The following is a 121,896-nucleotide window of genomic DNA, read 5'->3' as shown; positions in this document are numbered from 1 at the left end:
TTCCCTGTGCCTTAGAGCTCAGAAGCTACATCTTTCCAGTGCTATTGGGTTCTGCCTTCTACAATCCTAGATTAGGAATGGATTATTTCCTCACACCACCTCCGTCTCCACCATAGGTTTCCCTAGGGCTGGGGTTCCCATCCCCCTGGCTGTCTTCCTCTGGGGTAAGGCAGGGAAGCCAGGGAGCTGGAGGTGCCAACTCCTTCAACGCCTCTGTGGAATGGGTGTCCCCTGGCCAGGAAAAACTTCAGGAAAGTAGGAGGTCTAGGGCTCACAGAGTACTTGGATAGCTCTAGGGAGGAAGGTCTGGAGAGGAAGACACAGATAAAGCACTGGGCATGGAGCTAGGAGACCAAGAATGCATCCCTTCCTCCTTGGGGGCCACGACTGTACCATCAGCACTGAGAGAGGATTGGATCATAAGATCCTTTTGGGTCTTTTCAGATGCCTGCCTTTGCCCGGACCATGATCCTCCTGGAATGCCCTCCCTCCCCAGACCTAAATGCTACCTCTATGCAGCCGCTGGGGCAGAAGGGCTGGAGTATGAGTCCCCAGACTGTGGCAGGGCAAAGAAACTGGCCTCACTTTTTGCTCCATTATCAAGTGGGTAGCTGTACTTAGAGCCCTTTAAGGCTCTTTCTGATCCTAGATTTTTGGAGCTGTCCAGAGCCTTCCTAGGGCACCTGGAGGAGAGAGTAGGGAGACTGGAAGGGTGCAAGGGAGGGACTTGACAGAGCTGCCTCCTGGGAGCACAACAGAGTTGAAAAATAGGTCTGTGTTGGAGAAGCAGGTCTGGGGGACTTGGCTGGCTATGGGGCTCCTGGGAGAGTGGAGCCTTCTGGGCTATGCCCCTTATGCCCTTCTTGCCACCTCCCCACCATCCTCAAGGCTTCCTAAATGGGAGGGCTCCAGCCCAATCCACAGGGGAAAAGGGTGTCTCAGGGCTACCCAGCTCTCCCCATCTCCTGAAGTCTGACCCTTTCCACGGTGGTGGTGGGGGATGGCATCCCAGCCTTCCCCCTAGGCCTGCCTGGAGGGGGCAAGATAAAGTACAAGGGGGAAGGCAATGCCAGGTCCTGCCCTCACAGAGGAGACTCTATCCAGCCATCCCCTCAGACAGTTCCTTCCAGCTCCTCCCTGCCCCCCCCACACCCCGAATGCCAGCCCTCAGACTGGGGAATGGGCTCAGCCTGGTGGAGGGGCTCTTAGGTTGCCATAGCAACATGTTGGCCCTCTTCACTTCCCAGAATCGGAAATAGAATTGGACGCCCTTCTTCCTGGTGAGAGACTATTTTAAAAAACATGTGGGGGAGGGGGTACAGGGGTGCTGTCCCTGCCTGGTTCCTGGGGGCTGGGCAGAAGGGGCCAGGCCTGGGAGCCCCTCCACCTGTCCTGGTACCCACCCACCCCCAGACCCTCCAGCTGGATGGGGTAGGAGTGGGCTCCTGGCCATCAAGAATTCCGAGTAGAAAGACTCAGTCTGCAGTTGGCTTGTGCTCAGGACCCCTCGATTCCTGGGAAGGCACTGACCTAGTGGTGCCAAAAGGAGAAATGGTCCCTCCTGGGCCTCAGCCACCTGCTGAAATAACAGGAGGAGCGGGTCCATGTGAGATACAAGCTTGGTATGGGGCTTAGGGATGTAGCACTAGGCAGGGAGGCCTGCCAGCCCCACTCTGGCAGTGGTGGCACCACAGGTCCCAGAACCTGGTGGCCTGGCTATGGATTCTGGCCTATTACTCACTAGCTGAGACCTCTGCAAATGTGCTATGCCTTGATATCCTCAGCTGTAAAATAAGGTATGTTAGTACCCAGCTATTTGAGTTGCCATGAGCCTGTGTGCTCAGCACTGTGCTGGCACAGAGGAAGGACCCACTCAATATCATTGTTATTATTGCTATAAGGGGCATTTGCTTCCCAGGTGGCAAGGGCCTTCTCTTCTCTCCTGGCTGTCTCCTTTGGGCCTCCTTCACGGGCTTGGAGCCTTCAGCCTCTCTGTCTCTGCTCCCTTCCCCTGGGAGAACTCAGGCCAGTTGTTCACAAAGGCCTCCATAGCCCTGGAAAAGATTTTGCCTCATTTCTGCAGGCAGTGGGAAACGGCTCAGCGGTTGGAAAGGCAGGAGCTCTCAGGGCCTCTCCCACCATGCCTCCCAGCCCTCCCAGGCACAGCAGCTCAGCTCAAGTGCTGCCTGGGCACTAGAGGCTGCTACTGGCATCTCCTCATGGCATAAACAGCTTGCCAGGGGACAGAGACTAATGAATTTAATAGTGTTCAGTGTGGCTGTGGACTTGAACGTGTGTTTGTGTATGTGTGTGTGTGTACAGGCCACAAACCCTTGGGCTCTTCCTAGGCCACAGTGTGAGGATGAGCAGTAACTCCTCGGTGTCCAGAGCTGTCTGTTCCCATTTTAACCAAAGGCAGCATTCAGGGAAGGGGGAAGGGACCAGAGGGCCTGAGATGAGGCTGAGTCAGGCTTGGTCCAGTGCTGTGTTGGGAAGGTGCAGATGCAGTACAGTGCCACACTTGGTCCCTGATCACATCATCTAGCACTCCATGGCTAGCTGGAAAAACTCATTTTAGCCTCTATGAAAACCTACTGCTTTGGAGGAGAGGGCTGCAGGCACTCTCACAAACCCGTTTTCTGGGTAGGAAGACTGAGGTCTGAGAGGACATGGGGAGGAGACCTGGTGCTCAGAGCTGGGCCAAGGGAGGAGGACCCAAGGGGAGAACCTCCAGGTCAGGAACTCCAGACCCATTTGGCAATGGAGGTTTCCCCAACTGTTGCCTAGGCCTGTCCTCTCTGGCTGCAGGCCACCCCTGGGCCTGAGTGGGTGCTGCCTCTCTGCTTCCCCATCTTATAAATGAAGGGTGGAACTGGTCACCAGGTCTGATAGCTCATTTCCTAGGGGTCCACCCTATGTCCAGTCCTATGTCCAACTTGTCCTCACTGTATACTCAGCTCTGTGCCTATTGAGTGCCAGTATTATGCCTGCCATGGTCCCCACTTGTCCCTACTGTGTGCTCCATTCTGTAATTGCCACTTGCCTGTGGCCACTGTGGCCTGGCCCTGTGCCCAGTGCTCTGCCCTCCATCTGGCCAAGGTGAAGCTGAAACGATGCGACAAGAGCTAGAACACTCTGGGTTGAGGATTCTGAGCAGAGACCCCCCTCCACAGCCCCCATCCCCACCCCTGTGGGATACTGATCTTAGGCTTCAGGGACGTGTGACTCTGGGGAGGGGGCTCTGTGAGGCATAGGCAGAGCAGAGCAGAACCATCTGGAGCAACAGAGGCTGCCAAGGAGCTGCTGTCCCTGGAGCGGAAGCTGGGGAACGCGGGGGAGAGGAGCTTGGGCCTGAGCCTGGGCCCCTCACTGCCTTCTGCCTCCCAGGACTGAGTGATAAAGAGGTTTTAGCCCCCAGCCGACTGCCTGCCCACACACTGGGAACTGCATCTCTGGTCAAGGCTCAGGTCTCAGGTTGCCACATGAGAAATGAGGAGAGAGAAACTGGCCTTACACTGAACCCTCTCCCCCTGGGGCATGGCCCTCACTCTGGGGCTGGCCTAGGCAGAGTGGTCATCTGGCTGGTAAGGGGAGAGGAGGCTGGCCTGGGGCTAGCAGACCTCTCCAGGGTCCCTGGGCCTCTCTGCCACTCCAGGCCCCCTGGGTAGGCTCCCATTCCTCAGGGGGTGGGGCCCCAGGTATCCCACACTCTATCTCCCCCCAGGTCACTGGGGGCTGTGATGTGTGGTGTTGCCATGGCAATGAAGTGGGGGCAGGGCACCTAGGGCATGGAGCAGGACTATGGAAGTCACCAAGAAGGTGGGGGGCCCTGATCCATCAGGCCCCCAGGGCCACTCCTTGGCCAGCAGCCAGCAGGTAGGGGGTGGCCTCAGAGGGTCCCAGGGGCAATGGATAAACCCGGGATCCCTCTACATCAGGCAGGGGTTGTCAATGTCCACCGAGGCTGTTATTGATGGGGTCTGTGGTCCAGCCTCACAGGCCCATGCCGCTGAGCCCATTCACCAGCTACTCCGGGACTCTGCCCAGGCTAGTTCCCAGTACGGCTGTGGGCAGGCCTCCCAAGATGCCCCAAGAATTTCCCCCACTGGCCCGCTTCAGAACCCCATCGTGGGAGCCCAGCCACATCTCATCATGGAGGATGGGACCCTGGCCCTACCCGTGTGCAGGCACAGTGACAGCACCACCAGTGACATGACCCAGCACGGACCCTGCCGCCCTCAGCTTCAGGTGCAGACTGGGGGGGAGGGCAAGGCTCCAGCCAAAGTTCTGGTAGGCTGGGGCAAAGGCCCTGGCTGCCCCGATCAGATGGCCTCCTTGGGCACCAGGAAGAGCCGGTGGCTACCCTACATCCCCTCTGGAGAAGATGCAGCAGCTGTAGCCCAGAATCCTCTCCCAGCTCCAGCTCAGGCTCCTGCTCAGGCTCCAGCCCAAGGTCAGGGCCAGGGCAACCCTTCATGTCCAGCTCAGACTCCTGACCTGGCTATAGCTTCTTCTCCATCACTGGCACCTACAGCTCTGGCTCATGCTACTACCCCAGCTCTGGATGTGACTCCAACACCTGCTGCAATTGAACCTTACACCTGCATCCTTGACCAGCCAGGTGACCCCGTTGCCATCACCAAGAGCCTATCCCAAGACCTCCTGCTCAGGAAGTATGGCAACCAATGGTCAGTCCTCTTGGAGTCTTCTAAAATAGGCATATGCTCCCAGGATAAAGTGAGTTTCCAGTCTCAGGAGGAGCCTTCCAACCCAGCACCCACTCCAAAAGAGATCCCAGACCATACCCAGGAACACGAGGTTGCCAGAAGGCAAGTGCCACCTGAGCAGCCCGAGAATCCTGCAGAGAAGTCCCTAGTCTCTACCTCCAGGCCAGGCAGCCCAACAGAACACCCAGAGCCCCCAGGCACCCCCAAGCCCCAGAAGAATAACCAAGAGGTGTGCAGCCCTCAGACAGACCAGCAGCCCCCCAACGTTGGCAACAATACCTGCTCCAATGCCTACCAAAGCTGTAAGCAGCCCCCAGGCCAGTCTCCCAGGGAAGCTGTGCCGATCTCTCCCTCCAATGCCCCCACCTGCCAGCTTCAGGAAGCCATGGAAGACCGTGTGCTAGTGTTTGATATGGCCACAGGCAACACCAGGATAGGGCTGCTGTGCCATGATCCCATGGGCTCACGGGCAGTGCTGGTGGGTCTTGTGCCTAGCCACCCGTCCATCTACATCCCTGAGAATATGCTGCCCACTCGGCCATTGGCCATGCCCATCCTCTCTCCTGACAGCCATCGTTCCAGCTTCTGGTCTACCACACCCATGCTGTCCAGCCCTGTGCCCTCCAGCCTCTCATCTGGCAGCTACCGAGAGGTGGCCCTTGTTCCTAAGGAGGCCAGGCTCAACCTGGAAACCCGGGACTCCCCTGGTACTGACACACCTATCAGGGTCGGGATGTTTGCTGGGCCCATCCCACTGGGGATGCCCCACCAATTTGGGGAGAGGATACTGACCCACGTTCCTGATCCTGGCCGGTCCAAACCTGATGCTGAAAAAAATGAACCCAGTCATACCATCTGGATGCTGGATGCCTCCAGGATGCCAGACACCTCCAGGATGCCAGATGCCTCTGTGGTCCAGATCAAGAAACTGCAGTGGATGAACTCAGGGCAGACCCCAGAGCCTGCTCCACCAGCCAATCCCCAGGAGGTACCCAGATCCCTGCCCCAGGAGGACATGAGCAGCCACAAACAGGAAGAGGTCATTACTGCACAACCCAACAACCTTCAGGTCGAACGTGCTGGACAGGCCTCCCTCACTGGTCAGCCTCCACAAGCCGAGCCGCACCCCCTTGCTAGGCAGACCCTCCTTGCTGGTCAGCCTCCCTCTGCTGAGGAGCACCCCCTGCCTAGTAAGCCCTGCTTTACCAAGCATCACCCCCTTACTGGTCGGCACCCCCTGCCCAGGCAGACACCCTTTGCCAGGCAGTTTCCTCTTACCAGGCAGGCACCTCTCCCTGGGCATCCCCCCCTTTCCAGAGACACCCCCATCACCAAAGAGCCCACTCTCTCAAGAGGGATTCCCATCACCAGGGAGCCTGCCCAGGCCTCTATCCTGTGCCAGGAAGGTGAGCCTGTGGGCCTGCCTACCCACGTGGGGGTACTTCGGGTGCCACTGGCCCCTGAGGAGGCCTGTATCTATATGAGCAGAGACAAAATCGGCATCAGCATGGGCCAAAACTCTAGGGCACTTCAGCTTCCATCCTGGCAACCTGGCAGCCGCCCCAGGGCCCAGGAGGAGCACCTTTCCCTGATCACGTTCACCACGCCTGGAAATGACTGTAAAGTCTTTCCCATGGCTATGGTGGGCACCGAGTCCCAGGATGCCCGGCTCAAGCTAGCAGCTGAGGACATCACATACTCATCCATGGTCACACACCTTGGCCTGCTCCGTGGGACCTGCTATGAGCTGGTGTCCACCATGGGTACTGTGCCAGTGCAGTCCCCAGTGCTCTGCCGCCACTCGCTGGGCCCCTACCAGGACATGGCAGCCGTGGTGATTGACACAGGAACAGGCTTCACCAAATGTGGGCTGGCTGGAGAAGACCATGTCCTCAGCGTGGTGCCCTCACACGTCCAGCTGCTGCAGCACTCAGCCCAGGGCCAGCCCCAGTATGCAGTGTCTGAGAACCGAGAGGACTCCTGCCCGGTGCTGAACCGAGGTGTGGTCTCTGACTGGGATGCACTGGAAGTTCTGTGGCAGCACCTGTTCTACTGCCGGCTGGGCGTGCAGCCCGAGGAGCTGGCTGTGCTTGTGGCTGACTCGCCCATCTCTCCACGTACCAACAGAGAAAAGGTAGCGGAGGTACTCTTTGAGCATTTCCACGTGCCAGCCATGCAGACAGTGCATCAGGCCCTGCTGGCACTCTACGCTTATGGACGCACCACTGGACTGGTGCTGGGCAGCGGTCATGGCACCTCTTATGTGGCACCCATCCTCACTGGGGACCTGGGTCCACTTGACACCTACCGCCTGGACGTGGCTGGTGCCGACCTCACTGAGTATCTGGCTCAGCTGCTGCTGGCAGGTGGCCAAACACCACCCAAGGCAGGGCTGGTCAACCAGATTAAGGAGGCCACCTGCTATGTGGCCATGGATGTGGCAGCTGAGATGGCCCGCATCCAGGCCCAGGCCCGGGTGGACTTTGTGCTCCCTGATAAGCAGGTCATCACATTGGGCTCCGAACGCTTCTCCTGCCCGGAGGCCCTCTTCCAGCCCAGCCTGTTAGGCCTCAACCAGCCGGGTCTCCCCCAGATGGCCCTCCTAAGCATCAGCCGGCTGGAGGCCAAGCAGCAGGAGCAGCTGCTGGCCAACGTGGTGCTAGATGGTGGCAGCACCCTGGTCAGTGGCTTCCCTGAGCGCCTGAGACATGAGCTGGGCCCTGGTGCCACTGTGCTGGGCTCTCCTCACCGAGCTGTTGCAGCCTGGCTTGGGGGCTCCATCATGGCATGCCGTGACTCCTTTCAGAGCCTGTGGCTCAGCCGCCGTGAGTATGAAGAGGAGGGCCCATGGGCCATCTACAAGTACCAGCTGTGAGAACATAAAAGTTCCAGTTCTGCTTGCTTTGGGTCCTTCCGTGTGTTGTGGTTAATGCAGGGAAGGGCAGGGGTCCAGGTACGAGGTCAGGGGTGGGGGTCTTGGCACTCTCAAGGCATGCCGTGCATTTGCACACTAGAACTTCGTGGGCCCTGGCCATCCTGCCCTTTCCAGAAAGTCCCAGAACCCCTTGGCTGGCATGGGGTCTGGTTTGGCCTGACCTTTATTGCACCCCAAGGGCAACCAAAGAGAGTGGCTGATGTGGATTTTGCCCTGTTGCCCTGGCGACAAGCGCAATTACCTTTGATTGCCAGCTGGTTGCCATGGCAATTTCAAACATAATATAATAACCCACACAGCCTGGAGTGAGTCACAAGGTAGGGGGAGGGGGCAGCAAGGGGGTGGAGAGAGCCCCCTCCCCTAGCTCCAGAGGAAAAGACTGTTTACCCTCCCATTTCTTGGGCCCTCTCCTGGAAGGTGATGTGAGTGACAAGGACAACACTGAGCTGTTCTGAAGATGGCTGGGGGTCTGGAGCATTGTACTTGAGGGAGGGTCCCTGCCAGAGCCTGGGCTTCTTGGGGAGCTAGTTGGTGATGCAGGTGCCTCCTGGAGTCTGAACCATGGCTGGAGTTCCATGCGGGATTGGCAGGGGTTCCTGGTGGCCAGCAGGAGCGTGAGAGTATGGGAGTACTGGCCTTTGGTGCCTTGGGTCAGGGAGTGAGGGACAGATAAGTCCTGCATCCTGGGTGGGAGGCAAAACCTGAGTTGGGGAATGAGGCTCTGGCCTGCCCAGAGTAGATTCTGTGGGTCAGATCCTTTCCTATGTCGTGACAGTTGGGCTCTTGTTGGAGCCAGAGCCATTCACCCCATTTTCCTCTTCAGCCCTCCAACCCACACAGCCCCTGCCTGTAGGGTTGACCAGGGCTCAGGCCTCCTCAGAAGGTCATCATAGAAGTTACCAGGCAATGCCAATTGCCCCTGCTCCAGTCCCAAGGATGAGGGGCCTCCTGCCACCCTTCTGGACAGTGGGGTGGTCAGAAGCCATGGCCTCTGACCTTGTCTGGTTCTCTGAATTGCAGGTGTAGGAACAAATCTTTGCATCAGCCCAGCCCCTGACCTGGAAGAGACAAAAGGATGGTATTCAGCTGGTGCTGCCACCTACTGCCCCCTGTAGGAGGTTGAAGCTGAAACACTGAAACTGGCCCTGCCCTGCTTGTCCTCCCTGGGTGGGGGCTGAGGGGCAAGCCATGCCCCAGACCCAACCCTGAGTTCTCATCTTCAGGTTCCCCTCTTCACAGAGGGCAAAGACCTGGTTACCGCCCAACCCCCCGAAACACACACACACTTTAGAATGAGGGGCTGCCCTGCGTGAGGGGACTGGGAGCTGCCAGCTGTGTAGGGTCTTCATAGCCCCTGCTCACCCCTGTCTTCCCATGTCCTGCTCTCACACTCTGCTGATGCTTCTCCAGATTCAGCCTCCATGGTCCTCAGGCTGAAGGCAGGAAGGGAGGTGGGGAGAACCTGCTGTTCCACGGACCAGCTACAGCATCGGCGCACATGTGTAAGCAAGCACGCCTGGGTGCACACGGAATGCAGACACACGTGCCCCTGGGCACCACTGCACTTGCTGTGCTGTTGCCATCTCTCTTGGAGCACAAGAGCACACACACGTGTGTGCACACACCCTGCCACGTGCTCTCACCCACATGCACACAGAGTGTGCACAGGACTAAGAAGAGGTGGAGTGCTGCCAACAGCAGGAGGGCTTCAGGGAGCCACCCCTTTCCCTGCCTCTAAACCCTCTATTCCAGCTTCTCTTGGCCTCCAGGCTTCCCACTGATGACTGCCTGGATCGTCATAGCCCTTTGGAAAGACAGAAACGTGTGTGATATATGTAGGGTCAGCAAGCCATGCTTTGGCTGCACCACACAACTCAGAAATCGATTGTTTCAAGGACAGTGGACAGACAGCAAGAAGGACTAAGTACCAGACCACTCATTTTGCAGATCTTAACTGAACCCACTGAGAAGAGAAAAAGGTTTCTGCCCTGTAGATGTCCAGACTGCAGGAGATTCCTACTCAGAGATTCCTGCCCTACCTCTTGGTGATATAACGAAGACCTCCCAGAGCCCGGGGTAACCTAAAGCCAGGGAAGGATGTGAAGGGCCCCTTGACAATCCCTCTGGAGGAAGATATTGAGGGATCTTGTTTGAGGCAGTCATTCCCCATTAGCTATGGAGAACCATGCATGGGAGCAAAGTCTAAGGAAGTCATGGAAACCACTCAACATGGCTGAGGGTTTGGTGATGACTCCATTCCCCCCAGGGCCTGGCCAGAAGTTCTGGGCTTCAGATAGCAGCTTCAGCCTGGTTCTTAGGGCTGTGAGCGGACAGATAATGAGTCCATCTGCCTCTCCAACAAGGTAAAGAGAAACAGCCAAAGACTTCCTTGAAAGCTTCTTGCTGGTAGTTCTGAGCCTCCTCCAGTCAGGCCTGGCAGGGCATCTTGGTGTCACCATTCTCTTGTGTCCCTGTATTCCAGCCCCAGGTCACCTTTGGTGATGCTGCTCATGAAGAGTTTGAGGGTGATTAGACTGGTAAGAAAGCAGAGTCCACACCATTTTATAGGTGACTTTAATAGCTTGGTGAATTTGGTACCACACATGAGGGGGCAGACTGAACCAGCCACCCTGGCTGGGACTTGGGAACAGGAAAGACTTTGGCCTTGTAGGAGTGGGGAATAGGGTGGGACAGAAGGCTCTGCCATCAGGATCTGGGGCCCTCACTATGGGGCACAGTGATCACCTGTACACATATCTGCATGTGTTTATGGCTCCTAGCCAGGTGATGGGTCAGGTCTGGGAACTACTGCCTGGCAAGAGACTCCTGCGCAGCTCCAAGCCTCAGACTGCATGCACCCCATCCTCCCTACAATGAGTGTTGGAAGGCCCCTCCTGCTCCTGGTGCTGGGTTGAAGTCCGAGGGCGTAAAGAAACCTTTGAGAGCCCAGCCTGGTAGGCCAGTGCTCATTGTCTCCACTGTCATCCCGAGTCTATCCGCCCGCGCTTGGGGGTCCTTGCATCAGGCTGCGCCTGGACTGGGGCGGGGCTATCTAACGGAGGCCCCGCCCCGATCCCGCCCCCGGCCCGGGGTGCGAATCCGATATCTGCGAGCGGCCAGCGATGCTGAAGGTTCGCAAGGCGAAGCGGCTGCAGCTGGCGCCGCGTCTGCCCCGCGTGCCCGGAGCAGATTCTGCCCGCCGCCCCCGGAGCCCAAGGCACCCCGCTGAGCTCGAGGTCGCTTCCAACCCTTGAGGACCGGTGCTGCAGGTGCGGGGCGGTCCGGGAAGGGGGGTGCCTTCCGAATGCACGTTGTGGGGGGGTCCTGGGGATTGGGTGCCGGTGGCTCGAGCTTCAGGACGCAGAGTGCGCGTGGGCGCCGCGAGGGCTCGGGGTCCCGACGGGAGTAGAGCGCGCGGGGGCTCTGCAGATCTCGGGGGGTGGTGTGCGGGGTTGGACTAAAGTTCCCCGTCCCCTCGGACGGCTCGGGGGTCCCAGTGGAAGTGAAGCCTTTGTGACCCAAGTTCAGGCGAATATCCCCTCCCTCCCCCCGTCGCCGGGCTACGAATTGTGAAAACATTAACCCTCGAAGATTCGTGGTGCCCATTGGGGTTAGGGGCCGAGGGCAGAGACGTTCCTCCTGGCTTACAGAGCCGCATCCAGCCCCTCCCAACTGCCCCTGACCCCCTCCCTCCCGCTCGGCAGTCACTAATTTCCATGACAACGGAGAGTTCTTTATTGGCGACAACCCGAAGGGGGCTGGGCGGGGCTGCTGCGGGGTGGGGGAGGAGGCTGCAAGCCCCTGGGGACAGGAGGCCCCCCAGCCAAGATCCAGGTAACAAGCCTTCACGCGGGGGCCAGCCGGGGTCCAGGGCACAGACCCACGTGCGTGGTGGGGGTGGGGGTGACACATGTACCCGCAACGGGGGTGCGGAGCTTGATGCTCACACGTGTGCTCAGCATGTGTGTGCTGGGCCAGCGGGGGCGAGCAGTACTGTGGATGGGGGTCAGGGTGGCCCCGCGTGGAGGTCAGGAGCCCCTAGCTGAGGGGGAGGGGGGCCCTGGGTGAGCTTCTGCCTTCCCCAGCCTCTAGTGTCTGGCAGAGACCCCAGGGCTTTTGAGATCTGCCAAATCTGCCTTTGTCCGCACCCCGCACCCCAACGGGATGGAGATTGCTCCACTAGGTCTCTCCTAGAGAGCATGTCCCTCTGTCCCTCACTAACAGCTCAGAGCCTGCTGCAGCCCAACCCCTGTCCTGCGTCCCTCCCACCTCCAGACCCAGGATCACCTGCAGAGACCTTCCCCTGTCTCCCCGTCTCAGAGTTGATTCCTGACAGCTCTAGCCACCTGCTGGGTTCCAGTTTTCTCAAATGGGAAATTGGTGTCTGCCTCCAGGCCAGGATGGTCCCCAGGGCAGGGAAGGGGTCTCTCTCCCTTTATTTCCCAGCATTTGGGCTGGGTGCCCAGGTGCCCTGGCCTACTGCTCACGTGTCTGCTGCTGCCCCTCCTCTCTGGCTCCATGTCCGGCCACCTCTTACAGGCAGGCAGACAGTCCACCCTGGGGGGAGGAGAACACAGAGGCTTTGATCTGTATCTAGGGAAACTGAGTCATGGGGTGGGGTGGGGGTACGACTGTGCAGTTATTATCCTGTTTCTGGGTTGCTTGTGGTGCCACTTCTAGTACCATCCTGCCAGGGCTCCACTGTGGAGGAGGTTAAGCTGAGCTGCAAGAAGGGCCCTAGGGACCCAAGGCCAGGAGTACAGCAAACGGGTGGGAGGCGGCGGGGGGCTGCAGCTAGGCAGGTTAGGCAGAGCTGGGCCAGCTGGGGGGAGGGGCTGTTGAGGGAAGCAGCCAGGTCTCCAAGCCTTGCTTCCATCCCCCCCATGCTTGGGCCTTCAACATTTTGGATCTGCCTTACTTAAGCTGCCGTAATGACAAAGAGAGGGGCTGGGGCCTACCCTGGCTCAGGGGGCTACAACTGGCCTCTTCTCTGGGGCCAGGGCTATGTCTTCCACACCAAGCTCATTGTATGTTTAGGGGATCCAGGAGGGTTCAGCCCTGAAGATCCACATACCAGGGGCAGCTCCTGGCCCAGGTGATCAGAGCACATGGCCACAGAGGCCTTAGGGCTCTGCTGGGCACCCATAGAGCCTCCGGCCTACCTCCCCCTTCTTCCCCTTTGTGCATGTACTCCTTTCCTTTTACTCTGTTGTCTCCTTGCTTGTCCATCACAGATTCTGCCTTTGTCTCCCTGTGAATCTGTCCCTCTCTTTCCTAAAGGCTCTGTCTCCCCACCCATCTCCCCTTCTTTGATGGGGCCGGGGTCACAGAGCTTCCCCTGCAGAAGGAGCCAAGGCAAAGTCGAAGGGAATTCTTGGAGAGGGGGCTAGCCAATACCTCTCTCCTCCCCCTCCCCTTGTTTTAAAACTTCCATCACCGTAGCAACCCTTTTACTCCAGCACCTTCCTCTGCATTTCCCTTCCTCCACCCACAGGAAAGCAGGGCTCCCAGTGGGTTCTCTTTCTGGGGTTCAAAGATTGGGACCCCAGGTGCCCAGGAGGGGCCAGTTGGCTCTTGGTTCTGCCTGCAGGTTAAAGGCTGAGTTTTCTGGAGGCAGCACTGGATTGAATGGCCACTCCCAAACTGAATAGAACCCACCTCCACAATCTCTCCTTAGAGGAGGAAGAATCAACCCCAGCAACTGGAGCCTGAGGCCCAGCCAGGCAGCAACCTGCCCAGTCCCCTGAAGCAGTTGAACTCTGGGCCAGAAACTTGGCTCTGCCTCCTGACACCAGACCCTGCCAGTGATGCCTCCATCTCCCCTGGCCCTGCAGAGGAGGCCTCAGTTGTGGGCCAGGCAGGGCTTGGGCTTGGGCCTGTGTCCTTTGTAACAGGAAATCCAGCCGCAGCCTCTGAGAAAGAGAATAGGGGAGGGGAAGGGGTGCCTGCAGGCTGGTGTTCACAGCTGCCACTAAATCAGGAGGTGTTGCCCACAGCCAGGCAGTCAGAGGCCTCCTGGGCCCTTCCTGGCCTCCCTAGATTTATTGCAAGCTCTGGAGCCCCACATGGGGCAAGGAACCAGGATAGTGGGACACCCTGTTTATGGCTAGGAAAGGTGGGACCTGCACCAAGCTGACTGCAATGGAGGAGGGGCAGGACCTGATTATGGGGCATCTGGGCCTTTGAGCTTTCCCTGGGCCAGTCTTGCCTGAGACTGCAGTAGGGCCCCAAGAGAACCCTTTATAAACTGGGTGCAAACAGGAGGAGGCTCCCTCGGTTGCCTGAGGTCTAATGCCCTGAGCTCAGTGGTCAGACACCCAAGGGGCAGGCAGTAACTGCAGCGTAGTGGCTCTGCACTTTCCTCAAGATCCTTTTTGGTTGGCCCCTGTGCACACCATTCAGTTCCTCTGCATCCAGTGGAAAGAGCCGCATCTCCAGACAAAAAGCTGCTGTGGTGCTCCTATGCCTTCCCATGCCCCATTGTGGACCTGAGGCAGAACCCAGATCTTATGTTGCTGGGGTTGCGTCTGGGCTGTCCAGGCCATGGGGCAAACTCCTTTCTGCCTGGCCTCCCACTATTTCTGTAGCTGGCCATTGGTTGTTCCTCCCAGGTTTGGGTCTAGGGCTCCCCATCAATGCAGGCAGTTACCTGGGGCTTGGTGCACATACCCATAGTTTCCCAGGCAGCAGCAGTGTAGAGTGGGTAGAGGTGGAAGGTCTTTCTCCCCTCTATGCCCTGGGGCCAGGACTGGGGAAGGGCCCAAGCAAGTGTGGCAGGACATGACTTCAGCCTTTGTGACTGTGAGCAGAGGCCCAGGTGGTAGAGATAGACCCCAAGACCAGCTTTGCCTGCTCCCCGCCTCCCCAGTGGCACAAGTGCATCTGCGTGACCACAAGCTGTGGAAACATGCATATGCAAACATATGTAAACTTCCCAGCCACCTCTGAAGGGCTGGGGGCTGTTGGCATTGGGGGTGGAGGGCAGGGAATGGAGGCTGAGGAAGGTGTCTCAGAGGAGAGGCATTTTTGTCCGGTCTTGGAGTTTTAGACAATTTGTTTTACAAATGACCTTATAACATCAGAAATCACAGTGAAAGAGGAGATTCAGCTCTGGCCACAGCCTCGCTCAGGTGGAGGCTGCTTTGCAGGGAAGCTGGGGTGGGCAGCACCCTTGCCTGTGCCCACATTTCCTGCCATTGAGTGGACACAGTTGAGCTGGCGAGTCACCTGTTGTTGGACGTTTAGGTAGTTGCTGAATTTTTAATGTTATAAATAACTCTGCTGTGACAAATCATAGGATTCTGAAGGGAGGTTTTGGGGGAAGGGCATACCCGCCAGAGGGAACAGTGGAAGCACAGCAACAAAGCTGGGACACAGGTCCCTCCTAGCGTCTCCGGGGGACCTGCAGGCTGTGGTACCACCCTCCTACCCCATACATGGCCCTCGGATCCCAGCCTGGGAAGGGAATTGGTGCCCATTAGGGCCCTTGAAAGGACTGATGCGAGTTGGGTCCCCTCCCCCAGATTGTTCTGGCATGGAGATGGGTGGCCGGCAGCGGTGGGTGACTGTCATTGCACTCCGCTGTAAGAGCAGGATTCCAGCACACACTCCTCCCTGGCAGACGCAGGAGCAGGGCTGTGGTTGTGGTGGCAAAAATCAGTCGGGGACAATCTTCAAAGCTTCTCTTTGCTTCTGTGATGCCTCACAAGATGGCTTAAGCCCTGGCTTGAATGACGCTGATGAAATGTGCTTGCGTTTCCTGAGCCCAGGCAGCCCAGATGGGGGAATGGTGGAATTTGTTCCCTAATGCTGAGAACAGATTTGAGGGAGAATTTCCAGGACTGTGATCCCTGGGAAGTGGGTGGCTGGCTCTGCCAGGGTGGGTCATGGGGCTTGTCTGGGCCTTGGCATTTGACCCCAGCTGGCAGAATTCCTGTAGCCCAAGCTGCCCCCTCCGAGAAGCAAAACAGTGGCTTCTTCCCATCTCTACTACCCTGAGGCTGTGTGTGCCTCCAGGGAGGAGAGCATCTAGGTACTTAAGGCCCCAGCTCAGGGCCTGTGCAAAGCAAACGCTAATCGGTATAATCTGCAATCAGCAGAGACAGAGCAGTTTCAATGTAGCCTTATTGCAGAACTTGCTGAGACCCCAGTTTTATATGACCAAGCACTGTTGAAGCAGGCAAGGCAAAGGCCCAGACACTAGCATCAGACGTCCCCCCACCCCCCATCCCTCAACTTATCTCAGGAGCCAGGACAGGAAGTGCCTTTTCGTTTGGGTGATGGAGCCACCCCATCCAGCACTACAGGTGAGGGTTGTACCATAGCTGGCAGAATTGTAGACGTGTGGGGCACCATGCCCCAGAAACACAGAGTGCCTGGAGTCCACTGAGCCAACTGCATCCGGCCACCTAGGGCCTTTCCCTTGTACCTAACTCCCTAAGCCCACTGTAGGCCCCAGCAGTGAGGCACTGGGTAGGCTTGTCTTACCCTTCCTGGCAATCGCCCCATACATGCCTCCTGGCAAATCCCTCCCCTCCAAGGCCCAGGCCTAATGCTTCCTCTTCCTTTCCTCATGTCTCCACCAGATGGGGGTTCTTCCTTGGAGGAATCCCCCAAGCAACATGTGTGGTGCAATATTTCTTAAATTAATAAAAATAATCATTCGTATAGTAAAAATCCTAAAGAAAAATTAATAAACCAAAGATATAACTCTGCTCCTCTGACACCCAGTTCTTTGCCCCAGACAGAATTCTTATTTTCTTAGGTGTCCTTCTAGAAAAAAGTTTGTGAGTATACACCAGTATACAAACTTCAACAAATGTACCCAGATAGCAGCATTCTCTACCCACCGTTCTGTCCTTCACTCTTTCATGTAACAATGTGTTTCAGAGACTGCGCCGCAGCTGCACATTTCGGACTACTTTCTACTTTTCAGGAGCCACCATGTATTCCCCAGTATGATGGCCATAATTTTTATTGGTATTTTTTATCATGAATTATAACAAGAACTAGGAATATGCACAAAACTCGTATGTACATATTTACAGATTATTACGAAGCAACGCCTGTGTAACTACCACTCGGGTTCAGAAATAGGCTCGCCAGTGTCCCCCATGTGTCCTTACTCCCTCAAAACCCCTCCCTTTTTCTTAAAGGTAATCATTATTTGTCTCTTGGTGCTAATTTCTTAGTTTTTCTTTATAGTTTTACTACTGTGTATGTATCCCTAAACAGTATGGGTTAGTACTGCCTGTTTTGTTTTTTTAATTGGGTGGAATTCACTCAACACGTAGTGAACCATTTTTTAAAGTGTACAATCCAGGGGCATTTAGTGCATTCACAATGTTGTGCAACCTCCATCTCTCTCTAGTTTCAAAACTTTAGCACCCCAGAAGAACATTCCATACCCATTAAGTAATTACTCCCCATTCCCTCCTCTCCTCATTCTCTGGCAACCACTAATCTGCTTTTTTTCTCTATGGATTTGCTATTCTGGACATTTCATATAAAAGGAGTCATATAGTGACCTTTTTTGTCTGGCTTCTTTCATTTAGCATAATGTTTTCATGGCTGAATAGTATTTCATTGCATGTTTATACCACAATTTGTTTCTCTCTTCATTTGTTGATGGACATTTGGGTTGTTTCCACCTTTGGCTATAAACATGTGTGCACAAGTTTCTGTGTGGACAGGTTCTGCCTGTTTTTGAATTTTATATTAATAGAATCATACTGTATGAATTTTTTCTTTTTTCATTCAACACTGTTTGTGAGCTTCACCATGCAGTTGGGTATAGTGGTAAATTCTTCATTTCCATTGCTGTATAGTATTCTGTGTGACTATACCACAATACATCCTGTTGTTGATGGATATTTGGGCTGTTTCCAGTTTTGGGCAGTTGTGAGTTTCTACTAGGAACATCTTTGTTTGTGTGTATACATGCAAATGTGATGGACAAACACTCATATTTCTTTTGGGTACATATTTAGTAGTGCAATTGCTGGTTCAACTTTAGTGGTTTTACCAAACTGTTTTCTAAAGGGAGAGTTGCCCTCTATCAGCACTGTGCATATTCTCCACATCTACGCCACACTTGGCATTGTAAGACTCTCATCTCTAATGATCTGATGGGTGGATGGTTATAGTACATTTCATGTATGAAACAGCTGAAATTTAAAGAAATATTTTGATAAATCAATTTTTGAGTGTATACCAAACAAAACTAGTCTTGATGTCAGCTTTATATATTTTTCATAAGTGGGGGCTATTGTAGTTCAGGCAGCCAAGCTGAATGGTTGGAGTTGTAGCGGAAAAGCAGGGGAAGGATCCGAGCCCATCCACTCTGTAGCCCTTCCTGATGGGGTCTCTGACCCTGGCTTGGGCTGAGTTAGCCTGGGGTCACCTAGACACAGTCTCTGTTTTGAGGAAGTGGAGAGTGGTACAGCTGAGCCAGACCCCGTCCTGCCCACAGCTCAGGGCCCGGCAATGCCGTTTGGGTGTGTGACTCTGGGCGATAAGAAGAACTATAACCAGCCGTCGGAGGTGACTGACAGATATGATTTGGGACAGGTCATCAAGACGTGAGTGCCAAGCCTGGAGGGCAAGGGTGGGTGAGCAAGGGCTGGGGGAAGGGGAGCAGAGTGCAGCCCAGGCCGAAGCCAGGGCTGAATGGGATGTCTGCTGGCTGCAGTGAGGAGTTCTGTGAGATCTTCCGGGCCAAGGACAAGGCGACCGGCAAACTGCACACCTGCAAGAAGTTCCAAAAGCGGGATGGCCGCAAGGTGCGCAAGGCAGCCAAGAACGAGATAGGCATCCTCAAGATGTAAGTGTGAGGCCTGGGGGGCAGGGTGGGGGAGGAAGTAGCAGGGAAGGGCTTGGAAGGCAGGTGGCCTGAGGCAGTACCAGCCTCCGGACAGTTAAGTCTGCCATGGCCCACTGTAGTTACCAAAGCTTCTCCCAAGGGTTCATCCAGCCCTAATTATTGATTCCTCTCCCCATCACCAGGGTGAAACACCCCAACATCCTGCAGCTAGTGGATGTGTTTGTGACCCGCAAGGAGTACTTCATCTTCCTAGAGCTGTGAGTGTGGGTCTGGGGTCCCTGGATGCCCCAGGCCCCAGGCCTTTCACCTGTCTCACCCTCTGCAGCCAGGGAAAAGGCCCCTTTCTGGACCCCTTGGGTCCCAGGTCCTGGTGAAAGCAGCCCACCCTAGCACTCTCGCCCCACCCCCAATCCTGCCCACCTAAAGCTCAGGGGCTGGTGTTCCTCAGGGCCACGGGGAGGGAGGTGTTTGACTGGATCCTGGACCAGGGCTACTACTCGGAGAGAGATACAAGCAACGTGGTGCGGCAGGTCCTCGAGGCTGTGGCCTACTTGCACTCACTCAAGATTGTGCACAGGAACCTCAAGGTGAGGCTGGGGCTGGGGTCAGTGGGCCACCTGCTGGTGTTGGAGCTGGGCAGCACCTTGGGGCCTCAGTCCTACCTTTGTGGCCCTCATGGTGTCTTCCTCTGCCCATCTATATGCCATCCCCCGCTGGAGCAGCTGGAGAATCTGGTTTACTACAACCGGCTAAAGAACTCGAAGATTGTCATCAGTGACTTCCATCTGGCTAAGCTCGAGAATGGCCTCATCAAGGAGCCCTGTGGGACCCCCGAGTACCTGGGCAAGCAGGGGGTGGGGCAGGGACAGGGTGGGGACAGCCTCCAAGGAGCCACTCTCAGTAGGGGAGAAGGAAGTCCCAATCCTAGGAATTGGGTGTGACTGGTACCAGGCAGGTACTGGGACCAGCTAGGACTGATACTGACCAACAGGTGGACCCTGTGTTTGCAGCTCCTGAGGTGGTAGGCCGGCAGCGGTATGGACGCCCCGTGGACTGCTGGGCCATTGGAGTCATCATGTATATCCTGTGAGTGGATGGGCAGGCGAGCAGGCCCTCCGCCAGGCAAGGTGGCGCCTGAGGCTGTGGCCTTCCTGGGTGACCCTGCTTTTTGGTTTCCATGTAGGCTTTCAGGAAATCCACCCTTTTATGAGGAGGTAGAGGAAGATGACTATGAGAACCACGACAAGAATCTCTTCCGTAAGATCCTGGCTGGCGACTATGAGTTTGACTCTCCATACTGGGATGACATATCACAGGCGGGTGAGGAGGTGCCCACATGTGGTTAAAATGAGGGAAGAGCCCTGCTCCTGTCCCCAAGCCTGTTCATCCATCTCTAGACAATGAGATGGGGGGCCCATGCCTAGCCCCTCCCTGGCCTTGTCCCTAGCCAAAGACCTGGTCACCCGGCTGATGGAAGTGGAGCAAGACCAGCGGATCACTGCAGAGGAGGCCATCTCTCATGAGTGGTGAGTAGGGCCCAGGGGATGTGGGAAGAGGAAGATGATTAAGGCCAGGGTTCCTTTGCCCTCTGTCCCCCTCACACCTAGCAGCTTCCATTCATGAGGCTTTGAGAGGGTGGAGGTCATCCAGAGGCTCAGGACAGCCAGAGGCTCCGCCTGGGAGTCCCTGGTCCCACAGGGAACGTCTGGGCAGAGTCTCCATGGTGGCCCACACCCCTTCAGAACCAGATGCACTCACCCTTTCCAGGATTTCTGGCAATGCTGCTTCTGATAAGAACATCAAGGATGGTGTTTGTGCCCAGATTGAAAAGAACTTTGCCAGAGCCAAATGGAAGGTAAGGCTTGGAGGGCTCTCTTTTCTGGCCCTTCCCCAAGAGTTCCTCTGGCACCTACAGTTTCTTGACCACACCACAACCCTGCAGCTACACACAGGCTTTCTCCAGCTGTTAGGTGATGAGGCTGTAGCCACAGTCACTATCTTAAGCAGGTATGCTGAGCAGAGTTCATGGCACTGGGGCAGGCAGGCAGCCGGGAGCACCACGGAAGGGGCTGGGTTTGGCCACTGCCAGGGAATGAGTCCAGCTTCTGTGCAAACCTTGAGTCTCTCTCTACCGTCCTCTTTCAGAAAGCTGTCAGAGTGACCACCCTCATGAAACGGCTCCGGGCGCCGGAGCAGTCCAGCACGGCTGCAGCCCAGTCTGCCCCAGCCACAGACACTACCACCCCTGGGGCTGCAGGCGGGGCCACAGCTGCAGCTGCTAGTGGGGCCACCTCAGCCCCTGGGGGCGGTGCCACCGAAGCCACAGAGGGTAATGCTCTTGCTGCAAAGAGTGATAATGTGGCCTCCGCAGACCGTAGTGCCACTCCAGCCACAGATGGTAGTGCTACCCCAGCCACTGATGGGAGTGTCACTCCAGCCACCGATGGGAGCATCACCCCAGCCACCGATGGGAGTGTCACCCCAGCCACTGACAGGAGTGCCACTCCAGCCACAGATGGGAGAGCTACACCAGCCACAGAAGAGAGCACCATGCCCACTACCCAAAGCAGTGCCACACTGGCCACCAAGGCAGCCGCTACCCCTGAGCCGGCTCTGGCCCAGCCGGACAGCACAGCCGCAGAGGGCTCAACAGGCCAGGCTCTTCCCTCTAGTAAAGGGGAAGAGGCTGCTGGCTGTGCCCAGGAGTCTCAGAGGGAGGAGACCAGCTGAGTGGGCAGGCTTATGGGGGGAGTTGCAGGGGATGGGCAGGAGGGTGGGAGAGTGGATGGGGGGCTTCTTTATGTACATAGAGTCACTGGCATGATGCCCTCTCCCCTTCTCCCCACTGCCTCCCAGTTTGGGGCATACCTGGGGGCCATGGGAGAGCAGTCTCGTCTCCTAAGTGTATGTGTGTGAGTGGTGAGCAGGCCAGAGACAGGGCCGGCCCCAGCCCCTGCATGGATTCTTTGTGGCTTTTCTGTCTTGCTAGCTTCACCAGTTTCTGTTCTTGTGGGATGCTGCTCTAGGGATACTCAGGGGCTCCCTGCTCTCCTTCCCCTTTCTTTCTTGATCCCCTCCTGATTCCTCCTTGATTGCCTCATGATTCCCCCAGGCAGGCCCTGCAGGTCCCATCCTCTCCCAGATCCAAACTCGGGCAGTCTTGCCCTGAGAGCTGGTCCTCCGGTGAGGCCCTGTCAGCAGTCTTGGGTTCCTGTACATGGAGGTATATGCCTGGGGTGTGTAGGCTGCTCTAGGAGTGGACACAGGCTGGTATAGAAGGTGCAGAAATCTAGGGCATGTGTTTTGAGACAAGATTGACTGCATGGCTGGGGGGCGCTGTTTCTAGCTGTGGGGGCCCTCAGAAGTAGAAGAGAGTGAGTGGGAAAGTAGAAAGTAGAAGGTTCCATCTTTGTTCCTGGGAAGTCTCTACCAAGACCCTGTACAATTATTTCCTGCTTTCTCTGGTTCTGCAGTTGGTTTCCCTGTGACCCAAGCCTTGTGAGCCTGTAAGGGGAAGGAGGAGCAAAAAGGATATGGTAGTAAGATCTGGGAGGGTAGAGTGCAGGCCCAGAATCCATTGCCTCAGCCTAGGGTGCTTGCTGCATGCAGTGCCCATATTCTCTGACTTGGGGGTTTGCCCTTCACAGGGGCAGATTCTGATCCCAGTTCAACAAAAAATGGAGAGGAACCCCCCTCTGTTTTGATGGCCTACTTCACCTTCTATCATGGCTTGGAGAGAGGATCAGGTGCCTCTGAGCCATGCTGAGTTACTTTTGCTAGAATGAGGAAATGGAACAAGGCCCCCAATTCCCTGATAGAGGCTCCTGGAAGGTACCCTTTTTCAGACCCCACCGCAGCCTGAGCTGGCAGTCACACTGGTCCTGGTCCCCGCTCAGCACTCTGTGGCGGTTCCGCCCTTCTCCTTGCATGCCTGTGGGTCTGCTCTGGTGTGTGAAGGTAGGTGGGCTAACTGTGTGCCTGCTAAACCTGGCAAATAAACTTCACCCTGCCAAAGCCTCTGGCTGCCCTTTTGCCTTCGCCTCCTCTGTCCTACTGGTGAGGGGCCCCTGAAAAGCAGCAGGGAGGGGGGAGGCTGGGAATAGGTTCAGTAGCGGCCTGTGTTCAGTGCCATGGGTATTGCCTAGGCTGAGAGTGAAGATCATTCCACCACAACATGTTCCTCTCCAGCTCCTTGGTATAGGGGAGAGGGAGTTCTCTGGACTCTAAAAAATCCACATGGGTGGCAGCTTCTGGGGTGGTCTTGGGCCAAGAATACTTTATGCTGAGAGTTCTAGTTCATGCTGCTGTTCTGATGACTCATGTTGACCGAGGAGCCTTTGTCTTTACTGGGGCATAGAGCTGGAACCCACTAAGGGCCAGCCACCACAGGGAAAGACCTTGCCCATAGCCAAATGGGATTCCCAGGGCTGAGGAGAGGGTGCAGGGTGGGCACTGCACAAAAGTTCTATGCTGCCTTGTTAGTTGATTTCTTTCTTCCTGTGAACACCTGTGCTTTCTACACAGGGCCCAAAGGACTTCGCTCTGGGCCTACTTCAGCTGGAGCAGATCAGCTTTCTACTATGGGGTTCTGCATAAGGTGTCTTCTGAAGGGGAGGGGAAGGAAGAGTAATACTGCTAAATACTGTAAGAGTGAAAATCCTTGGGCCACAAGACTTGCTCCAGCTCAGACAGGCTCAAGGATGCTGCTCTTTCTCAGGGACAACGCCAAAGATAATTTATCTGATGTGAGAATGAGAAAAAGGGCTTCTTAGTTCCTTGTGTTAGTCACTTGTCTGTGAAGCATCCACACCTCTTAAATTTCAACCCTCCTGCAGTCCCAAAGACATAAGTTATCCTACTGGGAGCAAAGAGCTAAAAAGGCAGGGTATTGGTCCTAGCATTTCCATTCTCAGGCAGGGATCCTCATGCCTTGATTGGATAAAGCCAGGGTGGGTCTTGGACTGCCCTAAAGGGTTAGTTTACATGTCCGTCTTTCCAGGACAACCCAGAGCCCCAAGACTGAGAGGGTGGGGCATTCTTTTGGCCTGTGGGAACCCTGGTTGCCAGTGGTTGGTTTAGCACTGCCCAAAGCACAAGAGTCCCGCTTCCCATCGGGACCAGCGTCCCATTCCCCTACCTGCCTTCTCCACCCTCGCAGAAAAGAACGCCCAGGGAGCACAGGGCTTGGGCTTGGGACCACAACGTCCTCCTTTGCCCCAGTTAAAGAATTAGCCGGCGGAGCCACTGTCTCCCGTCCCGACCCAACGCTGCGTTCTGGCGGTGCCGGCCGAGTCCTCCAAGGAGGCACCACACTGGCCAGAAGCGTGGAGGACCTGAAACAGGCCCAAATCCCCACTCGGCCCCAGGATTCTTTGCCGCCTCTTGGCTGCTAAGCCCCGCCCGCACAGAGGGCTCGTCGAATCCAGGCCTAACCGTTGGGCTACGCCCCCAGCTTCGGTGCGTCATTTCCGGTATGCCTCCGGAAGTCGAGCATTGGAGCGAAATTTGAAGCTAGCGGGGCCGCGGGGGCACGGCTGCAAAGCTGGACCTTTCGCGGTTTACTTGCCTACCAGCTTCCCTTGAGTCCTGCCACCATGCCTATCCGTGCGCTGTGCACCATCTGCTCCGACTTCTTTGACCACTCCCGCGACGTGGCTGCCATCCACTGCGGACACACCTTTCATCTACAGTGGTGAGTGACCACGGGATCGGGGCCCAGTGCTTGCCTCCCTACGGCCTGGGGGCCTCGTGGCCGTGGGGTGTCAGACCTCCCGGCGGCCGATACCCCGCGCCCAGACGGGTAATGAGGACGGCACTACATGAAGCCCCACGAGAGGTTTTTGACCTGGGCACAGGCGGAGGTGACAGGAGGTGACAGCTAAGCCGAGTCTCGGGGCACGGGGTAGGTCCAGAGAGATGGAGAAGGTTTTTTTTTGATCAGCTGTACTAAAAGAGGTGACTTCAAAACTATTAGCCCGGGAAGAGGTGAACTTTCACCACATTAGCAAGCCCTTTTATTTTTTCTTTACAGAAACCTGGTAGGCCACTGGCGACCTAAGACTATTTGTTGTGGTTTGCTTGAGGGTTTGGAATTATTCTATCCAGAGTCATCCCATTGGTCACCCTAATATATTCAGTGACGCCAGCAAACCCAAGTTAACATCGAAGAGTAAGGAGGTGCTCCCCAGTCGAGCTGTACTGCTGACTTTGTAGGACCCTTCTGTTGAGTGTGCTGCTGGTAGGGAAAGATGTCCCTAGCATCTGTAGATAGGCGAGTTTGGAGCCCCCAACAAAGGAGATGGGCAGAGTGACCCCTGCAAATGGTGAATTGTTATGGTCACAGAAAGCAGGGGTTTTGTGAAGCAAAAGACCCAAGGAATCAGGGAGCCAGGCACAGCCATGATGGCTGCTGGTAGGTCTTAAAGGGCACCCTTCCTCAGGGTGCCGCTTACTGGCTAGGCTGTGTCCAGAGCTCTGTTGCTGACAGCCTGAACCCCTTGCTGAGCAAGCTGTGGCTGTGGGGTTAGATTAGAATCAAGCCTCCCCTTTAAGAGTACTTCTTTATTTGCTGTTTGCATCTTCTGTCTTATTTCAATCTTTTATTTTTATCTTTTCTGTGTACATGTGTTTTACATGTGTCTCTTGAAAACATCATTTAGTTGAAATTTTTTTTAACCCAGTCTGTTAATCTTTGTATTTAACTGGACCAGTTAGTCTACTTAAAATTATTGCTATGACTGAAGTATCTATCATCTTATTTAGTGTTTTTCATATTGTTCTGCCTATTTTTTCTGCCCTTTCTTTCTTTCTTCTCAATGTAGTTTTTTCTATTTATTTATTTATTTATTTATTTATTTATTTTTATTGAAATACATTCACATACCATACAATCATCCAAATTGATCCAAAAATTGATCCACAATCAATTTTTGAACATTTTCATTACCCCAAAAAATAAAAATAAGAATAAAAATAAAAGTAAAAAGAACACCCAAAACATCGCATACCCCTTACTCAATGCAGTTTTAATAACAAATACTAAAGTTATAGTCAAATTCAATAGAGAGGGAAGGGCGATCCTTAGAAATAGGCCTAGTCTACGTCCTCATATTCTAGTTGAGAAAATGGAGGCCCTTTGTGATTTACCTAAAGTGCCGCATCTGGTTATGGTAGTTTGAACTAAAACCTTGGTGTTTAGTCTCTCTGGTTGGATTCTTTCCAGTGCATCATGCTGCCTGACTTTGGAAGAATAGTTACAATCAAAGTCAAAATCAAAAATAGTTTTAAAAAACAATCATAACTGTCCAGTCACAGAGCAATAGGAAGTGTTTTAGGATGGACTTAGAGGGGCATGGGTTAGAAGAGGATGGGGAAGGAGCAGATTCAGATCTTAAAGATAATGTACAACCAATATTTTCTGAATATGAACAATCTGAAATTGATAATATATTTTATAGATTTCAACAATTTTAATATACCTATGTTCAAATGTGAAATTTTAGAGACACTAGACAAAGCCTAGATACTTTTTCTGCCCTATCATTCTCAAAAAGAAAAAAAAATCTTGCTGGGAAAATATTAAACAGTGCCTATTTCTTAGGTGTTGTGGTGTTCCATAGCCCTGGAGTGCCTCTTTCATGCAGGAGGTTTGGAAGTGCTTCCATAGGTTTGGCCTTGTGGATGTCCACAGGAGCATAGTATTGTGAAGCTGGGAATTTCATGGCCTGTGGATTTCAGAAATATCCTAAATACCATCTGACTTGCAGAAAGGAGCTTCTAGTGTTCTCTTCAGGGCTGGCTATTTAGCATCTCTGTTGATTGTTCTCCTGGTCACTCTGGGGCAGTGGAGCTTCTAGTATTCTCTTCAGGGCTGGCTATTTAGCATCTCTGTTGATTGTTCTCCTGGTCACTCTGGGGCAGTCCTGGAGCTTAGGAAGACACAAGCAGTACACAGGTTGTAGGTGTATAACGAGGCCCTGTCTGGGATGAGGGGAGTGAGAAAAGTCTTGAAAAACATCATGAAGGAGGTTGAGAGGAGGCTTCTTGGAGAGAGCAATGCCTCATTAACGACCAGGCATAAAGGGTGGAAAATGCATTCCAGGTAGTTGTAGCAACTTTTTTTTATAGCTACATTATCAATTAGCAGAAGTCCCACGTTTCCATGTTTCATTTTATGAGTCTCCCCAGTGAGGAAGGCAAGAAAAATGTGTCAAACTTGGGGGCACTTCTGGCTTCCATTTTAAGAACCAGAGACCACTACTATCAACTGCCTGCGACCCCTGGCAGAGAGAGAAGTCCACGCTGTCGCTTGCCTATTATTTCTTACTCTCTCCTTTCTTACCTTGGCTAGGATTACTTGAATATTCTGTATCTCTCCCTTTTCCCCTTGGTTAGTTTGAAAGTTATGCATTCTATTTCTATTCTTTTAGTGGTTATCCTAGAAATTAAAATATGCATCCTTAATTTACTAAACTTAAATGTTAATCAGCACCTTTCTCATTCTCCCAGACAACTTAAAGACCTTAGAACATTAACACCATTTACTCCCTCCCCAATTTCTTCGTTTCTGTTAATGAATATTTAAATTCTGTGTATTTTTTTAAATAAACTTTTTGTTTGGAATAATTTTAGATCTACAGAAAAGTTTCAAAGATAGTACAGAGAGTTCTCATACACCCTTCACCCAGCTTCTCCTGGTGTTAACTTCTTACATTATGTTGGTACATTTGTGAAAACTGATAAATTAATATTGGTACAATACTATTAACTATACCACAGAATTTATTTGGATCTCATCAGTTTTTCCACTAATGCCTTCTATCTGTTCCAGGATCCAATCCAAGGTACCACATTGCAATGAGTCATCATGCCTCCTTAATATCCTTTGGTCTGTGTCTTTCCTTGTTTTTCATGACCTTGACACTTTTGAAGAGTATGATCAGATATTTTGTAGAACACCCTTTAGTTAGAATTTGACTGATGTTTTCTCATGATGAGAATGGAGGTATGGGTTTTGGGGAAAAATACCACAGAGCGTTTCTCATCATATCTTATCAAGAGTTACATGATATCAACATGACTTAAAACTGGTGATATTAGCTTTGATCACTTAGTTAAGATGGTGTCTGCTAGGTTTCTCCTCTGTAAAATTGTTGTTTTTCTCTTTTAATATACTGTTCTTTGGAAGCCAGTCAATAGGTCCAGCTCATACTCAAGGTGAAAGAGGTGAAGTAAGCTTCACCTCCTGGAAGGGGTAATATTTACACACATTATTTGGAATTCTTCTGTAAGACAGATTCATTCTTTCTTCGCTGTTTACTTATTTATTCAATCATTTATGTATATCAGTATGGACTTATATTTATTTTATTCTTCAGGTTATAATCCAGTACTATTGTTATATATTTTATTGCTCAAAATAGTTCCTGTTTCCTTTTTTTTTTTTTTTTTTTAATTTTTATGTTGAAATACTTAAAAACTTACAGGACAGTTACAGAAATAATACAAACTCCACATAGAAAACTCCAAAATACACCCCCCCCCCCGATAACCAGGTCCACCAATTTTAATATTTTGCCACATTTTCCATTATCATTCAATCTATCTAGCCATCTATCTATCTATCCATCCATCCATTTACTGAATAGTTGAATGTAGATTGTATACATCACACTCCTTCAACACTTAACACTGCCATGTACATTTCTTAAGAACAAGGGTATTCACTTATGTAACCACTTTAAGTGCAGTTATCAAGTGAGAGAAATTTAACATTGACAAAAAGCTTGCAGTCTATATTCCAGTTTTTTCATTTGTCTCAGTAATGTCCCTTTGAGCCTTTTCTCTTTCCATCCAGGATCATATATTACATTTAATTGTCATTGTCTCTTTAGTTGCTCTTCTCTTCTCTTCTCTTCTCTTTAATTGTGGGAACATATATACAACATAAACTCCCATCTCGACCACTCCCAAGCATACCATTCACTGGGATTAATCACATTCATGATATTGTGGTACCCTCACCACCTTCCATTACTAAAATCTCCCATCTCCCCAAACAGAAAATCTACACCCATTATGGATTAACTCCCCGTTTCCCCTACCCCTGGTAGCCTGTGTTCTAATTTCTGTCTCTACAAACTTGCATATTCTCTGATATTTTCTTTGTAGTTATCACAGGGCTTAAATTTAATACCCTTAAACCTATAACTTCCACAGAAAACCCAAACTATGTTCCTATATCCCTCTATCCCCTCCATCACAAATTACATATTTATACAATATGACTCCAAAATCATTGATTTATCGTTATATTTTATGTGTTTTCCTTTTAGATCCTGTAGGAAGTAAAAAGTAGAGGTACAAACTAAAAATACAGTAGTACTGGCATTTATATTTACCCATATTGTTACCCTCATTGGAGATTTTTATTTCTTCACGTGGCTTCAATCTATTGTCTATTATCCTTTTTTTTCCACCTGCAGAATTCTCTTCAGTATCTCCTATAGGGTCTGTCTAGCAGGGACAAGCTCCCTCAGCTTTTGTTTATCTGGGAATGTCTTTTAATCTCTCCCTCATTTTTAAAAGAGTTTTGCCAGATATAGAATTATTTGTTGGCAATTTTTTGCTTTCAGCACTTTAAGTTTATTATCCCGCTACTTTCTTGCATCCATGGTTCTGATGAGAAATCATCATTTAGTCTTACTGAGGCTCCCTTGTATGTGACATGTTGCTTCTCTCTTATAGTTTTTAGAATTCTATCTTTAGTGTTCGAGTTTGATTATAATATGGTGCGGTATGGGTCTATTAGTGTTTATCCTGTTTGGAGTTTGTTGAGCATCTTGGATTTGTATATTCATGTCTTTTGTAATGGCTGGTAAGTTTTCAGCCATTATTTCTTTGAGTAGTCTCTCTGCCCCTTTCTCTCTTTCTTCTCCTTCCATAATATGTATATTGGTGCACTTGATATTCCACATGTTCCTCAGATTCTGTTCAGTTTTCTTCATTCTTTCTTCTTTCTTCTTTCTGCTCCTCAGACTGACTGATTTCAATTGTCTTATCTTTGAGTTCTCTGATTCTTTCTTCTGCCAGCTCCCATCTACTGTTGTATCCCTCTAGGGAACTTTTAATTTCTGTTACTGTAGTCTTCAGCTCTGTTTCATCCCTTTGCATAATTTCCATCGCTCTATTGATATTCTCTTTGTGTTCATCTGTTTTTACCTGATTTCCTTTAGTTTTTTTGTCCACATTTTCCTTTAGCTTTTTGAGCATATTCAGCACCGTTTTTTGTTTTGTTTTGTTTTTTCCTTCTCTCTTTTTTTAAAATCAGTTTTATTGAGATATATTCACATACCATACAGTCATCCATGGTGTACAATCAACTGTTCACAGTACCATCATATAGTTGTGCATTCATCACCTTAATCTATTTTTGAACATTTTCCTTATACCAGAAAGAATCAGAATCAGAATAAAAAATAAAAATAAAAAAGAACACCCAAATCATCCCCCCATTCCCACCCTATTTTTCATTTAGGTTTTGTCCCCATTTATCTACTCATCCATCCATACACTGCATTAAGGGAGTGCGATCCACAGGGTTTTCACAATCACACTGTCACCCCTTGTAATCTACATTGTTATATAATCGTCTTCAAGAGTCAAGGCATCATCTCGACAGGTGAACTCGCTGCCCTCCCCCCTACGTGGGACCCAACTCCCAGGGGTGTAAATCTCCCTGGCAACGCAGAGTATGACTCCCGGGGATGAATGTGGACCCGGCATCGTGGGACTGAGAGTGTCTTCTTGACCAAAAGGGGGATGCAAAATGAGATGAAATAGTTTCAGTGGCTGAGAGATTCCAAATGGAGTCGAGAGGTCACTCTGGTGGACATTCTTATGCACTATATAGATAACACCTCTTAGGCTTTAATGTGTTGGAATAGCTAGAAGTAAATACCTGAAACTACCGAACTCCAACCCAGCAGTCTGGACTCCTGAAGACAATTATATAATAATGTAGATTACAAGGGGTGACAGTGTGATTGTGAAGACCTTGTGGATCACACCCCCTTTAGCTAGTGTATGGATGAGTGGAAGAATGGGGATAAAAACAGAAGGACAAATGGGGTGGGATGGGGGGATGATTTGGGTGTTTTTTTTTCACTTTTATTTTTTATTCTTGTTCTGGTTCTTTCTGATGTAAGGAAAATGTTCAGAGATGGATTGTGGTGATGGACGTGTAACTATGTTGTCATACTGTGGACAGTGGATTGTATATCATGGATGATTGTATGGTGTGTGAATGTATTTCAATAAAACTGAATTTAATAATAATAAAAAAAAAAGAGTCAAGGCATCTGGGTTGGAGTTTGGTAGTTTCAGGTGTTTACTTCTAGCTATTCCAACACATTGAAACCTAAAAAGTGTTATCTATATAGTGTGTAAGAATGTCACATCAGAGTGACCACTCAACTCCATTTGAAATCTCTCAGCCACTGAAGCTTTATTTCGTTTCATTTCGCATCCCCCTTTTGGTCAAGAAGATGTTCTCAATCCCATGATGCCAGGTCCAGCTTCATCCCCAGGAGTCATATCCTGCATTGCCAGGGACATTTACAACCCTGGGAGTCAGGTCCCACAAAGGGAGGAGGGCAGTGAGATCACGTGCCAAGGTGGCTTAGCTAGAGAGAGAGGGCCGCATCTAAGCAACAAAGAGGCACTCAGGGAGAGACTCTTAGGCACAATTATGAGCAGGTTTAGCCTCTCCTTTGCAGTAACAAGCTTCATAGGGGCAAGCCCCAAGACAGAGGGCTCAGCATGTCAAGCCATCAGTCCCCAGTGTTTGTGAGAACTTCAGCAACAATCCAGGTAAGGAAGTCTAACACCTCCGCATCCTCCCCCAGCTCTCAGGGGGGCCCTAAATATATATTTTTTTCTCTGCCCAAAACTTTGTGATGTATTGCTATTTCACTCTAACCTATACAGACCTACCATATCTCACTTCCTAATTCAAAGTTCCGTGTAATTGTGGTAGCACCATTTTTTAAAAATCTTTGACTGGTGTGTCTCAGGTCTGGTCCTCCTTATTGATGGTTTCTAATGCTCTAGTCCTCTCTTCTGCCTGGGCCACCATTTCCTTTTTGTATGTTTCGTAATCTTTTGTTGAAATCTGTGCATTTTGATATTTTAATATATTATTGCTGGAATTTAGACTCTGAGGTTTCTGTTCCTTAAGCTTGTATCCAGCTAATATTGTGACAGAGCTTTCTTTGAATGTCAGGAGCTAACAGAAAAAAAAGGGGGTGTGGGGGTAGGGGAGAAAACACCTTTCCCAGTCATTGCAGATGGACCTATGTAAGTGTTCTCCTTCAGGGTTTACACATACAATAACTTTAGAAAAGAGATCCAGGCTAAAGCATAGGGGCCTCTTTGGTCCTTTCTGTGCATGCATCTTGTCTTGGGCATGCATGAGTGGCCCTAGGAACTATCCCATTTACATGGATAGGAATGTCCCCTCTTCCTGAAGAAGCAGTTTCCTCACTGTCCTGGACACTTCAATGCATGTCTACAGCCAGCAATCCCTTGCCCCTGGCAATACAACTTGACTGCTTCCCCGAAGCATTCTCTGGGATTGCTGGATGAGCCGACTTCTACATATAGGGGAAATTCTGGGATGGTGAGTCCCTCAAGCCACCACCAGGCAGATTGGGCCAGACATACAAGCTCTTGGTATGTGCGTGAGGGGTATTCTGCTCCCTCTGGTACAAGGACCAGGGATCCGCACTGGGAGCATGGAGTGGTTCCGTGCCGAGCGGATGAGGAGTGTGGGGGTGGAGCCAGCAAGGATGCCATATAATCCTACTGCTTTTAAGTTGTGTTTTTCTTGATTTGGCCCGTGCCCTATTACTGCAGTCCTTTAATGGTTTTCTGGAGCTTTGAGAAAGCTGTTTCTGCTAGTTCTTACTGGTTGGTCCAAGTCTTTCTCCTGTCTCCTTTTGACATGTTCCCATCTTTTTCTTTTTCTTTTTAAAAACATTCTTGCTGTCTGACACTACAAAATGTTCCAGGTTAATCTTCTTTTTCTTTGCCCTAACTCTAACATCCACCATTTTTCCAGGGAGCCCTGGTTCCTTTTATTAGAGAATGGTATTTAGAAGCCAAGATCTGGGTGCTGGTGTGCTCATTGTTTCTAGGCCCTCTCAGTGGTCAGAGCTAGGAAATATATGTACTTATTTATATTAGCCCAAGTATATCTTGTATCTTTAATTTGTTTTCTCTATGTTTAACTGTATATATGTGTTTGTGTGTGTGTGTGTGTGTGTGTGTGTGTGTGTATGAGTTCCTGCTAATATCTCTGGCTCTAATCCAGCATCATAGGGTTTATTCTAGCTTTTCTCTCTTGCTTATTTATTTTCAACTTCTATGTCTGTTCATGAGACATCTGCCTCTCATCATCTTCAACCTTAGTGTACATTTATATTAGTTTCAGAATTGTTAACCTGTATTCCTGTGAGAAGCAAATTTCTTAACTAGAGTATGGTATTTATATACTCAAAAAACAATTTTTTTAAATTTTTGATTTTGTCTTTAGCCTTACATTGTTTAATCAAAAACTGTTTTCCAAAGTTAAACAGGACACTTTTTTCCCACATCTTTTTCATTAAAGTATGTCATACACTTGCAATGCAATTAGGTATATTTGTCACTTCTTTCCTATTGTTATTGTGTATTTTAATTCTATGTTTTTTTTGTTATTATTATATGCTCTTTTTTGTATTTTTTATTTTTTTACATTTTATTTTGAAATAAATTCAAAGTCATAGGAACCGTTGTGAAAACAGTACAGACCCCATACACAGAACTCCAGCATTCCCTGACCCCTCCCCGATACCCCGATCTGCTAACTTTAACATGTTGTCAGACCGCTATTTCTTTCCCTCCCTCCCTCTCTCCCTATCTATCATCCATCATCTACTGCTCTGTCTTCTGAACATATGAGAGCTAGCTGCACACATCCTTGAACAAACACTATAATTCACGTATACAATTCCCATGAACAAGAACATTCTTTTATGCAATCCCACTAAGCCCAGCTAAGAAGTACAAGAGAGTCAACAATGATACAAAGCTTACATTCTATATTTCCTTTTTTTTTTTTCCTTATGTCCCAACTGTGTCCCTTTGAGCCTCCTGTCCTCCATCCTCAGATCCCATCCAGGGTCATCCTTGGCATTCAATTGTCATCTATTTAGACTGTCTTTTTTTTTTTTTTTTAATCTTCATTTTATTGAGATATATTCACATACCATGCAGTCATACGAAACAAATCATACATTCGATTGTTCACAGTACCATTACATAGTTGTACATTCATCACCTAAATCAATCCCTGACACCTTCATTAGCACACACACAAAAATAACAAGAATAATAATTAAAGTGAAAAAGAGCAATTGAAGTAAAAAAGAACACTGGGTACCTTTGTCTGTTTGTTTGTTTGTTTCCTTCCCCTATTTTTCTACTTATCCATCCATAAACTAGACAAAGTGGAGTGTGGTCCTTATGTCTTTCCCAATCCCATTGTCACCCCTCATAAGCTACATTTTTATACAACTGTCTTCGAGATTCATGGGTTCTGGGTTGTAGTTTGATGGTTTCAGGTATCCACCACCAGCTACCCCAATTCTTTAGAACCTAAAAAGGGTTGTCTAAATTGTGCGTAAGAGTGCCCACCAGAGTGACCTCTTGGCTCCTTTTGGAATCTCTCTGCCACTGAAGCTTATTTCATTTCCTTTCACATCCCCCTTTTGGTCAAGAAGATGTTCTCCGTCCCACGATGCCAGGTCTACATTCCTCCTCGGGAGTCATATTCCACGTTGCCAGGGAGATTCATTCCCCTGGGTGTCTGATCCCACGTAGGGGGGAGGGCAGTGATTTCACCTTTCAAGTTGGCTTAGCCAGAGAGAGAGGGCCACATCTGAGCAACAAAGAGGCATTCGGGAGGAGGCTCTTAGGCACAATTATAGGGAGGCCTATATGTTTCCAATTGTGGAAACATATCTACAGCCTAAATCTTCCCATTCCACCCCCTCCGTAGCATTCCATTAGTGGGATTAACCACATTTAGAATGTTGTAATGCTATCACCTTCCCACCATCCATTACTAGAAATTTCCCTTTACCTCAAACAGCAACCCTACACTCATTACTTAACTCCTCATTGCCCCTTCCTCCATTTCTCTTAACCCATACTCTACTTTTCATTTCTATGGTCATATTCCCTGATAATTTCTTTGTGTTTACTGTGGGGCTTAAAATTAAACCCTTAAATCCATAAAAAAAATCCATAAAAATCTTGTTTTTCTTTGGTACCAACTTAATTTCAATAGGACACATAAACTATGTACCTATACTCCTCCTTTTCACCACCTTTATATAGTTCTTGTCAAAAATTACATATTCTACATTGAGTTCAAAACCACTGATTTGTCATTAGAGTTTGTGTATTTTATATCATGTAGGAAGTAAATAGTGGAGTTACAATTCAAAACTTATTGACTTCTATTTGTATTCCATTGTGGTCAGAAATTGTGCTTTGAATATGTTCAATTGTTTTTGTTGTTTGTTTGTTTGTTTTTTATTTATTGAGGCTTGTTTTATGTTCCAGCATATGGTCCATTCTGGAGAAAGATCCGTGATCACTAGAGAAAAATGAGTGTCCTGGTGATTTGGGATGTAAGGTTCTATATATGTCTGTTAAAATTCTCTATATCTCTTTCTCCTTTCTTTGTTTTTCTGTTGGTAGGGCTCCCTTTAGTATCTGAAGTAGGGCAGGTCTTTTATTGGCAAAGTCTCTCAGCATTTGTTTGTCTGTGAAAAATTGAAGCTCTCCCTCAAATTTGAAGGAGAGTTTTGCTGGATAAAGTATTCTTGGTTGGAAATTTTTCTCTCTCAGAATTTTAAATATGTCATGCCACTGCCTTCTCACCTCCATGGTGGCCGCTGAGTAGTCACAACTTATTCTTATGTTGTTTCCTTTGTATGTGGTGAATTGCTTTTCTCTTGCTGGTTTCAGAACTTGCTCCTTCTCTTCAGTATTTGAGAGTCTGATCAGAATATGTCTCGGAGTGGGTTTATTTGGATTTATTCTATTTGGAGTTCGCTGGGCATTTATGCTTTGTGTATTTATATTGTGTAGAAGGTTGGAGAAATTTTCCCCAACAATTGCTTTGAATACTCTTTCTAGACCTTTACCCTTCTCTTCCCCTTCTGGGACTCCAATGAGTCTTAAATTTGGACGTTTTATTTTATCCCTGAGATCCTTTTCGATTTTTTTCTCCATTCTTTCTTTTGTTCTTTCATTTTTTGTTCTGTGGACCTCTAGGACACTGAGTCGTTGTTCAGCTTCCTCTAATCTTGTATTATGAGTATCCAGAGTCTTTTTAGTTTGGCCAACAATTTCTTTTATTTCCATAAGATCTTCTATTTTTCTATTTAACCTTGCAATTTCTTCTTTATGCTCTTCTAGGGTCTTTTTTATGTCCCTTTAATCCTGTTCGGTGGTCTTCTTCGTGTCTTTTATATCCTGTGCCATGTTTTCGTTCCTCGATTGTGATTGTTTGAGTAATTGTGCCAAGTACTGTGTCTCTTCTGATATTTTGATTTAGGTGCTTGGGATTGGGTTCTCCATATTGTCTGGTTTTATCATATGCATTAAGATTTTCTGTTGTTTTTGGCCTCTTAGCATTTGCTTTGCTTGAGAGGGTTCTTTCACGTTGTAAAAAACAAAAAAAAAATACCAATCTAATTTTTCAGAAATATAAATTGGTGGTGTACACTTTCTCCAACTAACCAGCAGATGGTGTCTGTGAGTCACCTATACCCCTCAAGTCAGTTCTCCCCAACTCTGTCTCTGTGGTGTGTGGGGAAATGATTTTTGTGGGGTTCAGTTGGTGAACTCAGTTTGGGTTTGTTGTTGGAGCTGTCCGCCCTGAACGTGGTATGTGTGTCTGGGTGGTCAGGGAGGCAGGGCCGCTTTAGTATTCAAACCTCCCAGGTGTTCCCAGAGATTCAAGGCTGTTGCAAGAGTCTAAGCCTTCATTTCAGTTTTGCCCCCAGATTTTCTCTGTCGCTGACCCACAAACCACCGGCGTTGACGTAGCATCCCTGGGTTTTCCGAGCGGGCCCCCCTTCTCAGCTGTGATCTTCCAGGACCTCTGCTGAGGGAAGGCTGTGCTATGTCACTAGTGTGCGTTGTTCCCTCAAGGGAAGCCCCGGGCCGCCGGGCCGTGCAGGGGCTCTCTCTGCCTGATGCAAAGATTAGCCTATAATTCTTGACTGGTGTAAGTTCTGAATGAAAGGCAGGTAGTAGAGATGGGCCCCGCCCCTTTCCTCTTAGAGAAGATAGATGCCCTAGGGGGAGGTCATTAGCATTTCAATGGTCTCTCTCTGCCTGTGCCACACCCCTGTCTGGCTCACAGAACTGGGAACTGAAAATGGCCGAGGCTTTCTCCACTGAGTCAAAAAAGGAACAGAGCTAGTCCGAGGCAACCCTCCGGCTCTCCAAGGTCAGTCACCACCCAAAGCCTCTGTCTACTTGTTGGGGATTTGTACCTCATAGTGAGCAGTTCCCACTCGCCAATTAAAACCCCAGTTGGAGCTCAGCTGAGCTATATTCGCTCACTGGGAGAAAGCTTCTCTCTGGCACCAGGAGGCTTTGTAGCTCGGGCTGTGTGTGTGGGGGTCTCCCGATTTGGATCTGCAGTTCTTACTTACAGATTTTATGCTGTGATCTCAGGCATTCCTCCCAATTAAGGTTAGTGTATGATGAGTGGATGGTCACGTCTGTCCCCCTGCAGTTATTCCGGATTATTTACTAGTTGTTTCTGTTTTTTTTTAGTTGTTCCAGGGGGACTACTTAGCTTCCACTCCTCTCTATGCCGCCATCTTAGATCCTCTATGTATTTTTAGACTTCACAAGACATTATTATTGTTTTATACAGTAGTGTTCATTTAGATTTACTCACATATCTATCACTTTGCTCTTCATTCCCTCCTGCGTCTCCAAATTTCAGTCTGGGATCATTGTCCTTCTGCCTGAAGTCCACCATCTAGAATTCCCTTTAGTGAGTGAGGGTCTGCTGGTAGTGAACACTCAGTTTTTGTTTCTGTGAAGAATGTTTTTATATTCATTATTGAAAGGTATTTTTGCTGGGTATACGATTCTAGGTTGGCTATTATTTTCTTTCATCATATTGTGAGTTTCATTCCATTGATTTCTAGCTTCTGTTGTAGTTGTTAATGACAGATTTTACTTTGTCAGTTACTCCTTTAAACATTTGTAATTCCATTCTTCCATTCTTGCTGTCTTTAGAGTTTTCTTTGACTTTAGTTTTCTGCAGTTTCACTATGATGTATCCAATGTGGATTTCTTTTTTTCTTTTTTTTCTTAAATGCAATTTTATTGAGATATATTAAAAAACCATACAATCATCCACAGTGTACAATCAGTTGTTCACAGTACCATTATATAGCTGTGTATTCATCACCACAATTTTTTAACGTTTTCATTACCATACACAAAAAAGAATAAGAATAAAAATTAAAGTATAAAAGAATACCCCAAACCTCCCATCCCCCCCATCCCTCTGTATTATTCATTTACTTTTTGTCCTCGTTTTTCTACTTATGTGTCCATACACTGGATAAAGGGAGTGGGAGCCACAAGGTTTTCACAATTACATGGTCACACCATGTAAGCTACATAGTTATACAATCATCTTCAGGAATAAAGCCTGCTGGGTGCAGTTCAACAGTTTCAGGTATTTTCTTCTGGCTATTCTAATACATTAAAAACTAAAAAGGGATATCTATATAATGTATAAGAATAACCTCCAGAATGAACTTTTGACTCCCTTCGAAATCTCTCAGCCACTGAAACTTTGTTTTGTTTCATTTCTCTTCCCCCTTTTGGTCCAAGAAGGCTTTCTCAATCCCACAACGTCAGGGCCAAGCTCATCCCTGCGAGTTATGTCTCGCGTTGTCAGGGATATTTACACTCTGAGGTTTCCATCTTTTTAATTCTCAGTGTTTCCTCCGAGCTATCTTTCAGTTTGCTTATTCTTCAATTGTGTCTCAACTACTGTTAAACCCATCTATTGAATTCTTAATTTTGGCGATTTTTCAGTTTTAGAATTTCTCTTTGATTCTTTTTTCAAATCTGCTATGTCACTATTTAGTTTTAATTCTCTACTGATATTTTCAAGCTTGATTTTTATTTCTTTAGCCTGTCTGACAATTCCAGTATCTTAAGTCTTTGTGGGTGTGTTCTTCTGGTTTTTGCTCGTAGTGTTTTTTCCCTTGTGTGTCTTAATTACTTTAAAAAAATTATTGAAGTATAATATAGTTACAGAAAAGTGCTCATATAATGAAGAAATGGCTTGAAGAATTTTCACAAACTAAGCACATTCGACCAGCATTCAAATCAAGAAATAGTACCTTAGCAACCCTGAAGCCTACTCATGCACTCTTCCAATTACCCAATCTCCTTTCCCCTCCCACCCTTAGCTCTGCTACACACACATAAAAGGATAACCACTTTCCAAACCTGGAGCAGCATAGATGAGTTTTGACTATTTTTTTTACTTTATGTAGATGAAGTCATATAGAATATACCTTTTTGTGTGTCTGGCTTCTCTTCCTCAATATTATTTTTATGTGATTATGTGATTCGTAAGTGATACTGGTTTTAGTTGTAGACTCATTCATTTTCATTGTTTTGTAGTACTCCATTGTGCCTGGTTAGATTTGGTTATATGTTGTACATAGTTTAAAAAAAAATATTTTTAAGAAAAATTTGAGGCCTAGGATGATGGTACCTTCTTCCAGAGAGGACTTTGTTTCTCCCTGGTTGCTTAGGGTAGGGAAGTCTACTGGTAGGAGACTACCTTAATGCAAGCTTAAGGCTTGTGGTTTGCTGGACAACTCAGATAGATGATACAAAGCTGGGCTGTGGTTTGCTTTTACTTCTATGTAGTTTTCCTTCTAGTTTGCCCTTAACTTGAAAGTGTAGCTCTTTGGGGTCCCAGCTTAAAGTGGGGGTGGGGATGTGGGCATGTTATCAGAATCCCCATTTCTGAGGGACCCTGGGCTTTAGTCTGTTGCCCCCTAGTCAAAACCTGGTCAGTTTCCCAAACAGCAGCTCAGGAGTTGGAGGGACAAGCCAGCAAGCTAAAAAAGGGCCAAAATGGTCTGAGTGCTGAGTACCAGTCAGGCCTTGTGGGAGGTGCTATCACCCACCATCCACAGTACTGCCCTCCTATGCAGGCAGGCTTTGGGTCAAGGAGGAGCAGGACAGACCTCTTTGAAAGCAGGGCAGCTTCCTGGCTTCTGTGTTCCCAGCCAAGCGAGTGCTCACCAGTCTGTTTTTCCTGCTTCTCATTCCAGCCTGATTCAGTGGTTTGAGACAGCACCAAGTCGGACCTGCCCTCAGTGCCGAATCCAGGTGAGGGTATTGGGGTGGGATCACCTCAGCAGAATACATCTTGTCCTTGTATTCAGAGGAGTAGATCTATAAGCCATGTCTGTGTCCTTTTTTGGACTCTTGTGGTTTGAGGCCAGTTGAGACTCATTTGCCGTGCTATTGAATGGCTCAGGAGGCCTGCTTATATATATACCCAAGGGTAGCTGGCAGATAGGCTCGTTGCTTGGGCCAGTCTTCACCTAGATAGATTTGGCCTCCTTTCTTGCCTTTCCCAATTTCCTCAAGGCCCCAGTGCCTAGAGTTGGTCTCTTGTGAATATTTACCACATTGATTTGCAGTGACATGACTTCACTGACCATCAAACTAGCAGCCCCAGCTTAGGGTGCCTGCAGGATTGCAGAGGTCTTCTGACTCCAATATACTGTGAAAGGTTAGGTCTGGGCACAGGCCTGGCATGCATGTTAGTCAGGCAGTTGGACCCATGCACACCTCTGTCCTGCTTGCCCTTCACCCAGCCATGTGATCATACTCTATCTTGTACTCCCATACAGGTTGGCAGGAGAACCATTATCAATAAGCTCTTCTTTGACCTTGCCCAGGAGGAGGAGAGTGTTTTGGATGCAGAATTTTTAAAGGTACCCAGAACTTACTCATCTCACTGAATCCCCCAGGCCCTTTGGGACTTTACTTTCCACTCTACCCAGGGAGGGTACCTAGAGTATGGAGATATGTTATGACAGGAAACTTGGTGGCGATTTCAAGGTGAAGGGACAGAGAATAGAGGACAAGTAATGATGAGGTTTAGGGTGAGAGGCATGGTAATCAAAGAAATACACTATTAGGAAAGATGGGGGCTACTCAACTGTAAGTCCTCCCTTTGGGATTTCAGGGCAATTCCAACTCAAAGGCAGAGCCCCTCTCCTGAAGTCCCCTCACCTTACAGAAAATCTGCAGCCATCCTGCCCAACTCACTTTGCTGCTAACAGATTAGAGAACTCTTCTACTCCTCATCCAGGGAAGATAATGTGGACTCACTGTTCCCAAACCTGGTCATGTCTCCAAACTACCTGGGGAACTTGTTATAAATCTAGATGCCTGGGCATTCCCCAGACCAGGAATAGAGGGCAGAGCCCCTGGGTGCAGCCAGGGTGGAAACTCATTGTGTGGGCAGAGGGGTTATGTGGCAGGAATTCCCTCCTCCTCTTCCACCACTTCTCCTCCAAGTCTAAAATTTAGCTTTCTCTATGCATGAGGGGGGTGGATTGTCAGAAACCTCTCAAGGAAGCTGGATTGGGGTTCACAACCCTGGACTCTGAGGATTAATTTGCTTAGCATCGTTAAATCAGGGTTTGTTTGTCCTTGGCCCAGGGGTGCTGCAATGTCCTTGGAGCCCTGTTGCTTCAAATACATGGAGCTTTTGTGCTCAGAGCCAGGATGTTCATCGTCATGCTCCCAGTTTTAAATGGTGCCCTCCCTGTGATGAAGACAAGAAAGGGAGCTTCATCTCTTCGGGCTTTCAAAGACAGGTTGGAAGAGACAGGGAGGCAATGTCTTGAGTAGTTTGGAACAAGGTCTTAGAAGGCACCCTGTCTTCCAAGATGGTATGGAGGGAGCCAGGAGACTATGGTGGTAGTGCAGCAGCCTTGGGCTGGTGTCTGTTCTCAGGCAGCCCTTGTGTGCCCGTCCCTACCCCCAACTTCCATCTCCAGCTATTCAGACTACACTGACTAGCCTGATCACCAGAAGTTCCTGCTCCCAGAGTCCTCGGTTCCATGGAGTAATAGTCATGGACCCTTGGTCAAGCATTTTGGTTCTGTAGAGCTTTGGCTTTCCCAATAGAGTAGGCAACTCTATTGTCCACAGGGATGTTGAGTGATCTGGGGTCCTGAAAGGAAGCTGAGTTCAGTTCTGTCCCAGCCTCTTACTGGGTCTGTGGATGGTGGTTCTGGAACATATGTACAGACATTGAGAGGCTCACCTGACCCTTGTGACAGCCTGGTTTAGCATATGAGGTTTTGTCCAAGGGCACAAAGTTGCCCTTGGTCCAGCATCACCTACCCCAGCTGGTGCCTCCTATTGGATTCTGGGGCCAGCAGGCTAGTGTTACACAGAGCCAGCCTGGAAGTCAGAGCAAAATAGACTGCAAAGCAGGCAGGTTGCAGGGTAAGGAGAAGGGGTGAAGGCCCAAGGCTCTTGGGCTTCCCTACTCTGTGTCCCTGGTGAGTGCAGTTTACAACCAAAGAGGGTGAGGGCCAGCAAAGACCAAGGAAGTGATGGAAGCCTCTGCTGTTGAGACTGATCACATGGATCCAACTTTACTTCTCCCCATCTTCTACCTCTCTCCTTGTCTTGGGGACTTGTTCCTAGGATTATTTTTCCCCATCTTACCTACTTTTTTTAAAGGCACGTAGAGATAAGGCACTGCTTATCTCTCCATTGTTGGCTTAGCTTTGCCCTGAGATACAGCAGGGTCCATGCCTCCTTGAAACTAAAGGCTTCATCGTCCCCCCCCGAGGCTCCCCAGAGCCTTATGGGAGGCCAGGTAGATGCCAGCTATGATGATTTCCTGCTGCTTAGTGTGTATATTGCCTTGCAGAATGAATTGGACAATACCAGAGCCCAGCTTTCCCAAAAAGGTGAGTTAGAAAGAGACAAGGGGCCCTGGGAAGCCCCTGACTTGTGTGCTGGAGGTTGGGTCCCTAGGAGAAAGGCCCCCAACTTTATGGCACAGCTGGGGGCTCTCCTTGCTTTGTACGTCCAAAAGTCTTGCCAATTCTTGTGACTGGCAAAAAAAGGGAGTGACTGAAGGTGTCCACCTTGACCGTGTGAGCATCTTGTCTTGGGCTTCTTGCCCAGAGCCCAGACTGGGAGGGAGGTACTTGATGGGACAGAGTATCTGCAAGGGAGGGCTCAGCTGCTGTGTTTGGCATGCACTTGCTTGAGTTTTGGGTTGATGAAATAACTAGACCCATGGAAGGAGGGAGCGGTGAAATCTTTTTCCAAGTAGTTTCAAACAGCAGAAAGAGGGTCTTATTCCCCATGAAGAGGTGCTGGCTTGTCTCCTGATCTGTTGCATGCTAGAAAGGAGCCGGGCCTCCCAACTTTCTGGCCTGAGCCCTGTCCCTCCCCTGGCTCAGGGTTAGGTTGTTGGAGCCCAGGTTCTCATGCTGATAGATGAGTGAGCTTCCTGCTCCCCATCTCCTCATTCCAGAGAAGGAAAAACGGGACAGCCAGGCCATCATCGACACTCTCCGGGACACACTGGAAGAACGTAACGCCACTGTGGAATCTCTGCAGAAGGCTTTAGACAAGGCCGAGATGCTTTGCTCCACCCTAAAGGTGAGTCCTTAGGTCCCACAGGCACAGAGTTGGCAGGCAGGTAGCCCCTGTCCTGGGCTTGCCACTTGGTTTAGTTTGGCTCTGCCTGAATCAATACCTTGGTTTGTGTAGTTGTAAAATGGAGGCAGATCCCTTCTTCCCCAGACCCTCCCATTCTATGCCCAACCAGCCCATTAGAAAATGACTGCGTTTGCCCTTCTTGTGGATTTTGTACTAGGTAGTTTGGAGAGATGAGGCCTTCCCAGTGCTTCACAGAGGGAATGCTCATCCAAGACCTTGGTGAGGTTGGGCTACATTTCTAAAAGTGGTTCATACTCCTCTGACAAGACCAGCCTCAAGAGCCTTCCATTAGCACTCCAGTCCTTGGCTGGGCCGCTCTTTGGAGCCAGATCAAACAGCATCCCAGAAGCAGCAGGGGCCTTTGAAGTCAGCTGTTCTGAGCTGACCTGACAGATCAAAGCCTGCAGAGCAAGCGGCCCCAGACCCAGATGAATTTTGTATCAGTCTGGGTTGGTGAGCCTCTTGCTCTCCAAGAGGCATGAGGCAATTGATCTGAATACGCGATTGATATTCTGGCCTCGCAGGCAGTAGCAGCCCTTGCTTGCTGGATGCCATTTGAAAGGAAAAGGGCGCTGTCCTTGTGAACAGACAAGGCCCCCAGGATGTTCATTGTCTCTGTTCCTGCTTGGGGACTAGGCTAGATCATGTGGTCTGGCCAGTGGGAGGGAGGGAGTGAAGCAGCACCCGGCTGCAGAGCAGGAGTCTCTGATGGTGTTCCCAGGTCAGAGAGGGAGGGATCTTGTGCTGAGGGTAGCCTGGCCAGCTGCCTCTGGCTCAGCCCTCCTATCCTGGCAATTGTCTATGGGTCTGGATGGTGGATGGTAAGACCTGCGTTTGTGCTCCAGGCTTCTCTAGCTACCTGCACAAAATGTGCCATGGGACCTCAGCAGCCCACAGTGGGCCCTTAGATGCTGGCAGTGAGTTGTGTCTGATGTGAGGCATATCTCTGGAGGAAGCAGGCAGGAAGTTGAGGAAGCAGCTGACCCAATGCCTCTTAGCAGAGTAAGCACAAGCCAGAGAGGGGCCCAGGAGCCTTCTCTCTTAGGGGCTAAGGCATAAGGTTATCATTGTTTTCAAACGATGTGAGACAAAGGGCTCTAGGGTGGAGTTTTCCCAGAGAGCTTAGCCATGGCCTCTGGGACCCTCCAAGCAACAGGTATGGGAATATTTACTCTTCAGAAGCAGATGAAGTACCTGGAGCAGCAGCAGGATGAAACCAAACAAGCACGTGAAGAGGCTCGCCGACTCCGAAGCAAGATGAAGACCATGGAGCGGTGAGCATGGAACTGGGGCCTGTCGTGTGCTCTTGCACCCACGTACCCCAGGTGGCCCAGTTCTCAGGACTGATCTAGGGAATGGGGTTGAGCCACCTCTGGCTGAAATCTCCAGAGTTTGTGGGTATGGACACAGGTATCCTGGCTTAGCCTATATGGGCTCCTCCACTTCCCATGGGAGCCCTTGCCATACTCCTGCTGCCTGTGGCCAGGTGACCTGTCAGTTCTTTCCCTCTGGATTCCTGATTTTGGGGCCCTTCTGCCAACACCCCACCTTCCCCAGTAGCATCCCTAGAGCTGTGCTCAGCTCTGCTGTGAGGTTTTTCCTTAGGCAGACCTGCCTACTGAAGCATCCTAGCAGCCCAGGCTGTCACCATAGCAACGGCAGCAAAGGGAGGCAGAACTGTACTGGTTACCTACTCATCAGCCCCCAGATTTCAAATGCCGTGGGCTGGGTGTTTTTTAGGATTGAGCTCCTACTCCAGAGCCAGCGGCCTGAGGTTGAAGAGATGATCCGAGACATGGGTGTGGGACAGTCAGCGGTGGAGCAGCTGGCGGTGTACTGCGTGTCCCTCAAGAAGTGTGTACTATTGCCCCTCTCCCCAAGCCCATGAGCCATGCCTCTCTACCTGCCACCCATCTTTTGTAAAGTGAGAAATTGGCATTAAGGGGCAAGTTTTGGAGCCTTGCTGCCTCAGTTTGAACCCTGACTCCACCTCTGACCAGCTGTGTGACCCAGGGCCAGTGTCTTAGCCTCTGTGACCATCAGCTTCCTGAATGAAGGTGGTAATAGACCTGCTTCATAGGGTTGTTGGGAGAGTTGAATGGATATTTTAAGTGTTATTTCTGAGTGGGTAGGCACAGCTCTCCCAACTATAAGGCCCATAGCAATCTCAAGCCTGTTTCCCGTCAGCATTGTTACTGACTCTGCCTGGCTTAGATAAGAAATTTTGCTCAGATTCTCTACCCCTAGTCCCAGGTTTCAGTACTAATATGGCCTCTGCTAGGACTGTGATTGATGTGAGTTTGGTGGGGAGGGGACCACTTAGCTGACAGGCACAAAGGGTCCCAGATGCTTCCTGTGGGGGTTGGAAGAGGGGGGTCCTAGTGAGGCCAGGGCTTCCTGCACACACTCTCAAGTCACCAGTGTCTCCATGGTAACACCTGGCTCCTATTTGGCTCAGGTGTCAGAGTAGGTGTGAGTAGGCTCGGGTCAGGCCACGCTTTGTGTGGGTTGTTGCGTGGGTTGTTGCGTGGCTCAGACTGACTAGTAAGACAGCAGGCTGTTCCATTTTGACATCCTGATCTCTTCACATGGCCACTTTGCAGGGAGTACGAGAACCTAAAAGAGGCACGGAAGGCCTCGGGGGAGCTGGCTGACAAATTGAGGAAGGACTTGTTTTCTTCCAGAAACAAGGTAACTTAATGGGGGGGAAAGAGTGAGGGGAGAAACCTATTCCTCGGAGGTGGCTCTCCTTTTTCACACTTACTTAGGTTTCCTGAGTGAGATCATGAAACCTGATGGTGCAGCCCACTCCTTTAGGGGTCTTGGGTGACCCATAGGGACTGATTATTCGTCCTTACTGGGCATTGACTGGTTTTATGGCTTGTCCACTTGGGGTAGCAAATCATGGAGTTATTCCCCCCAACATGTGCTCACTCATACTCCCCTCTGTTCTTCCTGGCTTCTGGGCATGGCTGGAGCGCATGGGTTCAAGTATTATAACTTTAGAGGCCTGTTTTTATACCAGGCTGGGAGTAGTAATGTTCCCAGAACCTGATTGGTCAGCATAGCTGGCCTCACTTCTGGGCATGGTGTGTCCATGGACCACAGGGTGAAAGAAGCAACCGCTGTTCCTGGACAGCTCCAGAGGTACTTTGCCAGACTGAGGCGGCCCCAGATTGCTAATGTCTCTTTCCTTGCTCCCTAGAAAATCTCTTGTGGGCTACCCTGGACATGCACTGGGTCATGGCAGGTGTGGGCAGGGCACATGACCACCTTTTGGCACATCCTTTACTCCCTACACTTTCTTGTAGTTGCAGACAGTTTGTTCTGAACTGGATCAGGCCAAGTTGGAGCTGAGGTCAGCCCAGAAGGACTTACAGAATGCTGACAAGGAAATCATGGTGAGGGACATCCCTGGTCTGATGGAAATGAGTGGTGGTTTGTGAGCCTTCTGAGAGCAGGGCGGGACTATCTGCCCAGATGCCTTGTACCAGTCATTGGTGATGGTTCTGGGCTCCCTGCATCCTCCTGGGGAAGGGTGGGTAAGGATGAGCACCTTGGCACGGTTGGAGCCTGGGCTTCCTCAGCAGAGGGCAAACAGTCCCGTGGGTATTCCCTCATAGTCTTCCTTGTACCTACATCCCTGGGATCCTTACTTACCTGTGGAGGGTCTCCACCAGGGAAGCGTTCTGGCCTCTTGAGCCTGATGCTGGAGTTTCAGACCTTGCTCTGTTTTCAGTGCATCTGCTCCTGTCCTCTGTATTCTCTCTGGACTCGGTACCCTCACTAGCAGCCTTTTCTCACATTCTTCTTTCCTTCCCCAAGAGCCTGAAAAAGAAGCTAACAATGCTGCAAGAAACCCTGAACTTGCCACCAGTGACCAGTGAAACTGTCAACCGCCTGGTCTTAGAGAGGTTGGTTGAGCCTCCAGGGTTTGGCAAAGGCCACAAGCTGAAAGAGCTTCCTGGCTTTGATGGGGTGGGTGGCCCCTCTAGGCCTGAAGGCTGTGGACCTCCTGCCCCAGGAACAAGACAAGACTTAGCTGGAAAGTGGCTTTGATTATAAATGCTGGGCTCTCATGAAGAGAGCCAAGTTAGGCCAAAGAGGAGCTAGAGATGGGCTGAGAGCAGGGCAGGAACACTAGTTGTCTCAGGGCATCATGTTTATGGAATGGCTCACCAAATGCATCATTGTTGCCTTCCCCTAATTCTGAGATAAACTGTACTCTAAAATAATTCCCCTTGGACTCCAGGAATATGTGCTTTAAAACTGCCAGCAGAGGGAGCCAAGAGTTGGAGGGATTGGCGGCCCTCACAGGAGTGGGCACTCATTCCTCCTGCTGAGTGTTTCCCAGAAGCAGACAGGCTGAGAACGTCCTCAGGGCTACCTCCTGCCTGCAAGAGGACCCCAGCTGACGGCCCAGACAGAAAACACACAACTCCTCTCAGTGACCCTGTCTTTTATTTGAGTCACTTTTCAATGTCCTGGAAAATCAATATGTTCCCTCATCCTCACATCCAATCAGCTTCTAGAGCCTGCCCATCCAACCTCTGTGGTGCCTCCTGGCCCTTTTCTTTGTCACCACCTCCACGCGATGTTTGTGGCCTGTTCCCCTGCTCTTCATGTCTGCCCAACACACCAGCCCTAGAGAGGCTGCCCTAAAACACAGCTCTGGACATGATGCCACCGCCTCCCACCCCACCCTCAGACACCTCTGGGACCCCTTGGCCCTGTGCTCAAGGCATTCATGGAGCCAGCCTTGTAGCTTACAGTTTATCCTTAGGCTTCAGCCATATCCCACCGTCAAACACAGTGGGAACCCTCCTTGCCTGACTGTCTCTGTGCCTTTGCTTCGGCTCTTCCCCACACTCAAGGGTCAGCTGTCCTGCAACACCTTCCCTAGCCTCCTCAGCAGGAATAAGCTTGCCCTCCTCTGCTCAAGTAGCACTTCTTGTTCAGATGCTGTGGCTGGTGCTATGGGCCACAGAGTACTCTAGCATCTTGTAGTCCTGTCCACTCAGTATGTACACACACAGCTGTGATTAGACCAGGAGCTACATCTTAATCTGTGTCCCTCATCACCAACTTCCTCACATGCACACCCTGTCCTTTTCCCATACCATAGTACCTGGTAAGTATCTGCATTGGAGAGTGAATTCATGTAAGCCAGTTTCCTCTCATTCCCATTGTGCCTTTAATTCCTCAGTTTTATTCTTTGCTTTCTTACCTCAGCATCCTCCAGTTCCTCTCTATTGAGCCAGAGTTGTTTGCCTGCCTGTGCTGGTTTGAGTTGGACAAAGAAAGGGCTGTGGGAGTGTGATGGGGCACATGACCCTCTGTGAAGTCTAGCATGTGGTTGATTCTGACAAATGAAACTCTGTTTCTGGCCTTCTGCCCCACCCCACTCTCAGAGACCACTTTGGAAGCCCCAGGTAACAAGTTCTGTCAGGAGCTCAGCAGATGTAGTGCCCACCTTTAGGGAGCTGACAGTCTCAGAGGGCATCTGATGTCCACAAATCTTTAGAACCCAAGCTGCCTCACAGTAGGGGAGTAAAAATCGTTTTCCTAAGATGTTATTAAGAGTTGCTGCCTGCAAGCTTCCATTCCACAGACCTCAGGGTAATTCTATGCATTTGTCTTCTGCCTCTGGTGAGGGAAGCACAAGTACCCAAGCTGCCTTTAGGCACCCAGGAAGTTTGCATACCAGATTTTGCTTCCTTTCTTTATAATTCTGCTGCTGTGAAGCCTGGGTTCCTACTACAGGTCCTTATTGAACATCTGCTATATGCTAGAACCCCTGTCCTCTTGGAACTTGTGTTCTAGTAGAATCAGTGAGGTGTGGGCGGGGTTGGGGAGACAGTTTTGATGGCTAAGCTTGAGCCTAGTATCCACATACCATATGATGGGGATCTGGTGTGTAGCACAAAGTTGGTGATAAGCCAACTTCATTATGAGTAACCCTCATGCTGGGGTCTGCAGCCTGCCCTGGTACAGGGCTATGTGGTCTCCCTCATCTTCCAAGCCAGCAGAACATCACACCTAACAAGCCTGTATAAAGCTGGGCTGGGCTTCCCATCAAGCTGCAAACAGGATGATTTCATTCCCTTTTTTGTTCAGTGCTTCTATGGGCATAAAAATTAGAGTGGCAGGCCTGTCACTTTTAGCCTTGGCCCTTCTTTTAACTATTTAAAAATAAATAGTCTTTTAACTGTTTTAAATTCTGGATCTTCTAGGCCCCAAGCTTTCAAAAATAGTTGCTGAATCCTTGCTGGCAGCTTTGCCCCATCTTCTTTATGCCCTGGTGGCAAGACCCTCAGAACAAGAGGTCCCCTCAAAGACCCTGCCTCCACCTTTCCCCGCGATAGCTGATGGGTTGCTGTGTAAGTCTGCAAGAAGTCTCTAGCTTTCCTGACATTGCAATGTACAGGCACATTCATTCAGGCAACATTTAGTAAGAACTGCCTGTGTGCTAAGCACTGGGACAACCTTCAGGAATAAACACCATCAGAGGGAGCCCTGTCAGAGGTATTACCCCTTTCTTTTTTTTTTTAATTCAATTTTATTGAGATATATTCGCATACCATACAATCATCCAAAGTGTACAATCATTCACAGTACCATCATATAGTTGTGCATTCATCATCCCAATTTTTTTGAACATTTTCCTTGTACCAGAAAAAGTGAAAGTAAGAATAAAAAATAAAAGTGAAAAAAAAACACCCAAATCATCCCCCCCATCCCACCCTATTTTTCATTTAGTTCTTTGTCCCCATTTTTCTACTCATCCATCCATACACTGGATAAAGGGAGTGTGATCCACAAGGCTTTCACAATCACACTGTCACCCCTTGTAAGCGACATTACTATACAATCGTCTTCAAAAGTCAAGGCTGTCTGAATATGTATCAATAAAACTTAATTGTTTTAATAAAAAAAAAGAAGAGTCAAGGCTACTGGTTGCAGTTTGATAGTTTCAGGTATTTACTTCTAGCTATTCCAATGCATTAAAACCTATATAGTGCATAAGAATGCCCACCAGAGTGACCTCTTGACTCCATTTGGAATCTCTCAGCCACTGAAACTTTGTTTCATTTCATTTCGTATCCCCCTTTTGGTCAAGAAGATGTTCTCAATCCCACAATGTTGGGTCCAGATTCATCCCAAGGAGACATATCCCGCGTTGCCAGGGAGATTTACACCCCTGGGAGTCAGGTCCCACGTAGTGGGGAGGATTGCCCCTCTCTTGACCTGGCTCTGGCACATAACAGGCCTTCAGTGAAGACCTTAAGAAGGGTAAGCTATGGAGCTATCGATAGCAGTTATGCAGATTCTTGTCAAAATTCCTTCAGCAAATTAGTGTCCCAAACAAAGTCCAGCCTGATGATAAAGGTATTGCCTCAAGATGTGAAAATCTAGAGGGCAAAGCATTTCAAAGAATTATTTTTAAAGATTGTGTAATTCCTACTCTCCTTTCAAAATAGTACATGTATGTAGTTTTAAAAATATCATATGCTACTGAAGGGGTCTTATAAGGAAAAGCAGCTCTCCTTTGTTCCATACCTTTTCTACTTCAGGGAAACCACTTTTAATTCTGTTTCTTCTGGTGGCATTTGAGCTAGATCTGAAAGAAGTGAGGAAATGAGCTTCGCCAATATCTGAAAGAACAGTCCAGGCAGAGAGGATGATGAATCTGAGGTGAGACTGAGTTAGGTATGCTTGGAGGAGAGGGGTCAGGGACAGGCTGGTCAAAAAGCAGCAGGGCTTTGCAGGCCATCCTTGGAGCATGGATTGTATCCTGAAGACAATAGAAGCCATTTGGAACACTTGAGGAAGATGCCTGTGGTAGGACTGGAAACTCATGTGCCTCCGATTTTCATTCCATCACCCGTCAATGATAACCTGCACCCCAGTCGATGTGGGGGTATTGTGCCCTCCTAGACCTTAGCTCTCTCCAGAGGAAGACCTCAGCAGTGTAAGGTGAGATGAGGGTTTGATTTTAGGTGTTTCTTTATATTTTGGTGTCATTTTGTAACTAAAAATATGACTCTGGAATGTGATACATCCAGGTTAGTACACAGCAATCCTTGTTATTCCTCCTGCTACTCCGTTACCATGGAACACACAAACCATGTTTTCTCAGGCAACCCCTGACATTCAGGGTAGTTCTGATTTTCCAGGCTGACTGAAAGCACCGTAGGGAGCCCCTGAGGGTGCAAAGGAGAGGTGGCTGGCAAAGCAGTCATCCTGGACTTCCCCAACTCTCTCCTGGGTTGAAGCCACTGTTTTCCTTTATCCCATGTCTTATTCTTTCATATGAGATTTACTCCCTTGTTTTGCTGAAGTTCATCTTAAAATAATTCCTAAGAGAAGGAGCTTGGCTGCATGTTGAAATACCTTTCTGCTGCTCTTAGCCTAGATTGCCAGTTTGAATTCCAGGAGGAAAGTTAATCTTCCTCATAACCCTGAAGTCCTTGCTTTCCAGTTGTTTAGCCACCAGTATTGCCTCTGAGAAACTGATGCCAGTCTGATTCTTGACCCTTTTGTAGGTAAACCTGTTTTCAATCTCTGGACAGGTTTAGGAAGCTTCCTTATCCTTGGGCTTCTGCAGTTTACTGCGGCATGTCTAGATGGCGATCTTTTCCATTCTTCCTTCTGGGTCCTTTCAGTGTGAACACCCAAGTCTCCCTTTAATTCTGGTAACTTTCTTATGTTATTCCTTTGAGAACCTACTGTGTACCAATTTTTCTGTTTTCTCACTGGGACCTCCTGGGTTGGTCCTTTGTGTTTTTATCTTTGTGTTCCATGTTCTGGGAGATTGTCTTAATTTTTAGTTAGCATTTCCTAATTTTTATAGTTTTTTTAATTTCAGCAATCATATTTTTAATTCACAAGAGTTCTTCTTTGCACTCTGAATCCCTGAGTATACTCTTTGCAAAACGTGCTATTCTTTTTCTATGGTCTCACATTTCTTTTCCTCCCAAGGTCAGTACTCGTATAGTATTTGTACTGCCTGTGGTCCTCCAAGAGGGACGTCACTGGAAGTCTACCTGGGAGCCCAACCTATATGGGTAGGGTTTGAAGAGAGTGTGCAGCAAATTGGTACCATGCTGGGTTTTACCTGAATCCAGGTGTAGAGGGCTTTGACATCATGTCCAACACTGGCTGCCCCAGGTCACTGTAGATAGTATGCTTGGTGTCTTTGGGAAAGGTTTCCCCATTTCTTGGTCTGGGGTCTCTCCTCTAGTGAAGGTATAGGAAGGGAGTGGAGCTAAGCGCACACCTTCCATCACCTAGTATTCAGGACCTCCTTCTGTGAGTCTGTAAGTTCTCCTCCCTTGAGTTTATAGCCCCCTCCTTGTGGGTTCTGGCTTTCAAGTCAGTCCCTCATTCCCTGGCCACACTTTCCCAGAATTTTGTGGAAGTCTCTGGGTGCTGATGGCGGTTGCCCATTCCTTTTGCTGCAGTAGGATTCTTCTTTTTTTAATTTAATTTTTTAGGAGCAGTTGTAAGTTTACAGAAAATCATGAAGAAAGTCAAAGTTCCCCTATCCCCTCCCCCCACAGTTTTCCCTGTTAACAGTTTATATTAGTGTGGTACATTTGTTGCAACTGATAAACCAATATTATTATAGTTGTATTATTAACTGAAGTCCATAATTTATGTTAGGGTTCAATTTTGTGTCGTACAGTTCTATAGGTTTTTTTTTGATTGTTGTTTTTATTGTTGTAGCATATATACAACATAAAATTTCCCATTTTAACCACTTTCAAGTATAACATGTTCAGTGATGTTAATTACATTCACAATATTATGCTACCATTAACACCATCCTTACCAAAACTTTTCCATTACCCTAAACAGAAAGTCAGTACCAATTAAGCATTAACTCTTAATCTCCTACCCCCTCACCTGCCCCTGGTAACCCATATTCTAATTTCTGACTATGAATTTTCATATTCTATTTTTTTCATATAAGTAAGGTCATATAACATTTGCCCTTTTGTGTCTAGCTTATTTCACTTGGCATGAGGTCCATCCATGTTGTCCCGTGTCAGAACTTCATTCCTTTCTGTGGCCGAATAATATTCCATTATACACGTATACCGCATTTTGTTATCCATTCATCCACTGGTAGGCACTTGGGTTACTTCCATCTTTTAGCTATTGTGAATGGTACTGCTATGAATATCAATGTGCAATTAACTGGTCAAGTCCCTGCTTTCAGTTCTTTGGGTTTATACCTAGAAGTGGGATTGCCGGATCATATGGTAATTCTATTCTTAACTTTCTGAGGAACTGCCAAATATTTTCCACAGTGGCTGTACCATTTTACATTCCCACCAACACTACACAAAGATTCCTATTTCTTCACATCCTCACCAACACTTGTTATTGGGTGTGAAGTTGTGAAGTTTTGAGTTGCATTTCCCTAATGGCTATTGATGCTGAGCATCTTTTTATGTGCTTATTGGCCATTCATGTTTCTTCTTTGAAGAAAGGTCTATTCAAATTCTTTGCCCATTTTTTCATTTGCTTGTTTGTCTTTTTGTTATTGAGTTATAGGGATTCTGATGTTAAACCCTTATCAGATGTGTGGTTTCAAATGTTTTTTCCTTTTCTATAGGTTGCCTTTTCACTTTCTTAAAAATGTCCCTTGATGCATAAAAGTTTTTAATTTTGATGAAGTCCATTTTATCTATTTTTTCTTTTTTTTTTTAAACTTTTTGTCACAGTAACTGATACAGAGCACAAAATTTCCCATTTTAACAGCATTCAAGTTGCAATTCAGTAGTATTATAGTCACAATATTGTGTCACCATCACTAGTATCTATTACCCCTCCTTTTCATCACCTCAAACATAAACTACTCACCCATTAAGCTATAATTCCCTCTTTCTGCCCCACCCTGCCCCTGCCCCTGGTAACGCATAAACCACCATCTATCTCTATAAAGTTTTGTTCTTCTAGAAGTTTCATATAAGTGAAATCATACAATATTGATCTTTTTGTCTATTTTTCCTCTTAATGATTCTAAGTAGGATTGTTCTTTACTCCTGTCATTTTAGGGAGGTCTCAGGAGCAGGGGTAGTCACAGCCCCAGACCGTGGAGGGGGTGCTGGGAAGGTGTGTCTCGTGGCCCCAAGGACCCCTGACTTCTAGGCTGGAGGGCATGGGGAGGTCTTTGCTTAGGGGACAGGGCTGCTGGGAGGAGCTATGAGTTCATGGGTGAGACATTGACTGATCTCATGCAACATGGGTGATATGTCTATCCCAGGCCTGGGCTCTGCTTTGGAAAGGGGAACTATGAGTGCCTTGCCCTACCCACAGAAGTTTCTGCACAAAGCCCTGTGAGTTGGCTGTGGGTGGGTGTTCCAGGGGTGATGATGTTACCCAGGAGAGCCTAAAGCCAGGCTCTCAGACAGTGAGGCAGAGGCTATTGGGTCATGGGCTATTCCTCCCTGTATGACAGACATACTTTTGGAAGGAAAGAAAGTAAACTGCTGGAGAGAAAGGGAATAGGGTTGAAGCTCACAAAAGAATATGCAGGGCACTAAGGGTTCTGTGGGAACAAGAATGTTGTTCTTATTAGCTAGATGTGTGTTGGGTGGGGTAGTAGAGAAGGCACTGTGAGAACCTTCTGAGTCTTAAGTTTAGTATTGTGGATGGACAGATGGTGCAAGTGACTTGAGCCACAGTTGAGAACATACCTTGGGCACCACTGGGTAAAGCCCGAGGGGATGGTAGCAGGAAGTCCCGCTGTGAGCCACCTGGAGGACAAGATGACTTTGCCCAACTAGACCAGGTGGGTCTCAGACCCTGCCTACCTCTTGAGCATGCCTCTCCTTATCTGTGGCTTGCACTTGCTGGGTTTGGGAAATGGTGGTAGAATGATGGATGTTGTAAAAGGTTAGTATGAGTGATCTTGGCTTTTTGCTATTGTTCCTCAAGAGGGAAGCAAAGCAACCAATACGGAGTTGGTTTGAAGTGGTGTTTTAGTTTCCTTGACTGCTCAAGCAAATACCATGCAGTAGGTTGGCTTAAATAATTGGAATTTATTAGCTCATGGTTTTGAGACTAAGAGAAAGTCAAAATCAAAGCATCATCAAGATGATTCTTTCTTCCTGAAAACTGGCATTCTGGGGCTGGCTGCCAGCGATCCCTGGTCCTTGGCTCCTCAGTCACATGGCAAAGCACGTGGCAGCCTCTCCTGGCCTCTCCATCTTCTTCCAGATTCTGAAATTTGAACTTCTTGCTTCCTATGGATTTCTCTACTCTGTCTGAGTTTAGTCTGCTTATAAAGGACTCCAGTAATAGGATTAAGACCCATCCTGGGCCACAATTTAACTTTGAAGTAACCTCATCAAATATCCTACTTACAATGGGTTCACACCCACAGGAATGGATTAAGTTTATGAACATGTTTTTCTAGGGTACATACAGCTCCAAACCATCAAAGGTAGGTTTTGTACAGCCTTTGTTTCTACTCGCAGGCATGGAGGAGGGTAGAGCTTCCAATGGCCTGATCAGGGAGAAGGAGATAATTCAAGCTTCACAGGTGCTTACTCATCCAAATCAGTGCAGGTAGCTCTCTTTCCTCAGATCTGCACACCCCAGTAAGTTCCTGGCCACCCTCCAGAGACTGATACCCCACAGCTCATGTCTTTGCCCTGGCCAGTGGGATTGGGGGTGTGGCACAGTCCCTGAAGGGCTCCTGAGGGAAAGGAGACAGGGTTTCGTTGGGGCTACCCCTGTAAGCCCCCAAGGTTCTCCAACTACAGTAGCTGGGGAGTCCTGCCAGTCCTGGATGGGCTGGAAAAAATCCATTGGCTGCAGTCATGAAGAGAGCAGTCATGAAGAGCTGTGTGGAGCTCCAGTGGGGTGGGTGGGACCTGTACTGGGGTGGGCTACATCTCTGTCTAGCTCCTCAGGCTGCATTCTGAGGAATGAGGCTGCTTAGTCAAAGGGCAGTAGTCTTTTGTTTTGCCTGGCTTTTTGCTTGCTTCATCCCGTGTCTTCCATATTTTCACTGGTTCCATGACTGAGGACTGAGCCAAGTGGTTAATTCTGTAGAGATTAGGACATCCTTGGGGGTGATCATATGCCAGGAGGGGGCTCTAGGTCCCTGGAGCTGAACTGTCCCTGCCGTTGGAGGGGCTGTCATCCTTCTGGGCAGCCACCGTGGTCTCAAGTGACCAGGCAGTCTCTCTGTCCACAGTCCAGCCCCTGTAGAGATGCTGAACCTAAAGCTCTGCCGGCCAGCCTTCGGTGATGACATTGACCTCAATGCTACCTTCGATGTGGACACCCCCCCGGCCCGGCCCTCCGGCTCTGGTCCCAACAAGAAGCTCTGCCTGGGAAAGGCACAGTGAGTGGCAGTCCCTGACCCTTTCCATGGTCTGGAGGAGAGATGGCTATGATACCTCTGCATGCCTACCAGAGTTTGGCCATGGCTTTGATTCTCATCTACCCCTTCTTCCCTCTCTTGAGCACTCACTCTCTGCAAAGCCCTTCTATTGCTTGTCTCATTAATCCCCATCATCACTCTTCAAGGTGAGGGTTTTTGGATGCCAAGTTGACTGTAGAGGGAGCACAGGGGTCACTGTGGGGCAGGTCTAGACTGGCAGGATTGGGAAGGTATACCCAGCATCTTGGATGCCTGCCCTCCACAGTGAGCTTCCTCTTTGTTTGAGGCTCATGCTTGAGGCAGGAACATTTTAAACCCAAATGGGTAGCCCATAGGGGCAGTCATGAAGAGCTGTGTGGAGCTCCAATGGGGTGTGTGGGACCTGAACTGGGGATGCAGAAAGACTGGGAACAGGGAGGTTGTCTTCTTGGCCAGGCACGCCAAATGTAGTCCCAGAGAGCCAAGAAATACACCTGTACATACACGTAGCTTTACACTGCCCAGTTGAGGGAGGTCAGAGACTCAAGCAGGCTTGCTGTTAACCTTTGGACAGTCTTTGGACATAAGAGAAAGAAACTGGGACTTTAGGCAGTGGAAGTAAAAGAGGCCCAGGAAGAAGGCAAGAGGGTGAGACAGTTTGGTACCCTCCTTCCCCAACCTCAGGGACATAGGAGCCATGCTATGCAGGGCCAGACCTGGCAGCAATGAGAAACAAATATGGGCACGTGCACTGCAGTCAGGGAGCCTATAAGTGTGTTTTCTATACTCTGGTTTCCTCATGTCACCTCTATAGCTATAAAGGTTAAAGGTGGGCACCTGGGGCCTGCACGCTGCCAGGCCATTTAGAGAAGCTTCAGCCATCTTCAGGGCCCACAGGAGAGTAAGAGAGCCAAGGATGTCCCTAACTCATCACAGCCTCCCCAGAGCCAGACTTGCAGCAGGTCATCATGTGGCCTTGCCACAGGCTTTGGGGGCAAGAGGGAGGGGCTCTAGAGTCAGCGTGCCTTGGGCCCTCCACAGGGTTAGCCTTAACCCACCATCTTCTATCCACCTGGGATAATACGAGGAGAGAATTTCCTGTTATTAGGGTCCTCCGAAATTGGATGAGAACAGTGTCCAGCTTTGGAGCTTGAAGTGGGAGGCCAGGGCCTAGGGCTGTAGTCTCTTCTGCCCCCTGCTTGCACAGATTCTCTAGGGATATGGCTCAGCCCTGGGTTCTGAGAGCACTTTGTGGGCTAACTAATTTACTGAGGGTTTCATTATGCCCCTTCTCCCTATCTCATGGCATGACTTGTCCTGGCTTTTCTTCCTGTGGTAGTAAATTGGTTGGGCTCCCTGGCTGTATATAAGGCCTGACACATGGTGAGGAGCACGAGGGCCTGGAGAGCTTTGGAATTGCTTTTGCCCTAAGTGGAGGCCCCAAGACTAGGACATGGTGCAACCTCTGCCACCCTGCCGGCTGTGGCTGTTCAGCTGTGCTTGAGACGGGGGTCGCAGAGGCACCTTGTTTAGCACACAGCCTTGACATTAGCCCTGCCATATAGTGGCTCCCCAAAGGGGTGTGTGCTGAACTCATCTCACCTGCACCTTGTCTTCATGTCTCACTCCTGCAGCTCTCCTGTTCAGGATATACCCAAGAAGATGCCCAAAGACCCCAAGCAGGTAAGGGCTTTCCAGAAACAGCTCAGGCAGTCACCATCCAGTCCTTGCCAGAACTGGGCCTGAAATGGAACTTCTGGGAGGGCAGGGCCTTACCAGAGCCCTCTCACTCTTAGTCAAGGACTGAAGCACTTCAGAGCCACCCTTGGGACGCTCCTTGTTTTCCTTTCTATCATGTTCTACTACCACCACCCCTTTCCAATCAGCATCCCCCATCCTCCTTTGCTGCCATCAGGCTCATGGAGTCTGGCTCTGTGGTCTCCTCTCCAGGAGTCTCAGCTTTCGCTGGGCGGCCAGCGCTGTGTGGGAGAGCCAGATGAGGAGCTGGCTGATGCCTTCCCTGTCTTTATCCGGAATGCTGTCCTGGGCCAGAAACAGCCCAAGAGGACCAGGGCAGAATCCTGTTGCAACACAGATGCGGTAAGTGTGGTTTCCCATGAGTGACAGATGCCAGCCCTCTGGTGGATGGGGCTGGTTAGCCAGGCCTCTAACCCATTGGCCTTGGCCTACTCACCTCTTCCTTCTGCCCTAGGTAAGGACAGGCTTTGATGGGCTTGGAGGCCGAACAAAGTTCATTCAACCTGTATCCTTGTTCTATGATGCTGGGTGGGACTGAGCTGAGTTGCGGAGCCCATACCGTCCCTCAGTGAACTCTAGCTCCAGCCTGCCAGTATCTGCAGCCTCAGATGTGCAGAGCTGGGCCTTGTTCAGTGTAGCAGGGCTGCCCACCCCCTTTCCTGCCTTTCCTGCCCTTCATTCTAGCCCTCTCTCCAGGTCTCTACCTTAACATCTCCTCCAGACTGATTTGGCTGTGATCCGCCCACTGCTCGTTAAACCAAAGGCGAAGGCTAAGCAGAGAATGGGGGTGAGGACAGTTCCCCCTTCCTCCCAGGCCAAACTGGACATCTTCCTGAGGTAGCCCAGGGGCCCTGGCTCTGGCCTCCTGGAGTTAGGGCAAGAACAGCGTGTCTGATCAGAGGCCCAGTACATGGCTCTGACTTGCAGATCAAGGACTGGCAAGACGGGATGGCTGGGGGGCAACCCCCATTGCAAGGCTAGCCTTGAGGGCAGGGGCAGACCCACAGGTGGGGGTGATAGAATGGCCCAGAAGCTGCCCAACCTCTGCCACACTGGGCTGGTGGGTGCTGAGGTGACTAGCTCACTCTTCTGGCCAGCAGGGCCTGTTCCTTGTTTCAGGCTCCTGTTCATAGCCATGATCAGATGCAGCTGGGCCACTTATGTCCTGAGACCAGGGTTGCTCTTTAACTGTCTGTATGGACCAAAGTGCTTGAGGCTTCTCAGGCAGCCCTGGGCCAGAGCCCCTGCCTACCTTTGAGTTGCTGCTGGACATGGTCTGGGCCAGGCAGGGTAGTGGGATAGAGGATGGGGGGTGGGGTGGGGTGGGGAAAAGTTTCTATGTAAAATAAAAAGGTAGAATCTCTTCCTCCTTGCTCTGGGAGTGTAAATTTGCACCAACACTTTGTAAAACTTTGCCATGACTGTCTAAAGCAGGACCTTTACCAAGAATTGGATTCAGCAGTTCCAAGCTTAGGCAGGTGCCCTCTCATGGGGCACAGGGAGACTCTAGCAAGACTGAGATCACTGCAGCTTTGTTCCCAGTCTCTAACCTGGGCACAGCCCAATGGCTGTCAGCAGGAGATTAATTGGTTAAACTGAGGTCTGTCCACATGGGGAATTCATACAGCAACAACACTGTTGCCTACTCTACCCCTCTCTACTGCAACTGCCCTCCCTTCCCTACCTCTTGACTCTGCAAGCCAAACTTCTAGCCTTTGGGTCTTGGCTTCAAGGGTACTTTTTCTCAAAGGACTCCCCTCTTTGGCCCCTAGCCTAGGACTTCCCCCTGAGCCCCCTAAACTTTCCCTCTCCCACTAAGGGACAGGGAGTTACCCTGTTTCCGCAGGGCCCAACATGGGCCTGGCACAAGATGAGTGATGCTTCAGTCTGGGGGGCACCCAGCTGCTTTCCAGCAGCTCTGGAAAAGCATGGGGCTTTATAGGAGGAGGTGACAATCTTGTTTATAGTTGCTGGACCCCCTGGGGCTGGCTTGAGCCAAGTCCAGGCAGTACAGGATCAGGTTAAGGATGTAGGGGCTGGCTGCCAACATCCTCCTTACCAACTGAGTGGTCTTGAACAAATTACCTAGCCTCTCTGTTACCTCAGTTTCTTCATCTGTAGAGACAGTAGCACTGATCTCCCAGTGGAGAGGATCCCATGAGTCAAGTATATGGATTAAGAACTTAAGACAACTCGGAATAGCCAAAGCAATCTTGAAAAAACAAAGCCAAAGTTGGAGGACTCATTCTTCCTTATTTTAAAACTTATTAAAAAGCAATGGTAAACATTGCTTACATAAGGATAGGCATAGATCAATGGAATAGAATTGAAAGCCCAGAAATAAACCCATGAGTCTATGGTAAACTGATTTTTTTTTTTCATTTTTTTCATTTTTATAACTTTTATTTTGAAAATAATTTTAAAGTTACAGTTACAAAAATTATATCATGATATAAAGAACTCCAATATACCACATACCCTATTTGTCTACCTTTAATATTTTACCATATTTTTGTATAATTCTATCTATATCTGTGTCTATCCATCCTTTACCTATCTATATATCTAATTATATATATACCTATTTTCAAAAATTTGATAGTAAGTTGTGTACATCATAATCCTTGAACATGCCATACCTCTATGCATATTACTGACCCCACAGTAATAAAAAGGATCGGAAGAGATTCTATGAAAATCGATATGCCAATAAATTGGACAAACTAAATGAAATAGACACATTACTAGTAACACACAGTCTACACTGACTATACAACAAATAGAAGATCTCAACAGACGAATTCCAAGCAAAGAGATTGAATCAGTCTTCAAAAATCTCCCAACTAAGAATAGCTCAAGATCAGATGTCTTAACAGGTGAATTCTACCATCCATTCCAAGAAGAATTAATACCAATCATGTTCAAACCCTTCCCAAAAAACTGAAGATAAGGGAACACTACTAATTCATTGTATGAAGACATTACCCTAGTGCCAAAGCCACATAAAGATACCACAGGAAAATTAAATTCAACACAAATTTCTCTTATGAATATAGGTGCGAAGATCCTAAACAAAATACTTGCAAATTGAATCCAACAGTGTATGAAAAAAACAGATCAAGTGGATTGTATCCCAGGCATGCAAGATGGTTTAACATTAGAAAATCAAAGAATATAATACACAACATTATCAAATAGAAGGGAAAAGACAACCTGATCCTCTCAATGGGTACAGAAAATGCTTCTGACAAAATGCAGCATTTTTTCTTGATAAAAATAGTTAGTAAGAATAGAAGGAAACTCCCTCAACCTGATAAAGGCCATAAATGATAAACCCAACCTAACATCATAGTAGTTGAAGAATGAAGCTTTCCCTCTAAAATCTGGAACAAGACAAGGATGTCCACTGTCACCACCGTTGTTCACCATTGTTCTAGAAGTTCTAGTAATAGGAGCTAGGCAAGAAAAAGAAATCAAAGACCTGCAAATTGGAAACAAAGAAATAAAACATTCACTATTTGCAGATGACATGATTCTATATATAGAAAGGCACAAAGAAAATACAAAAGTGCTACTCAACCTAATAAAAGAATTCAGCAAAGTGGTAGGGTACAAGATCAACAGCTAGAAATCTTCACTGTTTCTATACACAAACATTGAATAATCAGAAGAAGTAATCAAGGAAAAAATTCCATTCACAATAGCAACTAAAATAATAAAATATCTAGGAATAAATATAACCAAGATGTAAAGGGCTTGTACACAGAAAATAAGAAAACATTGCTAAAAGAATTCATGAAGACCTAAATAAATGATAGAATATTCTGTGTTAATAGAGTGGAAGAAAAAAAATCATTAAGATGGAATGAGTGCATGGATCTGTGATATCCTGTTATCTCTCAAACAGGATTGGGATCCAGGTTCAAGCGGTCATAAAGACCAGGATCTGTATCAGAGTCAGAGGTGGTTGACCACTGCTGCTGGGGTGTGGGGTCTTCTGGGAGAATGACAGGATACAGGTATGGAGGTGACTATGGAGGGCTTGGGGTCCAGGGTGTCCATCCTGGTACCCAAGGGTTCTCCATGTAGATCACATGTGGGGAGGTCCATATCAGCTTTTCAAGGGGCACAAGGATGGTGCAGGCCTGGTGCTAGAACTCAGGAGGTGGAAGGTTGGCCATGTCTGTATGGGCACAACCTGAGGAGACACTGTCCTCTCAGTTATACTCCATTACCCTGTGTAGGGCCTCTCCATAAGGACAAGGCAGGGGTTCAGTCCTTAGCTTCTGGTTGGCCTCATGCATAGTCCAATATAAGTCTGTCAAACTTAACATGTGGAAAGATTGTTGCCAGCTTTTCTTTTTTTTTTTTTTTTAATTTTGAAATAAATTCAAAGTTATAGGAACAGTTGCAAAAACAATACTAACCCCATACACAGAATTCCGTCATACCCTGACACCCCTCCCCCGATAGCCCAATCCACCAACTTTAACATGCTGTCATATAGCTATTTCTTTCCCTCCCTCCCTCCCTATCTATCATCCATCATCTTGCTCTGTCTTCTGAACATATGAGAGCAAGCTGCTCACACCCTTGAACAAACACATTATAATTCACATATACACTTCCCATGAAAAAGAACATTCTTCTATGCAATCCCATTAAGCGCAGCTAAGAAGTACAAGAGATTCAACAATGATACAAAGCTTACATTCTATATTTTCTTTTCCTTATGTCTCAACTGTGACCCTTTGAGCCTCCTGTCCTCCATCCTCCAATCCCATCCAGGTTCATCTTTGGCATTCAATTGTCATTTATTTAGACTGTCTTTTTTTTTTTTCAATTGTGGAAACATACAGCCTAAATGTTCCCATTTCACCCCCTCCCTAGCCTTCCATTAGTGGGATTAATCACATTTAGAATCTTGTAATGCTCTTTCCCACCAAATTACTAGAAATTTCCCTTCACCTCTGACAGCAACCCTACACTCATTTCTTAACTCCCCATTGCCCCTTCCCCCATTTCTCTTAACCCATACTCTACTTTTCATCTCTATGGTTATATTCTCTAATAATTTCTTTGTGTTTACTGTGAGGCTTAAAATTAACCTCTTTAATCTGTAACAATCTTATTTTTCTTTGATACCACCTTCATTTCAATAGGACACATAAACTATGTTCCTATACTCCTCTATTCCCCCACCTTTATATAGTCATCTAAAATTACATATTTTACGTTGAGTTCAAAACTACTGGTTTGTCATTAGAGTTTGTGTATTTTATATCATGTAGGAAGTAAATATTGGAGTTACAATTCAAAAATTATTGACTTCTATTTGTATTCCATTGTGTTTGGAGAATGTGCTTTGAGTATATTCAATTTTTTTTTTTTTTTTAATTTATTGAGGCTTGTTTTATGTCCCAGCTTATGGTCCCTTCTGGAGAAAGATCCATGATCACTAGAGAAAAATGAGTATCCTGGTGATTTGGGATGTAAGGTACTATATATGTCTGCTAAAATTCTCTATATCTCTTTCTCCTTTCTTTGTTTCTCTGTTGGTAGGGCTCCCTTTAGAATCTGAAGTAGGGCAGGTCTTTTATTGGCAAAGTCTCTCAGCATTTGTTTGTCTGTGAAAAATTGAAGCTCTCCCTCAAATTTGAAGGAGAGTTTTGCTGGATAAAGTATTCTTGGTTGGAAATTTTTCTCTCTCAGAATTTTAAATATGTCATGCCACTGCCTTCTCACCTCCATGGTGGCCACTGAGTAGTCACAACTTAGTCTTATGTTGTTTCCTTTGTATGTGGTGAATTGCTTTTCTCTTGCTGGTTTCAGAACTTGCTCCTTCTCTTCAGTATTTGAGAGTCTGATCAGAATATGTCTCGGAGTGGGTTTATTTGGATTTATTCTATTTGGAGTTCGCTGGGCATTTATGCTTTGTGTATTTATATTGTGTAGAAGGTTGGGGAAGTTTTCCCCAACAATTTCTTTGAATACTCTTTCTAGACCTTTACCCTTCTCTTCCCCTTCTGGGACACCAATGAGTCTTAAGTTTGGACGTTTCATTTTATCTATTGTATCCCTGAGATCCGTTTTGATTTTTTCAATTTTTTTCTCCATTCTTTCTTTTGTTCTTTCATTTTCTGTTCTGTGGACTTCTAGGACACTGAGACGTTGTTCAACTTCCTCTAATCTTGTATTGTGAATATCCAGAGTCTTTTTAATTTGGCCAACAGTTTCTTTTATTTCCATAAGATCTTCTAGTTTTTTATTTACTCTTGCAATGTCTTTATGCTCTTCTAGGGTCTTCTTTACGTCGCTTATATCGGGGACCATGGTCTTCTTGATGTCCTTTATATCCTTTGCCATGTTTTCATTCCTTGATTGTAGTTCTTTGATTAATTCTGCCAAGTACAGAGTCTCTTCCGAAATCTTGATTTGTGTGTTTGGCATTGGATTCTCCATATCATCTGGTTTTATCATATGCATTAAGATTTCTGTTGTTTTTGGCCTCTTGGCATTTGTTTTGCTTGATAGGGTTCTTTCAAGTAGTAAAAAAAAAAGGATATCAATCTAATTTTTCAGAAACACAGTTTGGTGGCGTATACTTTCTCTAACTAACCAGCAGACGGCATCTGTGAGTCACCTATAACCCTCAAGTCAGTTCTCAACCTTGTTCTCACGGTGTGTGGGGAAATGATTCTTGTGGGGTTCAGTTGGAGAACTCAGTTTGGGTGTGTTTCTGGAGCCGTCCGCCCTGAATGTGGGGCGTGTGTACAGGTGGCCAGGGAGGAAGGGCAGCTTTAATATTCAAATCCCCCAGGTTCCCAGAGATTCAAGGCTGCCTCAAGAGTCTAAGCCTTCATTTCAGTTCAGCCCCAGACCCTCTCTCTCGCTGTCCCACAAACCGCCGGACTTGGCGTAGCGTCCCTGTGTGCTCCGAGCGGATCCTCCCTCCCTTCCATGATCCTCCAGGAGCTCAGCTGAGGGAATGCTGTGCTACGTCACCAGTGCACGCCGTCCCTCAAGGGAAGCCCTGGGCCGCCGGGCCATGCAGTGGCACTCTCAGCCTGAAGCAAAGATGGCCGAGCGGTGCGTCTCAACCCCCCCCCGCCACATCGCACAGTTCCTCCTTCCCAGCTCCAGGACAACTGGCGGGGCTCTGGGCTGTGGGTACGGCCCCGGGCAGGAGTTTATCCAGCCCTCCGGGGAGCCAGATGTGAGCCGCAGGGTTTCTTTCAGCTTCTGGCTCTCCCCTCCGTTCCCCCGGCCCCGAGGGTATCTGCAGCGGACTATCCTCCAGGCCAGACACCGAGAGACCGGCCCAGCCCCCTCTTGCTGTGTTTTACTGCGTGGTTCCCACTCCCGCAACTGCAGCTGCTCCTGGGTTTTTCCCTTTTTTTTCTTTTTTTTTCTTTTTCAGCTTTTTTTTTTTTTTTAACAGTGGCTGTATGCACTAATACTGACATTCATATCTGCTAAGCTCTAGCTCTGAGTTTCAGGTGTCTCAGAGATACACACTGTTCCAGAGACCAATCAGGTTATACACTAAGGGATCAGCATCTCAAAGTTTAGAGACAGATATTACAATTCAGGAATAGAGTTAACTGCTGTAAGAGCTTACAGTCTAGGGACTATTACAATAATTATGTCCACGTTAGGCTATGTTCTAAGATTCAGTTCTGAGTTTACACATTATAGTTAGTCCATATTGGTGAGGCATTAAAGTGTTTGCCTTTATTTCTGGTGTACTTCACTGAAATACTGTGTACAGGATCTATTCACCTCATTGTGTGTTTTTAAAAGAGCCAGTTGGTCTACAAACGCGAAGCCCTGACTTCCCCACAATGCTGTGCGGCTGTGGGTCTTCCAGCCAGCTTACTCGTTTCAGAATGCAGACTCCCGGTTTCACCAAGTATACGGCCCCTGTGGAACTAGCAGAACTCGTCCAGCTGGCGCATCACTGTAACTGGTATTCTGGGTCACTTTCTGGTTTATATCTAGTGTTTTTCACGGAGGTGTTTTTTTGCCCTGTCTCACCTAGCCGCCATCTTAGTTGCTCCCTGATTTTTGACAAAGGTGCCAAGAGCATTCAATGGGTGAAAGAATGGTCTTTTCAACAAATGACATTGGGACAACTAGATAGCCACATGTAAAAGAATGAAATTGAACCCTTGCCTCATACCATATACAAAAATTAACTCAAAATGACTCAAAGACCTAAATGTAACCACTAAAACGATAAAACTCTTAAAAGAAAATATAGGTGTAAATCTGCACAACCTCAAAATTAGCATTGGATTCTTAGAGATGATACCAAAAGCACAAGTAGCAAGAAAAAAATTAATAAATTGGGCTTCATCAAAATTAAAAAGCTTCAAAGGACACTTATTGTTCCTGTTTGCTAATGCTGCTGTCTTGCAAAATACCAAAAATGGATTGGCTTTTATAAAGGGGGTTTATTTGGTTATGGTCTGAAGACCATGAAAATGTCCAAGTTAAGGCATCAACAGTAGTATACCTTCACAAAGGAAGGCCAATGGTATCTGGAAAACCTTTGTTAGCTGGGAAGGCACATGGCTGGCGTCTGCTGATCCCAGGTTATGTCTCAGCTCCTGTACATTCTTCAAAATGTTGCTTTTGGGGCATTTGTCTTCTCTCAGCTTCTCCAGAGCGAACTCTGGGCTAGCATCTCCAAAGTTCCAGCAAAAGTCTGCTTTTAGCAGTTGTCTCCAAAATGTCACTCTCAGCTGCTCTGAGGTCCTTCTGTTTGTGAGCTCTTTTATAGGACTCCAGTGATTAAATCAAGACACACCTTAAATGGGCGGGGCCCACACCACCATGGAAATAATCCAATCAGTTCACTCACTGTTGATTGAGTCACCTCTCCATGGAAATACTCAATCAACGAATTCCAACCTAATCAACACTAATATGTCTGCCCCTACAAGATTGCATTAAAGAATTGGTGGGACATAATATATCCAAACTAGCACATTTATCAAGAAGGTGAAAAGACAGCTCACCACAGGGAAAATGTTTTGCAAATCAAATATCTCATAAGGGACTTGTGTCTAGAATATATAAATAACTTACAATTCAATAAAAAGAACCCAATTTAAAAGTAGGCAAAAGATCTGATTAGACATTTCTCCAAAGAAGATATACAAATAGCCAGTATATCTGGCTCAAACAAAAAGATGCTCAACATCATTAGTCATCAGGGAAATGCAAATCAAATCCACAGTGACATACCACTTTGCATCCACTAGAATGAATAGAATCAAACGTCAGATGATAGCAAGTGTTGGTAAGGATGTGGAGAAATTGGAGCCCTCGTGGCGCACATGTAAAATTTGGTTCCCCCAAAGAGTTAAATTACCCAGCAATTCCACTCCCATGCATATATCCAAAAGATTTAAAAACGGGTACTGCAAGAGATACTTGTACACCGATGTTTATAGCAACATTATTCACAGTAGTCAGGAGATGGAAACAACCCAAGTGTCAATCAACAGATGAATGGATAAACAAAATGTATACATACAATGGAATATTATTCATCCATAAAAAGAATGAAGTTTTGAAACATGCTGCACAATTGATGACTTGAAAATATGCTAAGTGAATTAAGTCAGACAAAAGGACAAATATTGTATGATTACACTCATATTAGTTATCTAGAATAGGCAAATTCAAAAGCAAAAAGTAGAATAGGGATTGTGGGGGGGAATGGGGAATTATTGTTTAATAGGGACAGAATTTCTTTTGGGGATGAAAAGCTGGAAATAGTGGTGATGATTACATAACACTGTGAACATGCTTAATGCCACTAATTGTACTCTTAATGGTTAAAATGGCAGTTTTAAAGTTATGTGTATCTTTACCACATTCAAAGAAATGAAATATACATTTAATAAAGCAAATGAACCTTAAAAACATTATACTGTGATGATTTGAAGCTGTTATATACCCCAGAAAAGGCCATGTTGTTTTAATCCACTCCTGTGGGTGCAGACCTATTGTGGATGGGACCTTTTGATTAGGTTATTTCAATTGAGATGTGACCTGCCTCATTCAACGTGGGTCTTGGTCCTCATGCTGGAGGCCTTTATAAGCGGATAAAGGACACACAGAAAAACCCCAGAGAGCTCAGAGAAGCCCGGAGAAGCTGAGAGAGGAAGCACTGAAGACAGAAGCTGAAAGGAACAAAACCCAGGAGTGAAGGGCCAGTAGACACCAGCCATGTGCCTTCCCATGTGACAGAGGTGTCCCAGATGCCAGCAGTCTTTTCTTCACAGAAGGTATCATCCTGTTGATGCCTTAATGTGGACATTTTCATGGCTTTAGAACCGTAAATTTGTAAGCTAATAAATCCCTATTGTAAAAGCCAATCTATTTCTGGTATGTTGCAATCCAGCAGCTTTACCAAACCAAAACACTGAGTACAAGAAGCCCGTCACAAAAGACCAAATATTATATGATTCCATTTTTATGGATTGCCAGGATAGGCAAAAGACAGAAAGTAGATTAGTGGTTGCGTAAGGCGGTAAAGGAATTAGGAAGTGGAGGATTGATAGCTAAAGGGTGTGGAGTTGTTTTGTTTTGTTATTTTAACTTTAGCAAATCTGTCTTGATTGTATTACTTTTTTTTTTTTAGAGAAGTTGTAGATATACAGAAAAACCATACAGAAAGGAGAGGCTAGGCCTCCCTATGGTTGTGCCTAAGAGCCTCCTCCCGAATGCCTCTTTGTTGCTCAGATGTGGCCCTGTCTCTCTAGCTAAGCCAACTTGAAAGGTGAAATCACTGCCCTCCCCCCTACGTGGGATCAGACACCCAGGGGAGTGAATCTCCCTGGCAACGTGGAATATGACTCCCGGGGAGGAATGTAGACCTGGCATCGTGGGACGGAGAACATCTTCTTGACCAAAAGGGGGATGTGAAAGGAAATGAAATAAGCTTCAGTGGCAGAGAGAATCCAAAAGGAGCCGAGAGGTCACTCTGGTGGGCACTCTTATGCACACTTTAGACAACCCTTTTTAGGTTCTAAAGAATTGGGGTAGCTGGTGGTGGATACCTGAAACTATCAAACTACAACCCAGAACCCATGAATCTCGAAGACAGTTGTATAAAAATGTAGCTTATGAGAGGTGACAATGGGATTGGGAAAGCCATAAGGACCACACTCCACTTCGTCTAGTTTATGGATGGATGAGTAGAAAAATAGGGGAAGGAAACAAACAGACAAAGGTACCCAGTGTTCTTTTTTACTTCAATTGCTCTTTTTCACTGTAATTATTATTCTTGTTATTCTTGTGTGTGTGCTAATGAAGGTGTCAGGGATTGATTTGGGTGATGAATGTACAACTATGTAATGGTACTGTGAACAATCGAAAGTACGATTTGTTTTGTATGACTGCGTGGTATATGAATATATCTCAATAAAATGAAGATTAAAAAAAAAAAAAGACAATGCTGAGCAAAATAAAAAAAAAAACAAAAAAAAAACATGCAGAACATAGAGTTCTCATATACCGCCCCCCCCCACGGTTTTCCTTATTAACGTTTTGCATTAATACGGTCTCTTTGTTACAGTTGATGAAACAATATTATTGTAACTATGTTATTAACTATTGTTCATAGTATACATAAGGGTTCATTGTGTTGTACAATTCTATGTTTTTTTTACATTTTTATTCTAATACAAATACAACCTAAAATTTCCCCTTTAAACCATATTCGTATATACAATTGCAAAATATGCCTCTATGAACATCCGTGCAAATATCTGTTTGAGTCCCTGCTTTCAGTTCTTAGGGATATATACCTAGAAGTGGGATTGCTGGGACATATGGTAATTCTATTTAGCTTTCTGATGAGCTGTCAAAGTTTTCAACAGCAACTGCACCATTTTACATTCCCATCAACAATGAATGAGTGTTTCTATTTCTCCATATTCCCTCCAACACATGTTATATTCCATTTTTTTTTATTAGTAGTCATTCTAGTGGGTATGAAATGGTATGTCATTGTGGTTTTCTATATTTTCTGCCTGGAATTTCCAGGACCATGTTAAATAACCATGGTGACAGGGGACACCCTTGTCATGTTTCTGATCTTTGGGGGAAATCTTTCAGTCTTCACCATTAACTATAATGTTAGCTGTGGTTTTTTTTAAATAAAATATATATATGCTTTATCATGTTGAGGACATTTCCTTCTATTCCTAGTTTTCTGAGTGTCTTTATCAAGGAGGGGTGCTGGATTTTATCACATGCCTTTGCTATGTCATTTGAGATGACCATGTGTTTTTTTCCCATCATTCTATTAATGTGTTATATTACATTAATTGATTTTCTTATGTTGACTCCCTCTTGCATACCTGGGATAAGTCCCACTTGATCATGCTGTATAATTATTTTAATTTTGTTGGATTTGGTTTGCTAGTATTTTGTTGAGGATTTTTGCATGTATATACATTGTATATAATTACAATGGTCTGTAATTTTCTTGTGTTATCTTTATCTGGCTTTGGTACTAGGGTGATGTTGGCCTCATAGAATGAGTTAGGAAGTGTTCTCTCTTATTTTTTTCTGTTTTTTTTTTTTTTTTTTTTTAAATAATTTCAAGCTTACAGGACATTTGCAAAAATAACACAAAGCCCATACAGAGAATTCCAACATCCCCAGCCCCCCAATACAATTTCATCATTCACCTTTGCCATATCATTCTGTATATCTATTTATCCATATATCTTCTGAACATTTGAGAGCAGATTGCACATATCATACTCCTTGAACATATAATACTTCCATGTACATTTCCTATGAAGATAGATATTCACTGATGTAATTACCTTAATTCAGCCATCAAGTTCAAGAAATTTAGTCTTAACACAAAGCTTGCATTCCATATTCCAATTTGTTCTTATGTCCCAATAATATCCTTTTGAGCCTTTTCCCCTCCATTCTTAGATCCCATCTAGTATCATATATTGCATTATCATCTCTTTCTCTTTCTTTTTTTAATTGTGAAAACATATAAACCATAAATGATCACAGGCCAACCCCTCCCAAGCATACCATATAATTGAATTAATCACTTTCACAGTGTTGTAATACTCTCATCATCCTCAATTACTAGAAACTTCCTTTCACTCCAAACAGAAATGCACACTCATTTTGCATTAACTCACCTTTGCCCCTGCCCACCTCACCCCCATGCTACCCCTGTAACCTGTACTCTACTTTCTGTTTCTGTAGTTTACAAATTCGTGCATGGTTACCATTGGGTTTAAATTCACCATTCTAAATCTATAACAATCTCATTTGCTTTGATACCAACTGTGGTAGTTTGGAGGCTATTAACCCAAGGAAAGGCCATTTTCCTTTAATCCATTCCTGTGGGTGCAGACTATTGTAGGTGGGAACTTCTGGTTAGGTTATTTCAGTTGAGGCCTGCCCCAGGGTGGGTCTTAATCCACATGCCGGATTGGGAGGATGAAAGATAGAAAAAGCCCAGAGAAGCTAGGAGAGGAAATCAAGAGAGGCTCACAGAAGAAGCCCCAGAGAAGCTGAGAGGAAGTCACTGAAGTCAGAAGCTGAAATCAGCAGAACCCTGGAGAGAAACACCAGCATACACCAGCCATGTACCTTAACATGTGACAGAGGTGTCCAAAATGCCAGCACCCTGTCTTCAGAGTCCAGGTATTGTCCTGTTGATTCTTTAATTTTGACATTTTCATGGCCTAAGAACTGTAAATTTTAAGTTAAAAAATCCCCATTGTTAAAAGCTAATCCGTTTCTAGTATATTGCATTCCGGCAGGCTTACCAAACCAAAACACCAATTTAACTTCAATAGTATACACAAGCAATGTACTTATACCCTTCCATCCTTCCTCCTTTATCTAGTTTTTGTCACCAAAATACATGATTATACATTATGAGTCACAAACCACTGATACATCATTACATTTTATGCATTTGCCTGTATATCCTATAGGAAGTAAAAAATAGAGTTACAAACCAAAAATAAAAGAGTACTGGTGTTTATTATTTACCCATGTCATTACCTTTACTGGAGATCTTTATTTCTTCATGTGAATTCAGTCGATGGTCTGTTGCCCTTTCCTTTCATCCTGCAGAACTTTCTTTAACATCTCACATAGGGTCAGTCTTGTAGTGACAAACTCCCTCAGCTTGTGTTTATCTAGGAATGTCTTAAGAGGGAATGAGATTCCCTCATTTTTTAAAAACAGGTTTGCCAGATGTAGTCTCCTTGGTTGACATTTTTTTGCTTTCAACACTTTAAATAAGTCATCCCACTGCCTTCTTGCCTCCATGGTTTCTGATTGAAAAATTGGCATTTAATTTATTGAGGCACCCTTGTGACATTAACAAGTTGTGACATGATGTGTGACACATTGATTCTCTCTTGCAGCTGTCAGAATTCTTTCTTTATCTTTGGCATTCAACAGTTTGATTTTAATATGGTACGGTGTGGTTCTATTTGGGTTTATCCTCTTTGGAGTTTGTTGAGCGTATTGTGTGTGTATATATTCATGTCTTTTGTTACATCTGGGAAGTTTTCACCATTATTTCTTGGAATAGTCTCTCTGCCTCTGTCTCTTTTTTCCTTGTGGAACTCCCACAATGCATATACTTGTATGCCTGATGGTTACCCACAGGTTCCTCAGGCTCTGTTTACTTTTTTCATTTTTTCTTCTTTCATTTTACTCACCCTGAATGATTTCAGTTATCTCATCTTCAAGTTCATTGACTGTTTCTTCTGCTGGCTCTATTGAAACCCTCTAGGGAATTTTGTTTTTTTGAGGTTTATTTATTTTATCTTATTTTTTATTGTGGAATATAATATATATACATAGAAGTGATAATTTTCCAAGTTCAATTTAACAAGTAGTTAGCAAATTTCAAAGAATGTTGTGGGTTACAGTTTCACAGTTTCAATTATTTCCTTATTGTGAAATATAACATATATGCAAAAAAGTACTAACTTTCAAAGTACGATTTAACAAGTAGTTATATAGGAAATTTCCAAAAATATTATGAGTTACAGTACCATCATTTCCATTATTTCCTTATTGTGGAATATAACATATATGCAAAAAGGTGATAATTTTCAAAGTATGATTTAACAAGTAGTTATATAGGAAAGTTCCAAGAATGTTATGGGCTACAGTACTGTAGTTTATTTCCTTATTGTGAAATATAACATATACACAAAAATTTTATAAATTTCAAATTACAATTTAACAATTAGCTGTATAGCAAATTTCAAAGAATGTTAAGGGTTATAGTTCCATCATTTCAGTTCTTTCCTTCTAGCTATTCTAATACCCTAGCAACTAAGAAAAAGAAAATTATATAGAAATTCAGTATTCAAGACATATATGCCAAAAACTGTGAAAACATTTATGATAAAAAAAAATAAAGGAGTCCAAAGAAAATGGAGAGATATACCATGTGTATAGATTGTAAGACTCAATATTGTTAAAATGTCAATTATCTCCAAATTGATTTATAGATTCAATGCATTCCCAATCAAAATGCTGTCATTTTTTGCATATAGATGGAAATTCAAATACAAATTTCAAAATCTTGAAAAGGGAAGTAAAGTTAGGGGGCTCCTGCTTCCTGATTTCAATACCCACTACAAAGTTATAGTAATGAAGAGAAGTTGTTATTAACATAAGGTAGACAAATGCCAATGCAATAGAATGAGGGGTCCAGAAATCAACCCAAATTCATATACTTAATTAATTTTTGACATATGTGCCAAAGCAATTTAATGGGGAGATAAAAGATGTTTTAACAAACTGTGTTGGAAGGATTGGATATCTATGTGTTGGAAGAACAAACTGTGAACCCTATCTCACACTACATACAAAAATTATTTAAAGATGGATCATAGACCTTAAAATATAGTAGTTCAAACTACAACACTTCTAAATTAGAAGAAAACAGAGCAAAAAATCTGCATGATCTCAGGGTGGGAAAGATTTCTTAGAAAGAGCACAAAACTTACAAATCAAAAAAGAAAATACTGTTGCATTGAATTTCCTCAAAATAAAAACATCTGCTCATTTAGAGAGTGAATAGGCTCCCACAGACTGGGAGCACATCTGCTTGACAAAGGGTTTGTAACCAGAATATACAAAGAACTGTTACAATCAATAATAAAAAAGATAAACAACCTAATAACAATTTAGGCAAAAGACTTCAATATATATGTCAAAGAGAAGATACATGCATGGCCCACAAGCACATTTTTAGGTATGCAACTTCTCTATTCATCAAGGAAATGCAAATTAAAAGCCACTCATCCCCCCCTGAGGATCTGGGGGAGAATGCAAGGGTGTTGGGCTTCCTCACCTCAGCGGTTGCTGATGTGCTCACAGACACTGGGGACTGGTGGTTTGATGGGCTGAGCCCTCTATCACCGGACTTGCCCTTGGGAAGACTTACTGCAAAGGAGAGGCTAGGCCTGCTTGTAATTGTGCCTGAGTGTTTCCTCCTGAATGCCTCTTTGTTGCTCAGATGTGGCCCTCTCTCTCTAGCTAAGCCAACTTGGCAGGTAAAAGCACTGCCCTCCCCCCTACGTGGGATCTGACACCCAGGGGTGTAAATCTCCCTGGCAACATGGAATATGACTCCTGGGGAGGAATCTAGACCCAGCATCGCAGGGTGGAGAACATCTTGACCAAAAAGGGGATGTGAAATGAAATGAAATAAGCTTCAGTGACTGAGAGATTCCAAAAGGAGCTGAGAGGTCACTCTGGTGGGCACTCTTACGCACAATATAGGATAACCCTTTTTAGGTGCTAATGAATTGGAATAGGTAGCAGTAAATACCTGAATCTATCAAACTACAACCCAGAACCCTTGAATCTTGAAGACGATTGTATAAGAATGTAGCTTATGAGGGGTGACAATGTGAGTGGGAAAGCCATGTGGATCACACTTCCCTTTGTCCATTGTATGGATGGATGAGTAGAAAAATGGGGGCAAAAAAAAAGGCACCCAGTGTTCTCTTTTACTTTAATTTTTCTTTTTCACTTTAATTTTTATTCTTAGTACTTTTGTGTGTATGGTAATAAAAATGTCCAAAAATTAAATTAAAAAAAAAGCCACTCATTAGACTTGCTAAATTAAAGACTGACAACACCAATATTGGTGAGTATATGGGGCAACTGGTTCTCTCTTACTATTGCTGATGGGACGGAAGATGGCACAACCACTGGAAAATTGTTTGGCAGTTTCTTATAATGTTAAAACATAAACCTAGTCTATGACCCAAGAATTCCACTCCTAGGTACCTACCCAAGAAAAAATGAAAATATATGTTCACAAAAGACTTGTACATGATTGTTTCTAGCAAATTTACTAAAAATAGCTGGAAACAATCCCAATGTCCATCAACAGGTGAATGGACCAACACCTGTGATATATTCATATGATGGAACACCACTCAGCAACAAAAAGAAAGGAACTACTGATACACAAAAAACTGTGATTATGATCTAAAAAAGCCAAATGCAAAAGAGTACTTATTGTATAATCCCATTCACATGAAGCTAGGGAACAGACAAAACTAATCTATGGTGATAGAAACCAGAATAACGGTTGCCTTTGGAGAAGTGGGGTTGACTGGAAAGGATCATTGAAGGAACTTTCGAAGATGATGAACATGTTGTATATATTTGGTGTGCGTTACATGGGTGTATACATTTGTCAAAACTCATTAAACTATACCTTTAAGATCTCTGGATTTCACTGTGTATAAATTATACCTCAATTAAAACAAAATTTTTTGAATGCGTGACCAAATGGAAAACTTAACAAATTGAACAAATTAGCCGAAGGGCAATATTACAAGAAAGGCTATCAGTTTTTCTTCAACTTCCCAGAGAATGTAGTAAGAAAAATGTCTTTAAATTATAGCAAAAGATTTCTATAGAAATTTATGTTAGTTAATTTTAATATACCATTATAGCTGATAAGACAAAAGGCAGTATTACCCCCAGTTGAAAGTTGATGCCTACTACTCAACTAGGTTATCAAAGAATAAAGGTTAAGTATTCAACAATCTGTACTCGGGTAGATTTAAAAAAAAAAAAAACTAAACAAAATGTGCTCTTAAAAAAAAAATGTATACTACCTTTTATACAATTTGGATAACGTACAAATGAGATAATTATATACTCTTCAGCTACTTATTGTTTTGTTTTGTTTTGTTTTGTTTGTGGAAGGAATGGGAACATTTATTTTAGTGCAACAAATAAGGAAACATTTCCTTATAAAGAATGGTGTTCAAAGGATAAGTTTCTTAAGAATAAGAATAAATTTTCTGTTACATAACCCAAATTTAACACTTAAGACAATACCCATTTATTACCTCACAATTCTGTAGGTCAGAAGTTCAGGTAGTGTGGTTTAGCTGGGTCTTCTGCTTACAGCCTCACAAGGCTGAGAATGAGATGTCCATAGGGCTGAGCTCCATTCTGGAGACTCTGAGGATAAATCCACTTAGACACTCGTTCAGGTTGTTGGCTGAATTCAGTCCTGTGCTGTTACAGGACTGAAGTCAGTTCCCCATTTCCTTGCAGGCTGTCAGCCAGGGGCTGGTCTATTCTAAAGGTTGTCTGCATTCCTTTTTTTTTTTTTTTTTTATTATGAACTTTAACATATATACATAATAGTGACAACTTTCGAAGTATTCAATAAGTAGTTAGCAAATTTCAAAGAATGTCATGGGTCACAGTTCCACAACTTCAGCTATTTTCATTATTGTAAAATATACATACAAAAAGGTGTTAACTTTTGATGTACAGCTCGACAAGCAGTTATATAGGTAATTTCAAAAATTTTTATGGGTTACAGTTCCACAGTCTTAGTTCTTTCCCCATTATGCAATATAAGGTATATACAGAAAGGTGAAGACTTTCAAAGCAAAATTCAATGAGTAGCTATAGAGCAAATTTCAAAGGATACTATAGGTTACAGTCCACCATGTCATTTACATCTTTCCAGCCATTCCAACACCCCAGCATCCAAATATATACATATATAAAGTTTCAGTATTCAAAGACCTTTGTTCAATGTTATCTTGTTTGTTGCTACCTCTTCCTCTCACTTAATCTCTTTCTCCATCTTCAGGAGTGCCTAGGCAGTGAGCACCCTAACTTGTTCATATTGAACGGGGGTGTCAACAGGATGGAGAAGGGGGCTGCATCTGATTGTTGACCTGAAAGAGGCTGTTGCCTTTGTGTTTTAGGACTTTGTCTGGCTTAGGAACACTCCAGTGGATTTAAGTTTCCGAGAGATAAAACTTAGCAAGCAAATCTTTTATAGAATCTCAGGTAGGGACCTAGGTATTTGGGGACTACTTTTGTTAAGGGCAAGGCATATTGTGGCCATTTGGGATGTGTAGCTGGAGCTTGCATAAGAGAAACCTCCAGGATAGCCTTTTGACTCTATTTGGGATCTGTCAGCCACTGTGGCCTCATCTTGTTACCTTTCTTTTTTCCACTTTTTGGTCAAGTAGGCATTTTCAATCCCTTCCTGCCAGAGCCAGGCTCATTCCTGAAAATCATGTCCCACGTCACCAGGGAGATTCATTCCCCTGGAAGTCATGTCTGTCATTGGGGGAAGGTTAATAAATTTATTTGCCGAGTTGGGCTTAGATAGAGAAAGGCCACATCTGAGCAACAAAAGAGATTCCCTGGAGGTGCCTCTTAGGCATAATTATAGGATAGCTCAGCCTCCCATTTACAACCCTAAATTTCACAAGAGCAAGCCTTAAGTCAGGGGCTTGACTTATTAAGTAGTGGGTTCCTAATTATACTTGATATATATTCTATCCCAATAAACAGTCAGTTTCTAACATTATCTTCACTTAGTTGTATAGTCATCATCACTCTCAACTTTAAACAATTATCATAACATAAAACATCCCAGCTCTCTTATCAGCTGCTAATTATTCATCTCTAGTATTAGTGTACTGTTGGTATGATATTGCTATTAAATATATTGTTTAATATGTAATGGGTAGTTTTTCCATACCACTCTGTGGTTAACCCTTTGCACCAGTGTCATACTTTATATCATGCTAACGTTTATTTAGGTTTGTGGTGCTACTCTGTGGGTTACATGCCTTTAAACAACCATTTAAGAATACATTCACCTTCAATGCATCACTGATACTTATAATCCCGTTAATGAACCATAGTCACACTTGACCATTCCCATACCATTAAGTTCACCCTCATTATCATATATGTATATATTATATTATCATTCCTCCTTCACTAACTTCTGATTATCTCTAGGACCTCTATATTCTACTTTATAAGACACTTATTTTACATTTTTCACAGAGTTCACATCAGTAGTAACATACAGTATCTCCCCTTTTATGTCTGACTTATTTCACTCAGCATTATGTCTTCAAGGTTCATCCATGTTGTCATATGTTTCATGACCTTGTACCTTCTTACTGCTGTGTAGTATTCCATCATGTGTATATACCACATTTTGTTCATCCACTTATCTGCTGAAGGACATTTGAACTGTCTCCATCTCTTGGCAAGTGTGAAAAATGCCACTTTCAGATCTTCTGGGTATATACTGACAAGTGAAATTGCTGGACTGTAAAGTAACTCAATATCTGGTTTTCTGAGGAACCGCCAAACTGTCTTCCAGAGTGGCTGTGCTGCTATACAGTCCCACCAGCAATGAATAAGAGTTCCAATTTCTCCACATCCTCTCAAGCATTTGTAGTTTCCTGATTGTTTAATGGCAGCCATTCTTACTGATGTTAGATGATATCTCATTGTGGTCTTGATTTGCATCTTCCTAATAGCTAGTGAAGATGAACATTTTTTCATGTGTTTTTTAGCCATTTTTATTTCCTCTTTGGAGAAGCATCTTTTCATCCTTTTGCCCATTTTATAATTGTGTTGTTTATACTATTGTCATTGAGTTGTAGGATTTCTCTATACGTGCAAGATATTAGTCTCTTATCAAATATATGGTTTCCAAATATTTTCTCCCATTGTGTTGGTTACTGTGCCAGTTTGGATGTATTATTTCCCCCCAAACTCCATGTTCTTTGATGCAATCTTTTGGGGGCAGATGCGTTAGTGTTAATTAGGTTGGAACTTTTGATTGTTTCCATGGAGATGTGACTAGTAACACCTTTGATTAGGGTAGGACCTGTTGATGGGATTGTTTCCATGGAGGTGGCCCCGTCCATTCAGCTTGGGTCTTGATTTAATTGCTGGAGCCATATTAAAGCTCAGACAGAAGGAGCTCAGATGCTTGGTTCAACTTCGAGAGACATTTTGAAGACGGCCGTTGAAAGCTGACAGTGACATTTTGGAGAATATCATTTTGAAATGCAACCTAGGAGCAAGCAGATGCCAGCCACGTGCCTTACCAACTAACAGGTTTTCCATATGCCATCGGTGTTCTTGAGTGAAGGTACCCTACTGTTGATGCCTTCATTTGGACATCTTCATGGCCTTCAGACTGTAACTTTGTAACCAAATAAACCCCCTTTATAAAAGCCAACCCATTTCTGGTGCTTTGCAAAATGGCAGCATTAGCAAACTGGAACAGTTACGTTATCAAAAATCAGTTGATCGTAGATTTGGGGGTCAATTTCCGAATTCTCAATTTGATTCCATTGATCAATATGTCTATCTTTGTGCCAATACCATGCTGTTTTTTTTTAATATTCCAAAAATTAATTCAAGAAAATTCCCCCAAAGTGATAGACATACTTTTTTAAATTTTTTTATTGAGATATATTCACATACCCTACAGTCATGCAAAGCATACAATCAATTGTTCACAGTACCACCATATAGTTGTGCATATTTCACCAAAATTAATTTTTGAATATTTTCATTACTGCACACACCAAAGTAATAAGAATAAAAATTAAAGTGAAAAAGAACAATTAAAGTAAAAAAGATCACTGGGTGCTTTTTTTCTTTTTTTTTTTTTTTTGCCCCTGTTTTTCTGCTCATCCATCCATACACTGGACAAAGGGGAGTGTGATCCACATGGCTTTCCCAATCACATTGTCACCCCTCATAAGTTGCATGTTTATACAATCGTCTTCAGGATTCAAAGTTTCTGGGTTATAGTTTGATAGATTTGGTTGTAGTTTGATAGATTCAGGTATATACTGCTAGCTATTCCACTTCATTAGAACCTAAAAAGTGTTGTCTAGATTGTGCATAAGAGTGCCCACCAGAGTGACCTCTCAGCTCCTTTTGGAATCTCTCAGCCATTGAAACTTATTTCATTTCATTTCACATCTCCCTTTTTGTCAAGAAGATGTTCTCCATCCCACAATGCTGGGTCCAGTTTCCTCCCTGGGAGTCATATTATCCCATGTAGTGGGGAGGGCAGTGATTTCATCTGCCAAGTTGGCTTAGCTAGAGAAAGAGGGTCACATCTGAGCAACAAAGAGACTTTCAGGAGACACTTAGGCACAATTGTAAGCAGGCCTAACCTCTCCTTTGCAGTAACCATCTTCCCAAAGGCAAGTCCCGTGATTGAGGGCTCAGCCCATCAAACCACCAGTCCCCAATGTCTGTGAACACATCAGCAACCATCGAGGTGGGGAAGTCCAACAGCCCATGCATTCTCCCCCAGCAATGTTCACATTGGTGGTAGCATATAATATTTCTCTTTTTGTGCCTGGCTTATTTCGCTTAGCATTATGTCTTCAAGGTTCATCCATGTTGTCATATGTTTCACAACATCATTCCTTCTTAGGGATGCATAGTATTCCATTGTGTGTATATACCACATTTTATTTATCCACTCATCTGTTGAAGGACATTTGGGTTGTTTCCATCTCTTGGCAATTGTGAATAATGCTGCTATGAACATTGGCGTGCAGATATCTGTTCGTGTCGCTGCTTTCAGACCTTCCGGGTATATACCGAGAAGTGCAATTGCTGGATCGAAGGGTAACTCTGTATCTAGTTTCCAAAGAACTGCCAGACTATCTTCTAGAGTGGCTGAACCATTATACAGTCCCACAAACAATAAGAGTTCCAATTTCTCCACATCCTCTCCAGCATTTGTAGTTTCCTGTTTGTTTAATGACAGCTATTCTAGTTGGTGTGAGATGATATCTTGTTGTTAGACATACATTTTTATATTGAAAGGCATTTAGTCCTCAAGGAACTGATGAAAACAACCACCACCACCACAACAAGATGGATCATCATAACATTTCTGAACATTGGAAAAAAAGAGAAATTCTAAAAACTTTCTACAAGAATAAAACAAGTCATATAGGATGGACCAGGAATCAGAATAAAGCCATATTTCTCAATGAAAATTAGTAGCATGAAGAAAATGAAGATGTGACTCAAAATTCTGAAGGGAAAATTATTTCCAACCCAGAATTTTATACCCAGAAAAATTATCAATTGTGTGTCTGCATAGAATCATATTATTTGAGGGACTGATCGGGGCTCAAAAAATTTACCTTCAATGCACTTTTTCTTGGCAAGGTATTGAAAGGGCAGTGTAAAGCAAGAAAAGCATGGGATCCAGAAATAAAAGTATTCAACCTAGGAGAGAGGTAAAGGGAAATGTCAAGAGGATGGCTGTGTACCATGTGTAGATAGCATCCAGATAAAGCAAGAGGATTAAAATTTCTATGATGGATATCTTCTAGAAAACAAAAGAAACAGATAGATAATTTGATGTAAAAGTAGGGGATAGCCAACTATAGCCCCGGCCAAATCTGGACTTAGCTTTTTTTTTAAATCATTTTTTATTGTAGAATATAACATATATACACAGAAGTAATAACTTTTGAAGTGTGATTTAACAAATAGGGAGCAAATTTCAAAAAATATTATACAGTTCCACAGTTTCAGTTGTTTCCTTATTATGAAATAAAAACATATATACAAAAAGGTAATATCTTTCAAAGTATGATTTAACAAATAGATATATAGGAAATTTCCAAATTTGTTGAGTTATAGTACCATAGTTTCAGTTATTTCCTTATTGTGAAATATAGCATATATACAAAAAGATATAGCTTTCAAATTACAATTTAACAAGTAGCTATAGAACAAATTTCAAAGGATGCTATGTGTTACAGTTCCACCATTTCAATTCTTTTCTTCCAGCTATTCTAATACCCTCGCAACTAAGAAAAAGAAAATTATATAAAGATTCAGTATTCGTAATCCTTTGTTAAATTCCATCTTGTCTGTTGCTGCCCCTTCCTCTAGTTTAATCACTATCTCAATCCTCAGGGATGTCTAGGCAGTGACCACACTAACCTGTTCATGTTGAAAAGGGGTGTCAACTTTATGAGCAAAGGGGACACATCTAGTTGATGTTCTTGAAGAGTCTATTGCCTCTGGGTTTGGGGACTTAGCTGGCATAGGAACACTCTGAAGGATTTAAGTCTCTGAAGAATAAACTTAGTGAGTGAAACTTTTACAGAGTCTCAGATAGGGATCTGGGTATTCTTTAAGGTTTTCAGGACTACTGTTGACTTGGGCTTATCATACTGTGGTCATTTGGCATATCTAGGTGAAGCTTGCATAGGAGTATCCTCCAGGACAGCCTCTTGACTCTATTTGAATTCTCTTAGCCACCGAAACCTTATTTTATTGCCTTTCTTTCCCCCTTTTTGGTCAAAAAGGTGTTCTCAATCCCTTGATGCCAAGGGTCAGGCTCATTCCTGTAATTCATGTCCCATGTTGCCTGGAAGGCTTATTCATCTTGGGGGGGTCCTGTTCCACATCAGGGGGAGGGTGATGAATTTATTTGCAGAGTTGGGCTTAGAGAGAAAGTCCACATTTGAGCAACAAAAGAGGTTCTCTGGAGGTGACTCTTAGGCATAATTATAGGTAGGCTTAGCCTCCCATTTACAACCATAAGTTTCACAAGAAGCAAGCCTCAATATCGATGGTTTGACTTATAAATAGGGGGTTCCTAAGTTCACATAGCATATGTTATGTCCACGATAGACCATCCATATCTCACATTATCATCACTTAGTCGTACAATCCTCATCACTCTCCATCTTAAACAATTTTCATGACCCAAACATCTTGTAGATCTTGTCGGCCCTTAATTATTTGTCCCTAGTACCTATACCCTTCTGTTGTCAACTCTGTGCTAGTGTCATACCTTAGAAGTATATCATGCAAGCATGTATCTTTATTTGCGGTGCTGATCTGTGGGAAACATGCCTTTAAATAACCCCTTTCAATCCGATTCAATACAGCTCTGATACTTAAAATGCCATTAACAAACAAATTGTCACCCCATCCATTACCATACCTTTGAATTCACCGTGATCAGCATATCTGAATATATTAGATTCTCATTCTCCCTCACTATCTACTGTCTCTCACTCGGTTCCCAATATTCTATAATACATTGATTTTACATTGTTCAGATAGTTCATAGAAGTGGTAACGTACAATATCTCTCCTTTTGTGTCTGACTTATTTCACTCAGCATTATGTCTTCAAGGTTCATCCATGTTGCCATATGTTTCAGGACCTTGTTGTTTCTTATTGCTGCATAGTATTCCATTGTGTGTATGTACCACATGTTGTTTATCCACTCATCTGTTGAAGGATACTTGGATTGTTTCCATCTCTTGGCAATTGTTAACAATGCTGCTATAAACATTGGTGTCCAGATGTCTGTTAATGTCACTACTTTCAAGTCTTCTGGGTATATACTGAGAAGTGGAATTGCTGGATCATAGGGTAATTCAATATCCAGTTTTCTGAGAAACCACCAAACTGTCTTCCAGAGTGGCTGTACCATTATACAGTCCCACCAGCAATGAATATGAGTTCCAATTTCTCCACATCCTCTCAAGCATTTATATAGTTTCCTGTTTGTTTGATGGCAGCCATTCTTATTGGTGTGAGATATCTCATTGTGGTCTTGCTTTGCATCTCCCTAATAGCCAGTGAAGATGAACATTTTTTCATTTGTTTTTTAGCCATCAGTATTTACTCTTTGGAGAAATGTCTTTTCATATCTTTTACCCATTTTATAATTGGGCTGTTTGTACTATTGTCATTGACTGACAGGATTTCTTTATATATGCAAGATATCAATCTCTTATCAGATACATGATGTACTAGTTTGCTAATGCTGCCAGGATGCAAAACACCAGAAATGGATTGTATTTTATAAAGGGGGTTTATTTGGTTACACAGTTACAGTCTTAAGGCCATAAAGTGTCCAAGGTAACACATCAACAATCAGGTACCTTCACTGGAGGATGGCCAGTGTCATCTTGAAAACCTCTGTTAGCTGGGAAGGCATGTGGCTGGCATCTGCTCCAAGTTCTGGTTTCTGCCGAGGGCTGGCCTAACCCTCAGCAATGGGCAGGGTCCTGATGGGGCTGGAGTCGGCGAGAAAACAAGACAGACACCTTGTTGTGTCCGGGTACGAAGATGGAATCTCCGACCAAGCAGAGCATCAGAGCTTTATTTTTATAATTTTCTATAACATACACACTAGCATTTAGGCATACAATACTAGAATAGTTTGGCTAAATTTCAGACATTATTTATTCTTACACAGTGATCAGTGGGCTAGCAGGGACAGACTCCCTGAAGCGTAGCAAGACACAGTGTTTGGGCACAGGCATAACAGTTATTATTTAGTACCAAGCAACCTATAACTATTTTTTGTGTTCATGTTTTAGAGTCTGTTAATCATTACCTTTTTATTTCTTCTAGCTAACTCTTTCAAAGCTTGGGAAGGGGGATTTTGAGGAGAAAGGGTGACCCATTGTTTTCTAAGAAAGGAGCAGGCATTTCTCCCAGGACATTCCTCTCTAGGCCACAGCTCCTCTTCAAAATGTCCCTCTCAGTTGCTCTTGGAGCGTTTGTCCTCTCTTAGCTTCTCCGCAGCAACAGTCTGCTTTCAATGGCTGTCTTCAAACTGTCTCTCATCTGCAGCTCCTGTGCCTTCTTCAAAGTGTCCCTCTTGGCTGTAGCAAGCTCGCTCCTTCTGTCTGAGCTTATATAGTGCTCCAGTAATCAAGGCCCATGCTGAATGGGCATGGCCATGCCTCCTTGGAAATTATCTCATCAGAGTTATCACCTACAGTTGGGTGGGTCACATCTCCATGGAAACACTCAAAGGATTCCAATCTAATCAGCACTAAAACATCTGACCCACAAGATTGCATCAAAGAATATGGCTTTTCCTGGGGGACATAATACATTCAAACTGGCACATGTGGTTTCCAAATATTTTTTCCCATTGCATTAGCTGCCTCTTCACCTTTTTTGACAAATTCCTTTGAGGTACAGAAGCTTTTGATTTTGAGGAGTTCCCATCTATTTTTTCTTTCATTGCTTGTGCTTTGGGTGTAAGAAGAGACCTCCTAATACTAGGTCTTGAAGATGTTTCCCTACATTATCTTCTAGGAGTTTTATGGAACTGTCTCTTATATTGAGATCTTTGATCCATGTTGAGTTAATTTTTGTATAGGGTGTGAGGTAGGGGTCCTCTTTCATTCTTTTTGTTATGGCTATCCAGTTCTCCCAGCCCCATTTGTTGAAGAGACTGTTCTGTCCCAGTTCAGTGGATTTGGGAGCCTTATCAAAAATCAATCGACCATATATCTGGGGGTCTATTTCTGAATTCTCAATTCAATTCCACTGATCAATATGTCTATCTTTATGCCAATACCATGCTCTTTTGACCACTGTAGCTTTATAGAGCTTTATAGTAGGCTTCAAAGCCTGGAAGTATAAGTCCTCCCACTTCGTTCTTCTATTTTAGGATGTTTTTGGCAATCTAAGACCCCCTTCCCTTCCCTATAAATTTGATAGCTAGCTTTTCTAAGTCTGCAGAGTATGTTGTTGGAATTTTGATTGAATCTGTAGATCGATTTGGGTAGAATTGATGTCTTAACAATATTTAGTCTCCCTATCCATGAGCATGGAATATTTTCTACCTATTTAGGTCCTTTTTTATTTCTTTTAGTAAAATTTTGTATTTTTCTGTGTAGAAGTCTTTTATGTCCTGATACTTTATTCCTAGATATTTTATTGTTTTAGTTGCTATTGTGAATTTTTTTTATTGCCTCTTCAGTTAGATCATTACTAGTATATAGGAACATTACTGATTTCCATAAGATCCACTATTCTTTTAAATCTACTTTTGCAAATTCTTCTTAATGCTCTTCTAGGGTTTTCTTCATGCCCTTTGTATCCTGAGCCATGATATTGATGTTTGTGTGTACTTCTTTGATTGATTGCTCCAAGTTCTGTGTCTCCTCTTTCCAATTCTTCTTTATGCTCTTCTAGAGTCTTCTTGATGTCCTTTATGTCTTTAGCCATCTTGTTGAAGTTGTTTTAGAGATTTATGTGTATTTTTTAAATTAATTGCTCCAAATTTTGTGTCTCCTTTGGCTTTTTAATTATTTCATTGGCTTATCCATATCTTCTAGATTCTTCAATTGCTTTATATTTTTCTGTTGGCTTTGAGGCATTTGCTTGTCTTGATAAGTTTTTTTGGGAAATGCAGGATTATTTGAGAATTTATATATAAGTTGGCCGAGCTACAGCTTGCTGGAGTGCAGCTTCCATATCCTACCAGCCCGTGGCACTCTTGAACCACCTTTTACTCTCAAGTCCCCCTTCCTCAAAATTCTCCTGTGCACTGGGTGGAGTCCAAACCTGGTGGGGATCCAATCAATGCACCAGTTCTCTGTGTGCACTGGGTACTGCCTACCCTGGGGGTGTGATGTTATCCCTATGCTGTTTGGCAGGGAATCTGCTCAAGGGCACCCTCCAGCTCAAACTTGCCCTGCTCCCTGCCTGCTGTGTTCCTGTGAGCCTCTGGGGTGTGGGAGAGGCTCCTGATGCTTCCTTATGGTACCCTCTCCTATCCCCACTTATTGCTGGTGCACATCCGGGACTTCTGTGGGGAGAGTAAATGCTGCCCCCGGGGTTCCCTCACAGGAGCACCTGGCAATGTGGCTGTGAAGGATCACTTCCCAGCTAACTGCCAGGGTGGGTGCATGGGAGTGAAAAGCCACTGCTCACGCCGTTGCCTGGCGGCCATCTTACCCCTTCTGGCCTTGGGAGGCAGTCCTGGTGAACAAACTCACCCATCCCTCGAGGTGCACTCTCTCCACATTTTTGGCCACATCCCACCATGCACTGTAGGGGTCCCAGGCATCCTCTGGCCTCTTTCTAGATTTTTTCACATTGAAGCCCACTCTACCTCACCCACTCTGCCATCTTCCTGGAAGTCCTCTAGGAAATTTTTAATTTCTGTTACTATGGTCTTTGGCTTTGTTTGTTTCCTTTTCATAATTTCCATTTCTCTATTGATATTGCTTTGTGTTCAGCAATCATTTTCCTTTAGTTCATTGCCCATGTGTTCCTTTAGTTCTTTGAGCATATTTACAACCATTATAAAAAAAAGTCTCTGGTATGATCCAGGTTCTGATCTTCCTCATTTATGGTTTCTAATGCTTTAACCTTCTCCTGCGCTTGTGCCAATGATTCCCATTTCTTTGAGTGTTTTGTAATCTTTTATTTAAACCTTTACATTTTGATATTTTAATGTGTTATTCCAGGAATTTAGACTCTGAGGCATCTGTTCCTTATGCTTATTGCCAGCGAAGGTTATGACAGAGCTTTCCTGAATGCCAGGAGCTAACCAAAAGAAGGAGGAGAAGGAGGAGGAAGAGAAGGGGGAGGGGGAGGGGAGGGGAGGGGGAGGGGGAGGAGAAAAGTTAACACCTTTTCCAGTCTTTGCAGATTGACCTGTGTGAGAGCTCTCCTTTGAGGCTCATCCTTACAGTGAGTTTGGAGAATAGCTCCAGGCCAAAGCATAGGGGCCTCCCCAGTCCTTTCTGCACATACATCTTGTCTTGGGCATGTACATGTGACCCTAGGAATTCCCTCATTTACATGGATAGGAATGTCTTCTCTTCCCTGGGAAACAGTGTCCTCATGTCCCAGGCACTGCCTCTGGCAGCATAACCTGACTGCTTTCCCACAGCGTTCTGTAGGAGAACTCAATGTGCTGCCTTCTACACACAGGGCAAGTTCTGGAATAGCAAGTCCCTCAGGCCACCAGCAGACAGATTGGGCCAGACGTACATGTTCCCAGGTTACTCTGCTTTCTCTAGAATTGTGACCAGGGATCCACACTGGGAGCATGGGCCAGCTCCATGCCAGTGGGGTGGGGGAGGGACCAGCCAGGGTGCCATAAAATCCTACCACTTTTTTTTAAAATGCACAAATCATTTTATTCAAACATTAATCTCCAATGTTAATCTAAACATATACTTTCAAAAGTATGCCAAGATATCAACAAGGAGGTTTATTTTTACATTGCTTGTTTTTTGTTTTTTTCCTTCAATTTTATTAAGATATATTCACTCACCATAAAAACCATCCGAAGTATACAATCACTGGCTCACAGTATCATCACATAATTGTGTATACATCACCATGATTGATTTTAGAACATTTTCATTATTCCAGAACAAAAATAAGAATAAAACAGTAGAACCCAAATCCTCCCCTACCCCTTATCCCCCCCATATTGACCCCATAGTATTGGGATCCTGCCACTTTTAACTACCCTTTTTCTTGATTCAGCACTCGCTCTCTTACTGCAGCCTTTAATTTTTCTGGAGTGTTGAAAAATATGTTTTTTTCTTTCAGTTTTTGCTTCTCAAAGCTTCTCTAGGAGGATGGAGCGCTGAAGCATCTCACTCCACCATCTCAATTTGGGCAGCACACCTCTTCAATTTTATGGAAGAGTTTGAACAGGATTGGTGTCAATTCTTCTGGGAGGAGGGACACTCCGGAGAGAAACTTCCCATCTGAAACAGGGCCAGGGACCAAGAAGGGGTCACAGATGGGCTCCAAATTGCCTTGGGGAGGGCTTTAGGAAGGGTACCAAGAGCTTCTTTCACAGTTCCCCAAAGCTGAGCTTTCTTAGCCTACCCAGCAAATGCAGCCCTTCAACTAACTGTCCCCACAGCCCTGGGGAAGTGTAGCATCTTTAAGTCTCCTCTTCTATGGCCTTTGTCTGGGATGGGTTGAAACAATGGTCACCCTCAGAGCCAGGCCCCCAACAATCCAAAATTGCTAAATAAAAGCCATGATTAGTGATCAGCCATAACCCCACACTGCTCTTGGGGAAGAGGGTTTTTATGTCCCTTTCTGTCATCAGCGAGCTAGCCAGGGGCTGGACCCCAAGGTGCCTTGCCATGAGAGTGGGGGATGGGTGCCAGTACTGCTACATGGAGAGAACAATTTACTATTCTTTACCATAATTTATCAGCCTATTCCTTCCTTTCTTTTCTGAATGCTGTACAGTGTTCTTCTGGCCTCCAGAGTTTCAAAATAGTTGTTTCAGACAGTTCCTGCCAGTTTAATAATTGTTTTGGTGGAAGGATTAGTCCTGGAGCTCCCTACTCCACCATTTTCCCACAATCCTCTCAATCCATTTGCTGTTAAAGTAACTACTGATAATGTAAGATTTTGTACTGTCATTTTGCTATTTGGTCTTTGTAAGTCTTATATTTTCATGGTCCCTCAATTCTTTTGTTAATGTCTACTTTCCTTTGTATTTATTTTTTTGTATTATACCATTTTGAGTCCCTCCTCATTTCTTTCTGTTTATATTTTTCATGTTTTCTTTGTGATTACCATGGGGCTAAAATTTAACATCCTAACTCTATAACAACCACATTTGATTTGACACCAAACTTAACTTCAATAGCATGCACATACAGCATTCCAATACTCCCCTGTCCCACCCCCCATCTTTTTGTTTTACTTGTTAGAGATTATATCTTTATGCATAGTATATCCCAAACCATAGATTTATCATTACTTTTTATGCATTTGCATTTTAGAACCCCTAACAAGTAAAAAGTGGAATTAAATACCAAAAAATACAATACAATAGTCCTGGCATTTATGATTACCTATATGGTTACCTTTACCAAAGGTCTTTATCTCTTTATGCCACTTCAATCTACTGTCTAGTGTCCTTTCCTTTCAGCCTGAAAAACTACCTTTAGCATTACTTTTAGTGTAGGTCTAGTGGTGACAAACTCTCTCAGCTTTTGTCTGAGAATCTTATTCTCCCTCTCGTTTTTGAAAGTCTTGCCAAATATAAAATTCTTCATTGGCAATTGTTTTCTTTCAATTTTTTAAAATATTTTTTTCCCACTGCCTTCTTGTCTCCATGGTTTCTGATGAGAAATTGGCACTAAATCTTTTGGAACTTACTTGTATATAACATGACATTTTTCTCTTGCAGCTTTCAGAACTCTCTCTCTTTGTCCTTAGGATTCAATAGTTTGACTGCTATTTATTTGGGCATGGCTTTCTTTAAGTTTATCCTGTTTGGGGTTCATTGAGATTCTTGAATGTGCATATTTATGTCTTTCATTAAATTTGGGAAGTTTTCTGCCATTATATCTTTAAATATTCTGTCTCTTTCTCTCTTTCTTCTCCTTCTTGGACTTCCATGTTGATATATTTGATGATGTCCCATAGGTCTCATAGGTTCTGTTGACTTTTTTCACTCTTTTTTCTTTCTGCTTCTCAGCCTGAGTGATTTCAATTGCCATATCTTCAAGTTCATCAATTCTTTTTTCTGCCATCTCTATTCTGCTGTTGAAACCCTCCAGGGAATTTTTAATTTCAGTTATTGTGGTCTTCAACTCTAGTAATTCTGTTTGGCTCCTTTTTAAAATGTGTATCTCTTTACTGAGATATTCATATTGTTCACTGTGCTGGTTTTCCCTAAGAAAAAACCATGATCTTTTAATCCAATCTTATGGGACAGTTGGATTAAGTCATTTCCATGGAGATGTGACCCACCCAACTGTAGGTGATAACTCTATATTATTTCCATGGAGGTACGGCCCCACCCATTCAGCGTGGGTCTTGATTTAATCTCTAGAGCTCTATAAAAGAGCTTACAGACAGAAGGAGCTAGCTGCTGCAGCTTAGAGAGACATTTTGAAGATGGCCATTGAAAGCTGAAGCTGACATTTTGGAGAATGCCATTCTGAAACGCAACCAGGGAGCAAGCAGATGCCAGCCACGTGCCTTCCTGGCTAACAGAGGTTTTCTGGATGCCAATGGCCTTTCTCCAGTGAAGGTATACTCATGTTTATGCCTTGGTTTGGACACTTGTGGCCTGAAGACTGTAACTCTGTAACCAAAAAAACCCATTTATAAAAGCCAGTCCATTTCTGGTATTTTGCATTCCAGCATCATTAGCAAACCAGAACAGTCACTCATTGTTTTCCTGATTTCCTTTAGTTCTTTCTTCATCTTTTCCTTTAGTCTTTGAGCATATTGAAGATCAATTTTTTAAGTCTTTGCTATGTCCAAAGTCTGATATTCTTTGTTGATGGTTTCTGAATTTTTATCTGGTTCCTTTGGATGGGCCATGATTTCTTATTTCTTTGTTACAATGTACAGTTTAATATTTTAATATTTTAATGGGATTTAGTTTCTGAACTGTCTTTCTTAAGTTTGTGTCCAGCTCATGATATGACAGAGATTTCCTTCAGTTCCAGGAGTGAACAAAAACAAACACACCATTGCAAAAAACACCTTTCACAGTCTTTGCAAATCGCCTCTGCATCTGGCTGGTGCTCCAGAGCTTAGCCCTCCCATCAAGAAGATCAGCCCGAGGTGAAAGTGCAAGGTCCTTTCAGACTCGTCTGTGTCTTGCCCTTGTGGCCTTAGGAATTCCCTTGTGTACAAGTATTTGAATGTCTCCTCTATTCCTGATGAAATAGATTTCTCTCCCCTTACAGGGTGCTCTACTGAATGTCTTAAAGCCTGTAATCCTTGCCCCCGGCCACTTTGATTTAATTGTTTCTTAAACTGCCTAACTGTCTGAAAGCTGCTTCTGCCTGCTGCCAAGTTCTGAGTGGGCAAGCCAGAGATGAGTGTCCTGGTTCAGTCTTTCAAACTTCTACCCAAAAGATTAGCACTGACATACAGGCACCCCAGTATGTGTACAGAGGTTACCCTGCTCCCTCCAGAACTGAGCCAGGGACTTATAATGGGAGCTCAGGCTGGCTCCACACCAAGCCAGGGCGGCAGGAAGGGGCCAGTAAAGGTGCCATGAGTTTATCCTGCCATTTAAAGTTGTGTTTTCTTGATTCAACATTTGCCCAGTTACTGCAACCCTTTCACTATTTTCTGCAGTTTTGAGGAAGAGAGCTCTCCCAGTTTTTGCTAGTTGTTCAAAGATTCTGTGGGGGGACAGAACCCTGGAGCATTTTGGTCAACAGTTTCTATTTTCTGGAGTTTCTTTTTTAGGTGATGAAATGTTCTAAAATTGACTGTGGTGATAGTTGCACATATCTGTGTATATACTAAAAATCATTGGATTGTACAATTTAAGTTGGTGAATTGTGTATGTGAATTGTTTCTCAATAAAGCTGTTATAAAGTAAAAAAGGAATAAATTATTGATACACACTACAACATAGATGAAACTAGAAAACATTATGCTAAGTAAAAGAAACCAGAACTGATGGCCTCATATTTTATAATTTCATTTATATGAAATATCCAGACTAGGCAAATCCATAGATCCAAAAAGCACATTTATGGTTGCTAGTGTCTGGGAGAATGGAGGAATGAGGAGTGACTGCTTAATGGGTATGGAGTTTCTTTGGGGAGTGATGAGAATGTTCTGGAATGAGATGATGATGGTTGCACAATATTGTACACATACTAAAATCCACCGAATTGTACATTTTTAAATGGTTAAAATGGTGAATGTTATGTGAATTTTATCTCAGTAAAAAAGTGTTCAGATAACAAAAACAACTTATGATAGCCTCTGGCATATGGTCATTACTCAGAAGGAGTTACTCTGGAGTGCTGTGGGGAGCTGTGACTCACCCTCCAGAGAACTGGGCCCAGGACCTAAGAAGGCAATAGGCCACATGTGTATACATAGGCCCTCTCTGTACTATTTTTGCAACATCCTCTGAGTCTATAATTATTTCAAAAGAAAAATAAGGGCACATAAATGTGGCTGTCCATGCCTCCCATCCTCAGGTCTGGTACTCAGAGACTGACAACATCTTGGAGTCCTGTGGCTCATCCCAGACAAAAGACCCCGACTGGCCCACCTAGAGGTAGCATCTGCTCTGATCTGACAGCTGTGGGATGGGAACACTCGTGATTCTCAGAGGATATGGCTCAGGGCTGAGCAGGCTCACCTAAGATGTCAGCCTCTGCCCCATGCTGTGGTTTGGGAGTTGGGAGTGGAACAGTGTAACCCCATGAGTTCTCACTGCCTCTGGGATGGGGTTGGCTCTGCCTTCCAGGGCCTCTCAGTCTGCGTGTGGTGAACAGAAAGTCCATGCAGGTGGAGACAGCTGAGGAAGATAGGCACCCAAGGTTTGGGACACCTGAGGAGCCACAGATACATGCTTTCCTAGAAGCCAATTTGCCTCTGTTGTTATCTGAGCCTGGCTGGTCTGCCCAGGGTGGGAGGATGCAGGATCAAAAGTCAGCTCCTGACTCTAGTTTTACTTTCACTTTTGCTTTCCTGAAATGACAGAATCAGGAAGAGAGCTCAGATCAACAGTGTCTTTCTTTCTCTTGGCCTTGGTGCCTGGTTGCACTAATCACAGCTGGGCACTGTCCCTTGCTGGCACTGCCCCTCAGTAGAGACCCTGCCTGTGGTCACTGTAGCCCACTCTCTAGGCCAGGCCTGAGGATGGATGTTTTGGAGACCTCCAACTTGCTGGATGAGGAACTGTATTCACGGCAGCTGTAAGGGCCGAGGAAGAGTGGTGAGTGGGGTGGCCTTCTGACCTCTCATTTCCAACCACCTGCTGTCCCACTTCCCATCCACAGATATGTGCTGGGTGCGGCGGCCATGCAGAGGATCCAGGGAGCCAAGGTGCTGCTTTCAGGCCTCCAGGGTCTGGGGGCTGAGGTGGCCAAGAACCTGGTGCTGATGGGTGTGGGCAGCCTCACTCTGCATGATCCCCACCCCACCTGCTGGTCCGACCTGGCTGCCCAGGTGAGGGTCATGGGGGGGCTGTGGGCTCCCAACCCGGGGTGGTAGAAAGATCCCAGAGGGTTCTCTTTGCTCAGGCCAGACTGGGTCTCTCTTTAGTTCTTTCTCTCAGAGCGGGACTTGGGGAGGAGCAGGGCTGAGGCCTCTCGAGAGCTCGTGGCTCAGCTCAATAGAGCCGTCCAGGTCTGCGTCCACACGGGAGCCATCACTGAGGATCTGCTGCTGGACTTCCAGGTGCCCTCCCAGCCCCACTCTCCAGGCTAGCCCAGTCCCCTCCTCCAGCCCTTAGCGGATTCTGCCCTTAAGAGCCAACCCAGGGAGGGCTATGCACTGGCTCTGGCCCTGCTGATTATGGAGTCTACCCAGGTAGTGGTGCTGACTGCCTCAGAACTGGAGGAACAACTGAGGATAGGCACCTTCTGCCACCAGCACAGGGTCTGTTTCTTGGTGGCTGACACTCGGGGCCTTGTGGGGTGAGTAAGACTGCCTGCCCAGTCTGCCATGTCGCAGCCAGCAATGGGTCCCAGCACTGCTCCCAGCTCCAGGCTTGCCCCAGCACACCCCCACCCAGCCCCAAGGCCTCTCCCAGCATCCTGTTCCCAATTCTGGCCCCTTGGGCCTGTCCTTGCATCCCTTCAACCTTAACGACAGTCCCTGAGCTGCCTCAGTGCCCCCTGCCACCCACCCCAGGCAGTTGTTCTGTGACTTTGGTGAGGACTTCACCGTGCAGGACCCCACAGAGGCAGAACCCCTGACAGCCACCATCCAGGACATCTCCCAGGTGGGTGTTGAGCTGTGGGCACTCCCTGCTGCCCAGGGAGGGGTTGCCATGTCCATGGAAGGTAGGTAGATGCGCTCCTGAGCCAAGCCACTCCCTACTCAGGGCTCCCCCGGTGTTCTCACCCTGAGAGAGGCCGACATCAGCAACTTCTGCGATGGGGACTTGGTGACTTTCTTAGGCATCGAGGGCATGGTTGAGCTCAACGGCTGTGCTCCCCGGCCTATCCGCGTGCGGCGTAAGTCAATCCTTGTCTCAGCACCCAGACCCCCATTGGGGGTGCACACAGCCTGGTCTTGGAGATAGGTTCCCCCCTCCACCTTTCTCAGAGTGGAGCAAGGACATGGGTGCAAAACCAGATGGGGTGTGAGGAACTACTCAGGGTCAAGGGTCATATTGACTAGGCTGGATATTCCCCAGAGGACAGGACCTTGGAGATCGGGGACACGATGACTTTCTCCCGTTACCAGCGTGGTGGGGCTGTCATTGAGGTCAAGAGACCCAAGACTGTGAGCCATGTGAGTGCAAGTGTATATGAAGTGGGGGAGACTGGGCATCTTGAGGGGGTCACAGAGTTCTGGGCCTGACCCTGAGCCAAATGCTACTTGCAGGAGCCCCTGGCTGTAGCCCTGCTCCAGCCCCGTGTGGTGGCCCAGAGTCCCCAGGAAGTCCACCGTGCCCTCTGCCTGCACCAGGCCTTCCGTGCACTGCACCAGTTCCAGGCCCACAATGGTCGTCCACCCCAGCCCTGGCATCCTGTGAGTGGCCCTGTTGTCAATCCCATTCCCCTCCAGCCTCTGTCTTATTAGAGTCTCACCCATCAGGAGGCGACAATGATCCTCACAGATCCTAGTTTGAATCCCAGAGTCAGTTTCCCCACTTGTAAAAAGGAGAAGATCTCTTGAGGCCAAGGGCTGGGTCAATGAAAGCACCAGGCACCCAGCGCAGCAGACGCTCATTGTGTGCAGCAATGGGGCAAAGTCCTCCCATTCAGGCTTCTGTTTCCTTTTCTATAGAGCCCGGTAGATAGCTGCTTAAAGAATTTGTATGCGGGGTGGAGCTCAGCCAAGGGCTGCTCTGCCACAGTGTCCCATTTTGCAGGGTGATGCAGAGGCTGTGGTGAGCCTGGCCCGGAACCTGGAACCACTACGAGGAACTCAGGGAGAAATACTGGAAGAGCAGCTGGATGAAGCCCTAGTGCACACAGTTGCCCTGAGTAGTGCTGGTGGCCTGAGCCCCATGGCAGCCATACTTGGTGCAGTAGTTGCCCAGGAGGTGCTGAAGGTGGGTGCAGGAAATGGGCAGGTTGGGGCTGGGAAGTGTGCCATGGTCAGCGGGTACCAGATTGTGCATTGCCATCAGAGGGCACCCAGTACCAGACAGTGGTCTTGGAGGCTTCACCCACCTGGGTGTAGCCTCCAGCCCAAGGTCTGAGGCGGTTGGGAGGTGTCAGGGGTCCCCAGGCTGAAGTGTCAACTTCCAGGCAGTCTCTGGGAAGTTCATGCCTCTGGACCAGTGGCTGTACTTTGACGCTCTCGAGTGTCTTCCAGAAGATGAAGAGTCCCTTCCCAATCCTGAGGACTGTGCCCCGGTGAGAGCTTGGGGTGGGGGTGCAAGCCCTATCCAAAACCAGGACTGGGGAGAGAAAGGAGGAAAGGGCCTAAGGCTCTGACCTGGAAAACTCAATTTAAGAGCGAGACATGGCACAGGCCAGCAACTATCACTGTCCCTTGTCTGTGCTCCCCAGAGAGGCTGCCGCTATGATGGACAAATCGCAATATTTGGGGCTGGTTTTCAGGAGAAGCTGGGCCACCAGCGCTACTTCTTGGTGAGCTATGGGGTGAGGTTGGGAATGTCTGTGGGAGGACCAAGCTGGGCCAGGCCTCAGGGCTAAGGCCATTCCTGCTGGCAGGTGGGAGCTGGTGCAATCGGCTGTGAGCTGCTCAAAGGCTTTGCCCTAGTAGGCCTGGGTGCCGGAAGTGGTGGGGGCGTGATTGTCGCTGACATGGACCACATAGAGCGCTCCAACCTCAGTCGTCAGTTCCTCTTCAGGCCCCAGGACATTGGTGTGAGTGGCAGTCCCTCCCTACACACTCCTGTATCCCAGACTGTCCTCCCCATAATGCCCTGCCCCAATACCCTTCTACCTTCTTCCCAGAGGCCCAAGGCAGAGGTGGCTGCAGAGGCTGCCCGTTGCATGAACCCAGACTTGCAGGTGGACCCACTCACCCACCCACTAGGTCCCACCACTGAGCACATCTATGGGGACAGCTTCTTCTCCCGTGTGGATGGTGTGGCTGCTGCCCTGGACAGTTTCCAGGCCCGTGAGTATGCAACCTTGGACCTCAGACCCTTGCCCAAGGCTGTGCCAGCCCCACCTCTGACCCTCTGACCTCTTTGCCAGGGCATTATGTAGCTGCTCGCTGCACCCACTATCTGAAGCCACTGCTGGAGGCGGGCACACAGGGCACCTGGGGCAGTGCTGCAGTGTTTGTGCCACATGTGACCAAGCCGTACAGAGCCCCCGCCGAGGCTGCAGCTACTGAGGATGCCCCCTACCCTGTCTGCACCGTGCGGCACTTCCCCAGCACAGTTGAGCACACCTTGCAGGTGGGAAGCAACCTGAAGACCCCCACCCCACCCAGGTCAGCCTTCATCTTCAGACCTGTTCCTCACTGGATACTTCATTGTCCATCCTTCTCCACAGTGGGCCCGGGATGAGTTTGAGGGACTCTTCCGACTATCTGTGGAGGCCATCAACCGCTACCAACAGTAAGGCCATCAGCAAGGGTGAATGGGAGTCCAGGACCCCTGGGTCCAGAGTCTAAAGGGTTCAGCCTCGAACCTCCCCCTCTTTTGGCAGGGCACCCACTTCCCTGACAGACATGGATGGACCACACATGCTGACCCTTCTGCAACCAGTGCTGGGTGTCCTGAGGATGCGTCCACAGTCCTGGCAAGACTGTGTTTTGTGGGCCCTTGGCCACTGGCATCTGTGCTTTCATGATAGCATCATGGAGCTGCTGAGGTGCTTCCCACCTGAGAAGGTGTGTAGCTAGGAGTTGGGGGTTGAGGGCTCAGGGAGGCCTGGGAAGGGGGTCAGTCTGAGCCCAGCAGCCTCTGTTTCCCTAGGTGCTGGAGGATGGAACTCCTTTCTGGTCGAGTCCCAAACAGTGTCCCCAGCCCCTGAAGTTTGATGCCACACAAGTGAGTAGGGTCCCCTGGGGAGCCATGAGTTGGTGCTGTGGCCTCTCAGGGCAGAGGTGGGCACCTCTGCATTCTGCAGAGATGCACGCGTGCTGAGAGAAAGAAACATGTATGCACATGTGGATAACCACATGTGAGGCAGAGGCAGGCACTCAAACAGATCTATAAATGGGCAGTAATGCCTTTCACTCATCCATACACGCTCCCTTGCACCCATGTATCTTCCCCTGCTCTGGGTCTGGCTGCAGGACATGCACCTCCTCTACGTGCTGGCGGCTGCCAACTTATATGCCCAGATGCACAGGCTGCCTGGCTCACAGGACGGGACTGCACTCAGGGAGCTGCTGAAGTTGCTTTTACTGCCTGGACCCCAGCCTCTGGCCCCCATCTTCACCAGTGACCTGGAGCTGACTCGAGCTTCTGCTGAGTTCGGTGAGGGCTCTGGCCCCAGCTTACCATGCAGCTACAAGTCTGACCCTGTTCTCAGCCTATGCTGCAAAAGGAAGATGAGGCCTGGAGGCCTGGAAGTCAATTCACTACCTCTTAGGCTTTGTGGCCTTGCTCCTCTCTAGGCTTGTGCCCATCTCTGGCTCCTCTGTAGGCCCTCTCCCTGCTGCCCTCCCTATCCTTTAGCTCTCTTGGTAGATTCTCAGAAAAAAAAAAAAAAAAGCCCACTGGCTCCTGGGGAGCCCCTGGCTATGGCTCCCAGGTGGGGACAGTCAGGAGGCACACACCTGCTGGGGTTGCTGGGGAGGAGATTGCAGTATCAATCAAGGGGTTCCCTGGAAGCAATGAGTGAGGCTTGGCAGACTGCCAGGAATAATAGGCACCAGTCTCCAGGGAAGAGTGCAGGAGAGAGGCTAAGAACTGCCCCAACACTACCTTCCCCTGGCAGGCCCTGAGCAGTCAAAGGAACTGCATGAAGCCCTGGAAGTCTGGAGCGTGGGTCCTCCCCTGGAGCCCCTGCTGTTTGAGAAGGTGGGAGCCCGACTGGGGGAGGGAGGCCAGGCTGGGGAGGCTGTAGCCGTTGCTAAGTGGGTAGTTTTGGAGCCCTGGGGGCTAAGTTGTCCTCCCAGCAGGGCACCTGGAAGTGCCTCACCTTCCCTGAACCTCAGCCTCCTTATCTGATAAATGGGGAGGGGAGCACCCACCCCACAGAACTGTGTGAAGAGCTGTGCAGAGGCTCAGGGTCAGCCCTGGTAAGGGACAGCTACTGCCATGTTAGCACTACTGTGATGGGCCTCACAGGACAATGACAGCAACTTCCACGTGGACTTTGTGGTGGCGGCAGCTACCCTGCGAGCTCAGAACTATGGGATTCCACCAGCCACCCGTGCCCAGGTAACTGCCCCTTGGGGCTTAGGCCTGGAGGCGGGGGTCAAACCTTAACTCCATACCTTGGGCCCAGATTGAATCTCCTATCCCTGGCAGAGCAAGAAGATTGTGGGCCGGATTATCCCAGCCATTGCCACGGCAACAGCAGCTGTAGCGGGCCTGGTGGGCCTGGAGCTATATAAGGTGGTGGGTGAGCCGCAGCCTGGGCGGCCTCTCAGTGCCTTTCGCCACAGTTATCTGCACCTGGCTGAAAACTATCTCAGTCGCTGGGTACCTTGTGCCCCAGCCACCCAGACGGTAAGCTTTGCCCCTCTCTGCCCCCTATACACACACAAACACCAGGTCTGGGTTTTCCCTGCACCTACTAGTCAAACAGGCCTTGCTCTAGCTGTGGGCTATCACCTCAGGACTCCCTCCAGCCCCTTTCCTGTTGCACAGCCAGGCTGGGACCTGTCAGACACAGGAAGCAGCTGTCAGACACCCCCCACCCCCTACTGGTCTGGGGGAGCAGCAGCTTAAACTCATTAGTGGAACCAGACATCAATACCCTGAGGGGGAGGTAGTGGGAGGTGGGAGGGGTCCCCAGTGCCAGACAGAGCTCCCCACACATGGCTTGGGGGCCTAGCCCATCCCTCCAAGCTGAGTTCTAGGGCACTGGACTTACCCCCAGGGATATGGGGGTCTGTGTGTGTTCATGTCACAGATGTGAGTGCACCAGTGTCTGGGCATCCTTGACCCTGTGTTTGTGGGCATGGAGGGGGCATGCTTGCACATCTGTGAGCCAGATGGGAGCATGGGCTAGTCCCAATGTGAGTGTTCATGTGGGTACACATAGGGGTGTTCCTAGGCTTGCGTTCCTGTGTGTTCTTCTGAGTGCAGGACTGTGAAGGCTAGCACATGTGCCCAAGCTCTGCAGAAATTAGCAATAGCCAACTTCCTTGGGCACAGGAGAGGGGGTGGAGGGAATGCCTTCACTAGGGTAAAGGGCAGAGGTCATGGATGGGCTGGGCTTTTGCTGAGCATCCCTGGGGTCCCTTGAGGCACAGCACACAGAGACCTTTTGTGAGGGGCTGGCCTCTAGCCAGCACACAAGCCGCTTTCGTCCATGGGGGAGGGGGAGGGGGAGCCCCCCATCTCACCTCTGGCCTTTTTTTAGCTTGACCCCAGTGTGGTTTCTGGGTGGCTGGCAGGGCCCTCCTGTCCTGGCCCTTGCCTGCCTGCCATTCTTTTTCCCTTAGCCCTAGACACCAGAACCCCAAGGTCCTTGAAATATGGAAGGAAAAAATATGGAAGAAGAGGAGGCCCTATGAACTGTCCCTGCTGGGGTCTCTGGGCCAGTGGGGCCCTGGCGGTCACTGTGCCCCTTGCCCCTGTGTGCCCATGAGAAGTCTAAGGTCCCAGGGAGGGCAGGATCATGGGGACAGGATGTGTACCCACACCCCGTTCCCAGTCTTGCATTTGAGGCACAAGCAGTCTTATCGGAGACTGCAGCAGCCCTGCCCCCACTTCCTCAGGAAGCAAGCAATCCCCCCCCCTACACACACACACATACGTACACACAAGACTGGCCTGTGTGATGGATTGCCTGTTTCCCTACCCGGAGGCCCCATAGCCCTGTTTCCGGTGCTGGCCCCAGCATGGGCGGAGAGGGGGCCGAGACTGAGACTCTGGGCTCAGAGCCCACCTTCTACTCCCACCCCCTGGCTTTGCTTCCTGTCTTCCAACCAGTCCAGCTCATCCCCTAGGAAAGGTAACTGGGGTGGGGGTGGAGGTGCATGTGACAGGCCTCTCACTCCTCCCCACCCCCACTCCCAGTTCCATCAACTGGCATGGACCTGCTGGGATCGCCTGAAGGTGCCTGCTGGGCAGCCTGAGAGGACCCTGGAGTCTCTGCTGGCCTATGTACAGGTGTGCTCAGTCCCTGCCCACCCCCAAGATTGGCCTGGGCCAGCCCAACTGGTGCCTGACCTATCTCTCTCCCTAGGAGGAACATGGATTGCAGGTGAGGATGCTGCTGTATGGCCCCGCCCTACTCTACTCTACAGGATGGTCCCCTGACAAGCAGGCCCAGCACCTACCACTCAGGTGAGCCCACATCTAGCTTTTGTCTGGCCCCATCCCATCCCCTGGAGGTTAGGGGTGGGAACACTAAGTCTCTCCTCTTTTTATTTCCACACTGGGCCCCTCACACCTTCCTGAAGCTTTCTTTTGCCAAATGGAGTCAGCAAATGGGGTGGGGGTGGAGCCAGGGCTGAGAGCCTGAGGAGGGGCCTCCAGGAGCTGCCTATTTGGTCGACCCCACTGGCTCCCCCACACCCTGCACAGCCCCCTTTCATTGCCCACTCCCCAGGGACCTTTGGCTTCCTGCCTCCTCCCTGCTCCACCAGCCACTCCTAAAATAGTTTCAGATGTTTCCTGCCTTGAGCTACTTCTGCTCCTGGCTTGGGCTCCTGATGGCCGCCAGAACTCTCTAGTCCATGCCAGGTCGCTTTCTGCCTGCCACTGCTCACCTACATACTCTTCCACCCCTGCTGCCAGGGTGACAGAGCTGGTGCAAAAGGTGACTGGATGGGTTCCTAACCCTGAGCAGCGGGTACTGGTACTGGAGCTGAGCTGTGAGGGTGAGGAGGAGGACACTACCTTCCCGCCTGTGCACTATGAGCTGTAATGAGGCAGCAACCTTGCCACTCGGCTCTACTAAGCCCACACCTACATCCTGAGCCCAAGCAGGCACTCAATAAATGTTTGTTGAAAGAAGGCATAGTGGAGAGGTTGGATGACAGAACACGAGGCAGCAATGTACATGGGGCATGACACGGACAAGGCAAGGACCCTCAAAGGAAGAGAAAAGGCTCTGTAGATTCTCTTGCCTGGGTTGTGCCTTGCAGGGCTGAGGCTGCCTCCATAAGGAGGTATGGAGCCAAGACAGTCCAAAGAAAGGCTTTTATTGTTCCCAGGCTGTGGGGCAGGGTCAGAGGTAGCCGACAACATCATTGCAGATGATGGGCTGGCGGCTGTGGCAGCTCATGAGGGCGGCAAAGCGTGAGACATCTGCAGGCAGCTCAGGTTCGGGGCGAGGTGGGCATGACAGCCGCTTTCCTGCCATGGCTGCCCGCCGTGCCCCTGCCAGCCGGCGCCGCAGCTGCTCGGAGAGGCCAAGGAGGAACTGGGGAGGCCGGGAGCGGGCACGGGGCCCGCCCCCCTCGCCCCCCTCGCCCCCTGCTTCAGGCAGTTCCATCCAGTTGTGCACTAGATCAGCAAAGCAATTGTCCCCCAGCACCAGTGGCTGGCGACTGCGACCCCTGCTCAGCAGAGCTGCTGTCCAGTCCTCTGCCTCCAGCTCTCGCCAGTGCTCCAGGCAGGCGTCCGGGGTGGACTTGGGCCGTGGTCGATGGGCAGATGGTGCACTGGCCACAGAGGCCCTGCTGGGCAGGGGAAGGCCACTGGCCAAGAGGCTCTGGCTAGGGGGTGGCTGTGCTGGGGGTGGTTGGCGCCGGAGTATGGGCAGTTCTTCCTCAAGCCACGTGCTCCCTGACACTTCCGAAAAGCCAGAGTCCCAGTCCAGAGCATGTTCCCTTGGGTCCCCCAAGGCTGCACCCCTGTCTCTCATCACCACAACTTCCTCCTCCTCCTCCTCCTCCACACAGCAGGCCGAGTCCCCTTCTGAGGCATCTGAGGCCCTAAGCTGGTAACTGGACCACACACTTGGGCTGGGCTTGGGGGGTGGCCGCAGGGGCCCAGACATTGGGGGTGAGGCCGTGTCCCGGCCACACAGCTGTGCAAGAAGAGAAGGCAGAAGTCAAGAGTGGCACCATAGCACTACATACCCCTGACTGCTGGCCAGGCCAGGCCAGCACCAAGAACAAAGGGCCAGGAAGGGCTGGATAGGGTAGCAGGGCCACTGGTGGGTACTGGGTTGGTGTTGGGGTGCTGGTGCACCGAAGTCCGTGTGGCTCCCATTAGCCAACCTGGTGCCGGTCTGGCAGGCTGCAGCATGCAGGGCTGGGCAAGTCGGCACCCGCCACCAGGGCAGGCAGGCAGGGGTGCAGGCCTGCACTGGGAAGTAGGGCTTGCCCAGGACTGAGGGGTATCCGTGCCTCTTGGGAATTTAGCTCCCCCAAGCCCACAGTTTCTTCCAGAAAAGGATAGAGTGCTTGCCAAACAAGGGGTAGAGGAAGGAGGGCCAGGCCAGCCTGGGGTTGGAAGCTTCCATAGCAGCTCCAGCATCTCTTCAGGCCCTCCCTGCCTCCTGACCAGCCCCAAAAGAAGTTTCTCCCTCCCACCACCAGCACTCCCCGCGCTGCTCCTGCAGTATGGCCAGCTGGGAGTCTGTTACCTGATGCCCAGCTCAGCTCCCAACCATCCGAAACCCGACGCTGACCATCTGGGCCCTCTGCGCCGCCCCACCCCCATCCCGTCTCAGATGGGCACTTGGAACGGCCCTCACCCGTCTGTCGTTTGGGCAAAGCGGTAGCCGGGCACCCCACACCGGTCCCCACGAACCACACCCGCGCCCAAGCCTCACCAGTTCACAGCGGAGCTGGCCCAAGAAGCTGTCAAACCGAGCCCTGTGCATGCCCGTATAGGAGTCCCCGCCAGTCCTGCCCGTTCCTTCACGAACCCCGGCGGGAGCCGCGCAGAGAGGGCCGGGCCGGCCGGGCCAGCGGCGTGATCGCCCTCTGCCTTGCTCCACGGCTCGTCGCTCTCCGTAGCGCCCGCCGCCACCGCCCCAACATCTGGCAGCCGCGCCCCGCCCCCGGCGCCGCGGCCAAAGGGGGCGTGGCAGGGTTCTGTCCCGCCCCGCGGACCCCGCGGGGACGGTGACCCAGGCGACCCCTCCCCTTCGCGGGGCGGGGCTGTAGCTGGGAGCTGGGCGGGGTTCGCCTCGAGACCCCTGGGATGGTAGAAATGACTCGAGTTTCGTTGCGTGACCTAGGGCAGACCGCTTCCCCGCGGCGGCCCATCTGTCCCAGTGTAGAATAGCGGTCCCTTTCACGGGGCCCCTGTGAGCGCGGGTCCCCGGCGGCGCCCACGTGCGGACCCCTCCGGGCGGTAAACGCCCCCGGAGGTTTGATCTGGCTGTGCTGTGAACCCCTCGGGGCCAGACCCGTTGGTTGGTCCCGCTCCTAAGGCCGGACTCGACAGTTCCTGGAAGTGGTGGGAGGGCGGCTAGCCCTCTCTGAGGACTGAGGGAGCTGTGTGCACGCGCGACCTCGAGCCTGCCCAGCGACGGGCCTCAGTCAAGGCCAAACCCACACCTTCCTCTCCCGGCCTCTGGGTGGAGCTAGGCAGGGCCGCCCTCTGGTGGGGAGCACGCGGTTAGCGGCTAATCCAGTCGCTACAAACGTCCACCTGTATCCCGGGGCGCAGCAGCCCGTCTGTGGGCACCATGTGTGGACTGAGGAACAGTGCTGGGAAGGAAGGGGCTCTCCGGCCGCAAGGGTCAGGGCGGATCCCCTGAAACTGCTCCATGATCAGAGGCTAGGCTTAAGTGTTCAGTCTAGCTGGACACAGACTAGACATGTCAGCAGACAGGAAAATACCGGGGAATGATGGAGATGGGCTAGCTTGGGTGAAAGGGAGAGACTCACAGAGTAGGCATATTAGGGATGAGATCTGGGTAAGCCATCATGGAGAGATTAAGAGAAAGGACATTCTAGGCAGATGGACCAGCCAATGTAAAGGTCCTCAAGCAGGAACAAAGCTGGACAGGGCAGAAACTAAAGGACTAATTTGTCTGTGCTTGGGGGAGCGGGGCATGAAGAAGTCAGCAAAATCAGGTTCCAAGCAGCCATAGAAAGGAATATGGGCTTTGTTCTATTTCAATGTGGGCAGTGGGGGCTTTTGAGCAGGGAATGGCCTGGCCTGGCTCTTCTTTAGGGGATCCTGGCTGCGGCCCAGTCTGTAATCAGAGCGGAGGCTCCTGCCTCATCCAAGCAACTTAGTTGGGGTTGGCCTAGGCCTGGGTAGGGCAGGTGCAACAGAAGGGGTGAGTTTGAGGTATGTTTTGAAGCTAAACTCAAGCCTTGCTGATGTATGGATATGGGTGGGGAAAGTGAGGCATCATGCACGGGTCCTAGATTTCTGCCCTGAACAACTGAGAGGATAGAATGGCAATGAATTGATCCAGGAAAGGATGGAAAAGAGGGGGTTTGGGGGGAAAGAAAATGATCACTGTGGACAGTGTGACTTTTGAGATGCTTGTCAGACATCCAAGAGGAGAATGTGGAGTCGGTTGCTGGGTGTGCTGCTGGAGTTTGTGAGAGAAGCCGACACTGGAGCCTTGGCTCTGGGAGGCAAAGCGAGTGGATGGTATTTAAGGTTGTGGTCCTGGATGAGATGGGAGAGGTGAGAATAGACAGAGGAAGACAACAGTCAATACTGAGCTTGGGAACACCCCACTGTTTGGAGGTCAGCGAGATGAAGCTAAACCAGTAAAGATGCTAAGCAGGAGTAGCGAGGGATGGGGGGAGGAAACCTGAGACTGGGGAGACTTGGGAGCAAGAGTCAAATGCTGCTAAGGAAGGAGGGGTGAAAACAGTCTGCTGGACAGTTTCATGGAGGGAGAGACAAGCCTGACCGGAGTGGTAGAGGAGAGTGAAAGGTGAGGAACTGGAGAAAGCAAAGTATAGACAACTTTTTAAAAACTGACAGATAACATAAATATAATAAATTTGTGGACAGCTCTCAAGGACATCTCAATAAATGCTGAAATCTGTAACACCTATGCATATGTCACCCAGGTAAAGATATAGAACATCCCCAGCCCTCCCGGAAGACCACCTTGCACCCCCTCTAGTTGATATCTGCAACGATAACCACTACTTTGATTTCTGTTACTGAGGATTCCTTCTGCCTGTTGAAGGTAGACCCTTTTTGTGAGATTTTGTTGATTGTTGGGCTTGGATTTCCTAGATAGATTATGTTCTAATTGTGGGGAGGGTGCAGCTGGAGTTTGGACTCTGTGTGTGAAGTAACAGGTCCTGGGCCCAATTTTCCAGGGTGCTGTGCTTGCTCTAAAGACTGCCTGCCCAGGACTTCCTGAACCTCAGTTTTCTCATATGAAGCTTGACCCTCCTCCTCTCACATCCCCTCAGGGTCATGGTAATAAATAGGTTGGGGACAGTGGAAAATGGGGTTGTCTAGGGCCTCTGGGTGTCTCCTTGGGATACAGAGCTCAGTCACCAGGGATGGGTGGGACTGGAATGTGGGAGGCCCAGGAGTCTTGCCTGCCCAGCTCTGAGCAACGGACCTGGCAACGGGGTGAGTCTGACAAACACACCTGGCCTTCTGGAGCCGTCTCCATTGTCTATATCCTTGGGCCACCATGGTGCTGCTCAGGTCTCTGGTACTTCTTCTTGCTCTGGGTGTCTCTGGTAAGGAGTTGGTGGGTGGGGGAGCCCCAGTTCTCACTCTGCACCCCTCAACGGAGTCCTAACCCTTCTCAGATAAGCCATTCTGCAGGGCAGGGGCTAAGGGAGAGCCAGGGAACAGCAAGGGTCTAAACTTCTGACCCCCATTCTTCATCTTGGCTGGTGACTCAACCAAGTCCTCACAGCTCATCTGTGTAATGGGCTGACCTAAGTACTGATGTGGGAGAAAAGCAAGGGCTGGATCATCAAACTGCTGGCTGCCAGGCCCCAAGATGTAGCCTTGCCCTGCAGTAAAGTCTCAGGGCTATTATGCTCATGTGTGTGATTCCATGTCGTAGAGGGCCTCTACTCTGAATCTCCTGCCCCTCACAGATCGCCACAGCCTCCCCTGGTTCACGAATGTCTCCGAGAGCCAGGGCCCTGGCACCATTCTTCAGTCTTTCATTTTCAACTGTTCCTTCCACATGCCGACCCTGGAATTACTCCATGTGCAGCCACCCACTACCTTCTTCAACCCGCCCAGCCTGACTAGGTTTCAGGGGCAATATTTGGGCAAGGTAGGGCCATGGACACAGCTGGAAGCTGTAAGGGCATAGGGCAGATTGGAAATTCCCAATTCTGGGAGTGGTGTAAGGGAATGAAAAGCTTAGGCCTCACATGGCACTGCCTACTGGCTGTAGGTGACCCTGAGCAGCTCAGCTCGGCTTGATGCTCTGGCGGTGAACCACTATGAGCTGCAGCTGCGGTTTACGTGTGGCAACCATGTGATGGAGGGGCCGCTCTCTGTGGATGTACACCAGGACCTTGGTCATGTCCAGTGTGCTGGCCGATTTGCCAGCCCAGGTGAGGCTGGGGGCAGCAGTCATGGGAACAGGCAGGCATGGCCTGAAAAGAACTTTCTTGACCTCTCCTCTGGCCAGCTGGGGAAATCATTCAGGTACCGGAGACAGTCACACCCAGGGCACGGCTATATACTCTGCTGCTCCCAGGTCTGGAACTCCAGGGAGCCCAGGTGAGACCAGCATACATGGGGTGGTGAGGGTAGAGTTGGGGGTCTTGGGCAAACCAAGCCCAGCCCCTGCCTGGCTGGCACAACCTGCAGAGGGACCTTGGAGTGCATAGCTGAGCATCTGCATGATGTTTGTCCTTGGAAAGAGCCACCAAGGGCTGCCCACCCCCAGTCCCAATGGTTGTTTCCAGAGGGACATCTCAGGGGCTGAGTTCTTTCAGGTTTTCCTCTGCATTCTGAGTTCTCCATGACAATTCTCTATTACTTTTGTAATCCCAAGAAAAGAAATGTAGTTGAAAACAAAATAATTGTTTTAAAAGCAGAAAGGATTGTGAATTAGAGCTGGGGTCGGGGTGGAGGGAGAGAAGCCTAGGTGGGGTATGAGCAGGTACCTGCCGGGTTGTTGGAGAATGTTGAAGGGGTGCTTGGGGGCACTGACTGCTGGATGGGGCCTCCAGTACTTCTGTCCTGTCAGATGAACATCACCAGTGCCCAGGACCCTCCACACTTCCCTGGACCTTTCTCTATCAATGGGCAGGGTTGGCTGCAGGCACCAGCCCAGGGCCTCAAAGGCCAGGCACAAAAGGTGAGCATGATATGGGACCTGAGGGTATTCATGGATTGGGCATGCAGTGGGCAGTGCCCCCACCTCCTGGAGGTTTGTTTGTTCTTGGCCTCCTTGACCTTGACTACACTGCCTCTCCCAGATCTAGCCCATAACCTGCCCCTGCTGCCCTGTGTTGCTATCTTCCTACCTTGGCCTAGTTTTGTGCTGGGCCCTGGAGTCCCAGCAAGAAGAAGGTTCCTGGCTCTGGGGGCTCACAGTCCCCCTCTAACAGAAAGGAGAGTGTTTAGGGCAATCACAGAGGAACAGAAGTTCTGGATAAAGTGGCCAGTGCTGTCTGGAAGAGGTTAGAGAAGTTCCCTCCTTAAAACTTCCACCTCTTGTGACTGGCTATTAGCAACTCTCTATGATTGTAATTCATATTAAATTGCAAATGACCCGGATATCACTTTCTTGGACTATTTGCAGAATTTTAGAAGAATTTATGGCCCAAAGAAATGGGGTTCAAAGGTATACCTGTCAGCAGAGTGACAGGTCATGGGAAGGGCTGAGTGTTAGGCTCCTTGTAGCGGCCATGAGTGAGCTGCCTATCTGAGGGGAGAACTGAGTAGACACACAGATGGACAGACATGGTGGTTCCCTTCCTGTTCTGTGTGCACCACAGGTCTTCCAGCTGTGGATCTTGGTGATGTTTGGACAAGGCCAAAGCTGTCAGGGGATGCTGACAGTTAAGGTTTTGCCTGCTGTCTCCAGTCAGGTCTCCTTCCTGTAAGGCTTCCCACCCTGGAAACAGTTGGGGAGGCCTGTCCCCAAGAAATCCGGGGTATAGTAGAATATGGGCTGGGGTATGGGGCAGCTGGAGTGTTCCCAGCTGTCTGCCAACACCCTGGGATGCGGCCTGCCAGTCAGGCCAGGGGTAGAGTAGGACCAAATGGGTGGGAGCCAGTGCCATATTTTTGGTTCAGGAAGCAGAACCAGAACATCACCATCCCAGAGAACCTGGTCCTTGGGAGCGATGTGGTTAAGGTTCAGACCCGGGGCTTCGATGTGCGATATGAAATCCTCTCCCCGGTGCCCTGCCCGCTCTTCTCTATTGGACGCGGTGAGGAGCATGCAGGAGAGGGAGAACGACCTGGAGGCCTCTAGGGCTAGTCTAGAGGTGACCTGGATTGGGGCGAGGTGGGATTTGAGGGTAGGGTCAGAGTTGAGAAAGTTCTTGGAGGAGGCGGCGGGAGAGGCCAGGTTCAGTGCTCCGCCCCCTCGCCTCTCCTCCCCGCCCTTCCGCGAGCGGCGAGGTGGGGGCGGGGCCTAGCTGGGGGCGGAGCCGGACTCCGCTTCCCCTCACCCCGCCACCCCGCCCAGCCGACGGAGTGGTCCGGACCACCGCGCCCCTGGAGATGGCCCGGGCAACAGGTGCGGCCATCACCAGGCTGCAGGTGAAGGCCTTCGAGCAGTTTCGGCCGTGGGTCAGCGCCGAGCTGGATTTCACCGTGAACGTGCGGTCCGTCAACCGCTGGCCCCCGCGCTGCCTCCCGGCGCTGCTGGTGTGAGTACCCCGGAGCCTTTGCCTGGAATGCTGGGGCAAGAGCCCTGGCTCCCGTCCTGGCCCCGGCTCCTGCCCTGCCGCTCACCCTCGGTTCCCAGGACTCAAATCCCGGAGACCGCACCTGTGGGCACCGTGCTGAACACCTTTACTTGTGCGGACCCCGACTCAGGCGGTGACACTCTTGACTACCAGCTGCTGTTCCACAGCCCTCCCGGCCCAGCCAGCCTCTGCCTTCGCGACAGGGCCCTGGAGGTGCCCAGACCCTGCTCCCAGACCCACGTGGAGGGTCTTAGGGGCAGGAAGGGGCGGGTGACCCAAAGGCCTGTGGGAACCGGAACTGAGACTCTCTGGGATGGGGGGATGATAGAGTCAACGTGCTTTGCAGTTTGGAAAAGAGGGTCAGGGTAGTCTGATCTGCGGATGCCCTGGATTGAGGCAAACCAGTGCGCTTAGGGTCTCCCAGGCCTTGGCTGCACCTCACTCTCTGGCACCTCTGGTCAGGTGAACGCCTCACTGGACTGTGACACTCCTGGGGCCTGTTTCCAGCATGCAGCCTCCATTATGGTGTTGGATGGAGGTCAGCCCCCTATGACCAGTGAGTGACACAAACAGGCTAGCCCATGTCATCTCAGATAAAGCCTCCTGCCTGGACATTCAGGACAGGGCTGTGTTCCCTGTGTCCCTCAGATCCCCATGACAGGGTCATCTCTTCTCTCTCAGAAACCAGTGGGGCAGGGTTGTCTCCACTTCAGACCATAAAGATGGGGCATATCTCCTCTCTTAGATCCCTAGCAAGGAAAGGCCTGTTGCCCCCTCTCTCCCCAGACCCCTTCACTCCTTCGACCCCCAGGGGAGGGTCCTCTCTTCCTCCTCAGACCCCCAGGGAAGGGCTGGACACTGCAGGCCAGCTCCTTGACTGCCAAATGGCCCCCAGCTGAGGTGCCAGTACTGGTGATGGTGACACCTGTCAACGAGTTCTCCCCAGCTTGTGCCCCACGCACCTTTCGGATTCAGGAGGATGCAGAGCCCCACACACTGCTGGGCTCCGTGGTGGGCACCGACATGGATTACCCACATGACAGCATTGAGTACTACACTTCTGGTGGACCCGCCATCTTTGCTGTGGACCGTCTCAGTGGTACCCCCATACCTGCGCTGGGATGGAGGGGTGGGCTCTATAGAGTTGGCTCCATAGGCTGAGTCCATGGCCACCCCCTCTAGGGGAGGTTCACCTCCTGGCACCTTTGGACTATGAGCAACAGAGGTTATACAGGCTCACTGTCCTGTTGACTGACTATGGCCAAGACCAGGACCCCACCTGCCACCGCTCAGGGTCCTGCACCATTACTATCGAGGTTGAGGTAATGAGCCCCACTTGGAAAGAGTCAAAACAAGGGTTCAAATGTCCTCTGATACTCTTTTCCATTCTGTGCCTCAGTTTCCTCAATTGGTTGGTTCACGTAGAGGGGTGGGCCTTATTGTGGAAAGCTTTGGAGCCTGATGCCTGAGCTCTGGCTGTGTTTGGTGGGAGGAGGCTGAGGAGCTGGCTTGGGGGTTTGGGGAATAGATTGCCCCATCCCTAATCTGGCTGCCTTCCTGCAGGATGTGAATGACCATGCACCCGAATGTGAGCCCCCGTTCCAAGAACTCACCATCCAAACACACTCAGGCCATAGTGTGGAGGTGACCAAGATGTCATGTCAGATCCCCCAGGAGCCACAGCGCCTGGCCTTTTCCTACAGCATTGTGGGAGGTCGGGGCTCCGAGGACCACCAGGCTGCGGCAGAGGGGCAGGCCAAGGCCAGCAGTGGTCCCTTTTTCCTGCATTTTTCCTTACAGGGAATAGCCAGAGCCGATTCAGCCTGCAAGGCGCCATCCTGGTGCACAGTGACCCCGTGTTGGGGCCTCCTTGGCCAGAGGAACCCCATACCTATGAAATATTGATCCGTGTGGCCGACGCAGGTCCCTCTACACCCCACTTCAGCACTACAGCCACCGTCATTGTGCATCTAGTTCCCCGGAGGGCCAGCACAGTTGCCACCAGCACTCAGACAGCCACAGTGAGGGGGGGCTCCTCAAGCCATTGGGGGGTGGGGAGAGAGGACCTTGGGGGGCAAGGATACCCAGTTTTCCAGGCTGAACGATGGGGGAAAGCATTCCAGAGGGAACCATGAATGCAAAGACCATGGCAGAAAAGCAAATCTGGGGTGTTGGGTCACTCAGCCCATGGAGGGGTTTGAAGCCTGGATGGTTGGCATTTTGGAAGGGCAGTGGTGAGGATGCGGCCTCCATTTCAGGTGCCCTCAATGATGACACCCCTGCTTGTGACAGACACAGAGGCTTTCTGGCAGCCAGAGCCTTGGTTTGTGGTGGTGCTGACGGTGACTGGCACCCTTCTCCTCTTGGCTCTGGGCTGGCTCCTCAGCAGGCTCTTTGGGAGGTAAGTCTCCTATCCCAGTGCTCCCCACCTCCCTCCTGCCTGCCTATGGACCTCAGCTGTGGATAGGTGGTTTCACCCAAGATTTGGTGACAATGCCGAAATTGATGGGGCAAATGATAGTATTGAAGAGGGCTCTCCTCCCCCAGAGGTCTTCAGCTTAGAGTCTGAGTGACAGTAGGTGAAAGCCGCCTCTATTGTTGGTGGAGCCCAATCTGGGAACAGGATGGGTGTGTATGAGGCCCAGGATTCGAGACTCTGATTCTGTCATGCATTGGACATTTACTCCCATTCCTGACTCTTGCCCCTGTTTGAAACCTGCTCTGGGTACCTTGTGGGCACAGGACTGAGCCCAGGTTGAGATGGGGTAACAATGTAGGCATCACATACAGACATTGGCTGTCCTCAGGATAAAGGGGTGGAGCTAGCAGGCCTGTTGTCCTCACTGCTTGGTCCCTCTTTCTGGCATTTTAGTGTGGTCTAGTTGCTACAGGCACCGAGCAAACCAGCCCAGGCTCTGCTGCTGAACAGGTCAGCTGCCTTTGCTCCATCCCTGGGAGTCTACCTCTAACTCAGGCTGGGGCCAAGAGCCTTATTCTGTATCCCTTGCTCCTACTTTCCCCAGCATCCAGGGAACTGAGGCATCCGTTGAGGGGTTCATGGAGGCATCAAGGACGGAGACATCCCAGGGACCCAGCAGTGTCATGAGCCTGGTATGGCCACCCACCATCCCAAGTTGTTGGCACTGAGGCTGCTCCAAAGTACCCCCTGCCTGCCCTCTTCCTGGTGGATGGTTGCCCCTGTGCAAACACCCATGGCAGCCCCATCAGCTCCATGGAGGAGGCAGGTGGGCTCCTGGCCCTTTCAGGAGCAGTCCCCCATCTGCTCCTCTGTTGGCAGAGTCCAACTCTGCACCCTCTCATTTTCCTCTCAGCAGCATTTTGATGGCAGAGCACAGGACTCCCGTGAGTTCCCTCTTATCAAACCATATTCCACTGGGGCCCTATCTCCTCCTGTCACTAGGCATCCACCATCTAGTCTTTCCTTAAAATGGGTCTTTCAGCCCTGCTCACCCCTCAGACAATGTTTGTCAAACACCTGTGGTGCCAGGGGATGACTCAGCCCTGGTCTGGTCTCTGTCCATGGCGGGGGTGGGGTGGTGGTGAAGACTCCCAGATTACTCTAGAGTCACCAGTGAATTATGGCAGAGTGATCTGGCACTGGTCTCATGGGAGCCAGCATCCAGTTTTGGGGAATCAAGGCTTCCTGCACATTTGAACCAAGCCTCAGAGGACTTGCTGAGTTGAGAAGGGAGGGAGGGGACAGGTTGGATCCCAGCAGAAGGGGAGTTACACCTAGAGTCCTGGAATGCCTTCTCCTACCTTCAGGGTAGGGGAACAGTTCCGTTGAGCCTGGCAATGCCTCTTCTCTCTCCTGGCCATCTGGAATCAGGTACAGGCAGAGATTACCTTTTCAACACACGCACAGGAGCCCGGCGGTGGCTCTGAGGCCAAGCAGGTGTCTCACTACATGTGGAATTTCTTCTTCACGTGATCAAGGCCTGTGTTTTCAAGTTGATTCAATAATAAACAAAATCACAACCCCCAATGTCCCAGTATATGTGGGAGAAGCTCTGAGATCTGTGCTTCCTTGTTCTCACTTGGAGAATGCCCTACCTTGTGGGCACCCTCTAGGAAGTAGCAGAATTATCTTTCTTTTGAGAAGGCATCATATGATGCTGTGACTGCCAGTAAATGATACTCTGTGGAGGTTAGGAGGCCTCCAATCTTTCTGTCCTCTCAGAGGCCATCTAGCTCTGGCAGGTGGGGAGAGTCCAGGAGCTTCCTTTTCCCCATGGGAGAAAACATAGTTGCTGTTTGAGGGCCCCACCAATGTGTGTGGGTCTTTTTGGGAAGGATCTGGGACTTTTGCCCTAGGGTGAGGGGTGGCACAGACTTGAGAAGCCTGTGGCATGGCTAGCCAAGGAGGGCAACACCCTTCTAAGGCAGTGTCCCCATTTCTTCCTGATCTGTTTCTTCTCATTCCTTGGTCCATGATTGGCCCTCTGCTGAGATGAACTATTGCACATAGCCAGGTGATGACCTACAGCAACCTGCAGGAGGGCAGGTCCTCCTGGGTGCAGTGCTGGCCCATTCCCTAAGCCTAGCCTGTAATCAGGTCTCAGGCTACTGCTAGCTCTCCAAGGGGACCTACTCCCTGGGTGGGACTACCCTTACTGAGGTGTCGCCAGGTTCTCTCAGTCTTCCCCCCTCCTCTGCCACCTCTGTTGTCTTGAACTGTCTGATGCCACTGGAGGACCTTCCTTCCTGAGCCAGTTGTGGTGACTCAGTCCATGCAGTAACAGGCCCTGGAAGAAGCCAAGTGCCTTCAGCGAGAAGAAAAACTTCTCTCACAGTCTTCCACTAAAGTAAGGGCATCAGATCAGGCCTCAGGGACAAGCAAACTGGAAGCACGCTGATACAGGAAGTATCTGCAGGTGGACTTTTCCTGAGCAAATTATTCTGCTCTAAGGCCTTATTAAATCTTTACTGTCATCTCTAAGGAGCATGACCATTATCCTCGTTTTACAGGTGAGGCAACCAAGGCCCAAAAGTTGTTTGGAGAATTTAAGAGATAACCGTCTGCCCGGACTCAAATTCCAGTAAAGGGCGTTTTGAAGGCAGGTCATGACAGTCCGGGGCAAAAGACGCTGTCAGAGAAACTCAAAACACGATGCTTTAGGGCAGAGAAGAGGGAGTGCCCGCTGTGTGGCAGGGCCTGTGCTGGGGATGAGTTCCAGGCAGAAGGAACAGCGGAAGCAAAGGGCCAGGGGCTACTGGGGCAGCACAGGTGGCAGCGCCTCAGGACTGGTGAGGGGAAAAGTTGGGAAGACACTGGGAAGAGGGTATTATACTCTGGAGTCAGCAAGAATAGATACGACACTCCGCACCTCTACTTCCATGGGTGGAGTGACCTTGACCTAGGCTTCCCTCTCTGCGCCTCAGTTTCCTCATCAGTGAACCGGGGATAATTCCTTCCTCCCAGCGTGGGTGACAAATAAAGCAAATAGCACACACATAAGTGTGTGCGCATGTGTGCGAACGGACACTGCCGGCTCCACACGGAGGCCGCGCACGCAGAGATCAAGGGCGCTCAGTCCTCGCAGTCGCCGGCAAGAACTCCCCCGCCAACCACCCGGAGCACGACGCGCACGCGCCAACCCGTGCCGTCACAGTCACGTGCCCCGGGCATTCCGTAGGGGCCTAGCAAGGCACACTCTAACTGATAGGCTGGCCGGCCTGTCAGCGGGAAGCACCCCTCGGGCGGCGGGCGTAGAGGCCGTTGATTGGAGACAACCTCAGTCAGGGGCGGGTTCTTCGCCATCCTGGTTGCTATGACGCCTGGTCACCGCCCCCTCGGCTGGCCGCCATCTTGTTGTTGATCCGTACCCAGTGGGCAGCGCCGGGAGCTGGACCGAGCGGCCGGTGCGGGGCCGCTGCTGCGGGGCTCAGCCACCTGCGCCGCCTGCCAGGGGGCGGGCCGAAATCTGGAGGCCCGGGGGGCCCAGCTCCCGTGGGGAGCCGCGGGCGTCCGCTGCCGGAGCTGGGCCGGTGAGTGACAGGAGCCGGGCCGAAAGGCCCGCCTGACAGCCGCGCGGCAGTTCGCGGCGGGCACGGGATTTGGGCTGGCGGGCGCGGGGCTAGGGCATTGGCCGAGCATCGCTCGAGTGTACTGACTGGCCGTCTGCGGGGTCTCCCAGAGGCTGGTGCCAAGGCTGTGAGGCCGGGCCGCGGGAGCAGCCGCGATGGAGTCGGAGAGCCACGCTCCCGAGGGCGGGCCGACGGGATAGCTGGAAACCGGCTTCTGCGATCGAAGCCCGGGTCTCCGCTGGTGCGGAGCGCTGATGCTCTCCGGGGCGTTGTGTTGCTCCGGAATGGAACATACACATGCCTCTTTCTTAATAGTTGCTCCTGCGAGTGATTTTTAGACCGGCGGAGACAGACTAGAAGACGCAGGCGAAAGTCCCAGCCAGGCAGGCCGGTGTCACGGCGCTCTGATTCTGGCAGGGCCCTCTGCTTCGCCGTCCGGAGCCTCGGAGCTCGGTACCCGCTTACTTCTTCCTGAAGAGCTTAGTTAAATGTCCGTGATGCCTCAGTTTTATTTTGGAACATAATTTCTTTGGCTTCTCGACTACCACTTCTTGGAATGTGGTAAGGTCTTTTTGCTCTCGGAGAAAGTGAATGTTAGGTGATGATTTGGTTGATTCTGCCTCCTAGAGTTGTCCCGCCAGTTTGATGAGGGAATGTAGGAGTGTATTAGAGTCAGAAAAAGAAACTTGTTTTTGCGACTGCGGATGTTATTGAACTAACAAATTAACTTCTAACAGTACAGTAGTGAATGTAGCTTGCCCAGTGAAAACACAGTCAGATTCCTTTACCTCTGAGGCCGAGTGGGGTTTGGAGAACCCGGGCAGACTGTGGAGGTCTAGGAACAGTCCTGACAGCTCCAGAATACATTTCTCTTTTCCTTTGGTCCTTGGGCTTCTCCACACAGGCTCCTTGTATGCTGTCATACAAAAAGTCTGCATGAAACCTCTAGGAAGTCAGGCAACAGTACTTTGTGCACTTTTGTCAGGATCTTGTCACCTCAGAATGTTTAATTTTGAAAGAAACCAGCTCCTGGCTCAGGAGGTCCTTTAGGAGAGCAGATGCTGAAACCAGACGATGCTGGCGGCCTTTTGCTGTTCATCTGAGATTATACTTGTGAGAAGAGAGAGAAGCTGAGTAGTCTTTAGTTATTTCATTGCCCTCCCTTGGTGCCATATTTTGAATCCTTAATGAGTTTTGACTTTGTTGAGACCAGTTCCTTGGACAGTTCTTGAAAGGAAAAGGAGGAGATTCAAAGATATTACAGACTTTTCAAAGTGATGTCAAGTTAACTTTATTTCCGCTTTCATTAATGCTTCCTTTAGAAAATCAGGCACCCACAGAGTTAAATTCTTGCTGGTTTCTTTTAAAATAACCCCTAAGTTCCTATTCTGTTTTAAGTATCAAACCTCTTTGAGATTAGAAAGAGACAGACTTTCTCCTTAGGAACGTTCACAACACTAACTTTCAGTTACTATTTTCGGGAGTTCAAGGGCCCATTAAAGTCCACCCATGGGCTAACCCTATGTTAGAACTGCTCACTCAAGGAATATTATATAGAATATCCAAGAACTTTGATTGCTTTTATTTAATGCTCTTACCGCCTCATGAATATTTATGAGTAGTGGGTAATGCTTGATTCAGCATGGTATTACCCAAAGGTAGCTAATAGTAGTGCTTCTGCTCTGGATATTTTTAAGTGCAGTGAGTGAGAATATTGTTATAATAGTGGATACTAAATCTATTTTAACGTCTTTATCTTAATATGATTTACCTGTAAAGTTCAGCACTTTTAACTATCACGGGAACAGATGTACTTCATGTGGAGCTACTACGTTGAAGTCAGGAACTGCTGCAGGCTTATGGAATCTAGATTAGCTGTCCTAATGTGGCATTCAGGGTGTTGCTGCTCAGCTGGATCTGGCCCACCTCCCCAGGGCTTATCCTAAACTCTACTAACCAATGGTTTGCTAAACATTCCATACATTATTCCCTACACAAATCCTCTCTGAATCCAAGAGCCTTTGCCTCTGTTTCGGATGCTCTTTTCCTGCAGCTCCACTTCTCTTTCCTCCAGGGTTCAACTCAGGTTCTACCTATCTACCTACCTACCTACCTTCTTTGTAAAACACCCCCAAAGCATTACAGCTCCCAGGGATACTCTCTCTGAACTGTAGTAGCATTATTCCTTTTTGGTCCTTAAACAAAAACATAAAATAGTACTTGCTTTTTTAAACATAATTTTTTGTTTCCTCTGGAAGGTCCAAAACCTTTTGCTACAGGAGCTATAGTTTATACTTTTTTTGGGTCTTCTTGCACTGGCACATAGTAGATGCAGACTATTTAAAGGGTGTATTGAATTTGCCTGGGTTGGAAATACTTCCTGTAGTTAAGCAGGGAAATGCAGAGCATCTGCAAGTAGAACTGGGGCTCTAATGGCCAGGAATTGCTATCTCCTACCCTGCCCTAAGTGCTTGCGTGTGTTGACTCCTTAAGGCGGCAGGCTTGTCCTCAAGTGCTGCACTACAGAGGCAAAACTCTGTCCAAGTGCAGACCTGAGGCCTGAAAACAGAAAGTTAATTCTGCATCTCAGGCTGGTTGTGTGGCCCACCCCTCCTTACTGGCTAAGATGCCATTTTTGACTCTTGGAAAACGTGCTGGGTGACCATGGCACTAGGTGCTAAGGTCCTTAGATCCTTTTCCTGGTTGGGTCTTGGTCTCACTGCTACCTTGTCTGCTGTAAGCATGTCAGTAGTATTTGTTGCTTGCCCTCCTCACAGTGCTGCCCTGAGAATGTAAGCAGCAGTGATGGGCAGAGTTGGGGAAAGAGTGTACAGTGCATTCTGTCCTTGGCTTAGGGCAAAAGAGTAGTCAGGCATTATGCATGTTTGTGGTACTAGATCTGTACTTTTGCATTTGGTTTTAAATAGGTTACCATTTCTAGGTGGGAAAACCTAAGACAGGTTCTATTATAAATGATGATAGATGAAGAGCTCTCATGTTTACTGCTATGGTTTGAAAGAGGCTTTACAAATGAGGTTTTTTTTCTTTTATATGTATATTTCATATTGAGATTGTTTACATACCATTATCCAGAGATCCAAAGTGTTATAATCAGTTGCCCATGATACCATCATACAGCTGTGCCTCCATCACCACTATTTTTTTTTTTTTCAATTTTTAGAACATTTTCATTACTCCAGAAAAGAAAGACAGACAGAAAAAGGAAACTCAAATCCTCCCATACCCCTAACCACCACCCCCCTCCATTATTGATTCATAGTTTTGGTATAGTACATTTGTTGATGAAAGAATGTTACAATAACACTAACTGTAGTATATAGTTTGCAATAGGTATATATACTTTTTCCTATATGCCTCTTTGTTATTAACTTCTGGTTACAAATGAGTTTTAATGGGAACACACATTCACTTTAGTGCTGAGTCCCTGTTAGGGGCTTTGTTTTACTGAGTGCTTGAAAATCTGCTGCTAATCTCTTTGAGTAGATTTCTGTAAAAGTTTTATTTGTGGGTGGAGGTTTAGTTAATGTATTTCTGTTCCCTCATTATACAAAAGGTGGGCAGGCTAGGGTAGTAGATCTAGGACTGGAGTTTTTTCAAGTTTAATATTTGGTGTCAGTGAATAAGAGCACCTTGAAGTCCATCAAAATATGGGCACATTATGATTGAATGAACACTTGAAGACTCACTTATAATAAAAAAAGTCACATAATAACATGTGTCTCTACAAAACTTGTACACAAATGCTTATAGCAGCCTTATTCATAATAGCCAAAAGATGGAAACAACTGAAATGTCAATCAACTGATGAATGGATAAACAAAATATGGTATATCCATACAATGGAATATTGTTTGTCCATATAAAGGAATGAAGTACAGATATACAACAACATGAGTGAACCTTGAAAACATGCTAAGTGAAAGAAGCCAGTGACAAAGACCACGTATTATATGATTCATTTATATGTAATGTCTAAAATAGGCATTTTATAAAGACAGAAAGTGGATTAATGGTTGCTTAGGGTAGGAGTGGTTGCTAAGGGCTGGTGTAGTAGGGTTCTCCAGAGAGAGAACTGAAAGGAGATGTATGCACACACACACACACACAATAGGAATTGGCCTATGTGACTGTGGGGATTGGCAAGTCCAAATTCTGTAGGGCAGGCTGCAAGTTGAAAACTGATAAAGGTGATCATGAATTCCCCAGGAGAAGCTGGCAGTCTGGAGTAGAGATAGAAATTCTTTCTTACTGCTGAAATCATCAGTTCTTCCTTTAAAGCCTTCAACTAATTGAATGAGGAGAGTTCTGTCATGACTGAAGGCAGTCTCCTTTGTTGATTGTAGATGTAATTAGCCATAGATACAACCAACCGACTAATGATTTAAATCCACAAAATACTCTCACAGTAAAATTTTGGCCAGTGTTTGTTTGACCAAAGCGGTAGTCACCATAAGCTAGCCAAATTGACACGTGAATTAACCATCACAGGAAGTGATAGCTAGAAGATACAGAGTTTCTTTTTTCTTTTCTAAAAAAATTTTTATTGTGGCAACATATATGCAACATAAAATTTCCTATTTTAATGACTTTCAAGAATCCACTTCAGTGGTGTTAATTACATTCACAATATTATTCTACCACCACCACCAACCATTTCCAAAATTTTTCCATCACCCAAGAGACTCTGTACCCATTAAGTATTAACCCCCATCTCCCCATTAGGGTCTTTTCTTTTCTTTTGTTTTCATCCTGACTGTATTTATTGTGCACTGTTTTGGGTATCATGCCAGGTACTGTTCTGGGTATTGAGGCTACAGCAGTGAATGTTTGTCTTAAGACAAAGTCCCTGCCCTTAAGACTCCAACCTCCAGATAAGAAGACATATTAAAATTTATAGTAATTAAAACTGTGGCTTTGGTACTAGAATAGAGATAGCAATGACACAGATTAGGAAAAAAGAACTTGGTTTACATAGCACTGGGTTTCTTTTTGAGATGATAGAAAATTGACTATGATGATGGTTACACTCATCTGTGAGTATGCACTGAATTGTTCACTTTAAATGGGTGAATTATACGTGTGAATTATATCGCAATAAAACTTCTATTTAAAAAACAACTTATTAATTATATAAGTAATAGATACTCATTAGTTAAAAAAATATGAGTAAACAAGAAGAAATAAAAACAAAGGATCACCTGTAACTTCCACTGTTAATGTTTTAATGTATTACCAGATGTTTTTTCCTGTGTTTTAAACTTCTACAAAAATAGTATTACACTAAACGTCCTGATTTGTACCTTTTTGCATTTAGCAGTATGTTGAAAACGTCTGTGTTGTTATGTGGTTCACTTGTGTCAAGGTC

The 121,896-nt window shown here is 47.6% G+C and overlaps 6 protein-coding genes across 7 annotated transcripts; 5 read left to right on the top strand and 1 right to left on the bottom strand.

Annotated features, from left to right (window-relative positions):
- Positions 1–3,801: 3,801 nt before the first annotated feature.
- Positions 3,802–7,602, top strand: LOC119526862. Its single transcript, XM_037826356.1, has one exon. The coding sequence runs from the start codon at positions 3,802–3,804 to the stop codon at positions 7,600–7,602; it is 3,801 nt and encodes a 1,266-aa protein (XP_037682284.1).
- Positions 7,603–10,694: 3,092 nt separating this feature from the next.
- Positions 10,695–22,501, top strand: CAMKV (CaM kinase like vesicle associated). The gene is made up of 11 exons (XM_037850922.1): positions 10,695–10,931; positions 18,134–18,242; positions 18,353–18,484; positions 18,667–18,741; positions 18,933–19,071; positions 19,207–19,327; positions 19,495–19,570; positions 19,668–19,804; positions 19,932–20,010; positions 20,252–20,339; positions 20,630–22,501. Exons 2-11 carry the CDS (start codon positions 18,148–18,150, stop codon positions 21,212–21,214), a joined length of 1,527 nt encoding a protein of 508 aa, XP_037706850.1. The 5' UTR covers positions 10,695–10,931; positions 18,134–18,147; the 3' UTR covers positions 21,215–22,501.
- A 147-nt stretch (positions 22,502–22,648) lies between these two features.
- Positions 22,649–59,809, top strand: LOC119545438 (TRAF interacting protein). 2 transcript variants are annotated; one of them, XM_037850944.1, is made up of 16 exons: positions 22,649–23,955; positions 24,058–24,176; positions 39,931–39,988; positions 40,519–40,602; positions 42,564–42,603; positions 43,179–43,306; positions 44,546–44,640; positions 45,107–45,220; positions 45,970–46,057; positions 46,678–46,767; positions 47,192–47,280; positions 56,583–56,732; positions 58,385–58,433; positions 58,701–58,850; positions 58,963–59,013; positions 59,230–59,809. In XM_037850944.1, exons 2-16 carry the CDS (start codon positions 24,079–24,081, stop codon positions 59,347–59,349), a joined length of 1,404 nt encoding a protein of 467 aa, XP_037706872.1. In that variant the 5' UTR covers positions 22,649–23,955; positions 24,058–24,078; the 3' UTR covers positions 59,350–59,809. The 2 variants fall into 2 exon arrangements, with proteins under 2 accessions (XP_037706872.1, XP_037706863.1); XM_037850935.1 differs by having other exon boundaries at positions 22,649–24,176.
- A 34,332-nt stretch (positions 59,810–94,141) lies between these two features.
- Positions 94,142–102,687, top strand: UBA7 (ubiquitin like modifier activating enzyme 7). The gene is made up of 24 exons (XM_037850886.1): positions 94,142–94,360; positions 94,445–94,613; positions 94,710–94,844; positions 94,977–95,083; positions 95,301–95,391; positions 95,494–95,626; positions 95,809–95,906; positions 96,000–96,146; positions 96,490–96,672; positions 96,872–96,979; positions 97,136–97,216; positions 97,301–97,456; positions 97,547–97,712; positions 97,793–97,998; positions 98,096–98,160; positions 98,252–98,435; positions 98,521–98,595; positions 98,844–99,027; positions 99,491–99,573; positions 99,844–99,936; positions 100,027–100,227; positions 101,746–101,838; positions 101,915–102,015; positions 102,469–102,687. Exons 1-24 carry the CDS (start codon positions 94,305–94,307, stop codon positions 102,596–102,598), a joined length of 3,045 nt encoding a protein of 1,014 aa, XP_037706814.1. The 5' UTR covers positions 94,142–94,304; the 3' UTR covers positions 102,599–102,687.
- Positions 102,688–102,854: 167 nt separating this feature from the next.
- Positions 102,855–104,646, bottom strand: INKA1 (inka box actin regulator 1). Its single transcript, XM_037850911.1, has 2 exons — positions 104,456–104,646; positions 102,855–103,705 (listed from the first exon to the last, which is right to left on the bottom strand). The coding sequence occupies exons 1-2, from the start codon at positions 104,504–104,506 to the stop codon at positions 102,902–102,904; spliced, it is 855 nt and encodes a 284-aa protein (XP_037706839.1). The 5' UTR covers positions 104,507–104,646; the 3' UTR covers positions 102,855–102,901.
- A 2,474-nt stretch (positions 104,647–107,120) lies between these two features.
- On the top strand, positions 107,121–114,478 carry CDHR4 (cadherin related family member 4). Its single transcript, XM_037850898.1, has 18 exons — positions 107,121–107,271; positions 107,676–107,860; positions 107,984–108,146; positions 108,224–108,315; positions 108,788–108,898; positions 109,542–109,645; positions 109,843–109,979; positions 110,240–110,423; positions 110,522–110,675; positions 110,925–111,018; positions 111,358–111,561; positions 111,645–111,784; positions 112,026–112,176; positions 112,263–112,483; positions 112,721–112,863; positions 113,486–113,573; positions 113,795–113,825; positions 114,313–114,478. Exons 1-18 carry the CDS (start codon positions 107,121–107,123, stop codon positions 114,366–114,368), a joined length of 2,409 nt encoding a protein of 802 aa, XP_037706826.1. The 3' UTR covers positions 114,369–114,478.
- Positions 114,479–121,896: the final 7,418 nt, after the last annotated feature.

This window comes from Choloepus didactylus, chromosome 1 (assembly GCF_015220235.1).
Source record: "Choloepus didactylus isolate mChoDid1 chromosome 1, mChoDid1.pri, whole genome shotgun sequence".
NCBI lineage: Eukaryota > Metazoa > Chordata > Mammalia > Pilosa > Megalonychidae > Choloepus > Choloepus didactylus.
This window is presented reverse-complemented; position numbering and strand designations above follow the sequence as displayed.

What these genes read in the sequence shown, in the direction of transcription:
- LOC119526862 (XM_037826356.1), top strand. Translation starts at nt 3,802, where the DNA reads ATGGAAGTCACCAAGAAGGTGGGGGGCCCTGATCCATCAGGCCCCCAG.
- CAMKV (XM_037850922.1), top strand. Translation starts at nt 18,148, where the DNA reads ATGCCGTTTGGGTGTGTGACTCTGGGCGATAAGAAGAACTATAACCAG. An exon ending in GGAGTCATCATGTATATCCT is followed by an intron (nt 19,571 to 19,667) that starts GTGAGTGGATGG and finishes GTTTCCATGTAG; the next exon opens with GCTTTCAGGAAATCCACCCT. An exon ending in TTGCCAGAGCCAAATGGAAG is followed by an intron (nt 20,340 to 20,629) that starts GTAAGGCTTGGA and finishes GTCCTCTTTCAG; the next exon opens with AAAGCTGTCAGAGTGACCAC.
- LOC119545438 (XM_037850944.1), top strand. Translation starts at nt 24,079, where the DNA reads ATGCCTATCCGTGCGCTGTGCACCATCTGCTCCGACTTCTTTGACCAC. An exon ending in CACACCTTTCATCTACAGTG is followed by an intron (nt 24,177 to 39,930) that starts GTGAGTGACCAC and finishes TTCTCATTCCAG; the next exon opens with CCTGATTCAGTGGTTTGAGA. An exon ending in TACTGCGTGTCCCTCAAGAA is followed by an intron (nt 45,221 to 45,969) that starts GTGTGTACTATT and finishes GCCACTTTGCAG; the next exon opens with GGAGTACGAGAACCTAAAAG.
- UBA7 (XM_037850886.1), top strand. Translation starts at nt 94,305, where the DNA reads ATGGATGTTTTGGAGACCTCCAACTTGCTGGATGAGGAACTGTATTCA. An exon ending in CACCCCAGCCCTGGCATCCT is followed by an intron (nt 96,147 to 96,489) that starts GTGAGTGGCCCT and finishes CCCATTTTGCAG; the next exon opens with GGTGATGCAGAGGCTGTGGT. An exon ending in TGAAGTTTGATGCCACACAA is followed by an intron (nt 98,596 to 98,843) that starts GTGAGTAGGGTC and finishes GTCTGGCTGCAG; the next exon opens with GACATGCACCTCCTCTACGT.
- INKA1 (XM_037850911.1), bottom strand. Translation starts at nt 104,506, where the DNA reads ATGCACAGGGCTCGGTTTGACAGCTTCTTGGGCCAGCTCCGCTGTGAA. An exon ending in GCCAGCTCCGCTGTGAACTG is followed by an intron (nt 103,706 to 104,455) that starts GTGAGGCTTGGG and finishes CTTCTTGCACAG; the next exon opens with CTGTGTGGCCGGGACACGGC.
- CDHR4 (XM_037850898.1), top strand. Translation starts at nt 107,121, where the DNA reads ATGGGTGGGACTGGAATGTGGGAGGCCCAGGAGTCTTGCCTGCCCAGC. An exon ending in TGCCTCCCGGCGCTGCTGGT is followed by an intron (nt 110,424 to 110,521) that starts GTGAGTACCCCG and finishes CTCGGTTCCCAG; the next exon opens with GACTCAAATCCCGGAGACCG. An exon ending in CTCAGCAGGCTCTTTGGGAG is followed by an intron (nt 112,864 to 113,485) that starts GTAAGTCTCCTA and finishes TACTTTCCCCAG; the next exon opens with CATCCAGGGAACTGAGGCAT.